Below are 142,804 nucleotides of genomic sequence, written 5' to 3'. Positions count from 1 at the left end.
CGTCGGTAATGTGCCATTGAACCATTCCCACACAGAAGATCATCTGTAAAGTGAGAGCATCAGTGTTCGCGAATAAATGGCATCATCTGTCTTGATGCTTGTAAGTGTCGTGCTGCTGCCACTGCAGGACATGTGTGTTCAGACCTGTACCACTTCAGTATATCACCATATTGCGACAGGTGTCAATGCATTAGGATCTGCACATCCGAATTAGCAGGTGTCAATCTCGCCAACGAGCTTGTCAGCAGTGAACCATTTGAACTTTAAGACTTGAAGGCTGCATGAATAATAGAATATCAAGTTGCAAGAGAGCTGAACTTCATGTAAAAAGGATTAGATGAAGTAGAGAGTGTATTTACCCCACAGCATGAAGACTTCACACAGCAATCTCAATCTAGTGACCAGCGCAAACCTGCAGGCATCGAGACGATATTATCTGAATCCAGTGTCCAGAATCGCGCCAGTAATAACACAGTACGGCTGCTCAGCATAACTAAACGTGGAAAATAATCCGGAGAAGTCAGGCACACCGTGCTCAAAGACTACATTGTCCATAATATAAACCCTGGCGTGCTGTTTATTCGGGCGAATTAGTGATAAGGGAAGCAGCTTTTCTGTCTCCTGACTTTCTTTGTCGCAAAATCCTTATATAATCTGCATGGGGTTTATTCCGTTATCTCGACTCGAGCTCCAGGAGGGTCCATCGCGGTCCATCCAGACTCTCAGGCGGCTGCGATAGAGCTTTTTTTGTGGGCTGAGGAGTAGAAGTCCACCAGAAGTGCGCTAGAAACGTCTTATCCGCTAAATCAGTAACAGAAGCCGCTTTTCTCCGAGTATATCGATGTCTACTTCTTACTTCACTAACGAAAAGGCGCGAAAGAACGCGCCGCGAGACAGTTTATGATTGCAGTGTGTCATTTGTAGGCAGCTGACGTGCACTTGTACCCCTCCCTCCGCTCGCTCTCTAACTCTACCGCTTTAGTTGCTTCTCTAGGATTTCACTTCGGATAGCAGGCGGGGATATTTGAATGGCCTCGTGCATTATTGCATGGGAGTCACCGTCCGGAAGGGTCCGCGCTACTAATTACTGCTGCTAGTGCAATCATTGCTATGATAATTACATTGTTCCAGGCTGGAGAAAACAACAGCCCCGATGTCCCTGCTGTTAGCGACGAATGATTGTGTGCTGAGATGAACTGGAAGGTCCTTTCAGATTGGTTATTTGTTATTTAGCAAACACTTTTTTTTTTCTATCTAGAATAACTAATTGCATGGATGGTCCCCTGGGTTAACTGTCTGACTGAAGACGGGTGACTGCATTGCATAGATTACTAATGCAGTCTTTGTATTATAAGGTGCACTATTTTTTTATCGCTGTATGTAAATTTAATATTTAAAGAATAAATTTTTATCATGTATAGGCACATCAGCGGTCTAATAAAAGCAGATTTATTTTTTGGAAACAGGTCACGTAGACCTACTTCCATGCTCGTATATTTAGGTATTGTAGGCCTAATACAAATAAGATCTGCACAGTGTTAGAATAAAAAGACATTCGTCAGGCACAAGTGTTATTAGGTATTGTAGAAAGACAGTTCCAATTTAGTCCCTTAAATTTATCAACATGTTGTAGCTTACCCAACTGAAATGTTAATAAATCTCACATTTAGATCATGGTTAATGACATTCAGTGCTTATGCTTTAAGATCAAAACATATTTGTCAGTATCTTTTGTGTCTTTATGGATTCAATTTATGCTCCAACACCACCCACGCCTAGAATTTTTTTTTTTTTTTTTTTTTTTTTTTTTTTTTTGCAACTTTTGGGGCCAATTATAAAAATATTTGAGGTTGAATCATTTGGACCTGGAAGCAACAAGATTTTCTATATCAATTCCTGTGAGCCAGGCAATCATAATTCTTGAAATATCATATAACATGGCATCCCAGATAAGACATTTGTTGGAAATAATGAATACTTCAGGGGGCTGAAAAAATATGAAATGCTGAAGAAACAGAAAGCAAACTGTGAACATAATATGGTTCAACATCAGCCCTATCTGATTTGACATGCACTGATTTGACCATACACATCTGTCCATTTTAATTTAGCAGAATGAGGAGTAAAGTAGAGGCAGAAACTTAATATTAATAAGTTTGAGGTAGGAACTGCTCTTGCATGATCAGAGCACCAGTGTGACAGGAGATTGAGCTGAATCTCATTATCTGTAAAAAATTTCTCCCACAACTGCTCTGACAGGCCAGTTTCCATTCTCTTTGTGGCCTATGTGAAATCAAAGGTTACTTCTCTTGTATTTTTTCTTTTACAGTGTTCACCTCATTTATTCATGGTGAGGGGTCATCTTGGAGTTTTAATCAGCCAGATGGGAAAGAAAGGCATAGAGAAGGCAAAGTCATCTTTCTTGTCACAGCCGTCTATGCGCACCACTGGTTTCCAGACATTTTCCATTCCTTGCCTTCAATATTTTTTTCACCTTTTTTAGCCCTACCCACTACTCCATTCTCCCTCTCCTTCTCTATCGCCATCTCTCTCACTCGCTCTCTCTATCGCCCCTTCAGTCCCCGTGGGGCTGAAGTGGTTGAAGGTCACTCTGATCTGGCTAGCTTTCAGCACGGAGGGAGTGAGAACGATGGAGAAAATGAGACGACAAGAGTCCAGCAGTGCACCGTCAACACTTTCTCCCCCATAAAATTGGTAAAGACTTTAAAAAAAATGCCTTTTGTAAATGTTATGGGCCTGATTGGTGCCTAAGGTGTGCACTGGCAGAAGCTCATCCCAAGACATTCCTCTCTGCATCCATCTGCTATGCATTAGAGCTCTTAGCTGACACCACACATGCTCTTCAGCCACAGCGAGTCTGTCTTGTAGCCTGAAAGATTCTCCCAATGAGCGCACTGCTTGATATAATGATCTTTTTTCTTTTCTTTTTTCTTTTATCATAAATCCACACCTTAAAGTCCTCCTTTTTTCTGGAACTTAAAATATCTATAAATCTTACTATTAAACCCAACCTTGGCTCAACTGATAATGATACTCGGTTAATTATCAGTCTTCCTGATTAACCAACTCCAATGTTGCAGAGCTCTGATAAGATAAGACGTCCTCTGATGCGATGTAATTCTCTAAAGAGTGGGTCTGAGGAATTGGGCTCTTTACTTTAATAACATACATTTAATGAAATCTTTTCACACTCGCTGATTTCCATCAGACGTTAGACATCGGCACAGATATGGCTCCCTCAGAGCATTTATTGTCCCTTTTAACTTTTCAGTTCCGCGGAGCCTCATGCTGTGTCTTAGACCTTCACCCTGCGTTTTAATATCCGTAAATAAATCTATTTGTTCTGCTGTAATAAACCGATTTCAAGGCAGCACACCTCATATTCAAGGACACGGTGAGGCTGCATCCTCATCTAGAGGAGCAACATGTTATTTTTTTTCTTCTGACTGAAGTGGGTATAGCTATCAATATTGGCTGTAAAAATGCACCGTACAATTGACCCGAAAATAATGTGTCCCCAGTGGTACGTCTCGCCCTGTGGCATTCGCTTTGAATGCATTAATCATTACTGTTTGTACTTTAAAAAAAAATAAAAAAGAGAGAGATGTGTTTGAGGTTACAGGGGAATTTGGGATGATCAAAGATAAAGCCATTAGCCATTCTGACAAACTTTCATGTTAGGATTCCACAATATCTGATGCAAAGATTCTGTGATCGCCCGTGGGTCATTAATCCTTTTTGCACCCAAAAGCAGGACCCTTTCCAGTACAAGACCTCGCCCATTTCTCTCCTGAGGTCTCCAACTGCATGGCGGCTTGACTAGTTGGAGGGTATGAGGCTAATCAGCTATATGACACCCTTATAGAGAAGAATGTTATAAAACAGGAAGAGTTCAGCACATTAAATTAGGGAACCAAAGTAATTAATTAGAGTGTCTCACACTGCAGAGTTTAATTAACCCCTTTTCTACACCCCCCATCTCAACCCCATGTTTCAGGACTCTGGCTTGGGCAATGAATTGCCCGTCCTTGGGTGCCAGGGGCAATTAATCCTGCCTTCTGCCCTGAGACCACGTCCCCCGTCATGCTTGTGTACACACGCCCTTTTTTGCACTTCTGTTTCACTCAACGTTACATATCAGTGCGCACGAAGAGGGAACATGCAGAGCCGTGTCCTCTAAATCCCACACTAAGAGAGCCCTCTGAAAGAAACTGTAGTTATGCTCTCCCACTCTTTATCTCACTCTTTACTCTTTATATCCTTTCCTTTTTATTGTCTGTATCATAGAAGGATAGTCCACTCTACAATGAAACTTAATTTTTCATTATGTCATCATCTGCTCAGCTACAAGTTGTTCCGAACCTTTATGACTGAATTATTTCCTTTTTTCGAACACAAAAGGAGTTGTTCTTTTAGTTGCACAGAGATTTTGGATGATTACATGTGACTTTGAATATAACACCATAAAGACCACTTTAATACAATGTTGTTATTGTTTACTAAAACTATCAAATGATTTTTGTAAACTGAAAGAAAAGCAGAAATGATATGAAATAGTGTTCAAATATTAGATGAACTTAAAAAAAAATCAATTATGTTGCTTTGGCTACTAACTATAATTAAATATGTTGGAAATACATAATGAGTGCCTCATTTTGCTGTATTTTCATCTTTTTCATATAATATATATATGGCAGTTCCCATCACTGAAGTCTTCTGTCCAGCATCTTCTTTCCTTTGTTATGTGAACTGTTAACATTTTTAATTTGCTTAATTTTTTTTTATTCATGCATTTAATTACGCAGGTTTTCACTTAGTTGGAAGTCACACTGTCCTCTAATGCCTTCTCCTCAGAGGCTTTGCTGTAAAGTGATTGAACCACTTGAACCCACCACCGTGCTCCTTTTCCTTTTGCTTCTCTTTAATGGAATGAGCTCGCAGCCCTCACGCATGCATTCTTTATTCATGCGGGTCCCCTATGGCCTCTCCATACATCAGCGCTCTGAAGCCTTTCACCCGCTTTGTCAAACGGACCTCCTGAATGTTAGTATTGATCTTCATTATTGCTCTCATAGGAGACATGACTCGAACGAAACACTGTTCTTCTCTGTCCTCACAGAAAATATGCACACGTGTATGCAATATTATTAGACACACTTATATATGTGCCCCTCAGCTGCCTGAAACAACTGTTACTTTCTGAATCTGTTCTCACTCTTTTTGTCTTTCATCCATGTCAGCGGCCATCTCGTTAAAAAGAGTTGCTGAAGCTGAAAGCTTACGTTATAATAATGAAAGAAATGCAAAGTGGGAGAACTGATAAAAAGAATGAATAAAGGAGGAGATGTTTTGTGAATCACAAACACAATTCAGATGCAGGTGCCGTGCACAACATATATTAGATAAAGGGGTTTTTATTAAATTATTCCCCCTGTTAGAGATTTGTTTGTTTCCCAAGAACATATTTCATTACAAATTGTTCTATAAGCATGATTATTTAGAAAGCATTTATGACTGGTTATCTTCTCACACAATTCATCCAGCATTTTTCTTCCATCAGAACCTTCACCTTTGAATGGCTGCTTTATCCTAGAGGATACTGATACGATAAACAATTTTAATATTCATCTGCGATGATAAATAATGTGCAGTGTCCAAGGTTGGTAGCACGCCTCCATCAAGGTGATGTACTGCAGCCATTTTGTTCTTCCCAGCCCTGCTATTATCAAACGCATTTGAGAAAAGAGGAAGTTTAATTGGACTGCTTGAATCTAGGATGATTAGATCTTGGTTTTTAGAGAGCTAGAATGGCAATTTGGCCTGTGCTCGAAAGTGAATGTATCTGCCATTAAAGACACAACGTCTTGGTCATCCGGAGCTTATATCGTAAAGATTGCCCGAGTAATCTTCATCTTCAAGCCTTGTCTTTTCAACCAACGACAGATTCCCATTTTTATAATGGCCACACTTATGATATTAAAAGCACTACACAAAGTGCAGTTACTACAGTTTCTTCCATTGTACCCCTCTTTGTTTGGCACAGTTTGACTGTCTTGTGCGTCTGATGTCGGTACACTGCCATAAGCTTTCATTCTTGTTGCTACCTGCTCACCCCCCATCATCATACTCCTGCTTCCACTCACAGATCTGTCCACAAATCACCCAGTGGCTTTGCTTGAACTTCTTTCAGACCAAAAACAACAACTTTAAAGGGAGTTATAAAGCAGCGGTTGGAAAAAAACGAAGTAGAAGTGTGGTGGAATCACAGCCCAAGGGTTTTTGAGGCTCTCCTAACAACCTAGGTTTAATATTAATCCATATTTAATTAGGATTCACCCACCGCCTTTCTTGTTTACTTAGATCTGTTGTTCTCGCTGAAGTCAGTGCTCGGGGAGATGCTAGTGGGTTGACATGGGATTACTATTAATAAGCAAGTCAGGAGGGAGATGGGCTGCCTGCCATCCGGGGCTTTTGTTTTTCATTTCATTAGTGTTGAAAATGTTTTCATTATTATGCAACGTAGTGGCTGAACAGTTATTCCTCTGGATTTAAGGGGAAATATTAAAAGGGAAAACATGTTTGCTTTAACTGATCTGAAAAGATTGCAACAGTATTTAAAAGTTAGGCTCAATGGTGCTTTGAAGGAGGTTCTTAGCAAATTTAATTTGCACCAAAAGGTACTGTTTATCTTGGCCCGTATATCACATAAGGAATGCATCTTTGACTTTGCCAAAAAGTCTGTTATTTTTTAAGGTAATTTTGGCCAAGAACTGGAGGAAAGGTCTGACTTATTTAAAGTGACTATGCTCGGTTCATTTTGTTTTAACATGCTGTTCAGGGAAGTTTGTTTATCTGAAATGCATAACAGTTTGTGCAAAATTTAGAATTCCATTTCAGTTAATCCCGTCATGCTGACTTAGCTTCCATCCAAATTCCATTTATATACATTTCTAATGATTTTTAAATGCCACAAATCCTTGGTTGATCCCTCGGGGGGGTGGGGGGGGGGGGAAGTAATATAATTGCTCAGCAGTCTATGATCATGTATACAGAGGGGTTAGTGAAAGACACTACTGCCTTGGGGTCAGTAGGTTTTTAAAAAAACATTAATACTTCTTTAAATAACAAAAATGCATGAAATTGATTAAAGTGATCATAAAGATATTTTTATAAAGTTCATAGAGTTTTTTTTTTATTCCAAATGCTGTTTTAGAACTTTCTTTTCATCAGATAATCCTGAAAAAAAAAATATTAAACTGTATTGTATTAAACTGTTTTTCAACTATGATAATAATACATTTTCTTGAGCACTAAATCAGTATATTAGAATGATTTCCGAAAGATCAGGTGACACTGAAAACTGGAGTAAAGATGCTAAAATTCCAGCTTTGCATCACAAGAATAAATGACATTTCAATTTGATGAACATTTCAGCATGTTTTAAATTGTAATATTTCACAGTATTACTTTTTAATGTATTTAGATCAAATAAATGTAGCCTTTGCCTGAAAGACATCTTTCAATTACATGATCACAAATGGAATGATAGTGTATGTTAATATGACTTAGTAACCAGATTTTATGTCCATCTTATAGTAATTAGTACAAATAATTTCACAGACATAACTCTGAAACGTCCACTAATACAGTTCTCCATATTGATATATTTACTAGTGGATGCTTCAAAGATCTAATGCCACTCATTTATCAATGCCATGTGCATCAAACGGTCAGTGCATTAACTGAGGGAGATCCTGAGTGTGGTGTCTCTTTGAAGCTGCATTAGCAGCCCTTTCCTAATAGTTCCGACTGCTAAATAAATCTCTGTAACATCTACCACAGGATGAAACAATTGTTCCAGTCACAATGGATCCTTCAAGTTCAAGGAAAACTTTTACAACTGTAATAAGATTAAAGATTAGCAGCCGTCTCCGCAGTCAACCCACAGAAAACACTCATGCTCTGGTGAAGCCGCACAGGAGAAATGGCAGCCAATGTTGACTTAATGTCAGCTATACATTTAGCTTTCTGCCTGGCAAGGGCCAGGAAAGAGAATCTAATTTATCTGGAATCTCAGAGGCATGATGACTGCCATACTTTGACATACACACACACATACTCACACCCTTTGGTAAATAGGCTTCCACTAGCCTCTCTCATTCGCTTTCTCACTCACTCACGCAGGCATCCAAGCATGCCGAGGCATTCACAGTGCACCAATGAGTTATCGAATGATTGACACCATGCAGCCACTCTAAATGGCTATTGGTATTCATCAAAAGAATGCCACAGTGAATAACGGGCTAAAATGTGTGTGGGTCTAAACCTTTCTGAATGTTTTTCCTATGCCTTCATTTCCAGAAAGGAATTCCCATTGGGGCCTTCTGCAAAGACTTCAATGAGAAAACCAAAGAGCTCAAAGAAGGCATTCCTCTTCCCATCAAGATCAACGTGAAGGTAATGTAACCACTCATTAGGAATACTGTTTTCATGTCAACACCAATCAGTCACAGATGTGAAGTCTTGAGGGCCTCATAATACACCTTATTGCTTTCAATCAATCTTGCTCTCATTTGTTTTGCCGCTTGTTTTCTCATTTTATGAGTCCCTTGAGGCGCTCGTTTACATTCGCATCCCAAGCGCATTAGCAAACAGCATCAGATGCGTCTCGAATGCCAAAGCGCGGATTAAGCCTTCTTCTGACATTATGATCAAATGAAGGTATTGAGCGAAGTGGATTAAACAGAAGAACAGAGCTTTCCCGATCTGAGCGTGACTCGTAAATGAGGAATAGTCATTGATGCGGCGTATGTAATGTTCATCTGGCCTAGGTTTATCTCACCGTTCACCTTCTCAGGGAGTGTCAGCACGTTTATTATAATGTTTCTGTCAAGGACACACTTTTATGCTTGAAGGCAAATCTTGTAAATGTACTCCAACTCCAAGTTTCTCGGAGAAATGGGGCCGTTTGATGGATCCCTCAATTGTGTGCATTAGCAGCCTTTCCTGACACCTTTTAGTCTTTGTTTCTCTCGTACGATCGCTCTGTCTCTTCTAATCAAGTCTCTCCCATTTTTCATCCGCCCTCTGTAACAAAATGAGAGGTCTAGCACTTTCTCCTCATATTCTCAGTCTTTTAAATAAAGATGGATTGATGGCTGTTAGTGATGCTTGCCGAGTCGACGACCGAGCACAGGGGCATTTGAGCAAAATGCCCATTATGAAGTTTGTGAGAAATGGCTTTTTATTATGGAGGGGTCATTGCTCACATATTTTAAAGTGGCACGACTGCGTGAAATGAGAGTTCTCATTACAGGTCTCCATCTCTTTTACATTACCGAACTGTTGAAAAGCTCTTGTGTGATTTCAATTGGAAGTCCCAGTTTCGATAAACTTCCTCTGTGTCTGTAAGTCGAAATGGGGTGATGCTGTGGCAGTTCAGACGGCGATGCAGACATTGTGAGGAAATTATATGGGCGCATTATGCTAGGGCACTGCCATCCAATCCAGTCTGGGGTGTTTTAATGTCTCTGGCTCATGTCTAATGCTCAGTCTCAGTCAGAACCCAAACCCATAATCTTTTCTTCTGAGCCGATTAAGTGAATGTCCATGGTCCAGTTCTGCCACAGTTTGAATTCAGAGACTTCTGTTGCATAAAGTAGAACTCGACATCTTCAGCAACAATATCACCTTCATCTAGCTCATCCCTTTGTGTTGTCCTGTCAGCCGTGGTTGCCCGAGGGTGGGAATTGTCAGCCTTTGTTGTTGGCACTCCTCTGCAGGTACATCAGCTCTCGCTCCAGGACCAGATGCAAGACATTTTCTGAGGGAGAGAGAGAGGAAAATGTGCACCTCATGCTGTTGTCATTCATCATTCGTTCTTTGAATGCACATGCAACAGCTCACTGTGATTTTTTGACTTGTTGACTTGAACATTTCTCATGTTTTTACAATATAAATAAATAAATAACAACTTTTTACATACTCTGAAGTCTGTGAGCTGTGCTCATCTATGCAGTGTCAGCTTATGCAGTGTCAAGATGCGGTGGTTGTTGTCCCTCATTACCAATGTTGTTTTAAATATACTATTAGTATTTATTTATTTGTTGAATTAGTTTTTTTCCAGTATTTAATTAAATGCAAACTTTCTGTTTTGTTGTGTGCTTTTGCATTTTATTCATTTATTTATTTATTATATTTTAGGTTTAGTAATTGTAATGTGTCAGCCCACACTTGTTTTTAATTTTTGTGTAAGTTTTTAAAAAAAAATTGAAATTTGCATTTGAGCTTTTTAGTTGATAAAAAGGTTTTAGTTTTAGATTACAATCACAACATACCTTTTATTCATTTGTATTTACATGTCTGATTGTTTAGATATGTAGCACTACTCTTCTTAACCAGCTGTCCAATTTAATCATACAAGTTACATATCCAATTGTAAATCTTTATTAGACTAATATCTAAGGCTGTCATGATTCCTCAATTCAATTCGAGTACTTGATTTGAAAAAAAATATTGATTGCATTTTGCCCGTGTCGAGTAACAGGCATCATACCATAGACTGTCTTTGATCATACATCAATATCTATTTTATGCTAGCTCTTCATTGCGATTTCAAAATAAAAGTATAAACCCTCACTCTGAGTTCACAAGTTTTGATATCCACATATTCAAGAAATGGCTGTAGCATTTCTGTTGTAAAGAAATGGCAAATGTTAAAGATTAAGTAGACATTTGAATTTAATGTATTTTAGTAAATATTAAACAAGGATTAGATTGTGCAGTAAAGCGTAAAAACTATCTTTAGGCCATTGGCGCCATCTGCACTCATTTGTTACAATGTAATATAAACAATACATTTGTTTTGTTCAATTAAACAATATGATAACTTGTATTTGATACTTTATTTAACCTGATTATTACTGCCTCATTGCTTTTATGTATCTTAAGTAATTTAAAAGACTATTGTTTACTTAAGTCTATTTTAATTACTACAAAAGACTAATTATAATTATCTGATTACACGTCAGAGTTTTCAGATTACTTGATTAATCATCTGGTTTTTCATTTATTTGATAAACAAAATCATTAGTGACAGTCCTACAAGTCTCTTTATGTATGATGAGCAATAATAACTGATGCTTGAACACCACTATTTAGTTAGTTAATCCGTATAGTATTATAATATAAAATTGTCATCATTTACTAATTCTCATGATTTTCTTTGTTTTGTATGTGAAACAACATTGTGAGCATTCTTCAGAAAGCCTCAAGAATGAAAGTATATGATAACCAAGCTCTAAAAAGGAAAAAGGGCAAAATAAAGAGAGTCCAAATGACTAGTATACTGAATTGCAGGCCATTGCATGGAAAATAGAAGTTTGGACATCCTGCTATAAATACTGCTATAAATACTGTCTTTATGTTCCACAAAAGATAAAGGCAGGCATGTTTCAAAGGACATGAGGCTGAGTACATGATGACAGAATGATCATTTGTTGGGTGAACTTGTGGAATATAAAACTCCATTTCCAAACAAAAGGAAAAATACTTTTTTATGATTTATTCTTTGAATCCTACAGGCAGATTAGGCCCTAAAGCTAGCGTCCTCTCACTATACTGATGAGCATTCGACAGGGATTGAAGATTAGCCTGTGCTACGTAATCTTTAGCTCCAGGGGGTGTAGAGAATATTCTGGTTGAGTTTGCAGCACAATACTTGCTCTAGGCTTGAGCCGGATGGCTGCAATGCATTTTAGCCAGGCTGTCTCCCCAAGTCAGACTGCCTGTGAAGTCCCAGTTGTCCCATTAAGCTGTCTGCTGCACACTCATTGTTTTGAGCCTCTCTATGCAGACTAATCCCTGCCTTAAAGCTTTGGTTTCGGCAGGCCTGACTGTGGAGGGTGTGTGCCGGGGGAACGGAGGGTGTGGATGTGTGTGTCTGGTTTCACTCGAGTTTATGAGAGGCTGTCAGAGTCTATGGATGCCAATGAGGTTCTGTCAGGCTCCATAGACTCTGTTGGATGCTATAGGATTTTAGCTCCTCTCGCTGTCGAAGAGGATAGTGTTAGTGATACCACCCGCTATGTGCGATGAGACAGATAGACCGAGAGCGATAGCTTGATGCCCACAAATCCGAAAATGAAAATAACCTTCTGTTCCCCGCAGTCTCGACAGATAATCGTCAAAAACAAACTCAACTTGCAATCCATAATGCTGCAGATTTACCTGCAGTAGACAAGGGTTTTCTCAGATATTGTAAGCTTCATTTATCATTTATTATGTAGTTTTATATGATTTTATGACACTGACATTTTACTTAATTTGGTTGCTATTCTCACAACATGGGATTAATTCACATTTTCTCTTTTTCTCTTGATGGCAAGCACAGCTTTTTTAATGTATGCGCTTATACTGATCACACCTTTTTTTTTCTTTTTTGAGGGGGCAACAGTTGCAGTCCTGGTTAACTTTGTGCCTTAAGCATGAGAAGATATCAAAGTTTTTCCAATAACTTCTATTGGTTCTTTGAAAGAAAACAAACCAAAATTGCAAAATTGCCACTAAACTTGACAGCCAGTGATCATTTTAGTTTCATGGAAAAGTTTAATTGATTTTATTTGTCTTATTTATATTATTTTTACACATCTTATAATTTATTCATTATGTTTTGGGATATTTCTTCCATAGAATGCATGTAAACCTTTATGTAAATATAAATTCATTTTGATAATTCATTTTGTATTATTAAGTAAAAAGGCTAGATGGGGAATTTAAGCAAAGTTTAATGGCAATTTAAAGCAAATAATTTGTTGACTGTTTTAGACTAGAACAGGACATTTGTGTCACAGCATTTTAGACAAAAATAGTTACCAACGATACAAATATATATATTACCATTCAGAGTTTTTGTTTAGCGAGATAAAATTAAACTGATTAAAAGTGATAGTAAAGACAATTATAATGTTACAAAAGATTTCAAATAAATTTGGAATGTTCTGATCATCAAAGAATCTTGAAAAATGTATCACAGTTTCTGAAATATTAAAGGTCCCATTTTTCACACTTTTTTGAAGCTTTGATTGTGTTTATAGTGTGCAATATAACGTGTTCATGTTTCGTGTGTAAAAAAACAGTATTTTTCACACAATTCACCTATCTGTATACCGCTGTTTCACTGTCATAAAAACGGGCTGATGACTTCCTTGTTCTATAAAGTCCCTCCTTCAGAAATACGTAACGAGTTCTGATTGTGCCAGCGGTTCCTGTGTTGTGATTCCTCCTGGAAACGCGCGATTGGAATAGTTTTGAGAAGCAAGTGGGCAGGACCAATTGCTGGAGATGTATTTATAGTCACAGGAGCATTTTTACTGACGAGATGCACATGAAAATCGCATTCGTTTTTTTGCACAACAACATCTAGTTAACAAAGCTAAACAGCGTTGCCCTTTGTGTAATAAGTTACAGAAACTGTTAAACGCACCAACTTAAATAATAAAATACATTTACCGCTTGTGGTCCATAAACAATGCCTTCTCCAGACAAAGAGGGAACTGCTCCATCTTTCACGAATAATCTTTTTGCGAATCCGGCATTAAACTGATTGAGATTGAGGAAATTGTCCTCAGCAAAATGTGCTGCACATAGTTTTACGTGTGGATTATAATTTTCAAGAACCGAGTAAAACATAAATTGTAAACATTAATCTCCAAGTACAGCATCCCTGGAAAGGCCAAACAAAGATGATTGGACTCAGAGATGAAAATAACAGCGTTTCAACATATCGTCAACATATATGCAAACGCAGCTCTTCCTCTTCTCCGTGGGAGCACACCAAGGCCACGCCCCCTGTTTGTGTATTCATGTGGGCGGAGGTTAGTCAAAAAACTGTTTTAGTGACGTCATTACTGCAGGAACTAGAGGGCTGTAGTCCAAACGGGTCGTTTTTTGTAGGCGAATTCTGTTAAATAAAATATCTCGCTTGGCATTGAACTTTGAGCTTTAGAATTTTACAGATATTATTTATACTCTAACAACAACATTACACACTAACTAAAGTTTAAAACATGGGATCATGAAGAACGGGACCTTTAAGCAGCATTGTTTTCAACACTGAATATAATAAGAACCATTATTCATAGCTCAGCACTAATAATAACTGATAATAATTCCGCAGCAAATCAACATATTAGAATGATTTAGAAGGATTCTGTGACAGTGAAGACTGAAGATTCAGCTTTGCCATCACAGGAATCAATAACATTTTCAAATAGAAAATAGTTCTCATAAAATGTGATTATATTTAATATTTAATATGATGGTTTCTACTGCATTTTTGATCAAATAAATGCAGCCTTGGTGAGCATTTAAAAAAACATGAAATCCTACCAACCCCATATCTTTGTATGTTTACTTCTCTAATTTTTAATCCACCAAAATGACCTGGGATAGTTTGAATGGGCGTGATGTGTCTGACTGAGCTTACCTTTCTTTTCTTTCCTCCAGTCGGACAGGACGTATGACCTGAAAATTGGGCAGCCCACTGTGTCTTACTTCTTGAAACAGGCCGCCGGCATTGAAAAAGGAGCCGGAAAGACTGGTAAGAGAGACCTATTACAGTCAGGGCGGCTGTGGCCATACATCCTTCCTTCCATCGCTCAGCAGTCAATTTGTATATCTCGCCACCGCCTTATGTTTCAGTAATGGACAGACTTCCCCCTGCAGGGTGTTTTGGTTCAGATTGAATTTTTTGACTGATGATATATTGATGATGAGCTGCACTGGTGGAGAGCTGTGCAATTACTAAGGGGAGCGCTGCGGTGAAGGTGGCATGTTAAAAAAAGAGAATTATGGATTTGCTTCATTTTCATACATTTCACTCCAGCTCAATTATTCTTTCTTGTGCGCCCACTCTTTCCCCTTCCCCTCTCTTTCCGTTACCTCTCCCCTTCACTCCATCTCCACTTCCATTTTTCTCAATCATGGCCAACCACACCTCCTGCTGGTTTCTCTTTCTGTGCTACTGCTCCTCATCACCTGTTCCTCTCTTTCCCCTCCCCCATGTTCCTCCACTCAGGGCATGAGATCGCAGGTATGGTGACGGTGAGGGCTGTATATGAGATCGCACAGGTCAAATCACAGGATGACAGCTTTAAGTTGCGAGACATCTCTATGCAGAACGTTGTCAAGAGCATCATCGGTTCAGCCAGATCCCTCGGCATCAAAGTCGTCAATGAGTGAGAGTCCTTCAAACTTCATTCTACTGCATTCTTCACAACACGCAATACAACGTTTGGATAGATTCAATCTTGCCATTTTTCACAATGCAGAACATTAGCAAAGTCTTCAAAGCTACAGAATAACAAAAATAAAGGTACAAGAATTATGTAATAGCCATAAATGTAGAGTATAATAAGAATGAGTCATTGTATTAATCAAGGATGCATTCAATTGATCATTAATCAGTTTTAATTACATTTATTATAATTATATTATTTAATTAAGTATTAATATATCAGCATATTAGAATGATTTCCAAAGGACATGTGACACTGAAATCTAGCTTTAACATTACAGGAATAAATTACATTTTAAAATATATTAAAATATTTTTTTTTAATTTGTAGCAATGTTCCTCAATACTGTTTTTTTTTTTTTTTATCAAATAAAAGCCTGGGTGAGACTTCTCTCAAAAGCATTACAAATCTTGCCATTTTCAGATATTCAGGTAGTATATCCCTTTTTAAAAGAAATTAATGGAAATATTAGTTTTATTAAGAAATGCATTCGTAGGCATGATTTATATTAAAAACAATTTTCAAGCATCTTTTGTGTTTTCTGCATGTCTGGTCTCCACTGTGAGTTTTAAACATCCATCTTTTCCTTGTATAAATATTGCAGACATCCCACCACCTAGTGAAGACCTTAATAAGAGATGTGAATAAATAATGGCTGAATAAATCAAGTCTTACTTCACACGCTCGCCGATGACTTCAGTTCTCGTGCTCGTTTGGAATTTTATGTCATTTCTCACTGTTAAGAATTGCGCTTGATCTGCAGCCTTTTAAAAATGAATCATAAAATTCATGTTTTGTATAATTAATGCCTTAATAACGCTGAGAAATTGTAAGGGATGCTGCTATCTCATGTACTGAAACTATTCATTAGAGGAGTGTTTGCTTGACAGCTACCCGAGCCTTTTCTATATCCTCAATCTCTGCGACATCAAATGTCATTGAGCCAGTGAAATTTGCCAACATTTAGACAGGCAAAAAAAGCAGCCCGTTCTCTTAGCAGAGTCGTGTCTTTTCTTAAACCGAACCTCTTTAATAAATGAACCATGTCACTGAGGCATAAATGCCCAGACCCATCATTTGTGCATGAGGGAACCGCAATGCTCGCCTTGCATTTCAATCGATGGCTAGAAATGTTTGAAATGTAATGTAGATGTATTTGTTGATATGCCTCTAATCTCCGTCTTCTCTGTCACCCTCACGATGCTCCCCCTCTCCTCTCCTGTCATCCCTCTGTCAGCCTGTCACCAGAAGAGTACGGGGAGTTTCTCCGAGAGCGTGAGGAGAGACTGAAGGCAGAAGCCGAGGCAGCAGCCGCTGAGGCAGCAGCAGCAGTTAAGAAGAAATGAAGAGCTGCTGTGTGCTAAAGTTGTTTATCAATACGAAACCCCTGTTCACATGGATGCGTTTTTCTAATAAAATGCAGCTCATTTGCATCCAGGATCTACTGAAGTGTATTTTTTTCTCAGTATCTCTCATTGTTGAATCTGTCCTGCCTCCTGACTACTCTGTACCTCCCCCACTCTCCCTTTTTTTCCTCTCTGCCTCCTACAGGCTTTTTTTAGGCCTCTGAGCCACTTTCACCTACTCTTTCTCACATCCATCGGCTTACCCATCTCTCCTAACTATCTCTGGGTAAAAGTACAGGGTTTTTTATAGCTGCTGTGTCTTCTGACATCTTTGCTGAAGTAGATTGCCCTTTGGCAACACTGTTACAAAGGCTGAAATGCATTGACAAATAAGGATATTTTTAACACTATATATACGTATTTAGCTTTGGGGTTCTATACATGTAGATTTGGGCTCTGTTCAGATTTATTTTTACAATAAGTAAGATCTGTGGTAAATACAAATTTACAATACTTGGATGTTTTGCTCTACATAGTAAATTATACACACCCATAATGAAAACATGAATTTTTTTAAGCAGTTATGTTTCTTTTAAAAAGCATATGTTTTATAATCTATGTAAGACCGATTGGGGTGTGAGTGTGTGCAGTTTACCACACACCTTATTTTATTCATGGATTTGAAACTCCCTTTATAAAAACCCATAGGAAAAATCTCAAGGGAACCCAAGACGAATTAGTCTTCTGGGTTTTGACGTCACAGCTGCAGCACTCTATTCGCAAACATTAACAGCTTTAGCTTATAATACAACCTTTACCTGCATATATACACTCTACTCACATAAAGTGATATATAATGTAGCATATAATAAACGCTTGATTGCTTATATTGTTGCAAAATGTAAACCATAATATTGCCCAGCTGTTATCAGCTAAATGCAAGCAAAAGGTATAAAGACATTAAAGGAATAGTTCGCACAAAAATGAAAATCTGCTGAAAATGTACTCACTCTCAGGTCATCCAAGATGTAGTAGTTTGTTTCTTCATCAGTACAGATTTGGAGAAATTTAGCATTACATCACTTGCTCACCAGTGGATCCTCTGCAGTGAATGGGTGCCGTCAGAAGAAGAATCCAAATAGCTGATAAATATATCACAGTAATCCATATTTTGTTAAGCGGAAAGCTGCTTGTTTGTAAGGAACAAATCCATCAAGGCATTATCCAGTGTATCTGAGTTCATAATCCATAATAATGTGTCTTCTGTTGTCATCTCATCTCACATCAAAATCGAATTTCAAACAGTGCTTGAGCCTCAATATTTCTCCTGATTCAGATGAGACAACATTTTCCCTAAAGAAATAAATATTATGGCTAGAGGATTTGTATTTTAGCCAGAAGAAATGTTTAAGTAATGTGGATTACTGTGATTTTTATCAGCTGTTTAGACTCTCATTCTGACGGCACCCATTCACTGCAGAGGAACCATTGTGAAGTGATGCTAAATTTCTCCAGATCTGTTCAGATGAGGAAACAAACTCGTCTACATGTTGGATTGCCTGAGGGTGAGTAAAATTTACAGCAATATATATATATATATATATATATATATATATATATATATAAACATAAACATCACAATGGTATGTTGGGATACAGACTTGACTATTGAGATATAGCTTGGGAAAGAAACCTTGGAAGTGTCAGGCTGTGTAGGCAAAGGGAAAATGTATAATGGATGTAATTTGGTCTGTGATTGAGTAGCCCGTCTGACCCAGTGACTTTACAAGCACTGTCAAATCACTTTCCTTAAAGTCAAGTGCATTTGTGATTGTTTTCCAAACGCTTGTCGAAAGTGAATGAAGGGCAGAGATTTTTCTCTCAGTGAGTACCACAGTAGACTGTCTCTGATTTGAACAAGATTGTGGTGACCGCACACTATCCAGGCTTCAGTGACAGAGTGTTCTCCATGTCGCTGACTGCAATTTCACAAGAACAGAGAAGGACGAGAGATGATAACATAAAAAGGATGTGATTTCTCATCTGGCCTCTTGTCCCCAACCACAATCCCCCCCACGCCCCCGGCTTTGATGCTCTTATCAAGAGATTGCTGTTATATTTGGTGTTTGTGGGTGGCAAAGAACATCACAATCTGTATCTTATGCATTAGATGAAGCTTATCAAAGTGCAGAATCTCACATAAGCCCTTTAGGGGTTTAGAGTCTTTTCCAGACACGGTCATGTGGTCTTGTAAGATCCGCAGTGCGTTTTTGCTATACAAATGAGATTTGGTGTTATGTAATTCAACCCCTCTTCATTATTATACACCTGTAGTGAACCTCACACTACACTAACTTCTGAATATTGCAGAAAGTACAACATACAGGACCCCACATGGAGATGGTGCTTGTTGCAGAGCCAAATAGGAGGAGATGGAGCTCTATCGCCCCCTCTCTGTATGTAATGGGTGGAACTAGACACCCAAACCACACCCTAACTTCACCCATTAGTTCACACAGAGGTGGAGCTGGATATCCAGAGAGGTGGAGCTGGAGTTAATTTGGCTCTGCAGTGAGCAGTACTTGCAAAAATATAGCACCGACTTTAGTCAGGCTAGCGCAATGTTTCTTTTTTAATAGGAATGAAAATGAGGCTGGGAGAGGTACAGTGTGTTTAGTGGATTCGTACTGTAGTTTAACCTCTTAACAACATGACAATTATTCAGCTGAAAAAAAAAACATATTTTTAAATATTCCTCAAAACTGTTTTTAAGGGGCCATGAACTGAGGAACCAAAATTCCCTTGATATTTTCACATATAAGAGGTCACTGTACAATAAAAACAAAACTTTCTTGTTAGTCTAAAAACAGCTTGTATTGAAGCCATTCTGCCAACACGACATGTGGAATGGACAACTCTTGATGTCACAATGTGACTAAACACTGCCTCAAAGAAGAAGATCAAGACCTGCTTCTACGTCACTACCTGTCTAGACCCGTCCATCAATTCTTGCATGTTGTTTAAATAAAGAAAGGGGCGAATAAGAAATATAAGACGCTGTGCAATGGCAAGTTGAGGAAAAACAGTGTTTGCATTGCCTTCCTTCTGATCACAACATAAGGAAAGAGTGGATGAACTTATTTTTAATGAAGTCCAGACCGCATCAGTAAGAACTTGGTCCTTTGTTCCCTTAAATTTACCGCAGATGCATTTACAGGCATTGCACAATTTGTCGCACCACACAAGTATGAGCAACATTAACTGGTTTTATTTATTCACGTCTGTTACAGATCATTTACTACATAATGAATATTTATGCGTTTTAACTTAAATCACAGCAGTGTCCATCTATGGAGAATGTAGGCTGTAAAACATTGGCCAATCATAGAAGTTTTCCTTTACTTCCTAGTCTACAATCAGCCACACCTATTCAAACAGAGCATTCACATGAGGGGAGTTACAAACAGGACTATTATGTTTTTTGATGCCAAAATATTGATGACATTATTAGGGGACCAACAGTACAAAATAACAAAATCATTTTTATATATGCAATAAATCTGTAGCTTTAAACAGTAGGCAACAGACTCGTTCACGTAAATTTCAGTATGAATATTTATTTGCAGTATGGAACTACATGTAAAATTGTAGAAAGAATTTAGGCCTACTTCTTGAATATGTCTACATTTGAACAATTTTCTTAGAAATACCAAACATTAGAAGAAGCTTGCTCCACATTAGCTGAATTGATGCTAAGATGCAATTTGAGCTGCAGATAATGTCTGCTTCACTTCAAAGAACTCAAGAGGATGAGTGTAACCAAATGGGCAGCAATTTAAAGATTGAGACACTCAAGTGAAGACTTCATGGAAAAGACTTTCCAGGTTAGTTGAATGTTAAAATGAGACCTCATTTACTGGCAACTCTTGCTGCAACTTAATTGATTGATTGATTTACTTCTAGATGTGCTTCAATTTATTTAGAAGGTAGATGTTGAAATATGTCATATCGTGATTATACTGAATACATAGGATAATGCATTTTTCTTCTTGCTTTCCCATTTATTTATTTATTATGTGTGTGTGTGTGGGGGGGGCACTAACAAAACGGGTCAAGGGGGTTATATTAGTAATTCAGCATGCTTCATAAAATGTTTTCTTTTTTTTTCTTTTTTTATCTATCCAGACTGCTCCTTTGCTTTTAATTAGCAGTTTGATTAAGTCTCCTCATCTGAATGTATTCTGATACCTATTATATCTTTTGTGTACTATAGCCTACCCATGCATTTCTCTTAGCATTTTATAAAAGTCCGCTGTCTCAGCATAAATATGAATCTTTACATGGAAATCTTTTTCATTCCATAATTTCCATATTGTTTTTCATTTTGTTTCCACTGGGTTTCTCACTGGAGAATGAATAATACTTTCACTTTAGAATAAGGTCCCATTAGTTAACATTAGTTAATTTATTAACTAACAATGAGCCATACATTTGTTACAGTAGGCTATTTCTTTTTCTTTGTCAGCGTTAGTTAATAAAAATGCAGTTCTTCATTCCATGTTAGCTCAGGTTTTTTAAATAATATTAAAATATGTATTTTCTAAATTTCAAAATGTATTAGTAGGCTACATGTTGAAATGAACAAACTGAAATGAATAAATGCTTTAGAAGTATTTTTCACTGTTAATTTAATAAAAACTGCAGTTAATTGATTTTAATAAATGGATCCTTGTTGTACTGCTTTCTTAATTACTAAATCTGAGCCCCTATTTTATTATAAAGGCATAACATTTAATTCTTTGGACTTTTTATAAAATTGCTATTTAATTCACTGAAGGAATGTCCACATGGTGGCACTGCATTGTTGTGGGATGCTAACAGACACAGATAATCATCCATTGGTGAATGTATCTCCCTCCTCTAAATCCTGGATGGAGTGTGATCCAAAATGTGAGCCTTTAGCCTGATCTGTGTCCCTGTGTGCATATCATTTTCAAACAGGCGTAACTAGGTGCTTTTGTCTAAAATCTGAGACAAATTTCTCAGATGCTTCTCCTCTGATCTTGGCTTCTGACTGATGGTCTTCAAGCCCCAGTGAGTGGCTTTACTTTCATGTGAACTAACCTTTGTCAGCCGCCTCTACTAACTTCAGATGTCTTTCTGCATACTGAATGCAATCAGTTCTTTAGCTTTTTAAAGAGACAAACCGGAGTGTCATCATTATCATTACATAGCTGTGTGATAACATAAATGAAAATCATGCCAGCCCACAACTGGTGTGCTGAATTTCATGATACATGCCATGTCACAATCAAAAAAGCCATGAAAGGAAGTCACTCCTCTATACGTTTAGAGTGGTCTAGTTTTGAGAAAGTATTAGGTCAACTACTACTGTCTGTTCGGTATAAGTTCAGTTCAGACTTCCACTTTCTATTGTGTGTGTATTGTATATTTCCACAAGGGGGCATTTAGGTACATTGTATGTATCTACTAATATCTTCTCTGTTTGCTATACGAGCCATTCTACAGTACTGCAAACTGATGTCCTACAACCAAAAAACACTTTTAAAACACTTAGTATTCAATCTTAGTTTACTATCATTCTATTATCTATTAAATTAATATTAGTATAAAATCATCATTTATTGGGTAATTTCAATTGGGAGGTGGCTGTGCCGAACCCTAATCTCTAAATTTATGAAAATTAGGAAAATTATTATTATTATTATTATTTCATTGTTGATTTTAAAAGTATCTTTTTGGTTCTTTTAAAAAGTGAAGTTCAAAAAGTAAAATAATAATAATGTGTCCAGCATTTTTCATGTCACTACCGAAACAGTGTATGTGTTAGTCCATTGACCAAGAATGATTTTAACTACACCCTTAAATTTATGATCAGGAAATATGCCTGTGTCCCCATCTCTCATAGCTACAAGGTGTGCACAAGGCCCCCATCATTTTGAGGTAAATGTGTTCAAAAGTCTGAAATATCTGTGTGCAACTTTAAGGAACGTCACTACCGAACACCTTTTCTTCTGCAATTAAACACACTGTTTTTTTGAGTTTTTAAAAACAAAATGTTATGTAACATGTTTACCACTGTTCAGAACTGTGATAGCTTACCATGTGCTGATTAGTATCTTTGAGCTATGTTTAAAAGTATCTAAAGTTTTCACTACCAAAACAGTCGCTACCGAGTTTTGGTAATGACATATTTGTTTTTGGGAGTTATCCATAGAACTGTCATGACCGAAACATGTCATCATTTTTTGGGGAGTGACAAAAAGGAACACATAATCCTCATATTTGGGGGAAATAAAAAATAAATTGTACAGTTATGACATTTCTTTTGTATTTTAGCACATTTTAGTAGTGTTTTAGTTTGTGACTTAAAATTCTGTAATGATATGTGGTCGCTACCAAAGCATTACTGTCACTACCGAAAATGTTCAGTCACTACAGAAAAGTGGGATGTTTTGTCAAAAATAAAGTGAAATATCAACTTAGATGCTATAATACTTTTGGTTCAATATTCAAACTGATGAATCCTTAACTTTGAAATCAAATTTTGATCGACTTTTTGCCTTTTACAAAGAAAAATTTGATTCAAAATACAACAAATCTCATAAATTACACTTGAAATATTGTTAAAAATTGAATAGTTATTGATTTACCTCTGAAAAAATTTCAATAAAATAGCAAAAAGCATATTTTTCCAATGTAGATTAAATCAAAATCGTAATAGATTAAAATAACCCTTCTAATTAAATTATTATTACTGTTTCGGTAGTGAGAGATTTAGGGAGAGGATAAATATTCCAAAGCTTTCTGAAAATACAATATAAGAATAAACTGCACAATTAATAGAAATATGTAGCTACCATATATTATATTATATTATATTATATTATATTATATTATATTATATTATATTATATTATATTATATTATATTATATTATATTATACAATTTGCATACATATATAATTTTTTGAAAAACAGACCCAGGGACCATCCACTCAGACACTCAGCAAGTCCAATATGAAGAAGTTATATTTTCTATCTATGCATCTAGTGGCTGTTCAATTTTGTAGTTTTTTTTACTGTAGTTTTTATTTGACCGTGCAACTAAAAATAGTAATTTTCAGATATACGCAGATTGAAAAAAATAAATCAGTGTTCAGTGATCTTTCTGTACATTGTAAGCATAGATTTGTGAAATAAAATAGATGGCTTATGGGGTGTAATTTTCCTCATTTTACAAGTTTATGGTTAACAAATGCTGTTATCCTAATTTTAGGATGCTCTATTCTTAGGATTACTACAGAGATGCATTCTATTTGACACCAGATGGTGTAAGAGAGCCAATCTGGGTTTCTGTGATACCGTTTAGTCTCGATAAGCTGCAATGGGGGAGCAATAAGAGGCTGGAACAAAATGTTCACATGCTGACGCACTGCTCTGTTCTACTCTTTTATGGCAGATGGTTACTATTCTTATGATGCTTGATTATATTTAAGCTCCCCAAGGTGCATTGTGTCTGTCTAAAAATAGAAGGAAAGATGGAGAAAGAGAAAATAGGTAGTGGGGATTGTGCTTTACATAAAAGAGCTAGAATTGGGAGGAGGCTTTGAATTACATATTTTGTTGACTTAACATCGGTTTGCTTTAATTGGCTGAATGGGCCCTTGTGCATTAAATGTATTAGCATAGCAACACAGCTCTCCTCTCTCTCTCTCCTTATTGGGAAGGATGCTGTGAGGGAAGGGAGGGGGGAACTAAAATTGGTGCCTCTGTGCAGGAAAGCCCATATATGGAGTCTGATAACGCGTCATACGACGTCAAAATAGCAGGTACATTGAGTGTAGGCTGAGAGAAAAAAAGGGGGGGGGGGGGGCTACGTGCGTGTGGCATTCAGTACGTGAGTGCGTCAAAGCGGGAAGCTGGCGGTCTGTGCGAGCGCCTCTATGTCAAGTGTGTGCGTCAGTCTGAGTCAGATAGCGTCTCATCGTGAGTGTGCGTCAGAGCTGTTGCTGAGCAGTCCGCGCTCCGGGGAAAGAGTGAGGAGAATGCGCTGAAACGAAGGGATACAGCAACATGGGTGATGGAGGAATGGCAGCGAGGAAAGGATAGTGGTTAGCGAATGTGAAGGCATTGGGAGAAACTAGAAACTGACACATGAGTACTTTTAAGTGCACTTTAATATAAATGCCTCTGTTTTGATGACCAAATACACTTATCAGCGACACAAAAGAACACTGATCCACAATGTCCAGTCTTCATAAATAGCATATGTCAAGTATGTTTTTCATCTCATAAGATAGAAATGTCTCTGATATGTACAGACCGTTGTTTGTACAAATGTACAAATGATTACAATCTTTAACCATTCCGCATCATGCCTAGCTAGAGGCACGTGCACCAAGCACCCTGTATTTCAGCATACATACAATAAAATTATTAATATTTTTAAACTTAGCATGTAAATAGCTAGAACATAGGAATCAATCCTTTACTTGACCGTAGACAACTCTACGTTAGCATGTCGACACCATGGGAATTATTATCATTCTCAACCCGTGTCGATAAGTAACTGAATAGAAATAGAACCCCATCTGTATTTTCTCGCTCATTTTTTAAAACAAAACTTTGCTTAGTTTTTTTAACCCCTCTCAAAAAAGAAGAATCGATCATTCACACAGTCTTTGTCACCACTCCACACCGCAGACAGCAAAGTTACGATGTCACCGTGGTATTCATTGAATAAAGGTGCTGTTTCTCTTAGGTCTGCAACCTCTTGATGTGCCAGGCACTCAAGAGTTTAAGCAGATTGCAAGCATTACAAATATTGATGCTGCAATAGTCCAGTGCAATTCCTTCTAGCCATGCCCATTGGAGTAGCCAGTTGAATGGATTCGTTACTCCGTCACTCAGTGGTAGCTAGAAATAAGTCCAGTAATGTCCGTGCATGCAAAGCCATGCACAATATTTTGTCCTTCTCCATGGCGACTTCCACTGCAGCTTGTATCCACCGGCCAGTAGGAGAACAATTTGAAAACTTGATTTGTCTTGCACACAAAGTGGAATTTGTTCACATTGTACATTACGTTGAAACACATTTGAAATGATATGTCCAAGAATTGCATCCACAAACTCAAAGCCCAAGGTAGTCTGAATTATGTAATTTATAATACTGTCTCTGACATTACAGTTACTGAGGTGGAAGATTGGAGAGATAAGTTAATCAGATGTTGGAAACATGCTGATATTGATACTTTTAGAAACTGGTAATTTTTTTAAATGACCAAATATTGATCATTATGTAAATACTTTCCACACATTGGGATTTGTGTGTGTGATGCTGGATGACAAGCACTGAGCTATCAGTTATCTGTTGCTTCTTGCTGAAAGCTTTTTTTCATGTCCGCAAAGTTCACAACTGAGTTTTTTCACTACAAGTGAATACAAATGCATGTCTGTAAGTCAGTTTAAACTTACAATGTCAGAGCTGTAACTCTCACTCATATAAGCTCATGTTACATTATAGCAGAATGACATAAACCGACCTCTTAGTCCTCTTAGGACTTGTCAAAGACTATTATATTCAATTGCTACCAAAGGGTTGCACTATTATTAACATGAATGGATAATTAGATGAACAATTGTGAATGTAACGATTTACTCTCAGTGGATTTGAGGAAGTTCAAGTTTTTTTGCCATTATATACATTATGTATATATTTATACAGTTAATTAATATTCACTTTTCAGCAAAAGTAGCTCCATGAAATATGACAATATGCCATACTTAATGAAGTAAGTCACAGACTTATTTTAGAACGGAGGATCACTTCCACTCCCATCTGAAAGATAAAAAGAAAGAACAGGGACAAAATGTTAAAAAAATTAACAGTTACTCAGTTTGAAAAAAATTACAACAAAGCAAAATTATCAGAAAAAGGTTAAGTTGCTTACCTTTGCGGAAGCACTGTTGCGGCGCATGACTTTGGAGTTGATACAACTCAGGTTGTTGCCCCAGGCCGGGGGCGATCGAGGCACCTGCCCCAAACATGGGTTCCAGGGCGGCCAGCTCCTCGAGGAGGGACTGGGCGCAGGGCAGGCCGGGCGATGCGGGGCTGACAGGTGAGGAGACAGGCAACAAAACTGGGGAGGTGGGGGAGGCAGTCAGTTGCAGTGGTGGAGATGTTGGTATGCCCGTGAACAGAGGCGATGATGCTGCCTCTGTCTCCATGGTAACTTCGCCTGCCGCCTTCCCATCTGCCATGTTGCCTGTGTTGACTGACGACATCATAGCCCCTCGCCCGGCCTCATTGTTACATTGCGCCAATTGGACGCTACAGAAGTGACTGGTACTCAGAGCAGAAACCCCGTCAAAATGCAAGGGTGGGCACCAGCACTCAGGAGTAGAGGGGGAGGAGGGAGGACTGGAGTGAAAGGAGGAAGAGGATGTCGGTGAGAGGGGAGGAGAGGATGTGAGGTCCTGCAGAAGGGTCTCCAAGACACTCTCCTCAAACAGAGAGTCATCATCAGGGAAGATGGGCAGGTCCAGGCCTTTCCAGGACTTGAGTGGGTAGAATTCACCCAACAGTGGGATTGAATCAGGTCCCGCAGAATCAAGAGATGGAGACTGGGAGCGTTCAGAAATGGTGGAAGGAACCAGCTTGGTCAGGAGTGGATCTAGGTAGAAGCCATCTACTAGTGTGCTGATGTGTTGGGCTAAAAGTGAAATCTCCGTTCTCTCTTTTTCTCTCTCACGTAGTGAGGAGAAGAAGGGTAAACTAGGCTGTTTTCCAGGTGAGGCTTCAGGTGTGAGAAGACCTTCTGGTGGGTAAGGTAGTGGCCCATGGGGGACGTCAACATACAGCGGACCACGGACTTCTGGTAAAGTCATAACTGTGCAGTCACCATCTCCTGGACTGTCAGGAGTAGGAGGGAGTTTCTCATAGAGCGACCCACTGCAAGGCTCCACTGGGAACAGGATCTCTGTGGTTGGAGATGTTATTGTGAGAGGCAAAATAGTTGAGAGTGTTGTCGTAGGAGGAGGTGGGCTGCTTTGTGGGTTCGTTGGCGCAGATGGAGAAAGAGATGGAGCCATCGTCGTTGTTACTGTTGCAGTTGGAGCAAGAGGAGGTGGTGAGGTAGCCCCAGTAGGATCAAAGCTAAAATGAGGTTCCCCGAAGGGGAAATTGCTTCCACCTAGTTGAGGTGTGTATGGGGGTGTGCACACAAACTCCTTGGTCTGTTGGGCCTGGGAGGTAGGCACAGGGGGAAGAGGAAGGGGCAATGCTGGTAGAGGAGGATCTATCTGGAATGCTGGTGGCAGCAGAATATTCTGAGTGAGGAAGTCCAAGTCAGACACTGTTGCAACCGTAACTGGAATTGGAGATGATGCAGAGGCAGGACTGGCCACAGGTATGCTGGGCTCATGTTGGAAGAAGCTCTCCTCTTCCAAAGAGGAGAGACTGGAACGTGGGCCACTCTCCAGTTGTGCAGGCTCCATTGAGGAGCTGCCACCTTGCTCCTCAGTAGATCCTGCACTGCATGCGGCTGTGCTAAAGTCAAATGACTGACCGGAGAGGCCACTGCTTCCTGGTGTAAACACTTGGTCAGGGCTTGAGAGTGTTTCTGGACTCTGTAAGCTTAGGCTTTCTTGTTGGGAAGTGCTTGAGCCCAGCACCAAGGAGAGCTGGGTTTGTTCAGAGCTCAGCTGCTGTCTGACTGACCAAGCCTCTGTCTCACTGTGGCAAAGAGAAAAAGACAGAATTAATGAAATTCTTACTTGTTTGAGCTTTGTTTATTAGTCTGGACTTTTCAGATATATGATGAGTCTTACCTGATAATGTAATTGTTACTGACAATAGGGGTTTCCCCAGTTTCCAGCTGCAAGACCATGTAAAGCCAGACCCATGAGTGATCCGCAGTCTCTACACGAACCACCATTTCAGCCCTGCCCTCTCCTCCCTCTCTCACTGTGTGTGAAAAAAGATTGGTAAGTCAAAACATATTCAACTTCTTGTGAGGTTTTTATGTCATGTCTTGGCAGGTGGTCAGAAGTGCTTTTTTACAGCAGATGCACATTACTCTGTATTGTTCTCTGTAAGTGTCAAATGTTGATAGGCAACTGTAAGCTAAAAGAGTGCTCATGCTGGGCCTAACCAAACAAATAATATGAATGAAACAAATATTGAATTTTGACTCACATAGACTGCAGTGCTGAGCTGAGGCATGTGAAAGATCCTGAGGATGCAGGAAGCTGTACCAAGATTGGGAACGCAGAGTCTCCACATTTACACCCAAATAAACATTCACGCTGAAAGTTGAAAAAAAGGAAACATTTAAGAATTTTCTTGAAGCATATAATTATTGGTATGTCACAGTTTTAGAGAAAACACCTAAAGCATTTAACCTTACCTATCTTGTGCTTCCTGAAGTCTCATGTCACGGCTGTGCTGAGAACGGAAACATGGCAGGAAGAAGCTGCTCTCTAGTGCAGGAGATGAAGGTGGTTCTCTGTCTGGGGCAGTTCCACTTCGGGACGTGTGAGGCTCCAGAGGAGTACAGAAACATACCCACACTGGGTTGGAAGTCCAGTAGGATCCTGGGGAAGACTCGCTGGGAGTTTGTGACAGGCAGCGGGCACGGATTAAAACAAGCTTATTGCCTGCACTCTGCCTACGCACTGATTTGGAGGTGTTGAATCTGCAGCGGAACAGACGATCTAAGGAGGAAAGGCACGAAAATAATGAGCACTTAGAAATCTGATATATAATATGTATCTGCGTGCCATTTTTAAAGATCTTACCTGTTTCAGGTGAAGTTGGAGGCACCAAATTACTCCTCATAATAAAGTGGTCTGCACTGTCTATTATGTCGTATACACTGTCCCCTTGAGCGACCAAATCTACCTAAATATTCAAAAAAGAATACACTGTAGGTGAACTTCCTTTTTCATTCATATTGCTTATGAATAGGCTGAAATAATTTGAGATGAAAGGGAGAAGAAGCCTATAAAGATTTAATGAGAATAACTTTTTTTGTCTGCTTGACTCACCATTGAGTGTCCGAGTTGCTCTGAGACGCTGTCTGACAGGTACAGTAGCTTCCCTTCTCCAGTCAATAGCAGAAGAAAGCCTGGCATCATTTGTACCAACTCATTCAGTTCATGAAATGTGAGGAATCCTGGAGTTTCCTCAGCACCGCTATCTGCAGCTGTATCTGAAAGAAGTCATTTTAAGTCTGAATTAACTATTACATTTCATTTGTAAGAAAAGTAAAAACAAAAAACAAAAAAAAAAAACAAAGATCATCTACAAATGCGATGGCACGTTTTTAATTTCAGCACCATGGACAGCGTTTGTGTTTCAGCACCATGGAGAGAAATATCGTTTCAAAGCGCTGTTTAAAGTGAATGTTCTTTTGTGTCTTATAAATTGTTATCTTTATTTTATAGCATGAGCAGCCCACATAGTGTTAAAAAAAATAATAAAGATGCACCTGTTTGCTTTAGCTCGCGGCAACAAGAACGTAATATGAAGTATTGCCTCAACACAAACTCAGATCTATGAAGCGCTGAGGATTACTTAAAAGGCCTTTAGTCAACTGTTTTTACAAAATAACTGAAATTATATTTACCGTGACTGAAGAAGACAGACTTTCTCGTGTATATGCAAGCCAGCGACATGATATGAAGATAGGAGAGACGAGACTTGTCCGCATCGGAGATAGGCAACAAGTCCTTCAGGTTTCTAATCTCTGCGTTTATCTGGTCTCTTCGAGCTTTCGACGCTCCTTTGGTGGACCGATACATTCTGTTAGCACTGAGGACTCTTTCTGAGCTTTGCTGAAAGTTTTGACTGCGGTTGAAGTTGAGAAAAGTGTGAGGCTCCTTCCCAAAAAAGTTTAGTCGCGTTCACAGGTGTGTCATCTCAGCCCTTGTTCAGAGTAAGGCTGCTCTTCTCCTTTCACCTGCCTCTCCCGGGTGTCCCCCCGCGGTTCCGCCACAGCGCCTGGCTCAGGCTGTGGATGGGAAGCTGGATGGATCTTTCCTCCTGGTCGGAGATTGAGACTGTCCGCTGCTGCTGAAGCAGTCTCTCGCCCAGATATCCGGAGTCCGTAAATCTGGTGTAGTAGTATTGCAAGCCGGTAACTTATATAGGCTGGGGCTTCACCAGTGTAGGGGGGCTCCCAACGCGCCAACACCGACGTAAAAAAAAAATGCAAGGGGAGGGGGGCCGGGGGGGATTTATACGTTTCATATCATTGTAGCAATGCTGAAACTCACTCGTCTCACCCCTCCCAAACCGCCTGCTCTGACTCTGCTCCGACGTCAGCATCCCCTCTCTGCTTTGATGACGTTGGCTTGAAATCGGGAGCTCCGGCGACGCAAAAAGCCCGATTTGGACAAAACCGAGCAATGGGCGGGGACAGAGTGTGAAACGTAGACGGAGTCACCGCACTCCGGTGTATAGACGTGTACAGAGAAGGGGGGTTCTGTTTCTGAGCTGCATACGAACGAAATAGAGGAGCACTCTCCCCTAGTCATCATGCTGATTCCCTCCAACCGACCGAGTTGAGATATGATTCAGAAAATTATTTCTGTCTTGTATTCCAGTGTCTTCCACTGCATGTTCATGCATGGATGCAGAAAGAGTTTGCATGGAAGCACGGATTCAATCCCTGACATTACTGCTGTAATTTCATTCATCGCTGCATTATTTGCGTCAGTTTCCACATCTGGCAAACTGTGAGCAGAATGAATTCTTCAAGGGATTTCCATTAATAAAAGGGCAGATTATAGTGGCATGCGGGACAATGCGCTGCAGTGCTTATGGTGACTTTAAATGCAGCAGTGCATGTGAAACACAGAAATCTGCTTAATTATTATTAAATGCTTTCTCTCTGTCCTTATAAGGGAAATATGGGCAAGCATAGACAAGGACAACAGCTGTATTGAGTTATTTCTTATGAGTTTGTGTGCGTAAGGCGACATTGTGAGGAAGAGCCAATGGCTCACTGAGAACCTGTAGTCGCAGTTATAGGGGACACGTAATTGGTTGCTTCATTATGAACTTTTGATGCTCCTGACAAGGGCAGTCTGAATGAGACAGCAAGTTTAAGAATTAAATGGACATCAGGTAGGGTTAGCCATCATGCCTATAACTCACTGAATAGATTTTTTTAATGATTGACTCTTATCTATCAAAATGCCAACTGTAACGGGGAAGCATTATATATATATATTGTTTAAGTTGCATGAAAACATTACAAATTACAAAATGTGCATTGTGATAAAAATATTTTAATCGCCTCTATTTAATTAAAAAAATATATTCAACATGCAATCCTATATGAAAAAAAAAGGTTTAAATATAAAATACAGGTCGACGACTCTCAAATGTGGTCTACATGGTCCAATTTCTCTGTTATCTAAGATCAATTGTGATCACAAATCAAATTATAAACTACAAACTGGTGTTAAACTTGAAATCACTCCCTGGTCTCACCTAAATAACCTAAAACACCTGTCAAACAATTGCTCGTTCATATCACAAGCTCTGCTGACGCCTCTTTGCATCCTCTCTGGACACTTTGTTCCGTCCATAATGTCCGACAAGCCGAGTGCAGAGTCTGTGCATAGCCTTCGCTGCGGTTCTGCCATTCGAGTCGATTCGTTTTCTGAAGAGGAAGCGAAGTAGCCTGTTCAGTGAAGGTGAGCTATTTTTAGCAACATGCAGAAACACCAGTGCTTTTAGGAAATTTAGCACAGTGTTACCCTTGTGGCTTGCCGCGGTTATTCAATGATGCAATAAATCATGCGTTTCATTTTCATTAGTGATAAATGACCAAGCGGTAATTAAAATGAAACATTTTGTGATGAATACTATTTAATTGTAATTAAAATGCTATTTTAGACTGAATCAAAATGTGTTCGTCACTCATTCACCAGTCCATCAGATGCACGCGCACGTTTCTGAAACCTGTTGCGCTTGAGGAGCGCGCACGAATTGATCATTTCGCTTTTCTAAAAATAGCCCATGCCATGGCTAGTGTCTGACAAACGCAATTCGCAAATCTGAATTTACTGTCTTCGGCGACACATTTAGTCTTTTTAATCAAACATTTGTGTTTCGTGATCAAAAATGGTTGAGTAGCAGTAATTAGGGGTTGAATAACGGACAGTGGGTTATATATGATATATGCGTGATAAGCTATCCCTTAAACAAAACAAAGCTGGTTTTTGTTAGTTTCGAAAAGACAAACGATTCTTCCAGGCCAAATCTCATCTTAAACCAGCTAACAGAAAGCTTAACCAGGATGGGAGACCACCTTAGACCGGTTTCAGGTGTTCTTTTCAGCAAACTTTACATTAGAGATGTTCTTATCACGTTAATACAGAATTTTTGGCTATGGCGTAAATATCAGGGAGACACTGAACACAGAGTTAGTGTCCTTAACTATTAACTATTGACTAAGTCTAAATTCTATGCAGGATTCATTGAATTAAAGTTTTACATTTTATTCGTTTTCATGTGATAGAAAAGGCATCTTGTAGTTGCTTAGACTAATTAGGATGCACTCATATTTAGTGGCAGAATCATGCAATCTGATGCTGGTTATAGATCAAGCTGATCCCTATAATGATCCTTTGTAATTACAGTGCATCCATCTGCAGTGCATCCATTCGTGATTAAACCCTGGCAGTTGTCATCCGTTAACAAATTTCACCTCTTAAAACAGTTTGTTTTTCTGTTTAGAAGGCCCACAGAGTGATTCAGACACACTAAAGCGTGCAAGGCTCTTTTTGTGGCTTTTTCTATAGTTTGTATGAATAGCCTGTGCTATTTGATATCTTGACACTACATCTGATCATGATATCAAATAGCACAGGCTATTCATACAAACTATAGAAAAAGCCACATAAAAAAGCCTTGCACGCTTCAGTGTTTCTGAATCACTCTGTGGGCCTTCTAAACAGAAAAACCAACCGTTTTAAGAGGTGAAATTGACACTACAATATGGAACACCATTGTTGTTGAGGATGTTTCCTTCGGGACCCATTTCTGGTAAACTGGCCGTAATCAATGAGCACCATTGAGTCAAATTCTGATAAGTTAAATGAGTGGTCATCTCCAGTACATAAAGTAGATGCAAATGCATATGTAAAAGTTTAATCGAAATTGCTCCTCTGCAGTGAATGGATGCTGTCAGAATGAGAGTGCAAACATCACAATAATCCTCAAGTAATCCACAAAAAAAATCCATCATTTTAACATTTTAACATGAAACAGTGGCTTCTGGCCTCCGTCACTCTTCCTCCGGTGAAGAATTCCATCTCCTGTTGTCATCTCACATCAAAATCCAACAACATATTTTAAACAATTTTGGACTGTTTTTGCTTGTACACAAAAACTCATCTAAATAAAGATGGCTTGAGATTGAGTATTTGTAATTTTTTTTATTTTTGGTGAAGTATGTCTTTAATTGCATTTCCTTCATTATTCTAAATTACATACATAAGGTAAAGGCAAGTTGGTCTTACCAAAATGTTTTCAAAAGATTTTCACTCAAGATTTTCTGATCGTCTAGGGGCAAAAGATAATAGTCGAGTGCCTGCCGGATGTGAGTAAATGAATAATGCCCAGTATGACATCCCTCTGTTATAGCAGTATGTCCCTGGGAACAGGAAGATGTCATTTAGCCTGTGCCCAGAGAGCACGACTGAGTTGACTCTGCCCACTTGAAGCCTCCTCTGATTTTACACACAGTGGACAAAAATAACCATGCAGGAAATGGAGAAGTTTCGCAATTTTAAGAATGGGAATATCTAGACTTTTCAACCCAATAATAGATTCATTTCAAGATTAAAATGAGAAAATATGCCATGCATTAAACACACATTATGTTTGGAACCAGGTGAGCTAATTCTAAAGTCATCTGTGCAACTTTAATTCTGCTCTTCCATCAGAGTTTTGCAAGTGCACTGAAAGTAAGAAGAGTTGTAGAAAAAATACTTTGAGAAACAAAATGTCATTGGCCTCTTGTGCAGCTGAAGTATGCTTATCCTCTATTTCAAGATTCTTTCTCTCCACACTGCTGTTTATTTTTACACAGAGAGAATCAAGGTCTTCACTCTGCCTCTTGAAAGAAAGGAGCTAACCTGTCGCCTAGCAACACCTCCCACTCCTGCCGAAGCCAGAGGAATAGAAGAGAGGAAGAGGAAGGACTGAACCTGTCTATGAAACTGATAAGACAGACAGAGGTAAAGAGTAGGGTATGATGTTGCCTTTAAAGTCAAGAGACGCCAGCTCATCATGACAATGTGTGGGCATATCAGTGTCATCCATAGCCCACTGAGAGGCTGATGAAGTTGCACCTGTCGTGGCATTTAAATCGTCAAGATTTAAGTATAATAAATTATCTAATGCATTGTTCAGCTGTGTGCTGCTTGATTCATATAAACTATTGTGAGTGAGCAGATGTAACACTCAGACACCCACACACTACCTCCCTCCCTTCCCTATCTCTGTCAGAGATATATCCCCAGCCTGCAGGCTGGTGGGTTTTTTTTTTTTTTTTTTTTTTTGCAGTGTATTTTTAGACCCAAGGCTCAGAACAGTGAGAAAATGTGGACTTTATTTCAGGTTCTGTGAATGGTGACTACTAATTCATGACTTTTTCATTGACAAACGTCAGTCCTTGCTGTAGTTTTGCATATGTCCTGCCATTTAAATCTCAGTTCTTTCTCTTTTTGTTAAGAAACATTTCCACCAATCTATTTATAGTCCAGCAAACGCGTTCTATAATCCCATCAGGTCTTTTTTTCCCCTCTTGCTGTTTAAGCTTGCTACTCAATTCCAGCGCTACATGCCAGCACATTGTGCTCTCACCCTCCTTTTTCGCTCCCTCTCTCTCTCCCTTCGTAAGTTGGTGCTGATGCAAGGTTGCCATGGCGACGTGATGTAGATGTGTGACATCAAAACAGACCACAAGCAGCAGATTTTTTTTCCCTTTCAGTCTGTCGCTCGCTCTGTTCTCCCATCTCATTTCATATTAAGCCAAAGGCATTGCATTACAAAACACCTCTGTGAGCTTCTGATTTAAACCCACCTCCAAAATGTAAGATGTCCTTTTAACTGTACATCCTGCAATTTCTCTTATAGTAATGCAGCTCTTAGTGACCATAAGAGATCCATTATTCTTCTCCATTCAGGTCTGCCTTTGAGAGTAGCGATCAATGATTCAGTATGTGTGTCTTTCTTTCTCTTTGCCCATCTCTGTGCATTTCGATCTGACTGCAATGTGTTCTCAATGCAACTATAGTCTTTGTTACTGTCTTTGTAGTGCCCAGGTTTGTTCTTTATCCTTTTCATCTGTAGCTGTTTATTTGTTGTTGGGATCCACATTAAAAATCTAGCATTATAAACATCCTTTAAAAGTCAAAAAAATACTTTTATAAATGCAAGTGAATATTTTAATTTTTTTTATATCTTGTGGACACTAAGTCTGTAATCAGATGTAATGGGATGTTCATGTTAATTTGTCAGTTCAAAAATTCACTCAAATTTTAATATGCTGATATAAATGTAATTTGTTATATAAAATATGTATGGAATTAGAAAAATGCAAATGCAAGGTCAACAAATCAGTGGAAAAGTAAGTGAATATGAAGTTTCATAAAGCATTGCATAACTATTAAAGAGAGTGGGCAGAGATGGTTAGAAAGAGGAAGAGAGTAATGCACAGGGAGGGTGGGAGAAAGTAAGGTACTTCAGGGCCTTTTTTAGCTCCAGGCTAAAGTTACGATTATTGCTTTTATCCATCCTCAATTTCCCCTTTCCTGTCTCTCTTTGCAAGCAAATATGCCCCCCCATTCCCCCCACCCCACCGTGAACTTATAATTTCCCCATGAATAGTGATAATCTCTGCAGCATGAACTCTTCTGCACAGTTGGAAGGTGGGAAGCAGAATGGCCTGTGTCATTCCCCAAGCCTGGACTTGAACAAAAGCAAGTTTTTTTTGTTTTGTTTTTTGGCCCGCTGAATCATCGGTATGAATTTATGAATGGGAGTCCAAGTCCATTACCTGACAGTTTTGCTCAACTCACGCTCTGAGTCATCTATGCTGAATGAACATCCTAAGCACTTATAGGAGTCATACCATGAGGACTCATATTTTCCTTCCAGTACTTAAAAGAGTTAACTATGAAACATACAGTAACTTTCAGAATTCATCTTCCTTCCCATTTCATCATTTAAATCAATTGCATTACATTAGAGCAAGCTGCAAAAATTGTTTCGTTGTGAACTTCGTGGACAATCCAAGGAAGTTAAATATAGCTAGAGAGTTATATGTTAGCATTCACATTCATCTCAAAACCAAATGCTTGGCTGTGGTTGTTGTTAGCCAGTCAATTCTGTCTAAGGGTCAGAGAGAGGATGAAAGGGGTCATAAAAAAAGATAGATTATGACTGTGTTTGGTGCAAAAAAACTTTACCAACATGTGTCAATGTAAATGCATTACCAAAAGTTAGCCTTAAAGGAATAGTTCATTACAAAAATGAAAAAGCTGTCATTAATTACTCACCCTCGTGTCGTTATGAAATCTGAGAGCTTTCTGACCCTGCATAGACCGCAAGGCACCTACCATGTTCAAGGCCTAGAAAGGTAGTAAGGACATTATTAAAATATTTCATGTGACTTTCAGTGGTTCAACCTTTATTTACGAGAATATTTTTTGTGTGCAAAGAAAACAAAATAAGGATATTATTCAACGATTTCTTTTATTTTGTGTCAATCTTCGACATGCATTCACTAGAGTACTATGTGTGACGTGTGTGGTGCTACTGATGCAGGAGCTGGGTGTCTGACATGGAGCCAAGGTACACTGTGGTTTAGGTACACCTTGTTTTCAAATAGAGGAATGCACACGCATGTGTCATGGTTTTGATGTGAATTGTGGCAAAGACTGACACAGAATAGAAGAAATTGTTAAATAAAGTTGTTGTTTTTGTTTTTTTCGCTCACAAAAAGTATTCTCGTAGCTTCATAAAATTAAGGTTGAACTACTGTTGTCACAACAGTGTCCTTACTACCTTTCTGGGCCTTGGATTGCTGTCAATGCAGATTCTGAAAGCTCTTGGATTTCATCAAAAATATCAAAGTTTGTGTTCTGAAGATGAACGAAGGTCTTACGGGTTTGGAATGTCATGAGGGTGAGTAATTAATGGGTGAAATATCCCTTTATTATAATTATTATTATAATATTATTACCTTTAGGTAATTAACGTGCAAAGGTACGAAGGTGTATCTTTAAGGGTACAAGCTATTTTCTTGCAGATTTTTATGAAGGGCAGGACCATAAAATATGTTGTGTTTTACACCAAATGTGCATTATATATGCCTTTATGCTTTATGAACTGAATGAAGTCATCTAGCAGAGCAGTGGAATGTGAGTGTGATTTGCATTTTTGCAATATGTTGTTAAATCTGCCCGAAGCGTCATTTCGTTTTGCCACAGAAGGTGTTTTTTAACACCCTATGTTAACACTCAGCAGTCAGACTCTCACCCGCAGGCTCATTCATGGTGACAGTCTCTCACACGTTACTCATTCACTCATCATGAGGATAGACTCACTTTACTCTCTCACTCTCTCCATCTCTAATCTCTAACTCCATCTTCTATCACGGAAAAAAGTCGTTTGACCCCTCTCTTGATGCTCATTTTGAAGCATTAGGCCTCAGATCTAAATATTTGCATCCTTCGGCCATATGTGCGTGAGATACAGCAAGTCACACTCATTTTGATTCTGAATGCTTAGTGTTTCATATGTTTTTACTGATTGAAAAACATTCTCCCTTCTTCAGAGAAGGAATTCTCTTTTTTTATTGCCGTCCTTCTGCTCGCATGCCCACGCGACCATAGCAACACAATGTCATATCATAGTAACCACATTTAGGCAGGAAGAAAAAAATAAATGTGTGTTGTAGAGGTATCTTTCACTGACCAGTTTAAAGATGGCTCCTCATATTCAATGTTTTACAGTGGTGAGATTATGAAAGTCATTTATCACTAAATTCAGATGGAGTCTGAATATTAAACCTATATTTAAGTCTTTGTTATAGAGGTGCAAGCATATAAAGTACCAGATATTCGCTATACGTCTTATTTGAAATTACCCGTCAATCCTGATTCTGGTTCCCAGTTTGTGAGCCATATAATGTAATTAGCTTCCTCATTAGGTTCATCTGAATAGCCAATCAGTGGCAGATGAGGTAGCTGCCTCTTGTTATCGGAGTCACGCCAGCTGAGATGTGGCCCTAATCAAGGAGCGTCTGTAATATTCAGAGGTCAAATTAATTTCCTTAAACAAATGGCCCAATTATCAGTGACCAACATGTGTCCCCTTTCACTCGCCATCTGTAAAGAGGCCCCTGTCTGCTCTTCTATGGAGATCCTCCATTATTCGGGATGTGCTGGACTGGAGCTAATGAGACACACTAATGGAGCAACTCTTTAAACCCCAGTCACCCGTTTGAGCAGGTTATGCTCCACGTGGAACCTGCTAACAGTCTGAAGAGGGTCGCAAAACATTACAATTGACACGTTTTATCATAAAGGCCATTTCTGATCTCATATCAGCTTTATTAGACAACCCTGCTGGGAATTCCAGTGTTAGCTGTGTAGATGTTCTTTGAGACATGATAGCTGGTTTTTAGTTTGGGATTCTATATAGAACCATAGGGTTCTTTACTCAACTCCAAAGAACCTTTTATGCTAAAAAGGTTCTATAATGACAAGAAAGAACCCTTTTGGCACAAAGGTTCTTTAGGCTATTATTCATTCATATATTACATTATTCTGCAACATTTTGTATTTGTAACTAAATTATTGTTTGTAGTAACTTAATATCGCATTTAAATTATGCTGATTTTTGGAGAAAAACTGAAATGGCACTCTCCGCGTGTATTGATTAACTACATAAAATGATATAAATATATAAATTTTCTAACCCCCATATCTTGAATTTTGTGATCATTCACATGCATTCATAAATGCATTTGAATACATCGAATAATGAAGGGAATGAACGCACTCAAAATGCACACGTGCACTAGTATGACTTCATCATGTAACTTTATATTAGCCTAGATGCGTGAACTTTTTAGGCACGATTTGTTTAGTTTTTTATATACTTGATTCACATATCACACCTAAACACGCTTGGAAAACGTAATTAGAACTAGCTACTAAATTAGTTAAAAATGCCTATACAGCTTATCCAAAATGACTCAAATGATTTGCGAACCTGCTCCGAACTCCCGAACTGACTCAAATGATTCACGCTCCGAACTCCCAAACTGAATCAAATGATTCGCGAACCCGCCTTGAACTCCCGAACTGACTCAAATGATTCGCGAACCCGCTCCGAACTCCCGAACTGACTCAAATGATTCGCGATCCCCAAACTGACTCAAATGATTCGCGAACCCACTACGAACTCCCGAACTGATTCAAAAGATTCGCGAACCCGCTACGAACTCCCGAACTTCGGGAATTCGGAGCGGGTTCGCGAATCATTTGAGTCAGTTTGGGGATCGCAAATCATTTGAATCTGCCGAACTGACTCAAATGATTCGCGATCCCCAAACTGACTCAAATGATTCGTGATCCACAAATTCGCCATTCGCGATTCGCAAACCCGCTCCGAACTCATCCCGAACTGACTCAAATGATTCGCGATCCCCAAAATGACTCAAATGATTCGCAAACCTCCTACGAACTCCCGAACTGATTCAAATGATTCGCGATCCCCAAACTGACTCAAATGATTCGCGAACCCGCTTTGAACTCCCGAACTGACTCAAATGATTCGCGATCCCCAAACTGACTCAAATAATTCGCGATAACGCTCCAAACTCTTGAACTGACTAAAATGATCTGCGAACCCGCTCCGAACTCCCAAACTGGTTGAAATGATTCACGCTCCATACTCCAGAACTAATTCAAATGATTCGCGATCCCCAAACTGACTCAAATGATTCGCGATCCACAAACTGACTCAATTCGCCATTTGCGATTCGCAAACCCGCTCCGAACTCCCGAACTGAAATGATTCGCGATCCCCAAACTGACTCAAATGATTCGCGAACCCGCTTTGAACTCCCGAACTGACTCAAATGATTCGCGATCCCCAAACTGACTCAAATGATTCGCGATAACGCTCCGAACTCTTGAACTGACTCAAATGATCCGCAAACCTGCTCCGAACTCCCAAACTGGTTAAAATGATTCATGCTCCATACTTCGAACTTCCAAAATGAATCAAATGATTTGCAAACCCGCGTTGAACTCCCAAACTGACTCGACAACTTGACGAACTGCTTTCCACATCGAAACATCCACGAACATAAACAGGTGAGCTGATATGGTCTTTATCCACTCATCATCATCATCATCCACCAATCAGAACACACGAGAACTGTTTGACCACAGCGGCTGTGTTTCTAAAGCTCTTGCAGCAGCTCAACACTGGTTTTCTCTGAGGTGGTCGGATCACATCAGATTGTGGTTAATCTTGCAGATCATGACTTATATCTACTCTTCCTCTCCCTGCAGTTTGGTAATATAAAGATTCCTCCTTTGAACTCCCACCTCTTGTGTGTGTTTTATTGTTCTGGGTCTGAATTTGGGCTCCTGGGGTCTCAAAAAAGAAATATTTTCAATCTCCAAGGTGAACGTTATGACAACACACTCTTAGAAAAAAGGGTTCATTGGGGTTCTATATAGAACCATAGGGCTCTTTATTCAACTCCAAAGAACCTTTTATGCTAAAAAGGTTCTATGATGACAAGAAAGAACCCTTTTGACACAAAGGTTCTTTAGGCTATTATTCATTCACATATTACATTATTCTGCAAAATTTTGTATTTGTAATTAATTATTGTTTGTAGTAACTTAATATCACATTTTAATCATGCTGATTTTTTGAGAAAAACTGAAATGGCACTTTTCGTGTGATAGTGATTAACTACATAAAATGATATAAATATATACATTTTCTAACCCCCATATCTTGAATTTTGTGATCATTCACAAGCATTCATAAATGCATGCGCCAAACTGACTCAAATGATTCGCGAACCCGCTTTGAACTCCCGAACTGACTCAAATGATTCGCGATCCCGCTACGAACTCCCGAACTGACTCAAATGATTCGCGAACCCGCCTTGAACTCCCGAACTGATTCAAATTATTCGCGAACCCGCTACGAACTCTCGAACTGATTCAAATGATTCGCGATCCCGCTCCAAACTCCCGAACTGACTCAAATGATTCGCGAACCCGATACGAACTCCTGAACTGATTCAAATGATTTGCGATCCCCAAACTGACTCGTATGATTCGCGAATCCGCTTTGAACTCCCGAACTGACTCAAATGATTCGCGATACCCAAACTGACTCAAATGATTCCCGCTCCGAACTCTCGAACAGATTCAAATGATCCGCGAAGCCGCTCCGAACTCCTGAACTGATTCAAATTATTTGCGAACTCCCGAACTGACTCAAATGATTCGTAAACCCACTCCGAACTCCCGAACTGACTCAAATGATTCGCGATCCCCAAACTGACTCAAATGATTCACAATCTAAAGTTCCCATCCAAATCAAATGACACCACCAGCTACTATTGGCTTAGTTCTCTTTACTGATTTTAAGGTACGGAAAGTATGTTGTTAACAAATAAAATATCAATATTTCCATTCAGAACTGCTTTCCACATTGAAACATTCACAAACATAACCAGGTGAGCAGATCACTCTCTCACTATTTGATTGCTCTAATCTTTATCCACTCATCATCATCATTCACCAATCAGACACAACACTAGTAATTTTCAGTTTTTTTGGGGGGTCCCTACAATGAAAGTCAGTGGTGTCCAGTGTGGTTTTGTTCCTCATTAAATTAAAATTTTGGAGAAAAACATTAAAATATTCTTTACACTCTTAAAATTATTTTTATCAATGCTGTGGAAGAACCATTTTTGGTTCATCAAAGAACCTTTCAGTGAACAATTAAAATTTAAGTTAATTATAGAAATGTATTAGAAGAACCAATTCTAAGTACTGTATTTATGCAAAGCAAGATTATATGGATGTTCTTTATGGAACCATAGATACTAATAAATAACTTTTTTTCAAGTGTTAAGTGAAGAAATGACGCAGTTCTCATTTTTGGATGAACTGTTCCTTTAAAATGTTATTCTTTTTTTTTTTTTTTTTTTGAGACATGGTGGATGATCAACCACCTAAACCAGCTCCAACTAGTTTAAACTCGATTGTTATCTGGGAGACTGGCATGTTTATTTGGTGTTTATATTTAGGGCTACATGTAAAATTTTGTTTGCTTTGCCCACCGCCTCTTCACACATGCTTAGCAAATATATATATATATATCATGAATACTTGTCTGTTGTTTGTAGTTAATGCAGCTGATGTCACAGACACTGTGTGCTTGTTTTGTAATGGCCTAATGTGTTTGAAAAAGGAGGCGGAGGGCAATAGTGTTTCCTTTTTTCATTCAAAAATAACAATGGATATCCAGGTAAATACAGTGGTTCTGTCTCAATGACTTACAGCAGCAGTGTTTGTGCGGAAGTTCCTGAGGGGTCCTTTGTCTCAATTAATGTGCGCACTCAGGCATGAAGGAAAAACTCTCTCATATCTGACTATAAAAAAAGCATTTGTTCCTGGCCGTGCAAAGAAATAACCAGATCAGCAGTTTTTTTTTTTTTTTTTTTGGATTTGCCCACACTTTTTGTCACAGTTTCACTGTGGTGAGGACAAAATGAGAGATTGCAGACATAGCATTGAGAATCACCTTCCCAGCAAGAAAGTGATTAATTAATACAGACTGAACCAAATGCAGAAAACCATCAGCCATTTTGGAAAAAAAAAACAATAAAAAGTTTTTGGTTTAATGACAACCAGGGAATCTTGTTTCACATAACATTAGAAGACACAAACATAGACATTGTTAATGGAACTCTTTTTTTCTGAAACAGTTTAGTTTATGTCAGTCTAATGTTTTTTTTTAAACGTTACTACTTGTTTCAGAGAACATTTGAAATGAACATTCCTAGAATTTCTAATGTTTGAAAAATGAAAATTATTTTGAACATTTGGACAACATTCTGAAAACGCTTTCATAACTTAATGAGAACGTTAGCAAATGTTCTTAGAACATTTTTTGTTAGTGGTGTCCATAGCCAGCAGTCAGTTCAAAAGTTAGTAAAATTCACGTTATTCTAAATAGATGATTAGAAAGGGCATTAGAGCAAAAGGACAGTTCAATCCTGGGACATCCGGTCCATTCCCACTCCACCCACTCACCTGTTCATGACCCATAAATGAGGTCACAGTTAGTTGGCCTGAACTGTGGAGTGTCCCTCCACTCCATAGGACACTGTGACACATTTCTATTTAAACATTTGTACACGCTCATGGACTGATGCATAGATACACACTCACACACACACACATGCACGCACACAACCTTTCTCAAGGACACCTCCACATGCGGAGGCATTTTGGCACAGCTCATCAGCCCTCCTCTCTCTCTCTGTCTCTCTCTCTCTCTGTGCCTGCTGGGTGGGTACAGAACATCTCGCTCCTGTGTTTGGCTCACAGTAGGGTTTACCGTTTGTCTGCCATCCAGCAGGAAACGGCATGAGAATGCCACGTTCTCACCCACATACATCCCCGTCACCCACTTCCTAAAGAACACGTCTCTATCATGATCTCTGCTATGAGGTAATGATCTAAACAACCTGCTGGTGCCATCTGTGTCTGTTTGCGTTTACCAACGAATGTCCTCATCTTATTACTCACCTAGATTCTCAGGTGTGTATGTGTGTGTGTCTGACTGTATGGTTGTATAAGACACTGTTCACAGTTGTACAAGTCTAACCCGGGAATGTGTAGCCACTCAGTTCACAGAAAGAAGGTAAAAGAATCTGGTTCACTGGACAATTAGGTTACAAAACCAGCTGTAAGATTCCATCACTTCAAGTAGTCTATTTTGGGCCTTGGACTCGGTGTGCTGTACTGCCTCCATGTGGCAGACTAGAGTCAGTTTCCAGACCTGTAATTATGTAAGACATTGCAGGGAATGAGTCATCATTGGGTTGTTTCAGAGAGGGCAGAACGGTGTGTGTTTGCTGGCACATAGCGCTGGAGATGGCACTGGGATGGGCGAGCAGTGCTGGGGACGATGAAACAAGCAAGTGGGTATTTTCCCGTTGCTTTTTCTGTGGTCACTCCTGAAAAGCTGCCAAAAGAACAAACGGAAGCACTGATGCTGTCGGTGGAAGGTTCTAGAAGCACATTCATGTATGGCTGCAAATAGCCTGATGTATATTGGGTATCTTATCTGATCATTAAATGATCTGGGTTTTGTTCGTTTTGCTGTTTAAGTCAGTCCATACAGTATTAAACTGGCAGCACCGTTATAATACCATTTGTCAACTTGTAATATACATTTCTGTCAAAAGACCATTTTAATTCAAATAATATATTATATTTTAGAATTCTATTATTTTCTACATCTGGTTAAATTTGCACTTATTTCAAAGTTAGACTTAATGTAATATTGTTTTATTTATTATAAATTGCCCTTTTATTGCAAAAGAAAACCATTTTAATTAAGATATTCTATAGTTCTAATTAAAATTATGTAATTATGTTGTTATTATGTGTATCCTAAAAGTGAAATTTCAGTTAAAAGGTGACAATTTTTAATTAAAACACATTGTATTATTTAAAATTAATTAAAAAAAAATGCATTTTAACTTTTAATTTTTGCAAAATAAAATATGAAAAAGAACACTTCCTTCACACAATCATGTACTGTAAATCTTACAACATCATTTCCCCATTAGCCTCAAGTACAATAACTCCATTATGATTCAGGCCACTGCAATTCCATTCAGAGAAGGTTACGTTTCCATTCTGAAAATTCAGAAATAGCCCTCTTGCTACCGGTATTGGATGTTATATTTAGATCCAGAAAGCTCTATTAACCTGCATCTGTGATTCAGTCGAACTAACTTAGTATTGATCAGAAAAGGCTGAGTTCTGAACTAGCGTGTTTTACTTTACTAAATAAAATGTCACTGTCTTGCACTAAATATTTTCCATATATGGCTCAGTCAAGAAGCTGTAGATTATACTGAATATACAATGTTATCGGCGCTCTAAATCAGCTCTATCTCTTTTCAGGCTTGTGCTAATGAGGCTGCAGAGAGGCGGACAGCTGCTCAGTAGGGTTCCAGTCTATCCCGTGGTTAGATGAGTCAAGAGATCGCAAGGGTGGGTGGAAGGGTTAAGCAGGGCACGTGAGGGAGACTTTCCATTAGGCGGAAGAGGATGCATAGCAGAAAAATGCCAAGAAAACATCCCAGCGGGAAGGCAAACATATGGAGTTCTGGAGCCAGAATTGTATATTTATTACAGTAATAAATCCAGAATCGATATACAACAACGGCAGCATGGTAGAAAAAAAAAACTACACAAAGTAACATGAGCATTATTGATGGTGGTGTGGTAGAGGTTTGGAATGACTGAGTGGTTACTGAATAACAACAATGAATAAAAACAATACTGAACTCAGAGATGGATTATACATAGTGGAAAATTAAAAGAGGCTTTTTGACACTTAAGAACATAGAGAAACTTTTTACAGCCTTGATATTGTTATTGCTACATTGATTTGAATAGGAGGGATTAATTATTGTTGCTGACTTCTGAACTGGAAGAGCAAACCAGTGGAAAGAGTCTGCAGAGTTGCAGCCCTCATCCTGAGAAAGAGGCTATTTTTAGAAATGACAGAAGACAGTTTACACTGGTTGTACAGCAGGTTTGGAGTCATAGTGCAGCTAGTAACTTTGCTACTTTCTATATGTCACAATATAGTGAGTTGTTATTTTGTCAACATCTTGTCCTTAAAATATAATGCCTGTCTCTAATTGCCTTTTTATTATTTATGATGTAGAGGTTGTATAAGTTGGTACATCTCTCGTGAAAATGACTTTTGTACAATCTTGGAAATGTTGTCTGTCAGCTGCCAGACATATTCAGCTCATAAGCCCTCCTTGTTGGATGAATCAATCAGTGCTTCCACTCTTCCACCCCCTTTTTCCCTCTCTGGACATCTCTCTCAGCTAAAAGGCATGAGGCCCAACGTAAATGGTCAAGCGCAGGACAGAACTGGTCTGGTAGCTCACGAGCGGGTTCACAGAAACCATCTCCAGATCCAGCACGTACTCTCTGGGGCCGTTCACGGCGCGGGCGAGAACAAGCATGGCGCTGATGTTGTTGATTTGCTGAGGAAACAGATATGACAGGCACTCGATTCAAAATTTGCCTCTGTGAGAAATGCACAAGTCTAATGGCAGGAATCAAAAGTAAAAAAATTACATACACTAGGCCTACCTGTTAAAAGTTTGGGGTTGGTAGCATTTTTAGAAATTAAGTCTCATTGCTCACCAAGGGTGCATTTATTTGATCAAAAATACAGTAAAAACAGTAAAAGTGCAACATGTTATAACAATTTTGTATTTTTAGATATTTAAGAAAGTAATTTTATTCCAGTGATGCAAAGCTTAATTTTCAGCATCATTATTCCAATCTTAAGTGTCACATCACAGTCATTCTAATATGTAGATTTGGTGCTCTAGAAACATTTTATTTTGTTAAAAGCAGTCATGCTGCTTAATAGTTTTGTGAATTTCTTTATATATATATATACATACGTACACACACACCAAATTAAGTTTTTCTTTCAGAATATGCAGTAAAGTTAAATCATTTTTAAAGTACCCTGATGTAAAAGTCTCCATTGTCATCTCCAGAGCGGATGCGGAAGGTGTTGTAAGCTCCAGGTAAGACGCTGGTGGCCTGGATCTGAAAGATATCTGAAGGGACGGAGCGCTCGGACGTGATGCTCATGTAGCGATGCACGATGGAGTATGGCATGTCTCGACAGCCAGGCTTTGTGATAGGACATGTACAGCGACTGAATAAAGAGAGAAAATTACATCAGTTAGGACAGACCTCAGCTAAATTTTTCAGGACTAAATCTAAGATCAAAATCAATACACTTTTACAGGACTGGACTGATTTAGAATATTTGACATGGCTTAAACAGAACTGCACTTAACTTGTTGTAATAAAACTGATACATAAACTTAAAAGTATCCACTAGGTCAGGTTTTTGCATGACTAATAACTGTTAGCCACAACTGTACTAAATTATACAAGTATGTGTACCATATGTCCAGCAAATTGGCTTAAAATTTTGGATGCCATCCTTCTAGCCAGATATTTCTTCAGAAATGCCTGACCACCTGTTATTCATTTAAAGCTTGTGGAAGTGCAGATTCTGTTGAGACATGCTTGCAGGCACAGACTGAAGAACTGGCCTCAGATATGGGAAAATAAATAAACCATGTTAGGTATGTCTCAATAGGCACTACTGATGAAGAATAAACAATTAATAGAGAGGAAAATATCTCAGAAGATTTGATGAAAAACTGTGTGTGAACTGAATAACCTGCAAGTGCTTTCAAATAGTTTACTCACTCAGACACTTGTACGTAAGGTTCCTGACAGCTTCTGTTGTTAACACATTTGTGACCTCCATGAATGTTCACACAGGTCTGTCCATCAGAGCACTGATGAGCTCCTGTCTCACATTCATTTATGTCTAGATTCAAAGAAAGAAAGAATGTCTCTTATTTGCCCTATGAGTGAATTTGAAGTGAGTAAAAAATTGAGGTGGACCTTGGCAGAGGCGCGTGCCCAGAAGCTGATAGCCTTCAGGACAGACACAGGAGAATTTGCCATGCTCATTAACACACTGATACTGGCACAGGTAACTGGAGTAGCTGCACTCGTCTATGTCTGAGGACAGAGAATGAATATGATCAGTTGCTTCAGTTGTAACATGCATAAATATTTTTCACAAATATGCATATTTATTTATTTTAGTTTTTCCACATTTGTTTGTGTTTGCTCTTAGCTTACCATTGCAGGAAAAGCCATCTGGCCCCAGCTCATAACCCTGCTCACAACGACACAGGAACGTCCCGTAAGTGTTATAACACCTCTGACTGCAGGGGGCCCCCATGCCACACTCATCAACATCTGAGTGCAACAGACAGGATTGTACATGAAAATACTAAGCATAGGGCAAAAAGTGAAGGGTGTAAATAATTATGTAAAATAGATACTTTCCGAGCTGGAATGGCTATTATTGTTGACATAAATCAATTTCTAGTAATTTTAGGTGGCCACTTAAGCAAAACCAAAAACTCAATGCTTTTGTTTTAGGCATACCTTAGAGGAAGTGCAGTTTAATTTTAGCGCATCCAATTAGTCAAGCTTGTCTTAATGCACTTTTATGGTGTTACTGTGTACAGTTCATCAGGGCATGGTACTCTACTGATAAATATCATCCTAATTGGTAACTGAAATTAAAATACTTAAAGGAATAGTTTACCCAAAAGTTTTCTGAGAACTTCTTGCTCACCAACAGACCATCTGCAGTGAATGGGTGCCGTCAGAATTAGAGTCCAAAAAGCTGATTAAAAACATCATGATAATCTGCAAGACTCCAGTCCATCAAAGGCATTTTATCTTTAAATAGTCACTTCTGACTTTGGACTGTTTTCACTTGTAAATGTGCTTGATCTGTGTACATTACTCTGATGATTTAGGCAAGATGACTTTATTACTAGAGAAAGTAATATTATAGATGGGGACTTGTTTTTTGTCAGAAGCAACAGTTTAAATACAAAAAAATAAATACATCTTTTGTGTATTTTTTCTTTTATATATATATATATATATATATATATATATATATATATATATATATATATATATATATACATGCTCTTTTATTTATCTGGAAATTTTAACTTTTTAAATAATGACACTTTTAATCAATTTAATGCATCCTTGCCGAAAAATATTAATTAATAATAAAAAAAAGTATTGACCCCACACCCAGAACTTTAGTGTTTATATTTAAGATATATTTTGCCAGTGTAACACTCGCTTTCCATGATCCAATAAATTCCTGATGGATAAAATAAAGTCCTGTCCTACTTTATTTTTCATATTGAATATATTATTTCACTTGGAAACAGATCCAGTTACAAAAGCTAAGTGTGCTGCAAACAGCAATTCACACTGACTTTAATGTCTCGATTTCTCGTTTTCCAATAGGCACAAAGTGCTCTTTTACTGGTTAATATTTTGGCTTTTACTCAAAGAAAATGAGGTGTAGGATGGAGTTTTGTAAGTATGTGGGTTTGGATTCCAAGTGCTTGTGTGTGTGTGGGGTGGGTTGGCCTATGACTCAGGGTATAGCAAAACGGGGCGTGGGAGTGAGCGTGTGGGTTGGCTTACCAATACAGGAGCGATTGTTGCCAGCCAGCTGGAAACCAGGCTCACACTGGCAGGAGAATGAGCCAGGGACATTAACACAGCGATGTTGACAGTAGCGGTACCGGCACTCGTCGATGTCTGAAAAGTATTCAAACACAAAATTAGATCACATATAAATCAATTTTATTCCTCATTGGTATGACTGAACAGACATTGATAGATGATCTTGCCATTTAATATCATTTAAGGTACAATATACTCATAAAATGCAATCCTCTCTGGAACTTAACCCTGGCAACAACTTGTTTCAAAGGTATTAACTAATAGATATTTAATTGTATTATAAATATTAAGATAATATTTCTAAATTATAATTAACATAATTAAGATAATATTACTTTATATGAGATAAAAGATCTTATTTAAAGGCATAGTTCAGCCAAAAATTCTGTCATTAATTATTTACCCTTGTGTCATTCCAAACCCGTAAAACCTTTGTTTATCTTTTAGAACACAAATTAAGTTATTTTTGATTAAATCTTATCAAAAATATAAAAAACAGCAAAGGTCCTACCATGGTGAAGGCCCAGAAAGGTAGTAAGGACATCGATAAAATAATCCATGTGACATCCATGGTTCAACAGTAATTTTATGAAGCTACGAGAATTATTTTTGTGCGAAAAGAAAACAAAAGTAACATCTTTATTCAACAATTCTTCTCCTCCAATTCCACCATTATGGAGTGTACCATGATGCATGCGCATTGCTTTCCTCTGCACAAGGAAAGCAATAATATAAACGAACAAGTCTCAAAATAAACAAGTCTCACCGCATATGTGTTCTACGTCAGCAGCATGACGTGCATGCGTTTACGGTCAGAGGTACTCTCGATAATGGCAGAAGATGTGATTTGGAGAAGAATTGTTGAATAAAGTTGTTACTTTTGTTTTCTTTGAGCACAAAAAGTATTCTATAGCTTCATAAAATTACGGTTAAACTACTGATGTTCTTACTACGTTTCTTGGTCTGGGAATATAACATTTACATTGCTCTCTATGGAGTGACAGAAAGCTCATGGATTTTATTACAATTCTTAATTTTTGTTCTGAAGAAGAACGAAGGTCATACGTATGGAAGCAGTTTAGTCTCAAATATAATTCACGCAAAAAACACGATTCACACATGTGTAGACAATTTCACATGCATGAAACCTAATTCACGTACACACAAAAAAAATTCACGTGCGTGAAAAAAAATATATATTCACAAAAAGCAATTCACATGCGCAAAATAAAATTATATATTTATAAAATACGTTTCACAAATGCAAAAAACAATTTGTAGATATACAACTGTGCACAAAAAACTTTGAATGTTTAAAATTTACGAGTGTCTGAATGTATGAATAGTCATCGTCGTGTTTTTGAGACTTTTCTGGCAGAGCTCTCTTCCCACTTGGGTCTGTCGTACTCTTTAGCCAATCAGATGCGAGCTTACCATTCAACCAATCATATCATAAGCCACTGAGTGCATTCAAGGAGCACGATTCTGCGGCACCTTTTGCGCAATATGGATTAATTAGAACCGAAATTAAGCCTTTACATCAGTAATCCAGCATGTCGAATGAAGAACAGGAAGCACGGGTAAGAGTTTAGTTTATTTCATAAAAGTCTGAGTTTACACATTTTATCGTTTACACATTCAATCAAAATACAGTTGTTACAGGACAGTTACAGTAATTATAACGTAGTGGTTAACAATGACTAGGCTACATATGTTTTAAAATGTATTACTGTAAGAAAGTACATACTGACCTAACAGACATCAATTTATAAAATAAGATTATTTAGAATTATAATTTCACAACTCTCAGAATGTTACTTTTGTCTTTACAGGTCTTTCTTTTTACTATCCTGATTGCAGTTTAATTTATAATTACTGTAACTGTCCTGTAACAACTGTATTTTGATTGAATGTGTAAACGATAAAATGTGTAAACTCAGACTTTTATGAAATAAACTAAACTCTTACCCGTGCTTCCTGTTCTTCATTCGACATGCTGGATTACTGATGTAAATTAAATTCCATTCTATTTAATCCATATTGCGCAAAAGGTGCCGCAGAATCGTGCTCTTTGAATGCACTCAGTGGCTTATGATATGATTGGTTGAATGGTAAGCTCGCATCTGATTGGCTAAAGAGTACGACAGACCCACGTGGGAAGAGAGCTCTGCCAGAAAAGTCTCAAAAACACACACACTCAAATCCGAGTGGATTCGTAGTAAATGACGATTCGTACATTCAGACACTCGTAAATTTAAAACATTAAAAGTTTTTTGTGCACAGTTGTATATCTACAAATTGTTTTTTGCATTTGTGAAACGTATTTTATAAATATATAATTTTATTTTGCGCATGTGAATTGCTTTTTGTGAATATATTATTTTTTTCACGCAAGTGAATTTTTTTTGTGTGTACGTGAATTAGGTTTCATGCATGTGAAATTGTCTACGCATGTGTGAATCGTGTTTTTTTGCGTGAATTATATTTGAGACTAAACTGCTTCCATACATAAGGTTTTGAAACAACATGAGGGTGTGTAATTGGGTGAACTATCCTTTTAAAGATATATAAGCTCTTGTCAAGAAATTACTTTGCAGGTATACTGGAACTAACTTTATTAACTAATTTTACCCACAAACATTACTTTATATTGAAATTATACCAAATCCAAACTTTTAAACAATAGTTCACCCAAAATGAAAGTCTGTCAACATTTACACCTTCATGACCTCAGAACTGATGAGATGCATCGTGGTTTCAACATATTTGCATGTAAATGAACCAGCTTCAATTTTGTGAGTCTGTTCCTCACATAAATCAATCGTACGGCTTCACATGACTTGCATTTTAAGAATATGGATAACTGAGCAGGTGATGGACCACACTAACTTCCATAATATGGATAAAAAATACTATGAAAGTCAATGAATGGATTCACACATTATTCAAAGTATCTTTTTTGTATTCAGCAGGAAAAAAACTCATACAGGTTATGAACAACTTGAGGCTGAGTAAATGATGAGAGAATTTTTGTGCAAAGTACCCCTTTAAGCGTACTTCTTTTTCACAAGGGAAGGTTTAGAACAACCCAAGTATAAATAAATGAGTATAAATAAACATGACATGAGTATAAATACAAATCCATCTTTGTGATGGATTTTTGGAGAGATGAAATATGTTGTGGGTTTGCACAGCAATTTTCGTTTCTCACCAATGCATTCTGTTCCCACTTTGCGATACCCATCTGGACACTGGCAGGAGAAGGAGCCTTCTGTATTGAAACACTGTTGACTTGGCTGGCAGTCGTGACTGTCCTGTTCACACTCATCCACATCTGTTTTTGTGAGACAGAATCATGGAAATTTATTGTGGACACATCTCTGGTTCAGTTTTTATCTTTCTTTGTCTTCTCAGTTTTGGCACTGGAGCTCATGGGAAGCTCTTGGGAAAGCTGTGTCTACATCAGTAACGTTATCTTTATTTGTTTCCTCTTGACGGTAGACGACAGCTGGGATGCCTCAGTCTTAGTAAATTCCTCGACCCCCTGCAGACCAGCCCCCTGCCAAGACTTCAGCATGACTCCCACAGTTGTCTGAGCGCAAAAACTAGCTGACCATTTCCCCTGACCACCTGTTCCTGTCTGAGTCATTCAAACACTAACAGTCAAAACTAAAACATTGCATGCAATAATCCCCCTTTAATCAATCCGTTCACTGATAAAGCTGATTTTCATTTGGATACGGACACACATGACATGACTCAGTGACTTTGTATAATGGCATGCTACTGTTTACAACGCTGATTCCTGCAAACACTGATTCCTATCACACACTCACCCACGCAGCTGTCTCCCTGGGGCTCAAAACCCAGAGGGCATGGGTTGAATGGCTCGCTGGCCGTGTTCTCCAGGCTGGGGTGGATCTGGTTGGGGGGTTCAGGGGCAGGGATGACCGAGGCAGAGCGAGGAAGGCACAGGTAGCCCCCATAGTGGTTAAAGCACTTCATCTCTCCCTTACAGGCCTCTGGGATTGTCTCACATTCATTTATATCTGCAGACACACATTCCAGGCAGGTGTTTGTGGGTAAAAAGCACACTGTATGATAATAGTTACATAACAGTTACAAGACACATACAAAATACAAACAGTCGTTTAATACTGAGGTTTCTGTATGTCGAATTGTTACTATATATAATATTAAACATTACTGTAAACTACACTAAAATAATTTTCTCTTATGTGAACAAAGGTCTCAAAAATACGGCAAAAACATTCTTGTTATGAAATATAATTTCAACTGAAGCTTAGATACCTTTGTCGAGATTCCTTGATGAATAGAACATCATATACGTATAGTTTTTTTTAATTAAATATTTTAATTATACATTAAGAATATTGTGTGTGTGTGTGTGTGTGTGTGTATACTTGTCCAAAACTCCTTATCTGTGTGATTTAACTATTGTCTGTATATGATGATTTGTTTTAAAGAAAAGTGAACTAGTACAGATATCCTGGTCAGGGTATTAGATTGTGTTGAACTCTGCATAAGGACCCTTTTAATTGGATGTTTTGTGTTTTACCTTTGCAGTGTTGAGTCTGTGGATCCCAGTGATATCCATCTGTACATTCCTATAGGGGAATTAAAGTAGCACACTTAAAGTAGAAATTAAACTATATAGCATAGTTACACATTGTGTATGAATATAAGATATAAAGATATAAAAATGCAACATATATTATGAAGATATATTTTAAAGATAGAAAAGGGAGGGAGAAAGACGGGGAGGTTTTGTTCCTCCTTACCGTGTAGGTGTCAGTTTCTGTGGGTGGCTGTGAAATAGCGCGGTGGAGAAACACAGAGATGCACATACAAAAGACCAAAACACACTCGGGCCGCATCCTCACACACACTACACGCTCTGATGAGCACAGGCAGAAAACACCTCCAAGAGCGTTGACTAAAGAGAAATCAGACAGACATGCACTCTCTCACACACACATACACACTCGCTGATAGAGTATCTGGTGTGGATTAGATGAAGCTGCGATGAAGTTACACTGAGCAATCTGTGAATGAGAAACAAAACATCTTGAGCTTTACGCATCACTGTTTGAACACATATAATTGACCCAACTATAGTCAGAACTAAAATTCAAAAAAGATGTCTGTGGTTTATTGCAACTTTATTACGTGTATAGCCCTAATGTAGTGCCAGGGCCTCTAATAGCAATCCACACGACCGCTAAAATTGCTTGAGTACCAGACTCCCCCTGGTGGTTGTATTATAATTGCAACAAAATCAAAAAGACTTCAACATAAACTCAGACTTGAATAGTACTGAATTTTTAATTATTGTGTATCACTCTTTTTTTATGATACTTGCATTATGGTATGCATTGTGAGATAAACAGAGAGAATAAGACTTCTAAATGGGCCCTTTGCCTATTCTCAAAAGTAATGTTTTACAATTAATTTATCAGATTATACTTTTTTGGAACTTTAACATATATACTATGATATGCTTGTCTAATAAATCTGTCACTGCGTATTACAAATATTGATTCTGACAAGTTCCTAAAAGTCCCTTTGGATTACACAATTTTATCAGACTGTATAGTCTGTGAAAACAAACGTCCTCGCTCTTTCTGAGGACAAAAAAAGAATGAATCTGAATCTCATAACATTTATAACTTACAATAAGGTTCAATTTGTTGATTTTTGTTAATATATGCAGTATAATGAACCAACAATGGTTCACTGTATCATTTTACAGAATTTATAAATATAGACATATTATTGTTAATTGTTCATTCAGTACTTTTTTGTTAGTTTCGATAGCTCCTTTCTTTATTCAAAAACCCCAAGAGCAATTATTAACTTTAATTATTAAATATTAACTGTAATTTATATGAAACATTTCTGGCTTTTTCAAGGTTTCACACAGACCTATTAAACACAACTCTATTTTCCTGGTCTTCTTTTCTGTAAATCCAGACATACGTTGACATTGAGTGTGCACTCAAGCACAAGATGCTGCAACATGACAGAGCCCAACAATAACTCTATTCTGAAAATGCAAAGAATCCAGTTCAAAAGTATTGTCATGTTTACTCAGTGTGACAAACAGCCAACCACAGGGTGACGTGTAAATCTGCACATTCTATCCCCGCTGCATCAGCCTCCAGATAGAAATGTTGCTTTTCCTCCCAGACCACATGAAATGATTCAAGCCACTTAGTAGCCACCGTACAAGAAACACTTGCGACTTCACACGCAAACAAACTGAAATGCTGTGACAAAACAAACATGCTCGCAAATCTCTCATCTGTGTGATTTACCCGCTCCTACTGACTGACCTACGTGCTACTTATGGTTTAAATAGCAACCCGCAAAATCTCAAAGCAGGCTGTTCCTGTGGTGTTGCACTGGACTGGGAAAACCCTGAAATCAACCGCCATAAACAAACTCGAGGCCAGCGAGAGCACAGTCCAGTTGCTTGGCCGGAGTGTGAGCAGTGTGGAGGCGTGGGTAATATCGTCTGCCATCATGTCTGAGTGGCACTTGACCTTCTGGAATGCCAGCGGAGAGGATGTGGGCAGCGCTCTGAATAACGGTCAGCCGGACACTTGCTGTGTTTCCCACAGTATCACATTCCCAGGAAAACCCCCCCGAGGTTCGCTGGAAAGGTCAAAGTTCGGTTACCCAGAATGCCTCCTTTTGTATAAGTCTTTTTTTTTTTTTTTTACAATTTTCTGTAGAAGATGTGTCATCATTATATGGCTTCCTATGAATCAAAATGAATAAATATGGGGCAATTCAGATGGGAATAGGCATGCGTCTGTTTGCTTAACATTTGGTTGGCTGGTCCCGTGACTTTTGTAAAGTCTGCAGTGATTATATGACCGCATATAACACAAGTAATAAAGACTGGACTTCATGGGTAGACCACACACATGTAATGATAAACGCTCTCCTCCTACCTCTCGTTCACCCTTATAAACACACTCACACTAGTCTAGTGTCATGTCTATGGTTAACTCTGCGTGCTCAGCTGGGCATTAAACTCATGGTGGGCAAAGCACTCAGGCATTTAACTTTGCTGGTCAGTGCACTTATAATTTTATGAATACGACCTCCTCTCCTTCCACCTGTGCAAACCTAAGTGGGGTTTTCATGCCAGGACCCCCAAGGCTGTACTGGTAACAAAGACGGCATAGACACATGAATTCATTGTGGTAAATGAATTGGACACTTAATTAAGCCACTATTTAAAATGTTTGAATGTCAGCATTAGATAGAACATATCAGTAACACTTACGTTTAGGGTCCAGTTCTCACTATTAAATAGTTGCTTATAGCATGCAGCATATTGGCTGTTTATTACTACTTTTAAACACATATAAATGGCTTATTCTGCATAATTGTATACTAGATCCCTTAATCCTATTTAATACAAGATTTCAACAAGTTTCCATAAATGTAGGTTACCACAATAACTGTATACAATTTATATTTATTACAATTTACATCATTAAACAGCAGTTACTGAAGTTTTTTAAGTGACTTTTATTTTGGCTGCTGTATTATACAGATACTGAAATTTATCTTCAAATATTGATTTACAACAACTAGAAACAAGTACACTAAGTGTTCAAACATTTGGGGTTTGACGATTAAAAGGCTTTTAATAGTATGCACCAAGGCTGCATTTAAGAAACAATTAGTATTACAATTAGGTTTTCTATTTTATGTAATTTATTCCTTTGATGGAAAAGCTGAATTTTCAGCATCATTACTCCAGTCTTCAGAGTCACGTGATTCTTCAGAAATAATTCTGATATGCTGATTTGCTGCTCCAGAAATTTATCTTATCCCTATCAAAATTTAAAACAGTTGTGCTGCTTAATGTTTTTGAAAAGCGTGATAACTTTTTTTCAGGATTCTTTGACGAATATAATGTTCAAAATGAACATAATTTATTTGAAAAATATTTTTTTTGTACCATAACTTTTGTTCAATTTAATGCACCCTTGCTGAATATAATTTTTCATTTTTATTGAGACTTTTGAACGGTAGTGTATATATTATAAAAGTTCTAGACAAGATCCTTGGTGGCCATCAACAATGCTCGCTACTTCCACGTTGCTTACTTTAGCAGCCCTGAGAAGACAAATTAATATTTCCAAAAACCAAAAATAGAAAACTAAAGTGGCTACAACAGAGGGCCCCAGTCTGATTTACTTGACTCCCTGTCACACTCATTGCCTTTATATGAATGCTCAAGTCAGCATCCATCCATATAAAATAAAACATCTAACATAAGTAATTAGCAGAACACATAAACAAATGTGACGTAACAGCAGTGGCCTGTGTAAGTACAGTAAAGCAGTGTTCCCTGTTCTGATGTCACATAGCCATTTTAATTCTTATAACAACACCGTACTTCCAAAACGATTTTGGTATAAATACAAGAACCACAAATTCCCCGACCTTTGTGTGTCCTCAGAAACCTTTGAGAGTCTGTGCGTGATGTTCCCATTCTGTGTCCTTCACATCATATCAGCTCATATAAACAGACAGGAGTTTGAATGAATCAGCTTTTTGTCTTTAAAAATAGAAACATTATCTAAACAAAGTCACCCATTTTACGCTCGCGGGGCTCATATAACAACGTACAGTCAATGGCATTAATCTGGTTGTGAAACAGAGGTTGGAAAAGAGATTGGAAAGTTTTGCAACGCTACAGACGTGTAAGAGATGTGTTAAACCATCATGATGGTGGAGTAATTAATGTTAAAACCAAACGCAACAACATTTTGTGCTGAAGCATGGAAAGTTGGTAGATGTAATAAGATAATACGATCTTCACCAGTATGTATGGTAGGAGAAGTGGAATCTGTTGGATAATGTGATTGATTGTTCTCTCTCTAGTGTGCTGTCTGTAGTCGTGGATGTTTGGAAGAGAGCTGGAGAGTGAGTGTGACGTGTGCAGCCTTGCAAACTGGCCAGTTGAAATTTTCCTTAGTTTGCCCTTTATCGCTTTCTCCTTCTGCCACACTGTCTGTGACATAACTTCAATTCAGCCTGACGCGTCTGCTTTACTTAGATGAGGAGATCCACGATGGTCCAAAGACCCCATGCAAACAACAGCTACTGGAGTACAATGACAATATATTACAGTGCAATATTAGATTTTCTTTTGCAAACGTGCTATACTCACAGGCCAGGCTTTCTTCTTGCTGTTCTTGAATGCAGTGCTTTTTCTTCTTTTCTTCTGGTGGATCCCTCTCTAGTCTGTTTCAGTGCGGTGGTGGCACGTCTTCTCTTCTATCTTCACTCCTCAGCCTGACAGAGTGAGTGTGGAGACAGACAGCTGGACTGTGAATGTATGCAAGGGAGGGAAAGACGGAAGAGAGGAGAGAGGGACAGCCCATTCCGACCCCCATACAGCCCCCTACACGGCCATCCTCCGCCCCCAGACCCCCCTCGTCTGACCCCCCAGGATGAAAATTCCTGGTCTGCGGCCCAAATTCCAAAATTCCAAATGTGTCCAGCTCAACGACAGAACAACAGCATACAGATTCACACACACACATGCAGCCAACCCCCCTCCATACACCCATATGAACCAGCCACACACACACACACACACAGGCAGAGACCCCACCTGGTTTCATTTAAACTCGCCCCCCACAGCCTGCAACTTTCTTTCTCTTTTCCCCTCCATCTCTCCCATCTTTTTTGGTCTCTTGCTCTCTCTATTCCTTTCATTCGGCTGGATATTTATAGCTTGGGAGAAGCTGGTGGAATGCAGACAAAAATTAGAGAGCAAACTAGAAAGAGAAAGAGAGAGAGAGAGAGAGAGGAGGCAAGGGTAGAGTGAAAGAAGGGAGGATAGGACGCACGTCTGCTTGGAAAAGTTGTTTGCTTTTTTTGCTGTGTCTAAATATTGAAATTGGAGGTACTCACACTAGAAATGAGAAGCAATGGAAAGACTCACATTCTTACTGCTAGTACACTTTTACTTTACATGCTCAATAGAGCAGGCATTAGAAATTGGAGTTTGGGTCTATTTACATGCTTAAGTACTTGTCAGTGTTGACAAAATTCACTTTTAGCAGATATACATATGTGAAATAACATATTAATTACTGCATCGCACAGATTTTTGTCCAATCAGATGTTCTCCAAATATAAGATACCGCACATTTTCAAGTTTATGGGAGCTTTTGAGTCACAAGTACCAAAGAAATGTGCCTTACGTGTAACTACAATGTTGAAAACCATTTTAGAATTCCCCCAAATGTTGTCCCAACTAGCCAAAGTCTGGCCTAAGAGTTTCATATTGAGCAATATTGTTACTGCTGTTAAAGGATTATTGCTTTGCTGACATTAAACTGTTTTTTTTTTTCATTACTGTTAGTTATGTTTTGTAAAAGGATGAGCTCTTAACATCACAACATCATTTTTGAGGCTTGTGTATCAAGATTCTTTTAAAACTTTATTGCCGATATGTTTGCTTTTATAAGGTGACTGTTCTTTCAAAAACAAACACATAAACCATATATACAGTATATAAAACCATATACAATTTCGTTACTAATTGTATTTTGCTATACAAGAAATCTGTAGTTGCCTACACAGAATTACTGGAAGACAGATTTAGTGGCCTAAGAATCTCAAATGAATGACAATCGTTGGAACCCTTATTTTTAAGAGTGTAATACTGAATTCAGAATAGCAACTAACATACTATTTATTTTGGCAGAAGTCATAATAGTATACTAATATAGTTTTTATATTTATATCAGGGACATACAGTATGCTTTTGCTTAATTGAGGCCTTTAACTTACTTGTGCATTCCTGATGTTAAAAGCATCACATTCAAGCTTCATCAAATTATACCAAGAAATAAACATTGTTTTGCTCTGCAAATGACAAAAGGGCAAACAAATCTGTTTGCCATTACTCTTGTACCAAAACACCTTTAGAGTAACGCGGTAGGCCTGACAGCTGTCATTACATACTATTATTGCAAAAACACACATGTACATTGTGCCACCAAGGTCTGACAAATTGTGGCCCCCTACTGCTTTCCCGGGCCCCGGCGGAGCCCACACACAGACCTCACACCCATCATGCACCCACTTACCCTAGTCAAGAGGGGTCAGGAGTGTTTGGACCATAAAGACGCACATGTAAGCCACAACATCCTTTGGACTGTTAGCATGTTATTTACTATTAAGACCCCCAAATTATGTCAATCAAAACAAGTATGATCAGTGTGTAGCCTTGTTCTGAACCTCCATCATTACCAAATATACAGTTTTTTTTCTGTGTGTTTGTTAAATGGGAAAACCCACAAAGGAGAGTTAATGAAAACACAATGCAGACAGTGTCTGAGGAAATCATGCTGTGTTTATTTACAAGTCCTACAGTTCTGGAGGCCAAGAAGTGAAAGAATGAAGCAAGGGTAAAGGGAGGTGAAGAGATGGACAGCTGGTAGGGGGACATATTTGAGAAAGGATTTTAAAAAAAGTAGATGATAAACTGGAAGAAAAAAAAATTCACATCAGGACAAATAATCATCAGATGCATGACTGCAAGAAGATGAGACATCATTAAGATTAACTGTTCTTGTGGCTCAGTGGTAGAGCATTGTGTTAGCAGCACTAAAGGTCATGGGTTTGATACCCAGGAAAACACATACTGGTAAAATAATAAATGTATAGCATGAATGCACTGTATGTCGCTTGGGATAAAAGCATCTCCTAAATGCATAAATGTAAGGGAGAGAAAAGGCAGAAATGGAGATTCTTCTTCAGTCGTGGTACAGTCTAAGGATGCAACTTTTGATAACTCCCATGTACCTGGTCCAGACAGCATGGTGCCTGAGGAAAAAATGAGGACGAGAGGTTTAAAAATGTGTCAGTTTTTTCAGCTTATAAACTGACATTTAAAATGTTTACTTTGATGTGAAATTATTAGAACCATTTGAATGAATGAAAAAAAAATGTATATATATATATATATATATATATATAAAAGTCATTTTAAATTGTAATTGTTTTTATTGTATTTTTGATTAAATACATGCAGGTTGGTAAGAGTAAGAGGCTTCTTTTAAAAACATTTAAAAAACAGTGCACTTTGAGATGAATATATATTTTCCAAATGATTTGGAGTGTTGGGATTTTGTTTGGATAAACAGAAAACCACATTCCACAGTGGTTTAACCGCATAAATGACTGGAAAGGAAACGGAGGTGACTACAGATTAAACCATGTGCATATGATACAGTGACCCCCACTGGTTGCAAAGAGAATTTCTTTTGAACGCAGACCTCTATATGCAGCAATGGTTCAAGAAAAAAATGACTGTACATACTGAACAACACACACAGTGAGACTTACTTGAAGGTGTCAAGGATATGTGCCGAGTTAGTATAATGAGTAAGGTAGAGGTTCATGTCTATTGATGTCCATTTGTCTGATCGACAAGGTTCGATAAACTGTAAAGAGAACGAGGAATTAATGCTTTGTGAGCATATCAGATGTGATAGATGCTTTTATTAAACTAAAAGGGGTACCTTTTCAACAAGGTCGATGAAGAAATCACGAACATCTTTTGCGTTGATTAATTTGGCAGCGATATTTACAAGGCCCCTTGAAAGATTCTACAGCAAGAGATATTTTGAAGTCACAAATCGTGTAGAAAAACATTAATTTCACAAGAATACAAAACCTCTTACCTTAAAATTGGCTTCCATCTCATTGTAGACATTGGTTTTCCCCCGCAGAGCAGTGCACACTAAACTGAGTGGATGAGAGGTTTCATTATTCACACGGCTGACACAGAGGGAGTAAGCATGAAGCATTAGGACATTTACAACAGCCCTCCTCGAACCCCTATTGCTCTTCTCCCTTTCCAAATCACTCACACACACCTTTTGTGTTGATCTAAGAGATCCTTATCTGTGATTAGAATTTTGAGGTCTTTGAGGTCTTGAAGGAATTCCTTATCCAGATCTACATCCATGTCCTCCATCATGTTATCTAAAGGAGAGAAATGGTGGATTTTGAGAGAACAGACAAAGACATAAAAGGAGATCTTTTCTTCTATGTCAATATTTTTCTACACTACACAATTGGTCAGACTGACAGTGTCCATTAATAACCTCAGACTAGATGCTCAAGAACATGCAGATGTCAAATGAATTCATAACATTAAGACGTTAAAGGGGGGGTGAAATGCTATTTCATGCATACTGAGTTTTTTACACTGTTAAAGAGTTGGATTCCCATGCTAAACATGGACAAAGTTTCAAAAATTAAGTTGTACGTTTGGAGGAGTATTTTTGTTCCAAAAATACTCCTTCCGGTTTGTCACAAGTTTCGGAAAGTTTTTTTCGAGTATGGCTCTGTGTGACATTAGATGGAGCGGAATTTCCTTATATGGGTCTTAAGGGCACTTCTCCCGGAAGAGCGCGCGCTCCCGTATAGCAGAGCACTGAGAGCACAGACAATCACTGATCAGAGCGAGAGCGTCGCGAAACGTCACAAAAGAAGTGTGTCTTTGGTTACCAGGGCAAGACAACCCTGCACAGATTACCAAAAAAAAAAAAAACAGCATTAAGGGACCAGTGGATGGAGTTTATTTTTACAGAGCATCAACGGAGTTGTGCAAGTGTTTTTGTTTGTTCCCTGCATTTCGAAGATGCTTGTTTTACAAACAAGGCCCAGTTTGACGCCGAATTTGCATATCGTTTATTTCTTAAGGATAATGCAGTCCCAACGAAAAAGGGTCACGATCGTGTGTTGGAACCGCAGGCGGTGAGTAAAACTGCTTCAAATATCTCTGTGTTGTTAACTTAGCTATCGGCGTGTAAGCACATCAAGTAAACAACATGCAATGTTGTCATCAAACTGCACTTTCCACATGTACACCTTAAAAAAAAAAAAACATGACATAAAGTGGAACTTAGTCATTTTCCAAAACCGCTAAGCAAATATATACAGTTTCAGTACATACCACATAGAGACGTCGTTGCTGATGCTGCTCTAGTTAAATTTCAGCCTCTGGATCTGATTCTGGATCATAAATATACGCTGAATCTGACTGTTAGCCATGGTTTGTTTTGGCGCTCGTGATTCTTTAGCTCCGCCCACACGTCACGCCTCCAGGCGCTCGTGTTTTTCGGGGAAAAATCGGTACAGACTATCTTTCTCTTATGAATATAATAAAACTAAAGACTTTTTGGAGTTATGAAGGATGCAGTACTACTCTATAGGTACTCAAGATTAACAGGATATTGAGTGAAAACAAGCATTTCACCCCCCCCTTTAATGTATCACTCTGAAGAGGTTTATTTTACAACAATGACCAGTTGACTGTATTTTCTCATATATTTAATATATGGCTACTTAAACAGATATGTAATTATTAATAATACAGTAGGATTAATTATTATAATAATAAAATAACCTGAGTGGTACAAGAGACATAATTAAGTAATCAAAATATAGGGAACGGGCTGCCTGGCATAACAGTCTTATAGTTTAGTGGCCATTATACAAACATATTAGACTATTAATCACCATGATTGACCAATTTCAAGTATTGCAGATGGCTGTGTGAGAGCTGTGTAACTGGTCTTACCCACAGCTCCTAGAGTCCAGTTGTTGATGAGCTGCCCAGCACAGAAGGCAAAGTCCTGGAAGGTTAGATACTGCAACTTTTTCTTCCCCGTCTCAAAACGATTATTGGCAAAGAACACTATTGCAGCATAGTCTCTGGAGGAGGAATTGGCAGGATCATTTAGTAAGAGAAGGTGAAAACGCACTAAATCAACACTGAAGCAACTGTTCATGGGATCTTGCATTCTCACAATTTTTAAGAATATACAACTGGAAGAATGGATGCGTATAATGTAACAACCATTCCTTTTTTTGTTGTTGTTTGGTTCCTTATTTTCTGAGCTCACTTCTACCAGATTTCTAGATTAATTAAAAAGGTTTAGAAAGAAGGAGCTTCTCAGGAAAAGACTTTCTCACCTGGCTAATTGATCAGGTAGCAGAAAGTGTTGCCGTATGTTTTCCACCAGGGGGCCTTTGAGTTCTTCCACCACTTTGAACACTCGCTTGAAGTTGTCAAACTGTGTTTAAGGAGATAGACACAAACATTTCATTTCCAAAGGGGTCTTGCAAAAGTATCCAAGCATAAATCTTAGCTACCAATAAGAAGTTTATAGTCTTAGGGTGTGTTTATACTTGGCAGGTTTAGTATGATTAACTGTACACTGGAGAGATTACTCTATTAAACCAAACAAGTACTTCCAAACAAACTCTTGTATGATTTGACTGATACATGATATATATGTTAAATGGACCAAAGACATCTAAACAAACCAAAATCAAGAAGTTATGTCACAAGATGCGACCCTAAAAAGACAAAATGCTCAAGCCTGTTACAGTTCGGTACAGACAGCAGACAGCAGATCTCAATGGGTGCGACAGAATTTGTAGATCTTTTTTTACTCCTTTACGCATTCTATTAGCTATTTGTGGGCTGGTAAAAATACCACCACATGTACTCATATACAACAAGTGCATGTAGCCAACCACATGGTTTTGGATGTTCGCTAAGTTCGCAAAGTTGTAAAAAATGTTTTGGATGAATGACAGAGAATTTCTGTGCAGAGAATCTTATTTCCGGGTTGGTACAAGTTTCAGCTGTTTTTCTCCCGATCGTGGATCTAATGACGTAGACAATGGTGGAACATCTTATATGACCATTTCTCTTGGAAAAGCGTGCCCGCGCACACATCGACCAAAGGAGAGTTCACTTTCTCATGAAATCGTGGCAGCACTGCATAGGATTTGTTCGAGAATGTCTCCAAATAAGAGTGTTTTTGGATGCAAAGGAAAGTTTACTGTGTTCAGCTTCCAAAAGAACCCAGTGTTACATGAACAGTGGATGCAGTTTATTTTTCCGGGGCAGCAACGGAGTGTAGCAAGTGCATTTATGTGTTCTCGTCATTTCAGTGACAAATGTTTTATGAACTAGGCCCAAGTCGACGCTGGATTTGCACATCATTTGCTATTAAAACATGGAGTGATAAAAGACCCCATTCAAGTACAACTGCGTGAGATTTCTGTTTTCTTTTATGCACCAACGGAACAAGGAGAAACGAATTTAATGTGTCAAAACATCCTTAAATGTAGTCATTAAGCTCACCTGTCTTCTGCAGCTCTTCAACGTAATGCCTGTCTTTGTACTAACATCATCAAGGTCTTTTTTGGTTCCTTTGGAGAGCTTCTTTCCCAGAACCTCTCGAACAAACAAATCATCAAAAGCATAATACCTAGAAATACAAAAATACAAATAAATATTTTAAATTGCTTAATAACCCAAACAAATTAAACTGGCAAGACAAAAACCAGTGCATACCTTTCAATGAGCATGGCTTGTCTGTCTGGTGGTATCTGAAATAGAAGCTGATTGGCTAGTTTCGCCGGATGGTGCAAAAGTCTTTCGCACATCTGGAAAGTCCTGTACTGGTCCATTGTGTCACTGAGCAGCACTTCTGCACTCGCCTCACACTCCTCCATCACACCTCCTTCTATCCGCACCTTCACTGCATCATTCACTATGAGGACGACCACATTGACAAATATATTATTAACTTCCTAACCAGATATTACAATACTCACAGTCTCATGGATAATACTCTACCTGTATATCCATTCAGCCATAGCTGGTACACTTCTTTGTCCATTATGGTGGTGTTTCCAACAAATACATCCAACTCCACAGACATCTTGACATATAAACTGTGCAAAGTCACATAGTCACGGTTAATTGATACTAAACAGATGACTGTAAAATTCAACGTTACTTAATGAGTTGCAAGGATAAACTGGTATTTAGGTTCTCATTCTGTGATACTAAAATCAATTACAAAACTGACAGAAAGTATCTATTCTTCATATAGAATTGCAGCTACGGCCATTAACTAATAATGAACTAATTAACTAATCCATAACTAAATTTAGCACACCACAGACATGCTACATTACCATGTATTTTACATATATAAATATATACTACGCGGACTTACCAGACACAAGCGTGTTAACGCGACAGCTGGTTTTTAATCACATTCAGATTTCACAACATTAGCTCTTGTTTTGGTGTGTCTAATTCTTTCGACTTTTGACTACTCGTCAAAAACATAAACTTATCTTATAGGTAAGCGTCCACGCTATTTAGAGATTATTAACACGAGTTGATCGGGTACCATCAAGTAAATATTCACCAAACTGTCACATCTAGCGACTACTTCCATGGCAACAGCACAGAAGTCGTGACTACTTCCGGGTGTGAGCCGCATTCATATTACGTCACTTTCATGTGACTGTATGATACTGTAGTTTCTGTTGACGAGGGTTCGAGTATCATCAACAGCACTTTAAAAAATAAAAATAAAAATCCCACTAATAGTTTTTAGAACATTATGATATTTAAATCTCTGTAGAAGTGTATGCTATAATATATAATGAAAGAATATACATTATAACATTATGTTTTTAATTTATATTATATTACTTTATATTAATTAATCTAATAGACCTGGGGTGCGTTTCCCAAAAGCATGGTTGCTAACCTGTTACCTGGCAATGGGAAATTGTATTGCAACCAACAAAGTTGCTAACTTAGTTAGCAACTATGGTTTTGGGAAACGCTCCCCGGGTTGAAGACTGAGCTCACCATCAACTAAACCTATAGGCCTGGTTAAATAGTGCAGTTTGTGACTTTGATATAATAAAATAGGAATGCTTAAACATTCAAATTCCAAAAACATGAATAGTTACATCAGCTGTAAAGTGAGATTGTGGATCATTGAATATATTCTACTTAAATGAATGTTAATAAAGTTTTTGATTGTGATAAAATTACAAATTAAATGCATTCAATGAAAGAATCCATGGTGATGGCTGCAGCCTCTTTGTGAAAGTAGGTTGTCCCGTTTAATTCCCGAGTTAACCTAGAAACTGAGAAGTTAATGACATCACAATCCTGCCCTATTAGTTCTTTGTCATGAGCCATTTACTAGAAGGAAACTTCCCTGCTATAGCATACTGTCATGATACGAAACCATCTGGGTCAGAAGTGTCAAATTAACTAAACTACCTACTTTCACATAACCAAGTTCACTAGATAATTGTATTTCTTTATTTAGACTTGTACATTCATGTGCCAGTAAATAACATAAGATTTTACAAGATGATAAATTGTAACATTTTAATATATTATACAATTTTTAACATACATTACAGTTTTAAGTAATTACAAGACATGCAACACATGTATTTTCTAAAAATCCTAAGTGGACTTACCTGACACAAGAGTATTATTTATTGTTAGTTATGATGCATTTGATGATTTGATTGTTTGAGAGGTAGGCCTACTCTGCTGGCTCCAAATCTGGAAAAATATCACATTTGGATTAATTAATTTAGCAGACACTTTTATCCAAGAGACTTACAAATGAGAAATAAAACAAGTGATTCATCTTAAACAGGCAATAACATGAGAGGGATTAACAATACAAAGTTTCTAACATGATCTAGAATAGTAAACTATAGAAAGGGGAGAGATTAAAAAAACTGTAAAATCATGGAAGATTTTTAAAGACTCATGATGCTGTCAGGTGTGTTTACAGTTAAGTCATTTCTTAAATTTCTAAGAAGCATTAGACTGACAAAGACATTCTCTGAATTTACAATTTGTTTTATTCATATTTAAGTGTATGACCACGCCATCATGACCAGATTATTGGGATATTTCATTACAATAATGTTAAATGTTTAATCCCTGCAGCCGCTTAGCCAACATAACTTAAAAAAATTCAAATGGCAATTAACTCTCACTGAATCCACCAAAGGGCACAAGTATGTTTTCAACACTGCCTTATTATTCTGCACCTCTCCCCTATTGTCTTGCATGCCGTTGTTCACCCCTCCCTCTCGTTTATCCGAAACTGTGGCCTGTTTCCATTCTCACTCCAGCACCCCACCCCCCCCCCCCCCTCACCCCAGGCCCTGGTTAACACCCCACATTGTTACATCCTCGTGCTAGCAATTGTGCTGGAGAGCTGGGCGGAAGGATGTGGCTAAATACCTCGGCTTAAAGTAGAGAAAAGGTTTTTGTCACCCTTTGCATTAGTTTTGTGTGTCCCGTGTGTATGCAGTCTCATCTAGACCTCACTTCAATAGAAACCTGGTTTAATATCCTTTGCTATGTATCTTTAGTGTGTTATATGAGCATGGTGAGCTTTAGACATTAGAAACAGCTGTGAGAGGGGAACTCGTCTACCATCCAGGATACAGTACAGATTTTTACGGTAAGGGAAGAGGGGAGGGGGTGAAGAAGGGAGGGAAGGAGAGCAGGAGATGGGGGAAGACATCACTGCCTCGCAACCACCATCGCCAAAGGAAACACTGTAATCTCAAGGAACATCAACGAATTCCTCAGGAATCACCACGAAGGCAACCACCATACATTTCAGCGTCGTTAATTCGGTTTATCCGACATTGTTTCTTTGTAAAAAACCCGTGCAATCGCATGCGGCACTATCCAGCCTGTCCTAGATTTCGACTCTTATTTATTTTTTATATTTGCAGCGCGTTTTATGCCTAACGCAAGCGACTGGATGTTTTTTTTCCTATTTAGACACTAAATAGCTCCGTGGTTGTTGTGCACTGGAAAAGCTTTAGGGCGGAGAGAGACGGATGCGGACGGACATCGTGATCCCTGATAATACAGAAGAGAAGAGATGCTCCACGAGGATTATTTTAAACCTCCGTGTTGACCTCTCATCCCAACCCGAGGAACAGGAACAGACACGATTGTGCTTCAGAGATTCCCAGAAGCTAAATAATCAGAAATAAATGCTGCCCGTTACAATTTAAAGCACCGGAGAGAGGTAGGCCTGTTTAGTGCGGTTCACTCAGGACGTGTTTGATATTTTAATCGTTAAACATGAGAAAAAAAGCCATAGGCTATAAGAATTTTGTGTTTCTCCCCTTATTTTAGGTTATAAATAGCAGAGCGAAGAGGAAATGGAGCGTATTCTTCGTGCCTGGATGAGGAATGTTGCCATTCATTTACAGTGACTGACATCTCATGTGTCTCGTGAGAGTTATTTTAAGGTTTACCCGCTGTAATAACAATTGACGGTGATTCTGTGTACAATATGGGGAGCGACAGTGAAATACTGAACCGGGAGCTGTCAAAGATGTCCGATGAAGACTTGCTGGCTTGTTCTAAGGAAGAGCTGGTGAGTCGACTCCGCAGAGAAGAATCGGAAAAGATGTCGGCTCTCATACAGCGCGGTCGATTAATCAAGGAGGTCAATAAACAACTGCAGGGGCATCTGCTTGAAATCAGGGAACTCAAAGTCATCAACCAGAGGCTGCAAGAGGAGAACCAGGAACTTCGGGATTTGTGCTGCTTTCTGGACGACGACCGTCTGAAAGTGAAGAAGCTCGCCCGTGAGTGGCAACTATTCGGTCATCACGCTGCTAAAGTGATGCGCGAGGACCTCGGCGGATACCTCAAGAAGCTCGCTGACCTCGAGCGGATGCAAGACGGTCTGGTGAAGGAGAACCTGGATCTGAAGGAACTTTGTTTGGTGCTGGAGGAAGAGTGCGTGAGCAGAAGTGATTCCAGCCCTGGTGGCTCCACGGATCTCAACATACCGTGTATGGTGGCCCGGGACGTGGGTGATGGGAGCTCCAGCACCGGGAGTGTTGGCAGTCCAGACCAGATGCACTTGGTGTGTTCACCAGATGACTGAAGGAGAGGAGCAGAGCCATATTACTTTACCCTTCTCTCTTGATGCTGAGACAGACTTTTTATGTCTAATAAAGTAGTTTACATTTTCTGACAATGACATCTCAGCTATTTCGGTGGAAATAGACCAAGACTTCTAAAGCCGGCTAGTTTACTCATGGCCTTTTGACGCCATAAATACAGTTTCTCTATATTTCAGTGATTAATATTTTATAGTTGGCAGACCTTTAACACTTGAGTGAAATTATTGGGTGCCAGGCAAAACAGAATTATTTTTAAGCTTTAAGGTGACAGCCTTTCCTTTCAGTATCACTCATCCTGCTAAACCATCTTAAAAGGATGGTTAACACAGAAATTAAAGTTTTTTGTCTTATTAACTCCCCCTGTTGTCGTTCCAAACCTGTATGACATTCTGTTGTGGAACACAAAAGAAGGTGTGTTGAAGAAATGTTTTTATCCATAATGTAAAAGTCAGTGGTGTCTAAAGCAGAATTAGACCCTATTAACGGAACTGCAATAATAAAAATTGAAAAATTGAAATACCGTATTTTCCGCACTATAGGGCGCACCGGATTATAAGGCGCATAGAATAGAAGATACTGCAATCAAACGTTTGACTGGGTTTGCATTATGCATCCACTAGATAGAGCTGTGCTAAAGGGAATGTCAACATTTGACAGAGCACCTTGATCCATATATAAGAGGCTCCGGATTATAAGGCGCACTGTCAGTTTTTGAGAAAAATTAAAGGCTTTTAAGTGCGCCTTATAGTGCGGAAAATACGGTAAATAAAAAAAATATATATAATTTATTTTTACTATCAAAAGTAATACTAAACACATTCCGGCAAAATATGTGACCATGGGCCACAAAATTTTGGGTAGGTTTTTTAAATTGATATTTTTACATAATCTGAAAGCTGAATAAATAAGATTTCTCTGGTTTGTTAGGATAGAACAGTATTTAGTTGAGAAAATCTGTAATCTGAGGCTGCAAAAAAAAAAAACAATTGATATTGAGAAAATCAACTTTAAAACTGTCCAAATTAAGTTCTTAGCAATGCATATTACTAATCAAAAGTTAACTCTTAATATATTTACACTAGAAAATTTACAAAATATCTTTATGGAACATAAATGGTTACTTGGTTAATGGTCAAAGTTATTTTAGGTCAAAGTTGTTTAGCTTCATGTCAAAAAAAGGTAATTAAATTGGGGAATTACTAAAATGGACAAAAAAACTGTATTTTTCATAATATCTTCTTTTGTGTTCTGCAGAAGAAAGTAATACAGGTTTGCAAGGAACGTAAATAAATCATTTTTTATTTACTTTATTTTTAAGATGGTAGGTTTGTTTTTAGAAGATGGTGACTGGTTTCTACCTGGTCTAAACTAGTCGAAAACTATTTTGACCAAGATGACCAATTGGTCTATAAGATGGCCTTCCGGCTTGAACTTTCTAGGAACCATCCACCATGTTCCAAAAGCTTCAGATTTTCAAGTAGGTCTATTAAATTATTAATAGCATTATTTGAATGTATGATTTTCCAAGTGTTTCAGGAATGTTTCCTCTCATCTCATGCAGGGGTTGTAGATAGGGGCAAAATATTTAGTTTTGGGGCTGACATTTTAAACAACATTGGGAGAAACTAACCATACTGCTAACTTGTTCCAGGTTTTACTGTGCACTGATCTGTTCACAGGCTGATGTTTCTCCTACGATGCACTATGACAGGGCTGCAATGAATCTTGAATCTTTAGAGATTCACATTTTTACTGATTAGAGCCATATACTATGTAGTGATCTGTTAAGATCATTTACAAAAAGCACTGAATCTTTTTCAGCAATGGAGAGGAAATAGTATCAAAGGATTGTGGAAAGCAAAGCCTCCATTGTAAGCAGATCAGGTTTTTTGACGAAATATGCCTATATCACGGAGGCCCAAGAATGATTCACTGGAAATGCACGTTACAAGACCACTTTTTTACAATATGAGATCTTTTCTTGTTTGTTTTGAACTGGACAGTAGAATTCACTAGATGTAGTGACGTGTGCTCTACTAAACTATGTTGCTGTGCTCTGCACTGAATCCAAAAGGAACTATCTTTTGCATTAACCCCACTTTAACTACACAGCTGTACTGTACAAAGCTTTTTGTGTTCAATTGTTGCTTTGCCAAGACTTTAATTAATACACACTGAATTGACACTAATGTTTGGAGGGGAAAACATTGACATGTAGTTTTATAATGATTGTGCTAGATATTGTTATTATTATTATAGTAATTTTTGTTGTATTTGCTGCATACTAAAAGACCCTCCTACATAGGATTGTTCTGTTGTACATGTTTTAAGTCCAAATATATGATCAGTATTATTTCAGTGACTGCACTTTTATAGCTACAAGACCCAGCTCTCTGATTGGTTAGCGTTTGCTTTGTTTCAAGCTATGCTCATTGTGTGTGAGATAGCTTTAAATACACTTGACTGACACACCATGTTCTGTTTTTGTCTTTTTTCGTCATGCTTTCACTCTGCATGAATATATATATACATATATATGTATAAAGACATGTTGATAGTTAATTGTTTTTAGCAAGGCCTTTTAGTTCAATTCTAAAAGCATTGCCCTTCAGGTCAGGGTACGTGTCTTTCTGCTGTGAAATGTTCAGTGGCTTCTTAAGGAACAGTTGTACATCTCTCAGTCATCATTGTATTGTGTTGCACAAAGAAAACTACATTTACATTTACATTTACATTTATTCATTTAGCAGACGCTTTTATCCAAAGCGACTTACAGATGAAGACAGTGGAAGCAATCAAAAACAACAAAAAGAGCAATGATATATAAGTGTTATAACAAGTCTCAGTTAGGTTAACACAGTACACGTAGCGTGGGATTTTAACTAATATAATAAATAAAAAGAAAAACAGATAGATTAAAAAAAATAAAAGAATAGAGCAAGCTAGTTAGAGGTCTTTACACATACACACACACATACATATACAATTGCATAATAAATGAAAAGAAAATAGAATACAAAAAGATAAGAAAGGTAGTTAGATTTTTTAAAGAATAGAATTAGAATAGTGAGTGTTAAAGTTAGAGGGTCAAATAAAGATGGAAGAGATGTGTTTTAAGCCGATTCTTGAAGATGATTCTTGAAACTACAGAGCTTTAATCATAAAACCAAGCATTTATCATCTATATTAGATATATTATTGGGAGATATATTGACAATGGATAATAATGCATTTTATGTATGTAGCCGGATATACAGTTATAAAGATCTTTTTGATTTACATTACAAGCTAACACAATTTCATTATACTGTTTGGCCATATACATCTCATTAACTTCACAACATTGCATAATTTGCTCAGTTTGGGGCCTCTGGATAAAACGTAGGTGTTTTTCCCTCCTCCTCAATAAAACCCTGATTTCTAAAATATAATACTCAAAATCCCAGCTAACTGGGAACGTTCTAAGAACTTTGGTTAAAATTCTGTCAAAGTTTTCTTAATGGAGATGTTCGTCCTGTGATGTTAATAGAACTTTCATTCAGAGTTATGTGTTCTTTTAATAATGTTCTCAAAAAAAAAAAAAAATGCTGTTAATGGAACGTATTTCTTCTGAAACATTATAGTTGAACATTTGTCCATGTCTTTTAAATGTTACAGCTATATTTATTAATATATGCAATACAATATTTGTATAACCAAGAAAAAATGTTTTTAGAATAATAAAAAAAATTGCATTTTGAACATTCAGAGAACATTTAGAAAATGTTTTTACAACTTAATGAGAATGATAGAAAAAAATGACATATTTTTGGTAGCTGATGATAGCTTAAGAAAAGATTTTCTAAATTGTCAATAAAAATAGACTGTTCAATAAACTGTTCCGTTAGGGGGGAAATTTTGATTTTTACAGCAATCTTTTCATGTCAGGCTTCACGGTGTTGACGTATATATTACAGCTCAGAAAGGACTTCTAAATAACATGGATGAAAATTTCCCAGTAATGTCTTAATGAGGTCTTAGTCATGCTGTAGTTTCACTGGTTTATTTTTGGCATGCTGTTTACACAGCCAGAACAGTAATACTTTCTGTGACTGGCATACAGAGGTCCTTTCAGCAAAACATGTGCTTGCCAGATCATTCAGTACAAACTCCCTCTTCATTATCTTAATCATATGTTCTCATGTATTCTCTAAGTAGCTCAGAGTGATAACAGAGGGCACAGTGTGGAGGAAATATGGTCGCCATGTTTATTTAATTTGTTCTCTATATATTCAGCATGACTTGGCCTCTTTTAAAGTAGATGTTCTTTCACTTTAATACTTTTGTTCTTTAAAGTGCCCCTATTATGGATTTTTGAAAATGACCTTTCATGCAGTGTGTAGCAGCTCTAAGTGAATTAAATATTTAGTCAAGATACAACTATTTGAAAATCTGGAATCTGAGGGTAAAAAAAAATAAAATAAAGAAACATCAAAATATTGAGAAAATCAAAAATTAAGTCTTGATATATTTACAGTAGGGAATTTACAATATATATTCATGGAACATGATCTTTACTTATTGTCATAATGATTTTTGGGGTAAAAGAAAAATCAATCATGAGCAGCTGTGGCCTAATGGTTAGAGAGCTGGACTATTTACCAGAAGGTCACAATTCTCAAGTCTCGGTGCTGGCAGGAGTTGTAGGTGGAGGGAGTGAATGAACAGTGCTCTCTTCCACCCTCAATACCCATGGCTGAAGTGCCCTTGAGTAAGGCACTGAACCCCCAGTGGATCCCTGGGTGCTGGATAAATAGCTGCCCACTGCTCCGGGTGTGTGTTCACTTCTCACTGCTGTGTGTGTGCGCACTTGTATGGGTTAAATGCAGAGAACCTATTCTGAGTATGGGTTACCATATTTGGCAAATGTCACAACTTTCACTTTCTCTTTTCATTTTGATTGCTACAAATATCCCCCAGCGACTTAAGACCTTGCATGCATGTCAACCTGTTGCTGGGGACTCCCAGTACCAAAATATATATGAACCTTTCATAACCCAATATGGTCTGGTTGTCCCAGGTATTGTTTCCCAGGTATTTTCCATCTTTTTGTAACCACAGACTATGAAGTAATAAGGATTTTTTCATACATATTCTCATATGCTTGTCACACATAGCTTGTCTCTCACCATGTAAATTCTTCCCATAAACAGAAACATGAAAAATACAAGTTTATCCTGAGCAGAACTTTATTTGTTTTTATTTTTTTGTATAACAATTAAAGATAAACACTCTTTGTGTTTAACAACTGGTTTCAGTTCAGTTGTGTTTTTGACTCATTAAACATTGTCATCAGGACATCCTAGGAGGAAACCTCTCATTTCCTCCCTCCTTGTACCCCTGTGTGCTGCAAGAGATTTGCTTTTTCTTTAACATCACTCGCTAAACATTACTTCATTGCCATATTATTTATGTACCCCCTGCAATAAAATTACAGCTATAAGAGGGTTATATATCAACTTCAATTGATATTTTTCATACAGTATCAAAATCAATAGACCACCTCATTTTAAGGCACTCTAGTATTTTACAAAACAGCTCAGGATCATAACATTGTTTTGTATTCCCAATAGCAGCACATATTTTAAGTAATTGTTTATTAGATGTTAAATAGCATGCAACATTTCTCCTAATTAAAGGAAATAACATCAAATCAGTAAAAAATCTCTTGTTTTCAAAAATAAATACAACTCCTTATGTGGTCAAGCAATAGTAGTGTACTCAATACAGCATAAAGTATATATAATTTACTTTGACTGGCCTGTGAATCACACACCTTTGCACTTGTAGTGAAAACATCCTGTATAGTAACAGTTTAAGTGTTTTGTGAAGGTAAAATATCATTTTTGTAACCAGTGTAACAGTGAACTGTCACTGAAGTGCACATTTTCAGTGTTGGGTTGTGGTGTTGCAGACATTGTATGTGAAGAACTAGGTAGGCTGCATCCCTTTAGTTTTCTTTAAAACTAGCTTATTCAGCATACAATGTTATTATAACGCTGTATTTCTTAAAACCATAAAATAACAAGACATTACACAGAGTAAATCCACAAACACGTGCATAGCAAATTCTGAATCCACATTTCAGTTGAGACCTGAACATCTCTAAAATTGGTAATGTAATAATAAATAACATAATAGACCCTCTTTAAAAATGGCTTTCCTGAAGTAACTTCCTGAAAGGCATAATGGTGATAGATCTACACTGTGCTTTCACTCTAAAAAGCAACCTCTTAACCTTTTGCTAACAGGCCAGATTTTTAACTGCTACAGTACCATCACCAATACACTAAATATGAAGTAAATTACTATAAATCAATAATACTAATATTAATGCCACTACAGTCATACATTACGGCTGAAAAGTCAGTCGGTTTTCTTTTCAGTGTTACATACTTATGTGCTATAAAAATTTCAGTCTACTTCATATGAAGGATAATAATACATTACACTTTGCACTACACATGCTTAAAGGTGAAGTGTGTCATTTCTACTCCACTAGCGTCACCGAATGACCTTTTCCTGAAAACGTACTCCATCTGTTATGCATTCATGCCTACGAATGGCATAGTTGGGTCTCCTTACTATGCTAGGATAGGAAAACGTGTTTTAATGTCAAAAACGTTACACACATCACCTTTAACTGGTGCTCCTGTATTCTTATAATGCATTCAAGTTGCTTGGTAATTGCCATTAATAAAGGTAAACAGAATACACAGGTGAAAGCATAACATATATGCTTGTATGTAGTAGTAAGGACACTTTTGGAAATCACAAAGACATTTTTCCGCACAGCAGATGAGAAATTAAAGGGTGAGGATGGTTGGTGAATTGAGAGAGTGATCTGACTGATCTCCACTGCTGCTGCTGCGGCGATGAGCGACGCCACACGGCTGAGGGTGTTGAGAAGACTGGCTGGTACTGTGAGAGCCGGCGAGATTGAGAGCTTGGGATGAAGACGCAGAGCTGGTATCCAGTGAAGAAGAGGGGTAGCTGAAGACAAGGCTGGCCGTAAAAGGGGTCAGAGATGGAGTGGAGATGAGGACAGGGGTATGAAGAGACTCTGTTTCCAAAGGTATGCTGGTGACGGTGGAGGCTGAAGCAGGAGGTGGGATGATAATTTTGGGCTTGGGTTTATTAAACTTAAGCTTGGCGTGATGCTTTGATTCTCTTGAAGGTCCAGGAAGATCAGTGTCCACAGGTTCAATCTTGATTCCACTCAGCGTCGGGAGGTCACCGTTGGAGTCAGAGTCTGAATCCGAGTCCTGGACTTTGCAGATGGGTCTATGGGCTTCAAGAACCAACTCAAGCTTCTCTTTCTCCTTCTGAAGCTCAGCGATCTCCTTCTGCAGACGTGATTTTTCATCCTCTAGCTGGTCAGTTTGCTGTGAAAGGAAAGTTCAAATGTTCAGTTCAGGTCCGAGTAATGCAAATACCTTTTGATTGAAGCAAAACAAAAAAAACAAAAAAAAACATGGAAATTAAGCAAAATTAACTTACATGTTGCAATGTGTCAGTCAGTTCACGTCGACGATTCCTGCACTTAGCCGCAGCCATTTTGTTACGTTCCCTTCTAATTCTACGCCGCTCAAGTTCCTCAGGGGATAGCTGGAATGAGAAAGTAAAGCAAATCATATAATATATCCATTCAGTAGTCTCACATTGTACGCAACTTTAATGAAATATTAAAAAGTAAAACAAATATATAATTATAATAGTAATAAATAAATAAAAAATTATATTATAAAATAAAATAATTATAATTGTGAAACCCTATGTCTGATTAGAATCATCTGAACCTAATTGGTCAAATCAATTTTAATAGTTGATAAACGTGAAAATACTGCCACCTAGGGGATGAGATTTTTAATTTCATTTTCAATTGACCAAATACTTTGAGGCAATGTTGCAATTTTTTTTTATCTCTGTAATTACTCCGTTATGAATCTGTTTATATTCCCTTAATTAATTTCACACTCTCTTTCTTTTGTGGGCATCAACTGTAGTTTCCTGACCTTAAATTGATGAATCACCTGCAAACACCCTAGTGACTCAAGTATGAGTCATAATATTTAACTCCAGTGAATCACATGACATCCCATTTCCTGTCTCACTATTACACTCTCACCCAGCTATATTCAAGACTTGGATGCATGAGTCAGGCAGGATTTCATGAGTTAATATTGAAAGAGCATCTCTGGGTTAAATCTGGGTTTGATACTGTCTTGTAAATAGCATACTATAAGATCGTTACATGTTAGTAAGTCTTTTTGAACATTCAAAATTAGCATTATAACTGTTACAAACTTAAATAATCCCAAATGAAATTCACACCCTGAGTGTATCAGCAAACATGTTCATGCATACAGCCAAGCCATGCACTAGAGACAACAGGATATTACACATTTTGGGTCTTGCACACCTTGATTAGGGTCTCATCTCATCTTTAGATTTACACGCATGGCTGGTTTTGGTTTTGGCCAAGACCACTGGCAGAAATGGACAGGATGACAGGTGAACATAGTGACAAACCATGCTGTCACAGTCTCCCGTTGTGACTCATCACGGCCTCATCACGTAGACAAACTGACAGCTATTAAATTGGACTTACATGTTCATCATTTCTGCTTCTCGTTGAGCTGCCAACAGCCATAGCTGCTCTAATAACACCCGGCCGGGACTGATGTGATTGGGAAAGTTGAGGATTCATAGATTGGATTCTTGGCAGCAGTGGGTAGGATGGTCGAAGTGCCCTGGGAGGTCCCGGGGCGCCTAGAATGGAGGGCTGAAGCATCCATTGAAGGTCCTGGTTTGAAGTTATGGCATTGAGACTGGGCACAAACTGATTGGATCCTGCCACAGAATACTTCTGCTTCAAAGTACAAGAGACACAGACAATATATATCATAGGTTACCAAGGCCGTGGCATTAGATATTTAGGGAGGAGGCTTTATTATATCTCATTATGACTCAAAAACCCATTGTTGTTGTGTTTGCAGAAACACCCAGATATGAACACCAACCTGAATCATTAAATATCTTATTATTATCCCTTCATTACTATCTACCCTGGTCTCTGTTTTTGCTTTATTTATTTGGCCATTAATCCTAAAAAGGGGCTCTTAAATCTACTCTATCCACAGGAAATTCCAATCCTAATTCTAGTCTAATTCTAATCTTTAATATATATATATATATATATATATATATATATATATATATATATATATATATATATAGCTTTTTAATGTTTTTGTATTCTATCGGTTTTCTTTTCATTTATTATACAATTAACAAAAGCAAAAAAAAAGACCTCTAACACTAGCTTGCTCTATTCGTTTTATTTGTATTTATTATATTATTTAAAAGCCCCTGCTATGTGTACTTCGTTAAGCTAACTGTGACTTGTTATAGCACTTATAAATCATTGCTCTTATGTTGTTTTTTATTACTTCAATTTGGATTAAAGCGTCTGCTAAATGACTAAATGTAAATGCAATGTAGAAAAGGCATTTAAAACGTGTTTAAAATAAATAATAGTATGTTGAGACATATGAATTACAACTAATTTCTAAATGATATTTTGAGCACTAAAGCATAATATGTTAAAGTTCATGATTTAATGTTACAAAATGTTACTTTTTGTCTTAAAGGACCGATTTATAAAATGACATTGTATCTGTCAAATGTATTATTATTCATACATGTCTCATACTCATCTTGCATTTTAAGAAGATTATAACAAATTACTTTAATAGACATGAGATAGACGCGTACCTGTTGTGGAGTTGTGACCGCGCTTGTCGCGAGAGTCGCGGAGCTCGAGCCTGATCCGGAGCCGTTATCTGGGAAGGTCCGATCGAATCCTCTGCCCAGGTTTCCGTAGTTGTACATGTATGCCGCTGACTCTTCAGTAATCCGTAGGAAACTGTTGACTAAAGCTGTGAACTCTGTGTCACTGCCTACTTTTCTAGGTCTGCTTTCCAAAAAGGTTCCTCCTACTTATATCGCTGACAGTTCACGCGAAATTCAAAAGCAAGTTAAAAAGCCACCTTATTGCGGGAAAGAGGACGAATCCACCACGATACACTTAGGGGAGTCTAGCAGTACCTGTCAACATTTAAAATGTTCATATTGCCGACAGAGGTAGAATAAATTCAAAGCTAATATTTATAATTTGTGTAATACGATTCTATCTTTCTGTCAGACTGGTGGTTCGCCAGATTATAAATAAGTGATCAAGAACGGTACAGTTTAGCTCCTCCCTTCTTACGGGAATTGGTGCAGCCAGTCTTTAGAAATGACGTATGGTCACATGGAAGATTACGTATGTGACCATATACGGGATTTTCCGGGAACTCCTTCTGTTTGAGCTAGTGATAGGCGCTCTCACAGTAATGACAACTCTTAATCGAAACCTGAGCGTTTTACAACAACCTGAGCGTTATTTATTGTTTAGTTATTCATACGGAAAACTGTTAAGATATGAACAGTTTCTGTACATATTAATTCATACTATTCATTTTCACTTTGGATAAAAGCGTCTGCTAAATTAATAAATGTAAATGTAATGTAAATGTACTAGCACGCGAGTTTGTGTTAACACTTGGTAAGCAGTATGTGGTCTACATTTAATTGGACACACCAACCAATTCACATACTCTTCCCATGAGTAAATACTACAAGTCGTGTATAAGGTCTCGGCACGTTCCAGTGGAGAGACCACATTAAAGCACCATACAGCGAATGAATGTCATGAATGAATGAAGGCTCATGAAACAATTTTCACTGCCTTTCACCATTCCGCTGAATCATCCCTACCGCAGTAAATAGGAAAATGATTCAGCTAAATGGTGTCAGGCAGTGAAATCTGGTTTCATGACCTTTCCTTTTTGTTTTTGAAAACCACAAACTGTTGGGCATTTCACTGTAGACCTGCAATCTGGTGTATTTTGAGCACAAATATTTTACAATCACAGAGCAGATAAATGAAGCAAACGTGTTCTTTTTAGGTAAGTTGCTCTCAGCCCAGTTTCCTGTTACAGTGTCTGAAAAGCACAGTGTGTGATCATTTATGTGAAATGCTCAGTATACCTGATTAATATATATATGTGTGTGTATATATATATATATATATATATATATATATATATATATATTTGTGTGTGTGTATATATATATATATATATATATATATATATATATATATATATGTATATATATGTATATATATATATATATATATATATATATATATATATATATTACAAAGGGACATTTCAATGTAATCTATGATCAATCTTTATTACATTTGGAGGATTTCTTTTTTTTTTTAAAGTTACCCTAGTCCCATTGACATCATACTTAGTTGCTGAATTACATATCACGAAAACACAACAGTTAATATACAATTTAATTTTGTTGTTTGTTTTATTATTATTTTTATAATATGTTTATTAATTTTCAAACACAGACACTGTTGTTTTTCATATAAGGTCCACTGCTTTTCAGCATCTTTATGACTCATAGTTAACTGTTCAGTAAAACAATGATCTCTATGTGCCAAAGGAAACAATGTTTGTCAAAATGAAACCACAAGAATGAAGTGGAAATCATATTTAAATGATCTGTTGCCCATTTTGTGCTTGAGGAATAATTGACTTCCTTTGGAATTCACCGTTCCATTTGTCCTAGATTTGATTACCAACACACCCACCGCCCCACCCCCACCCCACTCCCTTTCTTTTTCTTTTTTTTTTTTTTTTTTGGGGGGGGTATGATATTTAGGTACAACTTTTCAGATTTCTTCTAGTGAGATCTGGTTGTAACCAGAGTGTGTGTGCATCATTGGGTGAATTATGACCTAAGCACAATGGAATGCTGTGATGACACTCCCATTTTGCAACTCTCTGCATCGTGCCTCAACATGCAAGCAAGGTGCATCTTACCCAGATAGGATGTGTTGTTACCCAAGGCTTGGTACTGATGCAAACAATTTACGTGTGTTGATGTTCTGAACACTTTAGAAATTAATGGCACTCCCAATCCAAATATGTTGCTATTCTTTATTTTATCACAAAAATGTAAGTATTCCAGCACTTTACCAGATCATTTACAGTATATCAGAATAAGCTTTTTATTTTGTACACACTTAGGTGTAATTATTAAATATCATGAATGTTTTTATTTAAATTATTTTCATTCTCGCAGTAAGGGAATTAAAATGTGACATGATAATTTTGCATCAACTCAACAAATAAAAGCCATAAATGATCAGAAATTTAACTAGTGAATTGTTTGGCCTATTACAACGAATACACTGGAGTGTCTCACATTCATGATTGCACAAAAACAGTAACTAATAAAGAGGACAGATAAGTCCAGTTTGTTCTAATAAGTGAAAAATAGTCACTGAGCTTGTTTTTTTTTTTTTTTAAGTATGGCTCATTGTATATTTAACCAATAAAAAAGTGAGTAAATACACAAACACACACACACAAATGTACTTGGAATTAGATTACATTTTACAGTTTTTTCTCAATTGCTAACACAAAATTGATTAAACAATTCACTATTTTCTCACAACTATATATACACAATGTCAAAACTACACACATACTTGTGCAAACTTCAAACTCCCGGGTCAAAGTCAAACAGTTTAGTCAAAAACACGTTCTTTTTTGTCAGACTTTGGCCAGAGATGACACACACACCTGTCAAATACACAGACTATTTTTTTTCTGCCTATAGAACACTATTAAGATCAATTCAAAACACTGTTACAAAAACCTCCTTTTTGGAAACAGGAAACATTTTGCAAGTCAGTGTCTGTTACAGTATGCAGCATAAATTGAGCGGTGCAAATACAGTAACATTCAGCAATAAACTTTAAGAAGAGTTTACTTTCATTTCACTACTTTAAAGTGTTCTTCTCCTTATTTGTTATACTATCACAGTTTCCTGGTCTTCTGACAAAAGACTTTCTCTACCACTTCTACACTGTAAAAAATAATTCAGTGGCTTAGTAAATTTCACAAAAATAAAGAGCTATATTTACTTAATAAAATCTTTTGAAATCATTTAAGTGATATTTTGAGTGGGTCAGGTTAAAAATAATAATTAAAAATCCAACAAATAATTTCTCTAAAATATACATATATTATTTAAGTTAAGGTAATGAAAATAAATAAGTATTTAACTAACTAATTATATTTTTAATATACCCTCAATATTTCTGGTGAATTCTAATAGAAATATTTGATAATTATTTACTTGTACTGATCTGTTTTAGAAACTAAAATTATTAAGTATTATATACCAATTTTCCTAAAGTTCCAGCTTAATAAATGACGGTTAATAAATAAATTGAGTAAATTTCGCGGCTAAAGTGATCACGTGTGCAGCTCCGCAGGAAAAAAAAATCTGCTTTCCTCAGCAGAGACGTCGATTAGCCATACTCCTCACAACTCCTCCTGGTAAGTAACGTTAGTCAGCTAATCCTACTTACGTTTGTAACACTTTATTATAAAGTTAATAATTATTAAGCATTTCCTAACAATTGTCTTTGTATTTTACGTCATCTTCAACAAGTTTCGTAGCTTAATCGAAGTCACCTGAAGGACGGCATTCCTGAGTTTCCTCAGCAACGGCAAGACCCGCACTCCTCTCATATCGTGGTACGTTATGTAATTTAGCCAGCTAAAACTAAATATGTTTGTGATGTTTAATTCAGAAGTTAATTATTAAGGATTTCCCAACAATTGTGTTTGTATTTTTCGTCATCTTAAGAAGTTTAACCAGTTTCGCGGCTCAAGCAAGAGGCACCTGTCACTGAAGGACTGCTTTTCTCAGCAACGACGTGAACAGCATTACTCGAATTTCCTGTAAGTAACGTTAGTCATTTTATAACGATGTATATTTGCAATACTTTATTCAAAAGTTGATTAAACATTGACCTTGTGTACGTGTACATAACAGTGTAGTTTTCTAAGTTAGTTAGTGGGGCAGCGATATGTATGTTTTTTTGAGTGGGTTAACGTTCGTACTATTTGGATCACCGTTTATTTCAACCGCCATTTGAAAGTCTAACGATAAGTGTAACCGTGGTCCAGCAACTATAACTATACATGCCCAATGGAAAACGATTTTGTACAGGTTCCCCTTTGGGGTCAGTGGCTTGTCAAAAGGGAACACATCATTTATGAACTTTCAAATGACAACATTCTGTCTTGTATTATTATTTATTATTATTATTCTAGCTGTCACGTTTTTGTAAAACATCATAATTACTACATGAACTCAAGTATGAGCTCTTAAATCACCACTACAAATACGCCACGCAAAAGTATTTAAAATGGCGTGGACATAACATAGACTGGTGCCTTTTAATCAGCTCCCACTATAGGGAGTCAGACAGTTTAAGGCCTGCTCCATTGTAAAATCATTCTAGTGCACTGAAACCTAGATCAGATACAATATCGGTCAAAAGTTTGAAAACAGTAAGCTTTTTAATGTTTCTAAAATAAGTTTCTTAAGCTCATTAAGCTTGCATTTATAAAAAAAAAAAATGCAGAAAAAACAACCGTCTATCCCCCCCACCCTCTATCGCCATTTGGCTAGTAATTTTATATATATATATATATATATATATACATTAAAGCTGAATTTTCATTCCATTACTCCAGTCACCGCAGCTGTTTCACAACAAATCCAGACCTGGTGGGTATTGAAGGACAGCGGAGGCTGGGGGAGGGGTACATTGTTTTAATTTTAATTAAAGTAATATTTTTGTTCCCTGAAACAGATCAGTTTAATTTTGCAAACTTAAATAGTTTGATTTCAAGTAGTGCAATTAAACAAGCTTTTTTTGTTTCAAAACCATTAGTCATTTTACTTAAATATTAAACATGTTTATAAAGAAATTGGTTGAAATAATGCGGACCTCAATAAAAGCCTATAGCATTGATTTACAGCATAGAAGCTCGCAGTTGGTCTCTTTTCATTTTTCTTTTAGGTTTATTGTTAAAAATAAATGTCCCTATGTAGAAAATTAACCTGTCCTCTTGTTAAGAAGAATGCTGTTAATTTTTGCAACTCCCTCCCCCTAGTAAACTTTGTTTGAGATTTTACCTATCATATGGTCCAACAGAATGTTTGCTTCTTCAGGTGCTATTTGTTTTGTGTATTTGTCGCTTTCTTGTAACATTCAGGTTTGAATGTAAGCTCTAACCAGTTATCTTTAAAATTTGCCTGTAGGGTTCAGCTGATCTACCGGTCTTCACACAAGCAGAGTTGGCAGAGGAGGTCATAAAAATCTACATCCTTCGGGACAATGATGGAGTAGTCCGCGATGTAGGAGTTGTGATTGAGGGCATCACTGTCCTCCGCAATCTTGGGAATCTCAGCAGAGCCTGCTGCTATCTTTTGGGAGTCACGTATGCATTGGATTTGAGATATCTCAAGACCCACAAATACAGGTCCTTCTCAAAAAATTAGCATATTGTGATAAAGTTCATTATTTTCCATAATGTCATATATTTTAGATTCATTGCACACCAACTGAAATATTTCAGGTCTTTTATTGTTTTAATACTGATGATTTTGGCATACAGCTCATGAAAACCCAAAAATCCTATCTCAAAAAATAGCATATTTCATCCAACCAATAAAAGAAAAGTGTTTTAATACAAAAAAAGTCAACCTTCAAATAATTATGTTCAGTTATGCACTCAATACTTTTGCAGAAATGACTGCTTCAATGCGGCGTGGCATGGAGGCAATCAGCCTGTGGCACTGCTGAGGTGTTATGGAGGCCCAGGATGCTTCGTTAGCGGCCTTAAGCTCATCCAGAGTGTTGGCTCTTGCGTCTCTCAACTTTCTCTTCACAATATCCCATAGATTCTCTATGGCAGGTGTGCTCAACCCTGCTCCTGGCGATCGACTGTCCTGCAAAGTTTGGCTCCAATCTTAATCAAACACACCTGAAGCAACTAATTAAGGTCTTCAGGCTCACTTAAAAATTAAAGGCAGGTGTGTTTGATTAGGGTTGGAGCCAAACTTTGCAGGATAGTCGATCGCCAGGAACAGGGTTTGGCACCCCTGCTCTATGGGGTTCAGGTCAGGAGAGTTAGCAGGCCAATTGAGCACAGTAATACCATGGTCAGTAAACCATTTACCAGTGGTTTTGGCACTGTGAGCAGGTGCCAGGTCGTGCTGAAAAACTAAATCTATATCTCCATAAAGCTTTTCAGCAGATTGAAGCATGAAGTGCTCCAAAATCTCCTGATAACTAGCTGCATTGACCCTGCCCTTGATAAAACACAGTGGACCAACACCAGCAGCTGACATGGCGCCCCAGACCATCACTGACTGTGGGTACTTGACACTGGACTTCAGGCATTTTGGCATTTCCTTCTCCCCAGTCTTCCTCCAGACTCTAGCACCTTGATTTCCAAATGACATGCAAAATTTGCTATCATCCGAAAAAAGTACTTTGGACCACTGAGCAAAAATCCAGTGCTGCTTCTCTGTAGCCCATTTCCTGCACATGCCTGTGCATGGTGGCTCTGGATGTTTCTACTCCAGACTCAGTCCACTTCTTCCCCCAAGGTCTGGAATCGGTCCTTCTCCACAATCTTCCTCAGGGCCCGGTCACCTCTTCGTTGTGCAGCGTTTTTTGCCACACTTTTTCCTTCCCACAGACTTCCCACTGAGGTGGCTTGATACAGCACTCTGGGAACAGCATGTTCGTTCAGAAATGTCTTTCTGTGTCTCACCCTCTCGCTTGAGGGTGTCAATGATGGCCTTCTGGACAGCAGTCAGGTCGGCAGTCTTACCCATGATTGCGGTTTTGAGTAATGAACCAGGCTGGGAGTTTTTAAAAGCCTCAGGAATCTTTTGCAGGTGTTTAGAGTTAATTAGTTGATTCAGATGATTAGGTTAATAGCTCGTTTAGAGAACCTTTTCATGATATACTCATTTTTTGAGATAGGAATTTTGGGTTTTCATGAGCTATATGCCAAAATCATCACTATTAAAACAATAAAAGACCTGAAATATTTCACTTGGTGTGCAATAAATCAAAAATATATAAAAGTTAAATTTTTATCAGTACATTATGGAAAATAATGAACTTTTATCACAATATGCAAATATTTTGAGAAAGACCTGTACTCACTTGAGTTGTTCCAAAAACTGTTTCTTGAGCTGGATCCTCCAAAACTCTCTGTTAATGTTCAGAGGTTAAAAAATTATCTTCTTGAATAGTAGTGGTTCATGATCATCCCACTGAATGGGTATTCCTGATGGAAGTGTTTCTGTTATCGGATTAATTCTGTTGAAGGGATAGTTCACCCAAAAAGATGATGTTGTCATAATTTACTCTCCCTCAATTTGTCCCAAACCTGTACGAGTTTCTTTCTTCTGTTGAACACAAAAGATATTTTAAGTGAAGTGACGTGACATTCAGCCAAGTATTAAAGAGTGTTGGTTAACGCATTTAAACGTTGCCATTGACTTTGCATAGTATACTTTTTTTCCTACTATGGAGGTCAATGGCAACTTTCAACTGTCTGTTAACCAACATTCATTAGAATATCTTTTGTGTTCAACAGAAGAAAGAAACTCGTACAGGTTTGGGACAACTTGAGGGCGAGTACATTATGACAACATCATCTTTTTGGGTGAACTATCCCTTTAATATTGATGTAAGTGTTGCTTTTTTTTATGGTTTAATGAGTGGTAATGAGTGTGACTGCAAATGGCTGGTATGCACCAGGAAGAAAGTAAGATGTCATTTCTCTTACGGCTATCGTATTTTACATGTAATCTACTTGAATACTAAGATGGATGAAATGTTTCATAAGGTTTAATCATTTCCCTTATGGCTACTTTACAGTGTTTAATTTTTGCAATCTACTGGAATATTAAAATGGATAAAATGTTTCAAAGGTTGATTTTAGACTTTGTCTAATGTTTAATTGACAAATAAATGTTTAATAAAAAATGTTTCTTTCTTTATTTGGTTTTATTATATTAATTGTAAAGGGTAAATAGTGTAAAAAAAAAAAGTGAATGCAACATTTTGATAATTTATAGTCCAATATTAAGTTAAATTCATTTTTACATGTAGTAAACATAGCACATTTGTTTGGTTAAATTTCATCCAATATTTCAATTATATCTACTCAATATTTTTTGTTTATTTTACATAGAATTTCAGTTGTGGTGTTTTATAATTATGATTATATCTAATTAATTTTATTTCTCATATAAAGTGATTCAGTTATTCAGATTTACTTAATTTTTTTACTTACAATTACTCAATTCAGTTATTCAGATTTACTTAATTTTTTTACTTACAATTACTCAATTTAAACAGTATATTTCATTGATTTCACAGCTTTAAAATTTACTCAATTTTTTTGAGTGTAAAAATGTTTCACCAAAAAAATTGAGTAAATAATAGTTAAACTTTTTACAGTGTAGACAGTCGACTCTCAGTTCTACACAGACACAGTACATGTAAGAAATACTTGACTACAAATCAATTCAACAGTTATGAGTTTGAGAGTATGTGCTACAATACAGTATCAAGCATAGTTCAAGTTCTCTCATCTGAAGAACTTCTACTATGTACTGTAAATGTAATGTATAAGTAGAGTAAAAACCCTGTAGATGAGGCAGTTGTCCTTATGGCCATTCCATGCATGAGAACGTTCAACTATAGTGCTTTATATTTCATCAGCAACAAATGACATTTGACCTTGTCTCCTTCATTTTTGTTTTCTCCTCCCATTCCTGTTTGTCTCCTACTACCAGGATTAATTTTCCAATACACATTCACCTGTGAGCTTCACCTGTGTTCATATCATCCCGAGATTCTGACTGGTGTGTCATCAGTTTTGCTATTTAATGTTCATACACACACACACACACACACACAAACACACACATTTTTTTGTCATTCAAGTGTAAAACCAGTTTTCATGAGGGGGTTTTGAGTTGATGAAAAGCTTTAAGTCTTTCAAAATGTGTAAAAACCTTTAGTATAATTGTAACAATATACAAACAAAATCGCAGGGGAAAAAGGGGATAACCAGTGTGAAACTCAATAAGTGTGAAACTTAATAAACTGAGTGAAACTTGCCGCTGTTTTACGATTTATTTTCTCTTTCGGTTGCCTTGTACTACACAGGCCAATTTCTTTTTTCTTATTTTTTTTTTATTGCCTTGCTTTAAGCCAATCAAAATGTTAGAACTTCAGTTTACGCAACCGTCATTTTAACCAATGAAATTGTGGTATTTTTCATCTCTGCCACGCAGGCACATTTCTCATCAGCCAATGAGAAGCAAGGCGAGGCGGGTGTAGCAAGGGTTGCCAGGTTTTCTCAAGAAAACCCACCCAATCGCTGCTACTCAAAACTAGCTCAAACTAACCCAAAGGCGTTTCAAGGGGCGTTTCAAGGGGGTCTGCGGTTAAAAATCGCATACCATGGGGATAAATATAATGTTACTATAGTCGTTTCAACCCGCGGACATGATAATCAACCCGCGGCAACAGTGTTGAAGTAGACATATTCGCCGGGAAAACCGCGGACTTGGCAACACGGGGTGTAAGGGTAAAGGAAAACCTGTGAGTATAAGCTAACAAGAGAACTTGTTTAGAAAACAATATTTTACATTTAAATTATATGTGACTACCGATCATTTGCATCCGCGTTAAAATAAGTGTTTTAGTAATAATTCTGGTACCGCATTCAAGATTAATCTGACATGTTTTGTTAGGCATCTTTCAGATTAGCTAACGTTACATAGCAAACTAGTGTATTATTAGTAACGTAGTCTGATGCTGACATCAGATGCAACATATTAGCGGCAGGCTTTAATCGGTTGTATTGTAGATTTGAAGCTAATCAAATTGTTTTTGGGATTCAAAACAGCAGAGAAGATGGATTTCCAGCAGCATGGATACCGTGCAAGTACGTATGGAAGCACTTGGCAAAACATTGTTGCTCTTTTAGATACGTGGACAACAACATACTGTACTCAGCAAAGCTTAAATTGATTGCATCACGAGCAGTCTGGAGTCAAAGTGCAACGCAGATTGTAAAGTAATTATATCTAATTAGATATCTTGGTTTGATGACGTGTGAACTCTTTAACTTTTTGCCACATCATATTGTAATTATTTACTAACATCACAGGTCATAGTTGAAGAATGAACTTTGAAAAAGTGTGATAATTCTCTAAATGTAATGTTGCTTTGTGATTTTTTTTTTCCTACCCATGCAGCAAAACCCAGAGCCAGAGCATCTCCTCCCAGTGGGGGTCCGCTTCTTTTTGATGACACCAGTTCTGGGCCCCCACCCATGAACAGCCAGAACTACTATAGTTCAGAATATAATATGGCTGATGCATCAGCAGGGGGTCAAGACCCCGGAGTGGGAAACCTCTTTGCTGATCCAATGGCCAGTGCTGCCATGATGTATGGCTCATCACTTGCCAATCAAGGCAAGGATATTGTGAACAAAGAGGTGAGATGCCATGTTCAACTTAAGGTATCACAGTGTATGTTATGTCAATGAAGTGGAAAGAGTTGACCCAACTGTAGATGTCAATCATACATTGCATCTGGCTTCTGATAAATGTTAAATAGCAATATTTATTGTGCAATTGATTGTATTTTTCTCCCACCTTGTCATCTCTTATAGATTAACCGATTCATGTCGGTCAACAAGCTGAAGTATTTCTTTGCAGTTGATACCAAATATGTTGTGAAGAAACTGTTGCTTCTCATGTTCCCATACACACATCAGGTAAAATATTAATTTCTGGAGAGATAATTAATGTGTATTAACATTGTTTTCTCACTTTAATTATAATATGCATTAAACATAGTGTAAAGTTTTTTGTTACTTTATAATAAATTTTATTATAAACTTGTCTTGCATCACCCAGATGCATTCTCATTTATTGCAAAATTTAAAAGCTTTATCTTGCACTTCTTTGAACAGGTTTAAAATTAACTTTTTTGTATGCTATTATATTTTGTATTTTATGATGAAATCAGGACTGGGAAGTACGTTACCACAGAGACACTCCCCTCATACCGCGCCATGATGTCAATGCTCCAGATCTCTACATACCCTGTAATTAATATTTATTATTCATTCCCAGCAACCAGACAAATCATTGATCTGCAAAATCATTAAATCTCTTGTTTTAAAGAATTCAAACCTAATCTTAAATCTGTGCCATTTTGTTGCCACAAGTGCCACTTTAGTGGATTTTCAATAAACTCTTCTTCTCCTACTGCCAATATTCTCTTTCAGTTTTCAGTCAATTCATGGCAGATTATCAGTTGAAGAGAATCTTGCTGAGAAAGTCAGGTTTTATAAACATGTTTATCCCTAGCTGCCTTAAAAATAACTCCTTGTAATGGCACAGAGATTTTATTGCTCCCTTAAGTACTAGGATATTAAATACGAGCAACAGTACCATCCTTGCAATTAGTTTGCCATATAGTCAAATCAGAAACCATATATCTGTGAATTTATAAAGTTGTTGCGTTGTGTGCACTTATGATTTCATCATAAATTTTTTTTGCTTTCATCTAGCAATGGCTTTTATCACTTACATTTTACTGGCTGGAATGGCTTTAGGAATCCAGAAACGGTGAGTAGTAGTGGTTTTCACAGGAGACTGACTCACACACTGAACTTTCCACTTTATGGATGTGGGAGTGCTTTGACAGCCTAAGGGTTTCATATAAAATACATTTAATTAGTAAATTACCCTATAACATTCAATAACGACCCTACTAAATGGGATTCATATCAGTAACCTCAGCACTGCCACATTCAAGTGATCTTTTTGACAGTGTTTTATATGAGACATGATTAATAATTTTTTCGTTTTCTCTACATGTTCAGGTTCAGTCCAGAGGTTTTGGGTTTGTGTGCAAGCACAGCTCTGGTTTGGATCATCATTGAAGTTCTTGTCATGTTGCTCAGTCTTTACTTGCTCACAGTTCACACAGACCTCTCAACGTTTGACCTTGTTGCTTACAGCGGATACAAATATGTGGGGTATGTTTCGGTTGGATATTATAATGTATTTTACATGTTTACAAGCCACATTTGTGACGGGATCGTGTTTTATATAGCATTAAAGATGTTTTTTAAATTTTTTATTTTCCAGGATGATTTTCACAGTGTTGTGTGGACTGTTCTTTGGCAGTGACGGCTACTTTGTTGCTCTTGCTTGGTCTTCTTGTGCTCTCATGTTTTTTATTGTAAGTTTTGTTTAGAAATATGGTGCTTACATATGTACGTTTTTCAAAACATTGCTCCAATTAATTTTATAATGAATGTTTTTTTCAGGTACGTTCTCTAAAAATGAAGATCCTGTCTTCATTCTCCGCAGACTCAATGGGTGCCGGATCGAGCGCTAAGCCCCACTTTCGCTTGTACATTACCTTGGCATTAGCTGCCTTTCAGCCAATCATCATTTACTGGCTCACCGCTCATTTGGTCAGATGACCTACAGTATTTATACTATGAAGGAACTTAAAAATGACAATGCTGGACTGGGATGGTTTCAAATTTTGGCATTGTTACAGAAAAGTGGCTTACCATGGTTGTGTTTTTTCACGGAGGATGTATGTGGTCTTCAATATCGGCTTCGTCAGCATTGTCATCTGCAGAGCAACTGTTTAATATAATTTAATTGTGTTCTTCTACCATTGTTTTCACATGGAGTTAATGGGAATATAGCAGTTTGACTGCTCTTGTGTCTTCGCCATGCTACTATAGTGTCACAAAATCCAGACTTTATTAAGAGGCATGCTGATTTATCTGCCCTGTGCTGTGATTCTTGTGTGATGTGCAATCGGTGAACACATGGTCAACTCAAGTGTCCTTCTTTTTCTGGTTTTCTGTGCATGAACAGCAGTGTTTTCTTCTTTATAGCAAAATAAAATCCCATGATTTAGACTTTTAAGATGTGCAGAATTGTTTATATCTTGTCAGTTATGTTATGATACCAATAGTCTACAAACAATACCATGTGAAAGATTAGGTGCAACATATTACGTTTCAGTTCAGATGCTGTAAACACTTAAAGATAATCATAAGATGCTTTTCCACCAAATATTTGACCCTAGACCACAAAACCAGTCATTTTTAGCAATAGCTAACAATACATTGTTTGGGTCAAAATTATAGATTTTTTTTAATGCCAAAAATAATTTGGATATTGAGTAAAGATCATGTTCCATGAACATATTTTGTACAATTTCATGCTGTAAATATATAAATTCTTAATTTTTGATAAGTAATATGCTTTCCCAAGGACTTAGACAACTTGGACAACTTTAAAAGCGATTTTCTAAAAATGTTGAAATATTTTTTTCTTCTTCAGACTTTTGTATTTTAGCCAAACCATACATCAAAGGAATAACGAATATTCCTTTTTTTAATATATATAGATGACGAATAAATAAAAAATGACTATTATTACTGGATTCGTTGTCCATAGTCACACAGAAGTACAAACGGACAAAATTAATGTCAAAAATAAAGACAAACTCGTCTCAATTGATGAGTGTCTCTTTAACGAGGGGGGTCGCGAGAGGCGCGCCGGCTGCAAAGCGTCTTTCTGGTTTCCAAGGAAACGCGGGAAAGGACAGAGCGCAGACAGGACAGGATAGTGCGAGACATAACAGCTTCTTTTGCAGATATTTAAACACCTTTGACAAAAACTTTAAACATCTAACAGAACAGAGTCGGAGACTGGATGCAAGAAATTCGTTCCTACTTGTTTAGGTAAGTTTTTCGCTTTTTTGTCTTCACATAAAGGCTTCACCTGAGCATGAATGCTTGGGTAATTATTCTAAATGTAACTTAATATTCTTGCGCCATTTTCTTAGGTGTATATAGAGCACGTGGCTTGGCTTTCTGTGTTTGTCAGGTGATAGAATAATCGATTTGTTTAAAATTTTCTTATTCATATTTCGCATTAATTATCAGCGAGCTGTCCATCATACCAGTGTTTGTTTAGCGCCAGTTGAATGGTATGTTATTTCTCGGTTGACTACCTTGCTCAATCATTTACTCGTTGTGCACTCAGTATTGAAAAAAGTACTGATACAGCCTCTTTGCCTGGGTTAAATGCATTCAAGTTACGTATGATTTATTTATTTTTTATTTTTTTAAATGTGTGCTTGTTTAAAAAAAAGTAAATGTGCAATGCATTAACATTACGCTATTGATATTAACAGGTGAATGTGTGGACCTGTATCTTGCAGCTGGGAGACCAATGGAGAAATACACACAAGCACTGCCACCCCATTCTCCTTTATATTCCCCGCAAAATAACTCAGAAGCTCGATCTCCCTCTCTTCCACAGCCTGCGTCCTTCCCTTCCTCCCCAACCACCCAATCCTCCTATCTTCACTTTACATCAACCCCTCTGGCATCTGGAGGGTCACATTGCCTCAGTCCCTCCACAGTATCTGACCAGGATGATCTGACCTGCCTCAACTGGCTGCATCAAAGAGGAAACCTGTTGCCTTTGCAGCCACTGCCCAAAATCAGCACACTGCCCCAGACGTTAGATCCCATTCCTGTCCAACAGCTGCCTCTCTCCCCTGCCAAACCCCCGTACTCTTTCAGCAGTCTCATCTTCATGGCGATAGAAGATTCGCCTGAGAAGAGGCTCCCTGTGAAAGGTATTTATGAGTGGATTGTCGGCAACTTCCCCTATTATAGAGAGGCTCCCGGTGGATGGAGGAACTCGGTCCGACACAACCTTTCCTTGAGCAAGAGCTTCCAACGAATACATCGAGACAAGAGTCAAGTGCGTCAGACTTCCAGTCAACTCTTTAGTCTATATTGATTAGTTGTTTAATTGATTATTCCTGCTTTGTTTTGCAGTCTGTTGGAAAAGGTTCATTATGGCGTGTTTGTCCAGAATATCGGCCAGCTCTTCTGGAAGTTCTTAGAAAAACTCATTACTGTCATCGTACCAATATTAACTTGCTGAGCAAGCCTGTTTTGTGAGTTTGATATCCTTTTTTATGATACACACTGCCTTTTAAAGGCTTAATATTGAATTATCTGATGTATTATGCACAACGGCAGAGGAACAAATGACTCGTTCATCGGGATACTGATATATGTATATCTGACCTCCATTATGAACAGGTTGGAGGCGGCTGATAATGGGCAGAACACCTTGGGTGAGACTATGGAGATTTCAGGTAAGCCACAACTGAACACGGCTTTTAAATGTAATTTTTTATTAGGTTTTTTGGAAATGGAAATCATTCTAATATCGCTGTTCACTGCTCAAGAAACATTCTGAATTATTATTGAATTAACAGTTGTTCTGCTGTTTTTCTTTGATTAGAAAGTTTAAAAGAACAGTATTTTTTAATATATATATATATATATATAAATATTGTATGTCATTATAAATGTCTTTAATGTCATCTGTGATGAATACAATGACAGTTTTCATTCTTAATGACCCCAAACTGTTAAATGGTGTTGTGTGATATGGTGTTTTGTTTGCTAGCCTTTATCCACTTTTTTCAGACACGGTATGTTTGTGAGCTGTTGTCTTGGTAATGGCCGGACATTACCCTAGCAACCTATAGCCACGTTGACATTATGGTCGTCTTCTCTGTGTCAGGCTGTTTTACTACAGGGTCACTTAAGTAAAGAAGTCTCAGATAACAGACCGTTTTCTCTTTTCATTTGCAAAGATTTTTCACCATACAGTACTAATTGAATAGTAATAATACGGTAGTACAGTAACCGTGAATTAGAGTTGTTTTTGTGAATAAAAGAAAGTATGCAGCTGTGGGTTTTATACAGAAGAGAGTCACAGAGAGTGGTTGTAGTCCACTGTGGTTATGTATGATACACCTCTCTTAATTCCATCACAGACTCTTCTATTTCACTGTTCCTCAGATCTAGATTCTCTGTCTTCAAACCCGCCATGCTCTTTGACACCGGATCATGAGGAGCTGATCCCCATGGAGTCTGTGGAACTGACAGAGGTTGTCGGCGAGGATTCAGAGAAAGATCCACTTGCAGACAGTGGTTACATTGAGTTACACTATTACCAGTATCAGCAGTATCAGTACCTGGTTCTTCCAGGAGACAGTGAGTTGGATCTGGAGTCGGTTGAGATACTGCAGCTTGATGCAGAGGCTCAGGAGGCTGCAGGGTCACTGCTTGACCTCGCGGGAGGCAACCACTGACAGCTTGCCTGTGTGCTGTGTACAAGCAAGGAGGGTTAATGGGGAGATGGGGCCACTGTGAGGACTCTAGCCTTGATGTACTATTGGCACTTTATAACTGCCTGAACTTTTACTTACTGCCATGAAAGGTGCAACATAAGCAATTAAAAAAAATCTAGTGATTTAAATAAAACATTTGTAGGGACTGACAACAGCACTGTGAGTGTATCCTTGGTATTAGTGTATAAAAGGTTATAAAGCATATGCAAAATGCTTTTATAAAGAACAAAATATTTATTGTTTACTGTCATGGTTGAAAAGTAATATTTCATGCACTTCCCTGCCATTTTAAATCCCTTCTATTAAGATTATTCTAAAGATTTGCTGTTCTAAATTCAAATTAGACGTTCTGTTGTGATTTTTTTTTTACAGTATGAAATTGTTCAAAATTATGAACATGTTCAAGTATTATTGAGATAAACTGCCAGCTGTTAGATTGGGTAGATGGAAAGATTAATATCGAACCCTTATTTCTTGAATGTTGATTATTGTCATGCTACAACGTTCTGTTGTGATTAGTTTTCTGTGTAGTATGATGCATGTCATATTTTGATTTATTCACATGTTTATATTAGTAAGTTGACACTAGATAACACTCTGATCCCATACTCTTCATGTGTAACTCATGTAGCAATAAAGTACTAAAATGTTATGTTGAAATCTTTACCTGAATAAAGCTCTTAGTAGATGACAGATTTAACCAGAGGACGTTGAGAAGTGAATTAATGTCTTCTCATATGGCTTCATTTATAAAAATGAAGTTAGGTCAGATTTTTTTGAAAATCTGACCCAACTACTCAAGATGACACACCATTAGTTTAAACTGTCATACTTGAAGGTACAACATAAGGCATGAAAACTGTTCAGATGCAATACTAATGTAATAGATGAATTGTAAAAGTGAGTAGCAGCTTGTAATCTAACAGGATATGCCGTCACCATAGGAAGACTGTATTGTCAGGCAGGACTAAACCACAACCCCACCCTAAATCTTAACCGTATCATTATAAGGATGTAGTATGGGTGGGGTCAACACAAGATTTTCAGTATGTTATCTTTTTTAATGTAATAGTATTGCACTTACCCTTACCTAATGAATCATGTAAATTAACAATTTATTGCCAAATATTTACTTTTAATAGGAATGAACTCATTATAAATGAACTGTTTTTTTTCTTATAGCTTTTGGATGTAGAATCAATTTATGAGTGCATGCAAAAATGTCCCTTCAAAAATTATTAATTTGGTGCATGTGCTATAACAAACATATTTAACTCAAGATCTGCATAAACCAAAGGCTGTTGTGTAATGTAGTAATGTTAAATGAGATGTGTGTTCATGGGTGCTGGCTACACCAAAAGTGAAGCCTGCCATACCAGTGTGACTCATTATGGAAAACCTAGAAGACACTCCCTAGATGTCGTGCAAAACTTTTTTGAAAAAAAGGAGGAAGTATTGCTTGTACCATTTTCATGTTGGCATGAGCTAACGTTAATGTTTTTAACAGCATTAGCTTACTGAGTAACAAAAACAGGTGTAAATATGCGCACAATGTAATCAGAGAGGTGATATTTAATTCATATTAAAACTAAAGATCAAAATATTGTTTCACGCTTATAAATCACTAGGCTCAATAATATTTACGTCCTCTGAATGGACCGTAGCAACAAACGCCTCTTGTCATGCTAGGCTGCTCTGGGTTCTTTTGGATGTTGTAGTTTTTGTGGCCTTCTGACGGTTGGAGTGCATTCGAATTCGTTTCCAACAAAACTACATTTCCCAGCAACACGCGCGGTGGGACGTTCCTTGACGAACAAAGTTGTGTTCATTAAAACTGCAACGTTCGTAATCTGAAACGGAGCCAGTGGAAGGTCTGCAGTGATAAACGAAGCATAAGGTACTGGAAATGATTGGTTGCTGTCAAAGACGATAAAATGTAAACTAGCTCAAGACACACTTAAAATGGCTTACTTTAGTTTCGTCCATTTCTCAAATATGTTGTCGGTTTGATTAAAACTCCTCAATGCTGGGGCGAGGCGATAGTAACCAGCGAGTTTTATGTCAGCAAGTTTGGTTTCATATTGTTATCATATACATGCATCTTGTAAGATGTTGCCAAACAAACAACTTCTGATTCTTTTATGGAAAATATTTCATAAAGGATCTGGAACTGAGCCAGTCAACGACTGGAGGCGCATGCACTAATGTTTCAGATTTACTCATGAATATTTACTATGATTTAATTAGACCCGGGCCTGTTTCATAAAACAAGTTTACCAAATAAGCCATGCTTATTTCTGTTAGTCTTAATTTTCTGTCCGTTGATTTGGTTCAAAATACGTCAGACTACATGAGGCTTATCTGGTAAACTCGTTTTATGAAACAGGCCCCCAAACAAAATCTGAAGCCATTCTGAATGCGTTTAATGGTTGACATTAGCAAGTTCATATGTGCATTTATTATATTTGACATAAGTTTCTTAGTGGCAGTTGCCACGTTTCTTATTACTACATGCAAAAGCATGCAGTACTGCAAGAATCTGTAATTATTACATATACTGTTCAGAAACAGTGAGGGATTCCTGACATTTCTCAGCAGGTTTGTCTGTAACTACCAGACCTCACCTTCTTTTTTTTCTTTTTTTTATATTCATCATGTCTATTTTATTCCTCAGGGTGTGTTGTTTCATTTATACAAATATATGTGTGCAAGCTCTTCCACTATATGTAGAAGTCAATGGGTTTGACTTTTCCACAGCGGTGTTGATTGCACTCATTTGCCCACGAGTGAAAGCGGTCTGAATGACTGAAACAATGAATCACATTCAAGCTGAAGTCTGTCAGCGGAGAATAGCATGCTTGAACCTTTTAGCTGGCTTGCCACATCGCAATTTCCCAATAAACTCTGTCCTGCCAGCCAACAGCGCCAGTACTGTCTCAATCATGTCTCCCAGATATGTGATTTAACACACTGTCTTTGATTTCCAACAGCTAGCTGTAAAGGTCAAAACTAATTGTGGCATGCACTTGAATATGAATGTGACCTTATTTTATTGCAGCCAATGAGCTGAAACATTTTTATTGTCGCCCATAGTAAGCGTGTGATATAGGACAGAGGATGAGGGGCAATCCTGGGCCAGTTCAGATCGTGACCGTCAACAAGGAGGAACACTCCTTTGAACTGGACACAGAAGCGCTTGGTAAAATTCTCTTGAAGCCTGAGGTTCGAGATAAGGATGTGGTGGTCGTGTCTGTCGCCGGTGCCTTCCGAAAGGGGAAAAGTTTCCTTTTGGATTTCATGCTCCGATACATGTATAGGAAGGTCAGAAGAAAAACGTTCAATATTCAGATCATGTAACGCAGCACATCATTGAATAATAATTTACCCATTTTTAAGATTACACTTCCTAATATAACCGGCTTACTGATGGTGTACTGCTTTTGAGCAGGAAGCCAGGCATATTTATTCCCACTGTTAATTCACTTCTTATTATTTTGTCCTCTCCAGCCTGGTGAGGACTGGCTTGGGCAGGAGAATGAGCCTCTTACCGGTTTCTCCTGGAGAGGAGGATCAGAACCAGAGACCACTGGCATCCAGCTATGGAGTGAAGTTTTCATTGTGCGGAAGAAGGATGGAAGTGAGGTAACAAGCACATAACAGCAGACAGCTAACCGTGTTCGTGTGGTCTTATTCAGAACTGGTTAAAGGTTTTACTTCCATTTTTTTAAATAACAAAAAACTAATGATTTTCATGATGGTTTTTGAACATCTGCTTTCTTCCACTAGTGCAGTCAGTCAGAGTTGTGAACTTGCAGTTAGTATTGAGAGAGAAATAATGCATTGGAATGATGGGTAACATTATTATGCACAGGTTAGATTGTGAAATCTGCATGTGAAAGTGTTCAGAAACATCTTTCTGTGTGAAAGGGGATCGTTTCGAATGTGTTGTTGGAAGAACTTTTCTGTTTGTAGTATAAAGTTGTCATCTAAAAGTACCATAAAATGTATTCTTACTTGACGAAAAATTGTAGGATCAACTGAAACCACACGCATGCAAAAAACACACATTCTGGGTGGCCTTATAATTGTGTTATGATGAAAATTATATTTCATCTTAACATGATTAGAATTCGAATATATGCGTAGTTAAAATTTAATTTATATTTCATCTTATTTAGAAAACTTTAACTTCACTAACATTAAAACAAGGTTAAGAACAAATATGTGTGTAAGCGTGTATTGTGAATTAGGCATAATTTTTTTTATTTTTATTTTTTCCTGTACTTATAAATATGCAATAATCCACTCAATTGTTATTGAATGAGACCCATTGTTTCTCTTTGTATCTATATATTTAATATCTGCTTCTAATTCACACTAGGTGAAGGTGTCACAAAACAAATAATTTGCAGTGTGGCCAGTTTAGTCTGAATGAATGATTATGACCAGGTTATTTTGAATTAATCGGTCAAAATCAGCTGGAGCAATTACTGAATTAAGATCTGTTGTAGTGTTATGTTATATTTAGGTGAAATTCCTCACAGTTCGTGTCACTAGTGGAGCATGTTTGAGATATGGTAGGAATAAAGAACTGAAGGAAGAACTAAATTATTAGTATTAGCCAGTTTCAGTTCCCCAGAAATGTATTACAGCAGTTGCATTATCAGCTTTACTATCGTATTTCTTATCTGGTGGTTCATGTCCAGTAAGCAGTCTGCCCTTGCAAACATCCAGATTCATAGTAAGTTAATGGTTATGTCACTTGCTGTCAAGATTTTATCATCTGTCATCTGGCTTAATGCGCGATGTTTTTACAGAAAACATCAAATTACTTTTTCACAATCTTGAATCTCTTCCGGTCACTTTCTCTTGAGATTGAAGAACCATTGTATTAAAAAGAGCATTTTGTTTTTCTCTGTAGGTTGCTGTGGTCTTAATGGACACACAAGGAGCATTTGATTCCCAGTCCACAGTGAAAGACTGCGCTACTATCTTTGCCCTCAGCACCATGACCAGCTCTGTCCAGGTTTCCACAAAGCATCTCTACCGTTTAGCCACAAATGATTTAAAAGAAGACTGGAATTGTTTCACAAATCCTTTTTTTTTTCATGTAGATATATAACCTGTCACAGAATATTCAGGAAGATGATCTACAGCAACTTCAGGTTAGTCAAATCACAACTAGCCAAGAATACAGCAGTCTCAATCTGAACTGATTTATCTTGAGACTGTCCTGCGATTTTGATCTGGAGAATTGATCATTGTCATTTATTTCATGTTCTTACTGTGTATTATGTGGAACAAGCCCTACGCATGCTAAAACCCCATGAGAGAGGTTGTCTTTTTAATGCATTGCCATTAAATTATTGATGCATCTGTTTTTAACAGTTCCGTACAGTATACCACAGTTATATGTTCTTTTTTTCTTGTTTTAAACTGTGGTTTTATTCTTTTAATGCCGTCTGTCATTTTTGTTTTTTGTAGCTGTTTACAGAGTATGGCCGACTGGCAATGGATGAAATCTTTCTAAAGCCTTTTCAGGTATGAACACACCTTGTTTATACTGACATTGTAATCACCTCTGTTTAAATGTCTATACCTTTAGTGACGCGTGTCATCTGTGCTCAAATTTGTATTACAAATTTGTGGTTTTTACTAAGCATTCATTTAACTTCATAAGCACAATAACCTCAGGACTTAAAAGAAATGTGATGAAACCAAGTTATAGTGATGGAATCAGATGGTAGTATCATGGTATATTTGAAATCTTATATTGGATGATCATTTTTATATCCCAATGTATTTATATCTGTAACCAGAATAATAATACTGTGGTAGTACCAGGGATAACATTGTCTGAGAGCTCAATATTATATAAAAAAAAACACCTATGCGTTTCTACGTCTTTCATTTTTACTAAGCATTCATTTAACTTCATAAGCACAATAACCTCAGGACTTAAAAAGAAATGTGATGAAACCAAGTTATAGTGATGGAATCAGATGGTAGTATCATGCGTTTCTATGTCTTTCATGCCGGCTCAAATCTTTCTCGCCTGCAGTCACTTATGTTCCTCATCAGAGACTGGAGTTTCCCGTATGAGTACAAATACGGGTTTAAGGGAGGAAGTGATTTCTTGGACAAACGTCTGCAAGTATGTGACTGAGAATGATACTCATGTTTGGTATGTTCAGTTGTGTGTGCCTGTGTCTGTAGTGATATCTCTGTTATGTGTTTTTACTGGGGATGTTCAGGTGAAGCCGACACAGCATAAGGAGCTTCAGACAGTGAGAGAGCACATTCACTCCTGTTTCACCTCCATATCCTGTTTTCTCTTACCACACCCTGGCCTGAAGGTGGCAACAAGCCCCGCTTTCACGGGACAACTGTGTGGTATTAGACTTCATTCATGTTTTACTACACCTATAACCTAGGGATGGGCACAACTACCTGAGCATTTAATAGTGCCAGCAATGATCCATTTTAAAAACTGTATTTAAAAAAAGAAATCTAACATTTTTACACCAATTTTCTGATTTCAAAGCACTTTGTTCAAAGTGCCCATCCCTAATTCTGCTGGTACAAAAATGACATACACTGCTGAATGTTTGGGGTTGGTAAGATGTTTCTAATGTATTGGACGAAATCTTGGTTTGCACATAAATGAATGCATTAACTAATATTATCTAACAATGAGCAATGCATTTATTACAATATGATTATTAATCTTTTTTAACATTAATAAAAGTAAAATTTTTCATTCTTAGTTAATTTTAGCTTGGGTCCTTTAACTAATATTAACAGATAAAACTTTGGATTTTAATAATGTATTGGTTAATGTTGCAAATAATATGAACTGAGATTAATAAATGCTTTACAAGTATTTTTCAATGCTTATTCATGTAACTAATGTAGTTAAATAATGTTAACAAATGGAACCCTATTGTAAAGTAAAATGTCTCAATGTATGCTCACTAAGGCTGTTTACTTGCTCAAAATACAGTGAAAACAGTAGTAATATTATCACAGCTTAAAAATTAATGTTTTCTATTTCATGTATTTTGAAATGTAATTTAATCATGTGATTTCCACCTGAAATCATTATTATACACACATTTGCATCTCAAGAAACATTTTTATCACAGTTGAAAACGGCTGCTTAATATTCTTATGGAAAATCGTTGTACCTTTTTTCAAGATTATGTGATGAATATAAAGTTCAAAAGAACATCATTTATTGAAATCTAATGTCTTTGTAATGTTTTAATAACTTGCACTGTCACTGTTGATCAATTTAATGCATCCTTGCTAAATAAAAAATATTTAGGAAAAAAAAAAAGAATCTTGCTGACCCCAAATAATAGAGCAAATCATATTTGTCAACACTCCACTTACTGTTATCTGCATCCCTCAATCTGAGCTTAATTTTCTTTTTTACATCTCACATTTACATCTTACATTTTATACTAACATTCTTGTTATTTGTGTCCTAACTCTCTCTCTCTCTCTCTCTAACTATCGCTCTCAGATGTGGCTCCAGAGTACAAGGAGCAGTTGCGTGAACTCATTCCCAATCTGCTGAAGACGGACGAGCTGGCTGTGAAGGAGATCAATGGGAATAAGGTGACCTGCAGGGGCCTGCTGGAGTACTTCAAGGTGAAGCTCACACCTGGCTTATGATCATCTTGATCTTTGTTTGGTTAAACAGCATTTAATTTTTTTTTTTTTTTCACTGTCAGGCATACATCAAGATATATCAGGGAGAGGACCTTCCACACCCTAAATCCATGCTCGAGGTAACAATGCCGTTTTACTGATATTTGGTATTCATATATGACTGGTCACAATATGTCATGTTGTTGAATGAATGTTTTGACTCATTCAGGCTACAGCAGAGGCCAATAACCTTGCGGCTGTGGCGTCAGCAAAAGACCAGTACTACAAGAATATGGAGAAGGTTAGGCTGTTACACACTCATTATACTGTATGAACAGTAAATACAGTTCCTTTTAAAAGGTTAATGCATATTATTGCTGAATGAAACCAATACTAATACTACGGTTGTGCTGATAGACAATAGTAGCGTGCATCGACTATAGTCTATCACCTTGATGATATCAAGACGATGATTATTATTATTATTATTATTATTATCATCAGTCTAGTAAAACTGTCTAATTAATAGTTGGGCTTTGTTCAATAGTATTTCTTTTTCCACATTTTAATGTTATAACCAGGGTTGCAAAGGGGTGGCAAATCCCTGGAATATTCCCAAAAATCCTGGACATTTTCCAAACTTAATGGAATATTTCTGAAATTTACTGGAAATTTCCCACCTTTTTGCAAGCCTAGTTATAACCAATCACACACGATTCTGTGGAGCTTATGAACGCAATGGCCAATCAGAGGTGTTCAGATGAGTCATCGCACAGATGAGTTTTGTTGTTCCGTGCACGCGCTTGCTAACTGAATTCTCTCATCATAAACAAAGTTCAGATGTATGTGTGATATAATTGTAAGAGATGTGTTCATCATACAATGTAGATAGCTTCACTTCTTTTAAAGTGCAAAAACTTGCGATAGTGATGATGTTGTTTGATCATGTAAATGTTCTCCGTTTTTTTTTCTGTAGCTGCTATTTGAATAACTGAGGAAATGTATGGATTATAATTAGTAACTTGCAATGTTTCTTTTAAATGATGTTATACTATTTCAGTCTTAATAAAAAAAAATATTTTATATATTTAGATAATAATTACACTAACATTAGACTGCTTTAGCCTTACCCTGAAGTTGATTCACTGAAGTAAATATTTTTTTTAATATTAGACCGATAGTATGGTGTATCGGCAATCTCACAGGCTGATGATAGAATGATATGACTATGGGGCATATCGGCCAACTAATGCACATTTTTTCATTTGCATTGATTAACAAACCCAGTATCCATTTAATGTCCTTTTATTTATTTTTCACACATCCCCGCTCACTGTTAGGTGTGTGGTGGAGATCTGCCTTACGTGGCTCCTGACTCACTGGAGGAGAAGCACCGTTTCTTCCTGAAAGAGGCCCTTCATCTCTTCTCCAGCACAAAGAAGATGGGTGGGCGGGATTTCTGTCACCGTTACCAGGAACAGCTGGAAAGAGAGCTGAAAGATATGTGGGAGTCCTTCAGCAAACACAACGAGGTAACAAGTGAAAAGAAACAGCATTGAAAAAATTAATGTGTGAAAAGTATTTAAAAACGTTTTCTTCATTTTATGAACACTTGTTGTCTTTGCAGTCCAAGAATGTTTTTAGTGCTTTCCGGACACCTGCAGTGCTGTTTGTCCTGGTCTGCCTCCTATATGTTCTGTCAGGAATTTTATTCTTCATTGGCCTGGAAACTATTTCCTTTGCATGTGACTGTGTAGTTGGCCTGGCCATGATCGCTATGCTGACCTGGGCCTGTATCCGGTATTCTGGCCAGTACAGAGAAGTAGGCACAGTCATAGACCAGGCTGCTGGAGTAATACTAGAGCAGGTACATAATATTCCTTTAATTATACATATTAATATATATAAATTTTTAAATAAAGATTAAAACATTTACTTATGTTGTCTAAATTCAGTTTTTTTTTTCAGGCCACAGATGTGTTAAACAAGACAAGAAGCCAGGGTCAGGTGGCTGCACAACAGAAAAAGACGAGATAGCTTCTCATTCATACGAGATGTTAACTGCACATGCGCCACCAGTAATGTTAAAAAATAATGCATATCTCGAAACATAGCACTTCAATTTCTACTTCTAATGCAGACTGACTCATTTTGTCAGATTATCTTAAAGAAGATTTTTAAATATAAATACAACACCAAATATCACAAACCAGCAGCTGTTTTTTCAGGGACCGGTATAAGATTTAGCGCAAGGGCTAAACTCTCCACAGAACTGCATTGATATGTTTACAGTTGTTCAGCCAAAGACATCCTCTATAGCAGGTCAGGGTTGTATAATGTTTAGATTGCACTTGTATTGCACTCAGTAGACATGTAACCTGTTTGTTCTCTTTAGCCAGGAATATCTTTGCACATGAACTGCCATTACTTCACTAAGGCATGAGCTTGATAAGATGTTTAGTATTAAAAGCGTAACTATATTATGTGATCTTTGTACCAAATTGTGGCCTTCTATGCATTCCATCTTGTACACATCTATGATTTAAATGGGAGCTTCTGTCAGTAAGCTGTTTCACTTGTGTTGGGTTTCATAATCAGGGTAACAAACATATATTATTCCATCCCAATGTACATGAGTGCTGGATTGGTTCTGTTCACTTCCTCTTAACTGCTGGCATGTTGTTGGGTGTTCAAAACCATCCTGATACTGTCATCAACATGGACTTAAAGTATTGATTGAAAAGCTAACATTAAATGTTCATCAGTGTCTCTGGGAAAGCTCGCTCATTGTGAACTGTTCTGTAATCAGGTTCATATTTGCTAATCTTTAGTGAACCCCTGATTTGGTTCTGTTATTGGCATGATTTGAGCACTGTTGAGTCTTATGACTTTCCATTTTTAATTTTTGTCCCATAACATTCCTTGTATGATGTGCTGGTGAAATAGCATACCTGGAGAATCCAGAGTACCTGAAATCATTTTTCCAGGTTTTTAAAGACAAAGAAAATATGCATTTGTCCCCCAAGGAATGTCTGTAAAGTGTATTTGTGGCACTCTTCTTTGTTGCATTCCACCAGATCCTTAGTTGGAGGCTTTGACTGTGTTACCTTCACTTTTTCAACCCAGTGGACCTGCCTAAACTGACCTACCTGGGATCGTTCTCTGTCTCTGTATATCATTTTCATTGTTACATGCACTTTATATATATCCCAAAAATAAAGCTATACGCATGCCATACACTGATGGGTCGTCTTTGTATACAGTTAAAAGGCAGAAATGTGAAGAAGGTTCAACGTTTGTACACTAGGTGTCAGCATTGATTTAAACTGAGAGAACGTTTCAGTGAGCATCCTGGCCACGTTTGAACATCCGTTCATTTGCATCAGTCTACAAATGAACAAAAGCGAGTAAATGGAACCTTTGATTCACACATTATTCTTTCACTGCGAACTGTAGATAATAAAGCATGTTCTGTGCTCTTTGGTAAGCGGGACGCATTCTTCCTTCTTTGCAGTTTCATTCTTTGCTGCTGTATACCGCTCCCACTAGCGTGTGCTGTGAATGTTTCCTATAGAAATGAAATGTTCTTGTTTCCTTATATGGCGATCGGAGTCGCGAGCCGCCTGATGTGCGCGTCTCTGGCTGAAGCGCGCTCACGACTGTCACCATTTGCTTCCATATTTGGAAGCGAGTTAAACGAGCCTTAAAAGGGGGCAGAGACCAAACAAAAAGGGTACGACTCAAACGGCAGCGTGCCCTGCGAGCCACCAACGAGTGTTGCAATCAGTGTGGTTTGTGTTTCGGTGCAGAATTTAGTAGTATAACAGCACCTTTCATATCACTTTACCATGTATGGGGCAGAAAACTCTAAAGGTCCAATTGTTGTATTTTTAATGTTGGTTGTTGTATTTAAATATATGTTATACAAAGTTCGTGTTTAATATATATATATATATATATATATATATATATATATATATATATATATATATATATATATATATTAATAATACATCTAATGAATAATTATAAGGGTACATTTTTCAAAATTGATATTTAACATCTGAAAGATTAATAAATAAGCTTTCCATTGATATATGGTTTGTTAGGGTAGGACAATATTTGGATACAAGTATTTGAAAATCTGGAATCTGAGGGTGCAAAAATAAATACATAAATAAATTGGGAGAATAAAAAAAATCGTCTTTAAAATTGTTCAAATTAAGTCCTTAGCTATGCATAATATTAATCAAAAATTACATTTTGATATATTTACGGTAGGATACACCCGTGTTACTTAAAACGGATTTTTTTGGTCCAGCAACGGTCACATTTTCCTATGCTCAGAACTCCAGCTCCCATAACACCCAACAAGCGCGTGACATGGACGCGCGTTCCCATCGCTGTACGGCTACGCGCAAAAGGGCGCGCCCGAGTGTTGTATCAAGTGCGCGAGAGCGAAGGACTGCATCACAGCTCATTAGTGGTGGAAATTATGATTCTTTCTAGAGATTCGTTCATTTTCAGTTCGTTCACCAAAATGATTCGTTCAGAATCGTTCACTGATTCGTTCAGTGACCATTTCTTCGTATTACACAAAATAAGCCAGCAGATGGCAAAAAAAAGTGTATTATGTGTCATGTCTTAAGTCAACGAACGTATTCACTTGTTACAAAAACTGATCTGGCTTTATTAAAATGTGTTTATAATCGCATTCAATATATAAAGTCTAATTAAGTTGTTCAGATGAACAAAGCACAAGGTTTTCTTGCCTAATTAGCATTTTAATTGTTTGGTCAGACAGTTTGTATATTATATATTCACATTCATAAATCGGGGATTAAACATGGAGTTGCTAAATATCAAAACGAGCGTATGTGCACAGTACAGTACCTATAACTGCGCTTTGCATTTTTGCGAGATTGACATAAATGGCAGACTGACCACCGGTTTACTCTCATTCATTTCGTTCACGAACGAGATGTATCCGTTCATTCAGCTCGTTCACGAATGACATGTGTGCCAGTTCAGTCATTTCATTCACGAACGAGATTTACTAAATCATTCAACTCGTGCACGAACGACATGTGCTTTGCCGATTGAGAAACGTGATTGGTAAACGGTTTGCCAGAATATACCCTGACCATCAGGTCAGTTATTTCATTCACGAACGAGATGTAGCCTATCATTCAACTCGTGCACGAACGACATATGTGCCAGTTCAGTCATTTCATTCACGAACGTGATGTATCACCTCATTCAACTCATTCACGAACGACATGGGTACCAGTTCAGTCATTTCGTTCACGAACGATAAGATCTCTAGATCTCGTTCAGACTCATATGAAACTCGTTCATTGAAGGGCGTATTCGTTCACTACATTCAACAAATCACATACTCTGTCACATCTCATACTCGAAGGCTATTGGCTCGAGGTTGAGTAATTCTTTGACAGGATGAAATGGTTGTTACCCGGTTCACTGAGCTGCGCATGCGCTGCTTATAGCGCCGCGCTGCTGTGGAGGGAGGAACTTCACTGAACGAGAAATATGAGTCAGTGGATTACGTGAACGAGAACGATTCGTTCACCCAAAAGATTCGTTCAAAAAGAACGATTCGTTCACGAACGACACATCACTACAGCTCATTCAATTCGCATCCAGACGCCGACTAGCAGAGATACACAACCATGGTATGTCTGCATTTATGCAATGCTTATCCAATGTACGGCTAGTTTCAGCGTGTTTGAAGAGTTTAATTGCTAGTTTGTGGGTTTTGTTGGTTTTTAATGTGAATAAATAATATGTAAATCAAATCCGTTAATAAACCCCTACGCCGACTAATAGCTGCAAACCGGTTTCCTTGGTTGTTTTGGCAGTGTCGTTTAACCGTCTTTATCAACAAACACGTTTATCCACGAGGTTCTCGATGGTTTGATGGGGACTTCCGCTGCTCGGCTGCGATGAGATTGCCAAAAACGGGACCCTAAACAACTGGCGCCATTTCCCCGCTCAGCTTCCTTTATTTCCATGAGTCGAAGGCCCAGAAAAGGCCTCGCTGTTTTTCATCACACACTACGTACAGGGCCTATCGCTCCACATACGATCGCATCGTTCGGGGAAATTCGGAAAGGCTGTGAAGAAACCGTTGTCCGCGTGCGTGTGTGTTTAACCGCGTTTTTCGTTGGCCAGATGATGCCATTTCATCACTCTGTCCTTTTGTCTGATCACGGCCATCCGTCAAAAAACACCATCGCTCCCATTTGCCGCACCAAAGGGTTTGTGGGCGTGTGTAAAAACGTAGGTTATTACTTTTTAAGACCGAGTCCTCGCGCTTTTCGTCTTTAATACGCGGTAATTTTGGGGAGATTTTGAGCACTTGCACGAACGCTGCAATCGCGACCCCACCCTTCTCCAAGCGCAGATGGTGTTGGTTTATTTAATTTTTTTTTGACAAAAAAAGTAAGCTCGACTGGGAAGGGAACGTGTGTTCGGTCGATTGCAATTGAATTTCAGACAAAACAAACCCAAAAATACTTAGACTGAAAGAAAGTAAACAGAGAGTTTGAAATCCGTTACTTGTGCATTTGCGTATTATCAGGGAACGTGTGCACTGCTGCACTCTTCCTGGTTGGACGTAACTTTGATGAACGCGACGTTTTATCTTTTCTCGACGTCTTTGGTTCTTTTCATAATTGCTGTTTGTAATTTTAACGGCATTTTGTCTTTTTTAAAAGCACATGCCGTTTCACTAGCCTGTGACGTGCAGTATTTTGTGGATATTAAGAAATTGTTTTGCTTCCTATTTAATATTTGAGCTTTCGCTGATGCTTGCTTCGACTTTTCTGTAGAGATAAGAAATACTTGTGAAATGCTTTTCAGGTTGCGTGTAGGATGAAGGAAATGCCGGTTCCGGTGCGACCAGTCTCGGTCGCGTGGACAGTATGCGACGTCATAGGCCACAAGCGACGTCAAAATCTGTTTTGTGAGAGGCATGTGACCAAACGCCTTATACAATAGTTGTTTTTCTTTAACTTATTAGCTCTTTTCATTTGAGGACCCAAGACGTCACGTTTCCTGTGTCACAGCTCTGGCTCATTTCTCTATGTGGGTTTCACTTCTCCATGAAGTGGATGACTTACCAGCGACCTTGTACTTAAAGGGATAGTTTACCCAAAAGTGAAAATTTGATGGTTATCTGCTTACCCCCAGGTCATCCAAGATGTAGGTGACATGACTGTTTCTTCAGTAGAACACAAACAGATTTAACTCGAACCATTGCAGTCTATCAGTTATATAATGTAAGTGGATAGGAATCACAGTTTTGATAGGTACAAAACATACACAAATTAAACAGTGCGGCTCATGATGATACATTAATGTGTAAAGACACAAGACGATTGGTCTGTGCTAGAGTTTTTTTTATTTTATTTTATTTTTTTTTACACTTGCACAGACCGATTGTTTTGGGTCTTTACACATCAGTGTATCATCATGAGCTGCAGGGTTTAATTTGGTTTTGTTTTTTTGAGTCTCAAAGCCATGTTTCCCATCCACCTGCATTATGACTGACAGACTGCCATGGTTTGTTAAAAATCTCCATTTGTACTCTACCGTCCACTGAAAGATGTTCATGTTGGAAGAATGAATACCATCATTGTAATGTAAAAAAAAAAAAAAAAAGGCCAACAACTCAGGGAATGAGAAGAGGGTAGCATCTTCTGCTTCAAGTTTTTGTATTACATCACACAGTGGTGTGTGTGAATTCATGGCAGTATTGATAAAGCACAACTCCCTCACACCTTCAGACTGCCATGGTTTGAGTTAAAAAAAATTCCATTTGTATTCTACTGAAGAAAGTCACCTACATCTTGGATGCTCTGGGGGTAAGCAGATAAACATCACATTTTCATTTTTGGGGAACTGTCCCTTTAAACTTATAATTTAAGACTTTATTTTGCACTTTAATATTTTGACAGTAGATGACAGATACGGCGGGAATTGCTTGTTTACTTGAAGATCTAGAATTTGCATTTACTCATCCAAAACAAGCAGCTGTATTAATTAAATGTGTATTTTAAAGAAACATGTATGTATTACCCGAAAAGTGATAGTTTATTGTTGAAAAGGTGTGGGAATCCTAATTCTCCTTTTGGCCTTTTTTGAGGATGTTACTTAATGAGGAGTCTTAACATCTTCCTTTCATTCATACCCCAAGCAAACCTGTTCCACCCATTAGACGTACGTTTCCTGTAAGTGGGTCATTTAAGGATCTACCCCGCAAGGCTCCTTGTGTCCACCTTTTTACATGTCCTCATATGCTATTCAGAAGCTGGATAAGTGCTAGAGGTTTAGGTTTCTAGCCTTTTTTTTAAAGGGTTTTCTCATTCCTCACTTTAAAATCTTAGGAACTGAAATGTTTAATCTCTGGTTATAGCAATGCAGTGCGAGTCATTGAGCCAGGTTTCTAATGGAAGTCAGAAGACCTGAGTAGGTTTATGGGGTTGGTGTGACCGAGGCCATTTTGATTTTTTTTTACAGAAGAATCGTTGTTTTGTGATCTAATGCTGTACACCAGCTTTGTATGAGGTTTTTTTTTTTTTTTTTTTTTTTAACAGTGCACAGCAGAAATGAGTACACCCCCTCTGAATGAACACAAAAGATGTATTTTCTTAATGATCACTAATATAATTCATGGAAAGATGGCAAAATTGAAATGTATTAAAAATACTTAATAAAAATATATACAATATTTTCTGTAAAATAATTAGCTAATTTAGTTTAAATTAAGGATTGCAGAAATGAGTACTGCCTAGATTTAATTAAGCAAATGTATAATATTCTAGTTATCCAGAACTTTAAAGTATGCTGCTCTGATCTTTCTTGGCACAGAATGCAAGTTCATGACAAATTTTCACATCTGTCCTGTTCAACTCCTCAAGGATGACCTCCTTAAATGCTCTGGTCTTTAATGGAGTTTTGCTCAGCTCGTCTCTACAGAATCCCCCACAGCTGGTCAACAATGTTAAGATTGGGTGAAATGCATGTCCACTGAAAGATTTTCACATTGGTAGAATTAATACCATCATTGTAATTTTCAAAAAATGGCTGATAACTCAGGGAATGAGAAGAGGGTAGCATCTTCTGCTTCAAGTTTTTGTATTGCATCACACAATTGTGTGTGAATTCATGGCAGCATTGATAAAGCACAACTCCCTCAAACCTTCAGCACTCATTCGTCCCTATAGAAGGGCTTTACTACCACTGAACGTCACTGGGTACCAAGCACTCCTCCAGCAACACCAGAACATTTTGGATGCTTTTGGATCCAAAATGGTTGACTTGGTCTCTTGAGACTAGAGTATGGATTACCAGAAGTCTAGATTTTATAAATATGGGCCATGGTTAAATGAGTTTATTGTTCTTTGGTAGTTCCAGTGGTGATGACATTCATGCATGTCACTTTTGCAGGCTGCATCTTACTCTGGGAGATAAACAGTCACTCTTTTCACAGCTCTTGTTGGCTCTGAGACACATGCATGGGATTTCTCCTGCTCTTTTTCTAGTAAAAAAAAAAAAACTCCCCACTAAATAAACTGAAAATTGAAGGCCTGATTATTTCAGGGGCCTTGTCATAAGTCCATTGTTTTTGAATGATGGTGTTACTTCTGCTGTATTTCAACACTTATAATAATAATAATAATTAAAACAATAATTTGGTGTTCCTCTTATACCATTGTCCTCTTTTGTGCTAAGAAACAAGTCTCCTGGCAGTTCTCTCCCAAGTGGTTCCACTGCTGCCAGCATTTTAGCACTTTGATAAGAATCTTATTTTCCTGAAAAAAATTGACATTCTTTGGTAACTGATCAAGCAGACTTGTTGGAACATATCTCCATAGAACCCAAACATGTTTAAGTAAGAGTTATTGCTGAATTTAAGTTTTAGAGGGGTGTACTAATTTATGCTGTGCAGTGTGTGTAATTAAAATTTAATTACATTTTATGCATTTAGCAGACACTTTTATCCAAAGCGACTTACAGTGCATTCAGGCTATCAATTTTTACCTGTCATGTGTTTATATATATTTGATGCTCCTGCATTAAATCAACTATCAGCTCAAATCGTATCGGCTGTTAGGAGGAAGTGGCCAACCTTCCCTCTGTTCAATTGTGCACAAGCATATCTGAGCTGTCATGGGACCAGGAAAGAAAGGTGCTCTGTTCAAATCAGCCTTTTTTTACTTTATTTACTTATTTATTCTGCGAATAGAAACCAAGTCCCTGCATTGTTTCATTCTCCCACAGAGGGATATTTAAGTTTTTATTTGGCTTGACTCGGTCCACTGCCCTTGAAGTGTGTATGGTCCTGTCTCCCAAGTTTTTTTTTTTTTTTTTTTTTTTTTTCTTCACTTACATGACATGCTGTCTTGCATGACGAAACCTGCCGGCCTAGTAATTTAGAATCATCTGGACAAGGTTCAGATGGAACCATCCAGTTTTGTCAAAAAGGCAACAAGTTTAACTAGAACAGACAAAGCAGGTTTTTTTTTATTTTATTTTTTTTTTTATATCCCGTTCATTCTCACTTTTCACCCACATATCCACAAATCTTTGCTCATCAGCTCACTCACTTCCCTCACCTTATCCTGTGTGTGTTTGTGTACTCGCAGGCCTCCGGAGTTACAGTGGATGATAGTGTGGTGACGATCTTCAATGACATGAAGGTCCGCAAGGCTTCTGCCAACGAGGAAGAGAAGAGCAAGAGGAAGAAGGCTGTTCTCTTCTGCCTGAGTGATGACAAGAAGCGTATCATCATGGAGGAGGGCAATGAGATCCTGCAGGGAGATGAAGGAGATCCCTACCTTAAGCTCATCAGTATTCTTCCTCCTAATGATTGCCGCTATGTTCTCTATGATGCCATGTATGATACTAAAGAGTCTAAGAAAGAGGACCTGGTTTTCATTTTCTGGTAAGTCTAAAGAGCATCTGCATGTGCTTCATGTAGTTCCCAGTCCTGTTCCTGCTGACTTTAGTTCCAACCCTGTTCTGATACACCTGTCTGTAATGAACAAGTGTTCCTGAAGGTCTTCATTAGCTGGTTCAGGCATGTATGCTCAGGGTTGAGCTGAACATCTATAGGAACAGAACTGGGGCCCCTGATATAGACTTGTCAAATGCTTGCATGAAACGGATGATCTGATCTCCTGTTGTATTGCACAGGGCCCCAGAAAATGCCCCACTCAAAAGCAAGATGATCTATGCCAGCTCCAAGGATGCCATCAAGAAGAAGTTCACAGGTAATGCCAAAAAAATAATGCATAATTTAAATTTGATATAAAATTAACTTAGTTTTGCTAAATTATGCATACCCTTGATAAATATGATCAAAAGTGGCTGTGGAGATTAAATCTGCATTGTTTATCCACTTGATCTTTCATTTAAAAAAAAAATATATATATATATATATATATATATATATATATATATATATATATATATATATATATATATATATATATATATATATATATATATATATATATATATATATATATATATATATTAGGGGTGTAACGGTTCACAAAATTCACGGTTCGGTTCGATACACTGATGTCACGGTTTGGTATGGTACGTTTTAGATACAGCAAAATGTAAAAACATCTCAACTTTTCAGAATGCTGCAAGCGCACCGCGGGTCATGTGACAAGAACTAACCAATCAGCTTCATCCTTTCCCGTAACAACGTTGAAAGCTCAGCCAAGATGAAGGAACAGCTGATCATAGTTGTATATGGATTGCGATTTTGAAATAAATTTAGTAGCAGAGCTAGCCTACTGCAAGCGATTTTTAGAGCTGCAAATCTATTTATCCTTTGCTGAAATTTCCACGTCTTCATGGAGAGAACAGCATGTCATTGTTGCTTAGCAAAGACAGACGCCTCATGAGCGCTTCTGCCCGAGCGCTTTGGAAAGGAGGAGAAGGACGCGCCTAGCGTTTTCCACACATTTTTAGGCGCGATATGTGAACGGCCCCTAAGGCGCTCACTCAGCACGCGCTGAAGGCTCGTTGCAAAATGTCTAATGCATTTAACAGACCAGAAAAAGGAGATCCTCCAATAACCAACAGGTCTGGTGTTTGGGTGCACTTTGGATTCCCTGTAAGCTATAATGGTGATGATAGAATGAATGGTAAATAGTAAGGTCTCATATCCGCGGCTATAATGTAAATGTAGCCTACCGATCGCCGCAGTGATGTCTTTTGCCCTGTTTGAATCAGTTGGAAATGTCTGTCCAAATGCTGCGGGGATAGTTTGTTGTGTGTATGTTTCTCCTTTTTTTTTCCCAGATACTGACACACTAAGGTGATGTCGGCGTAAATGAGTTGACATGTTTCAAGTATTCCCGCTGGTGTACCCTATTGTCATGTAGCAGATGCGAACGCTGTTTTTTTTTTTTTATCCACCACTCTTGCCATCACCATTATAGCTTACAGGGAATCCAAAGTGCACCCAAACACCAGACCTGTTGGTATTGGAGGATCTTCTATTTCTGGTCTGTTAAACGCATTGGCTATTTTGCAACGAGCCTTCAGCGCGTACTGAGTGAGCGAGCACCTGACTGAATAGCCTAACATAAACGTATAAGTTGGTGTTTTTTTTTTCTTCTTCGGGGGTGTCAGGGGCGTTGCCTGTTACATCGTTTGGGTTATTGGGCTACCTTGTTGAACGCATATCATATTTCACTTTTTTTTTCAATTATATTTTTCAAATATAATTAATTAGTTCAACGAACCGTTCGGTACATGATGCGTACCGAACCGAAAGCCTCGTACCGAACGGTTCAATACGAATACACGTATCGTTACACCCCTAATATATATCTAACCTTTTTAAGTGGGGAAAAAAAGGAAAGTGGGGAAAAAATCGCATTATGAAAATTTCTCTTATACAGCAAGAGATGAAACAAACAAAAATAATAATTTGCTTTTTAGCAGCAAAAACCTAAGATGAGTTTGGTGCACACAGGGATAAAAAGTACCTTATGTACAAATAAAAAAAAAAAAACCCTAAGGGCCCATTTTTCTGCTGGAGATCCTGGATATCTTGTTCAGATAGATGGCATAATGGATTCTATAAAATACCAGTGGATGATATTTTTTTTTTTTTTTTTTTTTTTTTTTTTTTTTTTTTATTTAAACTGACTGACCATCTTCAAACAGGACAATGATCCACAAACCAACATCAAAATCAAACAAAAATGGGTCCCTGAGAACAAAACCAAAACAAGGGTTCCCTGAGCTGAACCCTATAGAAAATGAGTGTGGTGAACTGAAGAGAAGCGCCAACATCTGAAGGGTCTGGAGAGATTCTGTATGAAGGAATGGTCTCTAAACTCTTCAGGCATTATAGGTGAAGGCTCAGAGCTGTTCTCTTGGCATAAGGAGGTTGCAAAAAGTATTGGATGAAAGAGTGATTAAATGATGTGTATTAAAGAAAAATATTTTTCATAATGAGATTTCTCTCCCATTTTAAATTCTTATTCTCCAGTGAAAGGTTATATTTAGTACATTTTTTAAATATCTAAAGAATTGATGCAGATTAATTTTCACAGCCTTTCTTTGATCATGTTTACCAAGGGTATAAATAAATTTGAGCACAGCTGTAACTCCACTACTGTATATAATTTAGGGTTTAACTAAAATCTGTTCCTTGAAATGAATGTTAACCAAATTGTATTTAAAATCTACTATTGAGAGAAAAAAAAAAACTTTTAAATAAAAACTATTAAAAACAACAAATGCCCCAAAATTTCTAAAATAAAACTTACAATGGGTACTATAATACCAGCTAAATGATTCTAAAGTAAGCTTTTTTTAAATTGAGCTGAATTGAAAATTGAAATATGGATGCATTTTTTTTTTCTATAATTGAATATGTAATTGTGAAATGAGTAACCGTTTGGCATGTCTTGTTTCATAGGTGTCAAGCACGAGTGGCAAGTGAACGGTTTAGAGGATATCAAGGACCGAAAAACCCTTGCTGAGAAGCTCGGGGGAGCATCAGTGGTGACTCTCGAGGGCAGGCCTCTGAACGATTGAGGCGGACACATTTCAGGGGTTAGCTGGTCATTCCAACACGGGTGGGGCAGATGGGCCAGGACGACTGTTTGTGGGCCATGGGGTGGGTTAATGTGGGTGGAGAGGGTTGGGCAAAAGTGACAGTTTCCAAACTCAACACATGGCAAAAGATACTGGCTGTCATTCCAGTTCACACATACAAAGATCAAGAACAAAAACATAAAAGGAAAAAAAAAGATAAAAAAAACAAGGATGATGATTATTAAAACAAAGTAATATAACTGTAAATGTGTACTGGCAGGTTTTTGTTCTTTCTGGGTTCCATTAGATTGTTGAAAGGAAAGAGTGATACTGCAGCCATTACAAATCAGCTGTAAAACATACTGTTAATTAAGATTTTTTTTTTCTTTGTTTTGTGCCACCGCCAAATGTCTAGTTACTTTTTTTTTTTTTTTTTTTTACCATTTTATTTTTATAATAAGCGTGTGTGTGTGTGTGTGTGTGTATGTATGTTGTTAAAGACTAGGTGTAGTACAAAATTTACTCCAAAATCTCACAACTTTGTCGGTCCATTCTGGGAGCACAATTTACTTCCCCCTTCCCTAGTTTGTTTTATTTTGAGCTCAAGTTGTTTTAATGATTCCGTAATATTTCCAAATGTAATTCAAAACCATGGCACTGGTGTCAAGAAATTGTACACATTCCTTCTACCTGTAAAATCTGGGTCCTAGTGAGTGAGCGGTCTGTTGATGAATTGGATTGAGTGGACTGATGGACACGTATTGTTTAGATGGGAGCGATATATTTGGGCAGCCTGTGTACAGAGCTTTGATGGATATTGGTCAGTGGATGTTTTGTATCGTCTCCTTATCTCTAATAAAAAATAAAAAAAGCACTAAACAACTGCTGTGTTCCAACTGGTTTGATTCTTCATGTTTGGTAAATCCTCTGTGCAAGGGGACTTTTTATTTTTGCTTTGCCCAATTTGAATCTAAGTTGGCTGTTAATTTTGGAATAAGCATTGATCTGTAAACCAATATAAAAGATGTTTGCTTACATTTGTGTTTATATTCTGCAAAAAAAAAAAAAAAATGCTGTTTTATCAGATTTCAGCATGGTTTATGCACTGAAATATGTGATGATTTGCAAAAATCATAAAGTTTCAAATGGATCCCAACAAAGAGACTCTGATTGCTTTCTCATCCTCCCTATGGATTTGATGGGTGGCTGTTTTGGGATGCAACTGTGGAAATACAGTATTGTAAAACTGCCCTGTGCCCTCAGTACACTACAAGTTGAAGCTAATAATAAAAAATAGCTTTTTATACTATATAAATAAACTTCTTGGATTGCAAATAAGTGCATTTAGTTCAAATATAATTATGATTCCAAGATAACTATCAAACTGCTGAACGTCAGCTACAAAGTCCCTTTTAAACAAACTTCATTGACTCAGTTCCTGAACACATCCGTTTATTACAGGTCTGTTTTGTTTCGGCTCGATATCTGACTCTTGGCACCCAAAAGAATCAAATACAGACAAAACTTAAATGGGCAGGTGAATGCTAGAGTCCATACTCTGATTAATGTAATGTACCACTGTATCTGAATTCGCTTTATGCTAGTATGTAGAGGGTCAAAGTAGTAGTAGTATGCAACCTGAAAACTAACCTATTTCTGATCAGAAGCAGCCAAAAAAGAAATGAAGAACATTCTAATAAACTAGTATATAATATTTAATTATATTTGTTTCTGTTTTCCTTTAAAAATAATTACTGGAAAATGTGTCCTATATTGAAACACTGAGCTACTGTAATTCTACCTAATACTGTAATCATGCCAGTATAATAAAGATGTACCCACGTGAAGCAGTGGAGGGCAGTAGAGATTTCCAAACCCCGATGAAAAACATCAACCATCCACCTTCCTGTGCTCAACTACAATCTCTGACCTTTTCCCAGTGTGCTCTAGTAATTCTGAGATTATGAATTAACAAACCATAAATCAGTAGCTACTGCAACACTGAACTAGTATATTATAAATAAACATAATACCAGCCAAAAGTGTTACTGTGCCTGTAATGACTGGCAGGATCCTTTTCTTTTTTTTTCGGGATTTGCACTTACCACCAGAGGGTACCAGTGTCGCATTTTACATACAGACCCCAAAATTGTAATCGCGCTCTCCCAAATAATACTTGAAACAAACCACACAGAATCATATCTAGTGTTTCCAACAGCTTCCACAGAAAATAAAAAGTCCTCATTACAAAATGACCGCTAAACTTTTAATTGGAATGAAAATGACAGCAAAAAACAACAGACATACTTAAGTTTATTAAAATAAAAGCTTTTTAAAAATAGAATTATAATCAAGATTTACCCCACACCCTTTCTCGTAGTTTGTGTCCAGTCTTTATATTAATCCAACATAAAAGAATATAAATAATTTCTCTAAACATACTGTAATGTTAGCAATATGAGGTCTTCATCTGTCTTGGAAAGGAGTATGTAACTATAGAAGAGTGAACTATATTCAAAGCGCCAGATGATTGCGTTAACAAACAAATGCTTTCAAAAGTATACTTTAAAATTCTGTTTTACTAACTCTCAATTTAACACACATACAACACATCTCACAGTCATCGATCTGATGTTACCGTGATAATAATAAATCAGAAAATATAAAAAAATTGTATGCTTAGTAGACCAAGATGATATGCAGGGATGGAAAAGAAGGAAGCATAGCCATTTTGCATCTACTTTTAGTCACCAAATAAACTGTATGTTAATCTAGTGTTAACCAAAACCCAAGTGATGTGAGAAGAAAACCTGTCTCCAGCCCAAATCTACTTTCTAAAAGTGCAAATAACAGCTTGAAGCATTTATAATGTGTAATGTGAACAAAGCAAGGCTGTGTGTATTGAACATGGGCAAAGACTTGACAGATAATTCTACTGGGTTGTAGGAATCAAAGTCTAAATCTATGAGTAACATTGACAGTAAAGTGAGCAAATACTAAAGGTAGTGGTTAAACAAAGTTCCAGCTCAACCCATGCGAGAGATCGAAGCCTGTGTGGGTAGCTATCCTCCAACCATGGACAACTTTTTTCTTCTCAGATTCAGTAGCCACACCTGTAAAAGGACTATAAAGTGCAGTTTCAAACACCAGGCATATCATATTTTGTCCAATGATTTGATGTTGTCCCATTCCTCTGTGTCATATTTTCAGTCTTGACTGCAGTCCACCTCATTTCCATGAACCCAGTAACAGATCTGAGCAACCTTCAGCGGAGTGAAGCGAACAGCCACGTTGTAATCGCGATTCTCGCCGTTGATTTCCAGCCACTGGTGGCCCGAGAAGATCCCAATGACCTTGCGCTCCCAGCGCTCTAATGTATCGTCCCACACGCGGCCGTAAACGCCAGAACCGCTCGCTCCAGGGCGGGCGTCACAGTGCTGGTAGATCAAATCGTTGGACTCGTCCTCCACGGGACAAAAGCGGTACACCAGTTCCCCAGGCCGGTCGCTGTCAAATCCAGAGAAGTGGATGCGTTTACCAGCCAAACTGTCTGAGGAGGGTGCCACAGCCAGCCGCATGAAGGGACGCCGGTGAGGCCAACGCAACTCAAGCAGAGCGTAGTCAAAATCCATGCTGACGTCTTGAGGGCCTTGAATCCAGCCTTTAGGAACCCGTGTGCGTTTAACTCTCACCCAGCGCACCAAGGGTTTCTTCATGGGAGCCTGACCCGGCTTTGTACCGTTAACAGACGGAGGGATTAGAAAGCCCACCCTGAGTTTCCTCGCTCCCTTGACGTAATCCTTCCCATCATGCACGCAGTGGGCAGCGGTCAGGACATGCTGCTGGGACACCAGAACTCCAGTGCAGCCGGTGGAGATGCGGACGGCTGTGGAGAACGGGTAGTCCAGAAGGAAGTGGTCACCGCGGATGTTAAAGCGCCCGTCTGAACCGTAGATCTGGCGCTTTAGCCGCTTGCGTCTGGGCGTGGTTACTTTGGGCCGCCTGACATGAAGTTCACTGTCGTTCTCTTCCAGGTCAACAGTGGTTAAAGTTCGCGAGCCGTCTGCATAAAGAGTTTCAAAAGCTAGTTGTTCTTTATCTGTGTCTTCTCCTTTGTGGTAGCAGCTCTCGTTGCAGTGGGTAGTGAGCTCCAGCTGAGCTTTGGCGCTGAAGCGGGAACGGGACAGAGGCAGGGTGGCGTGAGGTTTCAGCGAGGGGAGGTGGGCATGGGAGTGATGGCCAGATTCTCTCACTGAAACTGAGCTGGGCAGGAGGAGTAGGAAGAGCAGGCCAATACAGCAAGGATGGGCCAGACCCAATCTCCGGTTAGGCATCATGGCTTATGCAACCTAAATGCAAATACAAAAAAATATGCAAGCATGAAATAAAACTCAAGATCCTCCATGTTGCAGATATAATGCTAAAGAAATTTAATGCTGAGCCTTCATTCTTAAAAATAGGTTCTTTATGGGCTTTTATGGTTCCATGCAGAACCTTTAACAAAAGGTTCTATATATAGTGGATAAAAGTACTTAACATTATTAACATTTTGAACACTAAAGGCTGGAATACACTTCATGACATGCTTTTCCAAACACTAGGCATAATACATTTTTGTCTTTGCAAATGGTTAGAAAAACACGCTACAAGTTTAAGACATTTACAAGTTTATACACAACTAATTTACACAGAAACATGTGCCTTGTTTCTAGACACATGACATGACAAATCATACACTGTCCCAATACCTCCATACTATATAGTATGTGACAAACAGTTTGCTAAGATTAGTATTAGAAAAACAATACTCCTACAGGGTCTCTGGAGTGTGAATTCAGTGAACACTTGAAGCCACAAGAGAGGAGTTGTGAATAATGGTGAAGCAATGAACTAATGCTGGTAGGTCATGTGACAGTCGCAACTTGATGGATGTAGTACGTCCAAAATTCATTCATACTATCCATATTCATACCATATTGAATGTACTTTCAATGGTTCTGATGTAAGTTAATTATATAATGTAGTACCTACTTTACAACTTGTGATTTTGGATAAAAGCACTGCTCTAAAATCTACTCAAAGCATCAAACATATTCAGATATCCTCCGAATGGATAGAATCACAGCCTTAAGATAAAATCTGTCAACACAAGTTTGCAGGCTGGTTTTAACATTCGATAACTAGCATCGAAAGTACATTTACACTGAGGTAAAAATGAGAGCAAAAGTTGTATAGAATACTTAAGCCTTATGGGAAAAAAAATGTTTTAAGAACTTTACTGAAGGATTCTTTCAAGAACCCAAAATAGTTATTCTATGGCATCGCTGCGAAAACTCACTTTTGGAACATTCATTTTTAGGAGTTTTAGTGACATCATTAGTAATCTACAGATAAGTGCAGTGCGTTTTGGTCAGTGCTCAATAAAAAGACAAACACTTAAAGGAAATGACCTATAGTGTCTGAAGTAGCCTAAAGTTTATAACTAAAGATTAACTTCTAAAACGGTCTCAGACATATCATTACGCCTTTAAAAAGAAATTCAGCCAGCCATTAAATTTAGCCAGCTCTAATGTGTTTAATAATACCAGTGGTTTTAGATATCACATTAAGCATTTACACCCACTGGCCTGTAAAAATAAAGTTTGTTTACTAACTGCTGTCATGTATTATAACCATTTTTCATTTAATGATAAGCAAATTTAAGTTACAGTCTGGGATTAATGCACAACGCACATAATAGTCTATAGACATAAGCATAATACAGATTCCTTGAGTAGACCCAGTATAAAGGGAAATTATCATCTGCTCCATTCATCATGGACACCCATGTGTGACACCTGGGGAATTCCCTGGACACAACCTGTTTCCCACAACAATCCCTTTGTGCTGAAACCCCCAATCTCGTCTTTTTGTTGTCTTTCACATCTTGAATGAATGTCCAACCAACCCTATCCACGCCTTGCGCTGTTAAACTCAAAGAAAACAAACTCTGTTTACCTTCCTCACTTTCCAATTGCGCCTGTACAAACCACCAACTCTAAAACACTTGCGCAAAAGGCAGCTTGGTATTCCAATCTACACAAAATGAGCATTTTATAATGGCAAAACTGCTTTCAATTAATTGCAGTTTTATTAGGAGGCATCGCAATTAAAACGAGTTTAATAATACATACAAAAAGAGCAGCAGTGCACCACAGCTTTACGCAAACCATCTGTGAAGAAGAAATAATACACTTTAAAAGAAATTCGTTTAACGAATGATACTTTACTTCAAGCTGTGTTAATAATGTCCAAGGCGAGTTTAAATCCAAATCACATATTCTTCTCCTGGAAGTTCACTGGGTATCCCAGCCTCCAGGTTTACTCCCATCTCCACTGTGAAGTGCGTGACAGGACCGCCAAAAACACACAAGCCTAGTCTTTCTTCAGATACTGATTCTTTTCAACGGCCCTTATTTCATCGCTTCAGACACCACACTTGCCCTCCGTTGAATGGTGTAGTGCAAAACTGAGGTCGTGCAAGCCCAATAACCGAGGCACGATGCTGCGCCTCTCCGCGCGGTCCTAGTGCCTCCACCGCCGCAGGGATCAAGGCAAAGATGGTGCGTCCAAAAGCAATATCTATGTGTGAACAGATACTTTGTCAGTACTGCAATTCCTTCTGCTCTCAGTCGTATTTCTTTAAATGTAATGACAATCCTGTCTGCTAAAAGACGCTATTCTGGGCATGCCTTGGCACACATTAAAATATTCCATCATGTGTTATTAAACTGTCTATCAAACATAGGCCAGAGTCATGGCAAGCATGTCTTGAGGATACACATTCCTCCTCACTTCAGTTAAATTACACTACATGTACTATGCCACTGAAAGCAAGTGCAAGCACATGTACATATGTTTAGGTGTCTCTTTTAACATCTATTGCTTATTGTGACTCCTTAAAGCTACCTATGGGTGTAACTAATATTACCTGTTATGGGTTAAAGGGGTTAAAATGACCGATTGTTGCAGGGTTGGTCTTATAGCAGGACACATTCCAGAAATACTTGGGTGTGTTGTAGTCATGATGGCGTCTTGAGCCATAGTGCAAGGTTGAATATAACCTTCTGACCTTGATCTTCCTTTAGCACTCACAACACTTGCCCTAACCTGCACAAAACACTCTGGAAAGCTCTCTGAAGGCATTTCTGAACAGGCATTGCACAAAACAAGGAGCTTTTAACCCTAAAATACACAGCTTTAAATAGTCTCCAATAGTACGCATGTGTGTGTAGGCAAAAAGAGAGGAAAAAGTTTCAATTGCTCAAATGCATTACAAAGAGCGTATTAAATCATATCACTTTTGCTCAACTAAACAAGCCATACAATCATGTGCCAAAGTATTCTAGCCTGCAGCCTCAGTAAAAAAAGATAATTGTGAGATAAATTTGAAAAAATAAAACAAGAGATGGTGTGTTTCAAAGTCAAATTGCAAGAAATAAAGGCACAATGCGAGATATAAAGCCACAATTGGGAGATTTTTATTTTGAGGCTTTCCGTTCATGTTAGTGTTTACTATATCTGCTTCATTTACAATAGAAAATACTTTTTCCACAATACCCCAGGGCTGTTCACTCAACCTGCGGTTTTGCACCAGGATAAGGAATGTTTGAAGTCTTGTAGGGGTTCTGGAAATCTGTAAATGTCTAATACCGTAGTAAAACACTGTTCAGTGATGGTATCATGTACTACATTGAGTATCACGGTGGGTGAGCGAGATTCTGTTGACATGTGCTGGCACCGACACGCGGTTCACATTGTCTGTTTCCTGCCCCTTTTTCTCCAGGTTTTCTTTCAGACACTTCCAGACATATATCTCATTTAACATCACAAGCCACCAGAGACTGAATTGGATATTATTCTAGCTGACAAGCCACTGATATTTGCTTTGTTCTTTCACGGTTAGCGATAAGGGGTTAGGACATTGGAAATGCAGCCTAAAGCTCATTCACTCGACAGGAATCTGCTACCTTGGACAATCCCCAGATCTCTTTACAGTGGGACTCTTGTTCTTGACCTGTCCTGGCTTCATGCCTCGTGGAGGGAGGTGGGGCCGTGAGGAGGGGCCTTTGAAAGTGTGGCCATTCCTCCAAAACTGATCTTTTATCACCTCCAGCTCCAGCTTAAGTCCTGTGCCTCTGTGGCCTTTTCTTTATTCACCAGGCCCTCTATTTTCAGAACAACTGATTCTTGTCTTCTCTTCTTTAGATTTTTTTTAGACTAACAGAAAAACCCTTTACTAGCAGCACTGGATAATTTGCAGTAGGAGAGACTTTGATGCTCCTAGTTAATGGAAAAGGGAAATTCTTCTACTGAAGGATGCAAAACAAGTCAGTGAAGAGGACATTGGGTTTCCTTTACAGACATATACACAACTGTTATTATATAATGTTTCAGATCAAAGCCATTGTAGTGCATATTTTTAAGCAGGATACTGTAGCATTTTTGAGTTGCTAAAACGCTCAAATAACCAAGCACAAAATTAAAAACAACACTTTTCTATAGCTACATACATTAAGTAGGGTTGGGAACCAAGAACCAGTTTTATTAAAAGAACAATACAGTAACTGAATGATCAAATCAGTGTGATATGCACAATAGGACCAGTGAAGTCTGACACAGGACCAATGCAGAGGTGGCATGGAATCTGCATATGAAATAGTATTTAGATGCATTTAAACAGACTGTTTATTGCAGGGCATGATGCATTAAACCCGCAGTTACAAATACATAATATTTTGATGATTAAAAAAAAAAAACTGAATACTACTGATATTTAAAATGATTTGGGGGGGGGGGGTATACTTAAGTAGGTGGCAGTAAATTAGGAACTTGTTTCTAAAATAAAAGTCACTTAATATCAACTTATTTATTGAACTGTTCATCAAATCAGTATCAATGAATCATGCTGACATTTGGAGAAATATATCACTCTTCGTGTGATATTAACTTTATCACATGATTTAAATATGAAAGACATATGAAAGCTGTATGGGGGCATTTTTGGCCCCTTATCTTGAATTTCGGTGGGATTTCTAATGTATTTTAATAGACTAAATCACGCAGTGAAAGCGTGAACTCTAAATGTGCTTTTGGAGTAGTCTAACTTACATCATGTAAGTGCATGCGTGCACTGTCTGAGTGTGTTTTTTGTTTGGTTTTTGTGATATACTTGATAATGTAAAATCGCACAGCAACAATTACAATATTATCATAAACTCTATATACTGCACACCTCTGAAGTTGATTACTGAGCTAATGATGCTTATTTTTAGCCAAAAACATACAGCGCTTTCAGGGAATTGAGAAAAACTTTTACGAGCTGCTTCTTTTAGTCAATAAAACACACATTTTTTTGTAAATCACAAACACTTGTAAATCACTTGGAGTAGATACTCAGTTTGAACAATGATTCCGTGGACCAAGAACTGATGTTTGATTTATGGCCAATGAGACCCAATTAGTGTAATTATTGACACACTGTTAATACACCAATGTGAATTTAAAGATAAAGACAAAAATAAAGGAATTACTGAAAAAATGCCACCTATTCTTGTTCTTTTCTTTTCCTGAAATTCCCTGAACTGTTAAGGAATCGCAGTTGGAACCAGAATCATTCAGTTCGTTATGATTCCCATCTCAATTATGAGTGATTCACAGACAATGTGTATGGGGGACAGACGATAGCAGACTTTTTGTCTTGAACTGTAAGCGGAGAGGCCACAGTAGCCTGAAGAGTATTCAATAACAGTCGTTTTTTAAGGGGCCATGCTTTCTTTTCTGCACAGGAATAAAGAGCCAGACCTATTCAGTTGCACTCCTATTAAATGCACTGTTAATGTATGGATGAACTCTGTCTTACATACACAGGTGTGGTTTAGATTAGTGCAGAGCTTCCAATCTTTTATAGGGTGTAGAACAGAAGTCCCATTTTCTCCAAACCCTTAATTCCCATTACACTGAGGCTCAGTGTACAGTAGCCATCCAAGCAAATAAGTATTGTTAACAAGATCAGAGACTCCCTCTGTTCTCTTTAATCCATTAATTGACTTTTGGTTCGACCCAGTGATTTGGACTCACAACAGCGGAAAAAGCTTTTCATAACAGTAGTCATTGTATTTGACTCACTTCCACAGCATACTGCCAATCAGACCCCAATATGGGAAAGATGACACATAATGTGTGCATGGACTATTTCTTCAGCAATCCCTTATTTTAAAATGTATTTAAAAAAATTATTTAAATATTTTTTACAAACAAGCAACAAAGTTTCTCACTCACTTAGAGTATCAGAGCATTAAAATTCTGGTTGAACCCCTGATGTCACATCCTTGCTCCGTTTCTGTACCTGGGAACATTACAGTTGCATTGCTGTCTATGAAGAGTCAGAGACATCTCGGATTGCATTAAAAATATCTTAATTTGTGTTCTGTAGATGAACGAAGCTATCTGAAGATGATTGAAGCTATGGGTGAACTATCCCTTTAACCTATATCACAATTCTCGTCTTTCAGTCCCCAAATTGAATACCCCCTGAAATCATAATTAAGACATTGTTGCACCATTTAAGACTTTTTGTGGCCTTACAATTTATACAACTAAATTTAAGACATTTTAAGGACCCGCGGAAACCCTGTTTTTAGCTCTTCCATCATGTCTTTTTAATCATCCATCTTTTTTAATTGGACTTCATCAATGCGTCAAACACCAGACGAGGTTCTGGACTGTCCTTTGTGTCTTACTGTTCCCTGTTCCCATTCAACGGATCTAACTTATCCTCTCCCACAACACAGCTGTCCACCTTGACTCTGACCACTGTGCTACACAGTTTCTTCTTTCGTCTTCTCTAACCTCTTCTCATTCTGTGCTCCCCCTCCTCATCTCGCAGGCTTGTTCACCCCAGGAGCTCCAGAGGGGTATAACTGCAGCTCTGCTTCCCCACAGTATGAGCTCATTCCCAACTTGGCAGCTCAGAGGAGTGAGCGGAAAACTGACACGCAAACACATCATTTGCAAAAACAAGCCGAGGAATGCAGAACAAAATATTCTTATCGCAAAAACATTTATAAGGAGCATGTAACTGGCTCCAAGCACCGGGTTGCTCTGTTTAACTGAAATAAAACATTATTAATAAGGACTTTTCCTAATCCTTAAACAACTTTGTAATGATAAGCTGCTATCATGTTTAAGAGCTCAGTCATACCAATAACTGGAATGAATTTTTGGTCATTAGAAAAGTAATTTATGATAATTACTATTATAGGCTGTGTGCTAAAATGAGATCCAGAGTACTAACTAAATGTAGAAAACTGAGAATGGCGTTCCATATTTTGATTAATTTGTCCATTTAGGAACAAAAACAAGGAAAGACAAACACTGTGACATCATCCACTGTGCTGGCATTTTTACCGTACTGGAAAATGATTGTTCTCATGGTGAGATATGAAGCCAAGAATAAGAGACATGTTATTGAACCAACCTGCTGTCGGCAGCAGAAATGTCTGACTTCTTGCAGTCTTACATAAATGTTTCTTTTTCCCATTACAGTAGCTGTGGAAGAACCCACCACTTATAGCAATAGTTCACTCAAAAATTAACATTTTGTAATCACTCACTCTACTCTATGTCATTCCATCCTGTATTAAGAAATGTACAATCTGCTCTTTTCCACACAAAAAGAAAATGTTTTAATAAGCTTCCAAAATGGTTTACAAAAGCACCTTTAAAGTATTATAAAAGTGGTTCAGATGACTTTTACACTATATTCCAAGTCAAAGCATACTTTGAAAAATGTCTCATTGTTTTGGCCACTCATTTCTCTCTCTCTCTTTTTTTTTTTTGCATACAGGTTTGAAATGATATAAGGGAAAGTAAATGATCATTTCTGATTTTCATGTTCATTCTCTGACAAACTGTTCTTCCACTGGACATCTCAAATGTCATTTCCTGTAAAGTATATTCAAACGTACACAAGACAACTGTTCTGTACACTGTCATGCATACCTGAAAACAAACAGACACATGATTATTGATGATGGTATAAAAGTGATTTCTGCTAAACATTAAGCCTGATCCACATCTGAGAGGAGTTGAGGAAATGATTTAGTCATTCCCAGCAGTGTTCTGAGTGTGAATAGTCATCATGTCAGGAGTGGCAGACAGAGACAGCTGTAGAGAGAGAGTCTGAAGTGACTGCTTTGCAGATGTTACCGCAGACACAACTCCAACACTGATCTGGACGCCTGACCTCTTGAAAGGACTCCCATACTAATGGCCACTTTAAAGTGCTCCACGTCAGCCCTGATCAATTGCGTGCTGCATATTTTCAAGTAATTCTGAATAAGAACATTTATATATTCCATAAATATTGCAATGAAACACTGAAAGGTTTTATATCAGCATAGTGAGCTGATTGGAGAAAGGGCTTCCCTTACCCATACAGCTGAGCAAATAGAAAATTCTGCCGTAATCATGGCAGATTAATGCACATATTTTGGATAACAGTCCTCCACTTTGGAGCTTTGGGTTCATTTATGGTTCAGACTATGAGAAGGAGACGGAGGATTATGGGAGAAAGGGAAACAGAGAAAGAAAGATTATAAATGAATCCCAGTCTGTCGTTCTCTAAGCCAGTTTCAGTTCACTCAGACGCCCAGAGCAACATTTAAAGAAGACATTATTAAGTTGCACAGAACTGAACTAAAAGAAATGTATGAAGTGACACTCCCACGTGGAATAAAATGCCTGGATTAAATGTCATCTACATGTGTTAAACGTTAAACCAAATGAAAAGTTTTTAGTAAGCTTCTCGTGATATACAGTATTCTGCTTTCCTGACCACATACCTTGAACTGATAACACACTGAAAAGCAATCAGATGGCCTTACTGCTTTAACACGGAGCTATTGTGGCCATGTGGGGGAAGAGAGCAGAAATCAAGCAGTCTAAACCTGTGTTTAGTTATGACAGACACAAGTTAAAAAACAGAAAAATCAGCTCAGGCTCTCTGTAAACAATCCAAAATATTTACAGTGGGCCTCACGGTGAACCGTTAGCACTGCTTCTTTGGCTCTCACACGTGTATTTGCTCTGTAAGCTCAGGTGATTTTCAAACACTGACTGCCAGGATCTCTGGTGTCTTAAAAGAAGACAAAGTATGGATGGATGGATTTGGTTTTTATTTTTATTAAATCTTTTGGCATGTTGGTATTTTTATTTAGTTTTTTGGCATGTTGGTGCTATAAATTACTTTTTAAACTTCTGCCACATAAACTTTTAAAAAGCAATTGTTAAATTTTTTCTTTTTATCTCTAACCTTTTTCTTAGAATTGCAAGCTTATATCTTGTTATAGAGTTAACATCTCACAATGCTACTTAACATCTCATAATTCTTTTTCTGAATTCGGGGTTACACTCTTTTCCACCACTACAAAAAAGTAATTCCAAATTTATATCTCACATTCCTACCTCACATTTACGAGTTTATACCATGAAATGTGAGTTATAAATTCCAAATTGCAAGATATAATCTCAAAATTATATGTTTGTATCGCACAATTGCAATTTTCTCAGAATTGTGAGAAAAAAAGACAGAATTGCAACATGCAGTAACCTTTTTTCTCCAATGATAGAAACAAGCTTCCACAGTATACAGGTTAGAGCAACATGAAGGTCAGCAAATAATGATCAAAGTTTCATTTTTGGGTGAACTAGCCCTTTAAGTAAATGCTGAATTCTCTTTCCCTTTAAGGAGAGAACTAAGCTGAATAACAAACAGGGTTGTGTTGGGATTTGATAAGAATGACAATAGTAATTTACACGCCAACCATGACAACTGGGAGTGACCGGAGGAGCGGGCTGAAAGCCTCTCGAGGCAGCAGACTCATGTAAATCTGTCTCTGCAACTGGATTGTTCTAGAATGACTAATGCCACATCCTAATGCATAAAAGAAAACTACAATATAAACCACTGCTCATGATTATAGCGGCCTGCCTGAAATATGAAACAGAGTGTGTGGCCACAATTTCAATTTTCAAAAATATTCCTTTACAGACCACAGATTTTCTTTCTAAGCTGTCAGAACGAATATATATCTATACACACAGCATAAGCTCATGCATAAGCAAAGACGACAAAGAAACAAACAGAACAAAGACCTTTTCATCTCCTAGGTTTCAAATGTGATTGCTAATCCAACGCAGAGACACGTTTGAGCCTTCCGGTGCATTGCAGTCGTCTGCACGACCGCAGTTTTCCTTCACCACAGCTCAAACTAATTACCAGACGTACTTCACAAGCCAAACAAACTGCAGCCTGCGTTTAGTCTCTGATACTGCGTAATGAGACATTTCCCCTTCGACACTTTACAAGAAAACAAACAAAACTGCTTTCCCTTGTACTTTCCCTATAGCTCTAATAGGAGTTGTAGAGCACCATCCTTATTTTTTTATAACATACATCATTATAGAAATGTATAAATGTATTTAAACATTCATACCGTGTCGATTTATATTTAGACTTATTTCATTAGACTTTCAGACTTCATTCAAAAGGATGCAAAACTATTCAGCTCTGCTACAATGTTTTCTTCTAGCCTCAAGCATTTGGAGCACCAATGCCTGCCAAAATTGTGGAACAGGAAAAAAAAAAATGAGAGAGAAAGAGACAATCGTGGACAATGGATAGGACGGTTTTACTTTTTTTTTTTGAGAGAGAGAGAGAGAAAAACGGTGAGTCGGATGAGGGGAAGAAAATGTGGCTTCTATTCCTGCTGCATTCTTTCCTTCATCAGGAATTCACTGAGGTTTTGGCAGGCAGCTTTTATTACCGGAGTCTATCTCCTTTACTTGAAGAAGGACAAACTGTATGGAGAGTGCTGGGATAACTGTGCTGGAGACTGAGCTGTTAATCAACATACAACCTTTCTACTCCATCTATTCATAAATAACAGCCATAAGACTGGGTCAAAGCCACCTCACACTACTGGCGATGAAAAACAGCTCATAAATAATATCCTCGGATTACACATTGCCTCTTCCAGGTTTTGTTTTAATCTGCTTTACTTATCTCAATTTTGGTATTTCGATATATTTCAAAGAGCCTTGCCCTGACCTGGTTTTTTATCAACTTCTTTCTGTCTGATGTGGATTCCAGCGCTGTACAGTGAGCATCTGTCCTGTGGGGCATTAGCACCAGCAAGACCAGGCTCATCACACCAGCACTGTCAATGCATGTCAGTGTAGCAGAAGAGTTGTGCACGATCTCAAACATTTAGTGTCTGGCCAAAGAAAACATGAGGGGAAAACATCATCCCTGGCCATGACAGCAGGAATTTATCTGAGAGAAGCTTATAAAAACAGAGCGACGGTGCTGTAAAAGAATGGATTGTGAGAGCGAGTCAAACAAAACCAACATCCCATCCTCACATTAATCTGCTCAGAGCACCCGCATTTGACACAAGCTCTGTGCTCTATTCAGGACATAAAGTACAGAGAGAATGGGACTGTTACAAGACTCTTACACTTGCATACAGAGACTATGGGAATAAAGCTCTCTAGGGCCTTCCCATAGTTCACAGCTGAAGTGAGTAAGCTCTTTTCTACACTGCAAAAAAAAAATTGTTGTCATGTAGACGATATATATTTAATTATAATTTAAAAATTTAATTATAATTTTTTTTTTTTAAGCTTTATAGTTTGTTAAAAATGTACTCACCATCAGGTCATCCAAGATGAGTTTGCCTCATATTTTGAACAAATTTGGAGAAATTTAGCATTGCATCAATTACTCACCAATGGTTCCTCTGCAGTGAATGGGTGCCGTCAGAATGAGAGTTCAAACAGTTGATAAAATCATCACAATAATCCACACCACTCTAGTCCACCAACTAATGTCTTGTGAAGTAAAAAGCTGTGAAAATCCATCAAGATGTTTTTAACTTCAAATGAGTCCCCTGTAATATTTCTTTCTCCAATGAAAAGGTTGTTTAGTCTGAATCAGGAGACAAATCACAGATCAAGAGCTGTTTACAAGCCAAAACAGTCAAAACAATTCTCAACAAATATGTCTTGGATTTGATGCAAGAGGACAACATATATGGACTTTTTTCACTAGAGGAAAATGCAGTGCTACATTTACCCAAATCTTTTCAGGTGAAGAAACAAACTCGTCTACATCTAGAATGGCTTGAGGATGAGTGCATTTTCATCAAATATTCATGTTTGAATGAACAATTCTTTTAAGTTTAGGTTTCATTCCAGGTTCAAATAGCTATAGCTTAGCTATAGGATAATGGGCAAAACCTAGCTCTTACAAGCGCATAGAGCCCACATCTTTCAGATCCCCAAAAAATAGTTTAAAATAAAATCATAGAAGCAAATTAAAAATGTTATTCGTTCTTTCGTGACATCAAACTTGATGCTTTCAAGTTTCACATTTCACTTTAGAGCTTCACAGATGGAACGATTTTCAGTAAATAATGGAAACTGGCTGTTTGCTCTCAAACGTATTCTTCACAGCGATATATTTTAATTCTACAGCTCTAGTTTATGAAACTTTGATCTGAAAACAGTCCCATGATTTAATGTTTTAACAGCAATCTGGCCCTGTGGTGCATGAGGTGTTGGATTTTTAAACGACCCATATGTCATTAACAGCAGACTCACAGCAGCACAAATGAGCCAGACATAAGAAATCCAGTTTCTGTTGTGCAATGTTAAAAGTTATATGATGCAAAGACGTGCAATAAATGTCCTGCACTGACTTTCTGTTATCCTCTTGTGTATCAAACCTCAGCTCAAGAGCAGGCGCAGCTGTAAACAGCGCTCAGACTCTAAGATCAGTCCTGCTGCTTTTTAATTAATAGCATGAGGACTCAGAGACTGAGATGAGATGATGCAGAGACTGGGCTGCAGCTGCGTGTCCTCTTGTTCAACCTCTATCTTTTGTCCGATTGAGCACAAAATCCAGTATCCCAGGAGAGAGCCTAGTCTCCCTTATATTCTGCCAAGCACAGGCTAATACATCCTTCCCCGGCACATCCCCAACATCAAATTCCCAGAACCAAAAGTTAGCATGCTGGTGGCTCGGAGCGCCAACATCTTTAAATACAAAATGCAACTCATCCTTCTACGCATATATGAAAAATGATGAGGATAAATGCATTATCTCCAGGAGTTTAGATATTATATTGCTGCCAGTGCAAGTGTCTGTATTTACGATGAAGTCCGGAGTCTCGGAGCCAGTCCAGTTCTGAAACCGTAAACTGTCAGGGAGGACCAAATGTGAAGCAGCTGACAGCTGTTATTACGCAATACTTCCCAAATGACCCATAACAATCACCTCAGGGGGACTGGCACAACCTGGGCAGATTGTAAACCACTGACCCAACAGGTACAATCCCATCTGAAGACTTCCTAAGCCAATCTGCAGTGAAGGTGTCGCAGATTTATGTGCATAGTTTTCCAGGGTGTTGAGTGAAGAGGACGCTGAAAGCTGTCAAACTCAACTTCTTCCTCCACTGCTGAGGAATAGAAGAAGTTTTTTGTCAGAATAAAGAAAAAAATTCCAGGTTCAGTGACAGCATTTGTGATATAATGCTGTTAATTACAAAAAGAAAAAGAAAAAAAGAAAGAAAAAAACATCCTCTTGCTCATAATTGCCCGTGTTCTTGTGTAAATATAATTTGAGTGAAATAAACTTTCTAACCTTTTGTGTGCAAAGATTCAACCTACAGTCCACTGCTGTTAACCTTAAAACCCTAAAACAAATGTTGAAAGTTATGATTTAAAAAGCTTTAAAATTTAGAAAAAACACAGGTTTTAATATAAGAAGGAATGTCTTTTATAAAATTGTAAACATGCTTGTAAATGAACCAAAACTGCTAATTTACTGCCATTGTAAATAACATTAAAGAAAAGATAAGTTTTTTTTAATGGTATTCAACATTAAGCTACAAAAGCTGACAAATAAGTTGTGTTGAACCAGTTCAACTTCTATTCAAATAGTCACTTCTGTTACTTGTTACATTTGACTGTGAAGTCAAAAATAGTTAAAATATTTAATCCTAGTTTTAAATAATCAAAACAAGCTGATGTGAATCTAGTGTAGTCAAAGCTGACAATATAACAAGCCTGGCAAAAAACTGACAGCGCAGCAAGATTTAATACAACAGAATAAACTTCACAAAATTGTAAAACTTGTGGAGTTGATTTATTGCAGAGCATCTCTGCTTTTATGTGTCTATAATACAATGGCTTCTTCTGTGGTTTTTAACAGGCAATTGTAATGGAAGCCAACACCTAGCAGAACAACTGAACACATGTCTGGGGTTGCACACATCACCTTTAAGGTGTTTGCATTGTACACAAAGGGATAAAGTGAAGGTTGAATTCTATATCCTTGACCTTCACTTCACTTTAGGCTAGCAATTCCTCTAAAAGGCTTGCATGAAACATTAGATTGAACCATGCACTTTCCTCATCTTCTTGGACGCTGATGAACATGAACTTCTGACATGCTCCTTTAATGGAGTCGTGAATGTTCTGCCAGTAAATGATAAAGTGAGCTCAATTTTCCACATCAGTCAGGAGGCTGGTCTGGACAAGTTTCACAGCACCCAACAGAAACCCCAGATGAAGAATAAGCGGTTTTTGTGTGCACATTCAATATAACACGATTAAGAGCGTTGACATTCAGACCAATGAGTGTGGTGTTACTTTTATAGGAAATCAACTTACGCGACAACAACCAACACTAACTAGTGACGTTTTGTTCCTAAATGACTCAAACGAAGCATATGATTCAATGATTCACTTGTCACCGCATATGTAACCTGTAAAAAATCCCCACCACTAATAATGAACAGACCAGACTAACAGACGGTCTAAATCTGCAAGCACAGAAAAGCGGAGCGATATAAACACACACAGTAAGTCAGAAACATGGTCCGAACGCTTGAAATGCCTGCACGGCCAATCAAATGTGAGGCCTGTAACTAACATTTTAATTATGAATCTTGTGTATTAGTGCAGTTTTATCTCTAATTTTCAGTTAGCATACACACTTCTGAGTATGACTGGTTATAACCCTGAGGACCATGAAGGTATATTGGGATAATTGACTTTCCAGCGAGAAAGTTCATTACATTAAACTTACATTAAACTACAAACTGCAATGGGCTATTGTGAAACTAATGGCAGGAAAAATGCTGATTACATACAAAGGGAAAAATCAAGATCAATTAAAAACATTAACCACAAGTACTAAAGTGCACGAAGGGTACAAAGACTGAACATTACAAAGCTGTTTTGTATCTCCAGGATATAAATCAGACTCAGTAGGAACCATTTATGGCTTTGATGATCACATAGAAACTGCATGACAAATACCAGGAACAAAAAAACAAGGAGACTAGCTGAGAGCACTGATGTTGTTGTGACAGAAAGTGGTGGGAGAGGCTGAATTAATATCATCTGCTCAATGCATATAGTGTATTTCGTACAAAATTGCCTGTTGGGCATATGAAACACAGATGACTCTGGTTTCAACCTAGAAAGACACCCAGTGAACTGAATACAATCTTTTTAGGTCAATAAAAGGCAGTATATTGATGAATCTATACTTCTTTGTTTCTCTTTTTAAAAAACAGTGGAATATAAACTAAAGGTATACTTTGCTGAATTTCTCCATTTATTCTTGATCCAACCTATGTTTTTCTCGTTTTGGCTGGAGCTACAGGTACAGAACATCCGTGGAGCAGCAGAATGCCCAAGCGAGTCCAGAAAGCTCTCAGCACTTTGTAATCCTTCAGCTCTTTTCCTAATGACTGACCTTAAAGCCACAGTGTTTATTGTGCACAGAGATATTGTGCTGTGGTAAAACAGCGGGAAAGCATGGAAACATCAATCCTTTTTAGATAAAAAAAAATAGTGATTCCAGCCATCATGGATTATAATAATTTATAACTTGCAGAAAGACTGGAAAATAAGCGAACGGAAATAAATCCTGCAGCTTTGTTTTGATCTCAAATGTACACTGTGAATTACAATGTTTTTGGATTGTTTGTCCCACAGAAATAAATGGAGATTAGACTTCTAGATGACCTTTAGCAGTCTTGTGACCATGTGACTCAAGCAAACAGATTTCAGCGCACGGCTGGTTTACACTTTCTTTGGCCGGCACAGCGTAAAGATCTCACACTTACTGGAAATGCAGATCATCGGTGAAATCATTGAGGAGCTTTAATGTCTTAAGTAACATACAGAAACGAAATCCTTCATACGCCTTTTGAAAACCTTGTCACAAACAGGCACTAATGGACTTTTAGTGCTGAATGACATAATGGCATAACACACTCCAGGGACCTGAAGGTTGGCAGTCCACTTGGTTCCCAAAAAACATCTCATACAATGTGCAAAATAATTCTGCAAGCTCACTCAAGTCGGACTCTACTGCTCCAAACAGGCCACCACAGATAATTCTGCGCACAGATGGAATTAGTCCTCATGTACCACATCTAAAAACAAGATGTCATATTAAGTCATATGCATGTGTTTGTGTGTGGCAAGCTGCTTTCACAGATTTAAATGCTTGAGAAAGATTAGGAGAGAAGAATGCAAACAAGCACACAACACAAAAACCTTATGATAAACATAGCAACTGAGCTGATGCTTGGTTTAGGCACATGTCTGTATATTTTGTTTAGAGAAAACCTAATGAAGAGTTATGGATGATGAGGGATGTTTTTTGTTTGCAGCTTGGTGATAAATATAAAGCATCCTTAGATGTGCAGTTACTCTGAAGATAGAGCTGTAAAGAAGTGTACACAAGTACATAGATTGTAATATTTTTGTTTTAATCAGTTCTAAATCTGATAGTTAGACTGTGTGCATTAGTGGTGGGGATTTTTCTGAGATTTTTGTTACACCAGTAGGTGGCGACATTGACTCATTCATTAAAGAGTCATTGAGTGATTCAATAAACTGATTCATTCAAACACTCTGATTCATTCAGGAAATAAGTCACTGGCTGAATCCAAAACTGTATACTTCCCTAATCCCTACAATAAAAAAATTTTTATATCCAGATTGAAAATTTTCGTTAAACAGCAGACAAAGAAAATACCTGGATGACTTACTATTTCTGGTGAAATTCTGAAATGCTGAATCTAATGCGAATAAATCAAATCTGATGCTCATGAGACCAGGGAGAAGATAATGGCAGTGAAGAGATGCAACTGATGCTGGTAGGTCAGTCACATGACAATGACAATATGACAAATGTCTGGATTACATTCATACGACACACATGCATACATACAACATACTTTTTTAATGGTTGCAAAGTAATTAATTAAAAGATATACCTACTCAGAAGGTACACAATTTCAAAAGCAGCCAATGTCTTAATGAGTGAGTCATTGAATTATTCACTCAACAGTTTCCTTAATTCAACATTGATTTGTTGAGGAACAAAACACCAAGGTTTTACAAAATCACTGACAAAGTAACTGATAATATTGTGTCTGAAATGTAAGTTAGTATTCTTGTTTATTTTATTGTTGTATAAAAACAATCATACAGTCATCCAATCTCGCTTGTGTGGTTTTGCTTAATTGTTTTATTATTAAAACTTCTTCTATGTAGTAACAGTTTTATATAATTGAATGCCTTCGTAATGTGGACAATTAACTTAGCAGTAAGTAAATAAAATACACAGAAGACAAATGAAAAATACCACAAGAGAGGCAAAAGCATTCAACTGAAGTCAGTATAAAAGTTCAAAACCAAACAAATTCCCTGTGGTCTGAGCTTCTCCTTGTATGTGACTGACCCTTAGCTGGAAATCTCCATAGTGATGCCAAAGACTATTCACTGAGCATTTGTCTCCCTCTCATCAGTTTTATACGGAGGGTCGTACATCTTTAGCACCATCTTCTCCAGGAAAAAGCATCCAAAGGAGTTTGAACAGAAGCCAGTGCTCCTAATGCCTACTCGTTACACAAAGAATGACAATTTGGAAGAACGTTTTAAAACCTCAATAAAAACAACTTGCCTTACTTTCACACATCATCTGTAAATAATTTGCCTGGCAGCAAAGCGAGAGCTCTTGTGCTCTGATCTTCTCTTGTTAAGACGAATAGGTCTCATTAGATTCTTCTCAACTTTTTAACAAGGAGAAAATAATGTTTGTTTGGTTTATAAACCCATAGCAGCGAACATAAAAATACATTATTCCTTTTCCCCCATAAAAACATTCGGGAAGGGTGCCATTCCTGGGATGGAGACCCCCTGAATGCCTGCTGAAAAGAAAACCAGGCCATGGGGCTCTTGAAGGCTCCAAAACCACTTTGACAAATTAGATGCAACAACTTGACACTTATTTGCTGTTTTCCATCTTTCAAAACAAGCATCTTGGAGTCTAATACAAAAAATATATATTTCACCAGGTTGCCAATGATGGGGAAAAGTCTGTTCCAAATTATAGGAAAGAAAATTATACATTTGTACTTTGTGCTGAATGGATGTCAAGTTCATACAAACAAATTCATTCTCACATTTTATGTGCAAATTCCAAATTTCAACCCAAAAACGTAGTAATAAATCAAATAGCATTTGTAGCACATGAGGACACTGACTTAAGAGGATAAACGATAATACTGAGATGGCTGCATGACAGCTAACAGAACGAACAACAACAGCTGATGTTTATCACACTGCTGTACTAAAACTGTGTGAGAAATTCTCCACCCAGAATGCTTTGAGGCACATGTCTGCAAATCCTCTTGAGCTGGGCTCCCTTAGTCACTCTCTGTCCATCGCCACGAGGTACAGAGCTCACATTGTTACTGAACAGCCCTCTCTCTACAGCCTTCCCTCTCCCTCCTACTTTTTTTTTTACAGTGGCATGTTATTTACCTCAAGGGACCACCTTGTAAAATAAACAGGCAAATAAAAGGGGAGATGTAACAAAGCCCTGGTGCCTCCTCCAGTCCTGCCATGAAAATAAAAAAGCATATCCATTTCCCCTCCCACTTCACTCAGGCAGCTCCAGCTCACAGGTCTTATTTTACAGATTTTCCTATGTGAAACCGCAGCCATATGTGCTCGTGTCATTCTTATAATAGAGAAAATGGGTTTTGGAGGAGCTGGGGTGAGCGGCGAGGGGCGTGAACTTTAGCACAGTCACGAAAGTGTTTTGCACATTCAAGATGTGTGTCTGCCGTCTGCAGATTCTCTCAGGCCTCGAACAGCGACTTGGCAGAGGATGCAAGCATGCGTGCAGAATGACAGCTCTGGCACACATGCTCATGCCTTCTTTGTGGCAGGGAAATTGGATTGACACATAATACTCTCCCAGACACACAACTACTTGTGACTCTGATAAGCAACAGAATACCACAAGGCAAATGATCTGGACGGATGGTCACAGAGTCTAGGCCAGGGGTGGCACAGACCCAAGTGAAATTAACGTTTATATATATATATATATATATATATATATATATATATATATAAATTGGATGTGAAAATAAAATTGCAGTACAAAAATAAAACAATGCAAACATTACCAGAAATCACTTGTTTTT

At 37.8% G+C, this 142,804-nt stretch overlaps 11 protein-coding genes across 15 annotated transcripts in view; 6 read left to right on the top strand and 5 right to left on the bottom strand.

Moving 5' to 3' along the window:
• The window catches only part of LOC113114177 (39S ribosomal protein L11, mitochondrial-like), a 30,233-nt gene extending 13,503 nt beyond the window's left edge, over positions 1–16,730 (top strand). Inside the window, exons 3-6 of the mRNA XM_026280975.1 lie at positions 8,383–8,478; positions 14,527–14,620; positions 15,098–15,257; positions 16,555–16,730. Coding sequence (XP_026136760.1) covers positions 8,383–8,478; positions 14,527–14,620; positions 15,098–15,257; positions 16,555–16,663 — 459 coding nt within the window. The 3' untranslated portion in view covers positions 16,664–16,730. The remainder of the gene's footprint in view (positions 1–8,382; positions 8,479–14,526; positions 14,621–15,097; positions 15,258–16,554) is intronic.
• An 8,116-nt stretch (positions 16,731–24,846) lies between these two features.
• On the bottom strand, positions 24,847–30,834 carry LOC113114169 (neuronal PAS domain-containing protein 4A). The gene is made up of 8 exons (XM_026280966.1): positions 30,316–30,834; positions 29,735–29,898; positions 29,486–29,588; positions 29,095–29,401; positions 28,884–28,993; positions 28,517–28,652; positions 26,638–28,421; positions 24,847–26,525 (listed from the first exon to the last, which is right to left on the bottom strand). The coding sequence occupies exons 1-8, from the start codon at positions 30,488–30,490 to the stop codon at positions 26,497–26,499; spliced, it is 2,808 nt and encodes a 935-aa protein (XP_026136751.1). The 5' UTR covers positions 30,491–30,834; the 3' UTR covers positions 24,847–26,496.
• Positions 30,835–46,159: 15,325 nt separating this feature from the next.
• Positions 46,160–59,558, bottom strand: LOC113114171 (EGF-containing fibulin-like extracellular matrix protein 2). Its single transcript, XM_026280968.1, has 11 exons — positions 59,418–59,558; positions 55,000–55,263; positions 54,777–54,825; positions 54,034–54,246; positions 53,409–53,531; positions 50,156–50,272; positions 48,767–48,886; positions 48,524–48,643; positions 48,323–48,446; positions 47,561–47,756; positions 46,160–47,064 (listed from the first exon to the last, which is right to left on the bottom strand). Exons 2-11 carry the CDS (start codon positions 55,093–55,095, stop codon positions 46,903–46,905), a joined length of 1,320 nt encoding a protein of 439 aa, XP_026136753.1. The 5' UTR covers positions 55,096–55,263; positions 59,418–59,558; the 3' UTR covers positions 46,160–46,902.
• Positions 59,559–61,689: 2,131 nt separating this feature from the next.
• LOC113114167 (acidic fibroblast growth factor intracellular-binding protein B-like) lies at positions 61,690–67,539 on the bottom strand. Its single transcript, XM_026280965.1, has 11 exons — positions 67,318–67,539; positions 66,933–67,030; positions 66,648–66,846; positions 66,435–66,561; positions 65,252–65,352; positions 64,857–64,990; positions 63,145–63,253; positions 62,950–63,013; positions 62,788–62,874; positions 62,612–62,709; positions 61,690–62,089 (listed from the first exon to the last, which is right to left on the bottom strand). The coding sequence occupies exons 2-11, from the start codon at positions 67,015–67,017 to the stop codon at positions 62,020–62,022; spliced, it is 1,074 nt and encodes a 357-aa protein (XP_026136750.1). The 5' UTR covers positions 67,018–67,030; positions 67,318–67,539; the 3' UTR covers positions 61,690–62,019.
• A 1,794-nt stretch (positions 67,540–69,333) lies between these two features.
• LOC113114166 (coiled-coil domain-containing protein 85B-like) lies at positions 69,334–71,498 on the top strand. Of its 2 annotated transcripts, XM_026280964.1 has the most exons (3): positions 69,334–69,402; positions 69,933–70,185; positions 70,296–71,498. In XM_026280964.1, the coding sequence occupies exon 3, from the start codon at positions 70,456–70,458 to the stop codon at positions 71,056–71,058; it is 603 nt and encodes a 200-aa protein (XP_026136749.1). In that variant the 5' UTR covers positions 69,334–69,402; positions 69,933–70,185; positions 70,296–70,455; the 3' UTR covers positions 71,059–71,498. The 2 variants fall into 2 exon arrangements, with proteins under 2 accessions (XP_026136749.1, XP_026136748.1); XM_026280963.1 differs by lacking the exon at positions 69,334–69,402 and having other exon boundaries at positions 69,580–70,185.
• A 4,827-nt stretch (positions 71,499–76,325) lies between these two features.
• LOC113114165 (fos-related antigen 1-like) lies at positions 76,326–81,289 on the bottom strand. Of its 2 annotated transcripts, none has more exons than XM_026280961.1 (4): positions 80,894–81,289; positions 79,728–79,988; positions 78,617–78,724; positions 76,326–78,501 (listed from the first exon to the last, which is right to left on the bottom strand). In XM_026280961.1, exons 1-4 carry the CDS (start codon positions 81,008–81,010, stop codon positions 77,923–77,925), a joined length of 1,065 nt encoding a protein of 354 aa, XP_026136746.1. In that variant the 5' UTR covers positions 81,011–81,289; the 3' UTR covers positions 76,326–77,922. The 2 variants fall into 2 exon arrangements, with proteins under 2 accessions (XP_026136746.1, XP_026136747.1); XM_026280962.1 differs by having other exon boundaries at positions 79,728–79,985; positions 80,894–81,288.
• Positions 81,290–90,716: 9,427 nt separating this feature from the next.
• On the top strand, positions 90,717–94,117 carry LOC113114164 (protein YIF1A). 2 transcript variants are annotated; one of them, XM_026280960.1, is made up of 9 exons: positions 90,717–90,735; positions 91,057–91,095; positions 91,409–91,650; positions 91,828–91,932; positions 92,187–92,265; positions 92,734–92,791; positions 93,049–93,204; positions 93,317–93,410; positions 93,499–93,657. In XM_026280960.1, exons 2-9 carry the CDS (start codon positions 91,065–91,067, stop codon positions 93,655–93,657), a joined length of 924 nt encoding a protein of 307 aa, XP_026136745.1. In that variant the 5' UTR covers positions 90,717–90,735; positions 91,057–91,064. The 2 variants fall into 2 exon arrangements, with proteins under 2 accessions (XP_026136745.1, XP_026136744.1); XM_026280959.1 differs by having other exon boundaries at positions 90,721–90,749; positions 93,499–94,117.
• Positions 94,118–94,923: 806 nt separating this feature from the next.
• LOC113114519 (forkhead box protein N3-like) lies at positions 94,924–98,126 on the top strand. The gene is made up of 5 exons (XM_026281431.1): positions 94,924–94,941; positions 95,397–95,974; positions 96,052–96,173; positions 96,322–96,377; positions 97,093–98,126. Exons 2-5 carry the CDS (start codon positions 95,435–95,437, stop codon positions 97,383–97,385), a joined length of 1,011 nt encoding a protein of 336 aa, XP_026137216.1. The 5' UTR covers positions 94,924–94,941; positions 95,397–95,434; the 3' UTR covers positions 97,386–98,126.
• A 1,091-nt stretch (positions 98,127–99,217) lies between these two features.
• On the top strand, positions 99,218–108,317 carry LOC113114161 (atlastin-3-like). Its single transcript, XM_026280954.1, has 14 exons — positions 99,218–99,321; positions 100,518–100,745; positions 100,932–101,066; positions 102,346–102,450; positions 102,539–102,589; positions 102,909–102,965; positions 103,486–103,578; positions 103,679–103,817; positions 104,953–105,080; positions 105,164–105,220; positions 105,310–105,381; positions 106,421–106,612; positions 106,708–106,947; positions 107,049–108,317. The coding sequence occupies exons 2-14, from the start codon at positions 100,542–100,544 to the stop codon at positions 107,115–107,117; spliced, it is 1,542 nt and encodes a 513-aa protein (XP_026136739.1). The 5' UTR covers positions 99,218–99,321; positions 100,518–100,541; the 3' UTR covers positions 107,118–108,317.
• A 2,385-nt stretch (positions 108,318–110,702) lies between these two features.
• Positions 110,703–119,392, top strand: LOC113114163 (cofilin-2-like). 2 transcript variants are annotated; one of them, XM_026280958.1, is made up of 4 exons: positions 110,703–110,773; positions 115,751–116,049; positions 116,301–116,377; positions 119,059–119,392. In XM_026280958.1, exons 1-4 carry the CDS (start codon positions 110,771–110,773, stop codon positions 119,175–119,177), a joined length of 498 nt encoding a protein of 165 aa, XP_026136743.1. In that variant the 5' UTR covers positions 110,703–110,770; the 3' UTR covers positions 119,178–119,392. The 2 variants fall into 2 exon arrangements, with proteins under 2 accessions (XP_026136743.1, XP_026136741.1); XM_026280956.1 differs by lacking the exon at positions 110,703–110,773 and adding an exon at positions 111,258–111,380.
• A 2,037-nt stretch (positions 119,393–121,429) lies between these two features.
• On the bottom strand, positions 121,430–125,694 carry LOC113114162 (serine protease 23-like). The gene is made up of 2 exons (XM_026280955.1): positions 125,447–125,694; positions 121,430–123,526 (listed from the first exon to the last, which is right to left on the bottom strand). Exon 2 carries the CDS (start codon positions 123,512–123,514, stop codon positions 122,384–122,386), a length of 1,131 nt encoding a protein of 376 aa, XP_026136740.1. The 5' UTR covers positions 123,515–123,526; positions 125,447–125,694; the 3' UTR covers positions 121,430–122,383.
• Between the last annotated feature and the right edge of the window lie 17,110 nt (positions 125,695–142,804).

The sequence above is a fragment of the Carassius auratus genome, chromosome 14, assembly GCF_003368295.1.
Source record: "Carassius auratus strain Wakin chromosome 14, ASM336829v1, whole genome shotgun sequence".
NCBI lineage: Eukaryota > Metazoa > Chordata > Actinopteri > Cypriniformes > Cyprinidae > Carassius > Carassius auratus.
The sequence above is the reverse complement of the archived record's forward strand: the minus strand, read 5'-3'. Positions and strand labels throughout refer to the sequence as shown.

What these genes read in the sequence shown, in the direction of transcription:
- LOC113114169 (XM_026280966.1), bottom strand. Translation starts at nt 30,490, where the DNA reads ATGTATCGGTCCACCAAAGGAGCGTCGAAAGCTCGAAGAGACCAGATA. An exon ending in AGCAACTCGGACACTCAATG is followed by an intron (nt 29,589 to 29,734) that starts GTGAGTCAAGCA and finishes TTGAATATTTAG; the next exon opens with GTAGATTTGGTCGCTCAAGG. An exon ending in GCAACAGTGCTTCCGCAAAG is followed by an intron (nt 26,526 to 26,637) that starts GTAAGCAACTTA and finishes TTTATCTTTCAG; the next exon opens with ATGGGAGTGGAAGTGATCCT.
- LOC113114171 (XM_026280968.1), bottom strand. Translation starts at nt 55,095, where the DNA reads ATGCGGCCCGAGTGTGTTTTGGTCTTTTGTATGTGCATCTCTGTGTTT. An exon ending in CAACAATCGCTCCTGTATTG is followed by an intron (nt 48,887 to 50,155) that starts GTAAGCCAACCC and finishes TGTTGCACTCAG; the next exon opens with ATGTTGATGAGTGTGGCATG. An exon ending in CCTTACGTACAAGTGTCTGA is followed by an intron (nt 47,757 to 48,322) that starts GTGAGTAAACTA and finishes CTCTTTATTCAG; the next exon opens with TCGCTGTACATGTCCTATCA.
- LOC113114167 (XM_026280965.1), bottom strand. Translation starts at nt 67,017, where the DNA reads ATGTCTGTGGAGTTGGATGTATTTGTTGGAAACACCACCATAATGGAC. An exon ending in CAAGCCATGCTCATTGAAAG is followed by an intron (nt 66,562 to 66,647) that starts GTATGCACTGGT and finishes TTGTATTTCTAG; the next exon opens with GTATTATGCTTTTGATGATT. An exon ending in TCATCGACCTTGTTGAAAAG is followed by an intron (nt 62,710 to 62,787) that starts GTACCCCTTTTA and finishes TTCTCTTTACAG; the next exon opens with TTTATCGAACCTTGTCGATC.
- LOC113114166 (XM_026280964.1), top strand. Translation starts at nt 70,456, where the DNA reads ATGGGGAGCGACAGTGAAATACTGAACCGGGAGCTGTCAAAGATGTCC.
- LOC113114165 (XM_026280961.1), bottom strand. Translation starts at nt 81,010, where the DNA reads ATGTACAACTACGGAAACCTGGGCAGAGGATTCGATCGGACCTTCCCA. An exon ending in GAAGCAGAAATGATGAACAT is followed by an intron (nt 78,725 to 79,727) that starts GTAAGTCCAATT and finishes TTCTCATTCCAG; the next exon opens with CTATCCCCTGAGGAACTTGA. An exon ending in TGACTGACACATTGCAACAT is followed by an intron (nt 78,502 to 78,616) that starts GTAAGTTAATTT and finishes TTCCTTTCACAG; the next exon opens with CAAACTGACCAGCTAGAGGA.
- LOC113114164 (XM_026280959.1), top strand. Translation starts at nt 91,065, where the DNA reads ATGGATTTCCAGCAGCATGGATACCGTGCAA. An exon ending in TGTTCCCATACACACATCAG is followed by an intron (nt 91,933 to 92,186) that starts GTAAAATATTAA and finishes TGATGAAATCAG; the next exon opens with GACTGGGAAGTACGTTACCA. An exon ending in AGCGGATACAAATATGTGGG is followed by an intron (nt 93,205 to 93,316) that starts GTATGTTTCGGT and finishes TTTATTTTCCAG; the next exon opens with GATGATTTTCACAGTGTTGT.
- LOC113114519 (XM_026281431.1), top strand. Translation starts at nt 95,435, where the DNA reads ATGGAGAAATACACACAAGCACTGCCACCCCATTCTCCTTTATATTCC. An exon ending in TTGCTGAGCAAGCCTGTTTT is followed by an intron (nt 96,174 to 96,321) that starts GTGAGTTTGATA and finishes CATTATGAACAG; the next exon opens with GTTGGAGGCGGCTGATAATG. An exon ending in TGAGACTATGGAGATTTCAG is followed by an intron (nt 96,378 to 97,092) that starts GTAAGCCACAAC and finishes ACTGTTCCTCAG; the next exon opens with ATCTAGATTCTCTGTCTTCA.
- LOC113114161 (XM_026280954.1), top strand. Translation starts at nt 100,542, where the DNA reads ATGAGGGGCAATCCTGGGCCAGTTCAGATCGTGACCGTCAACAAGGAG. An exon ending in TCTTTCTAAAGCCTTTTCAG is followed by an intron (nt 102,966 to 103,485) that starts GTATGAACACAC and finishes TCTCGCCTGCAG; the next exon opens with TCACTTATGTTCCTCATCAG. An exon ending in TCTTGGACAAACGTCTGCAA is followed by an intron (nt 103,579 to 103,678) that starts GTATGTGACTGA and finishes GGGGATGTTCAG; the next exon opens with GTGAAGCCGACACAGCATAA.
- LOC113114163 (XM_026280956.1), top strand. Translation starts at nt 111,273, where the DNA reads ATGATGCCATTTCATCACTCTGTCCTTTTGTCTGATCACGGCCATCCG. An exon ending in TTGTGGGCGTGTGTAAAAAC is followed by an intron (nt 111,381 to 115,750) that starts GTAGGTTATTAC and finishes GTGTACTCGCAG; the next exon opens with GCCTCCGGAGTTACAGTGGA. An exon ending in GACCTGGTTTTCATTTTCTG is followed by an intron (nt 116,050 to 116,300) that starts GTAAGTCTAAAG and finishes TGTATTGCACAG; the next exon opens with GGCCCCAGAAAATGCCCCAC.
- LOC113114162 (XM_026280955.1), bottom strand. Translation starts at nt 123,514, where the DNA reads ATGATGCCTAACCGGAGATTGGGTCTGGCCCATCCTTGCTGTATTGGC.